The sequence below is a fragment of the Amphiura filiformis genome, chromosome 16, assembly GCF_039555335.1.
Source record: "Amphiura filiformis chromosome 16, Afil_fr2py, whole genome shotgun sequence".
Classification (NCBI taxonomy): Eukaryota; Metazoa; Echinodermata; class Ophiuroidea; order Amphilepidida; family Amphiuridae; genus Amphiura; species Amphiura filiformis.
This window is the reverse complement of record NC_092643.1, coordinates 23,765,344-23,909,522: the sequence shown is the minus strand read 5'-3', so window position 1 is coordinate 23,909,522 and position 144,179 is coordinate 23,765,344. Positions and strand designations below refer to the sequence as shown.

The following is a 144,179-nucleotide window of genomic DNA, read 5'->3' as shown; positions in this document are numbered from 1 at the left end:
TCCCCCTCCCAAAAAATTTGAAAAAAAAAACCCTACACAAGCCTACAACCAGAACACTGGCAACATGTAACCCAAGAGCATGTGTTGTAAGGATCAAAACTCTCCTCTAGTTTGTTCTTGTACCACTCAGAGAGCTGGCTCTTAAAAGAGGACATGTTGACAGTGGATCTAATGTTAAGTATGCATATTCAAAATAATACAGACACTGCCAGTAAAATTTGATAATTTTAAATAACAATTGTATTAATATTATAAAAATGTAACACTTGTTTTAGGTTTTACAACTTTGTGTATTTTTGTTTGCATAATACATGTATACTGACCACATGTTGGAATACTTTGTGTGTGTTTAGAAAAATAAAGTGACAATAAATAAGAATACAATTTAACATGTATTTATGTGTTTGTTTTCATGGTGACTTGTGTAAGGGCTGATCAATATTAGACAAGTTAATTGTTGAGCTTATTTAATGGCAATGGGTGAAACAAGAAAGAAAAAAAAAAACGCATAAAATTTATCAGGAAAACAATTTTAAGCAAAATATGTTAATGTTTTGAGCTGAAAACAATTGAATTAATAAATTGCCTCAAAATATTCTCTTTTTGATGCTTTTTATCTTTCACATTCACCCCTTGCACAAAGAAGTTTTTTTTCTGTGGTATAAAAAAGGCATTGGTGTAAAACTGCAATTTTTGCCAAAAGTTTTGTTTTGATGAGGGGAGGTGCAAGTTGTTTTGAAATGTCCAAATCCGTGAATGCAATGCCTGCTGATCGAATTCCAATAAAACTCAATTTTTGAATAAGATTCATCCTCCACAGTGATATACCAACATGGATATGGGGTGGACCCTGAGTGATCCCATGTTCCAAATACCTGGACAAAATTGATAAATGCACTGATGTACATCTTCTCAATAGACCCATTTCATACTAAATTTCTATTCAATTCATTACACCTCCAGACGCCTGAACTTGTCAGGGGTGGTGCAATAATTATGTGTACCCCGGGTGGTGAATTATAGGGGGGCAAAGATTTTTGGCAGGCCAAAGGGGGAAGCATTTTTTGGCAGGTCGAAAGGGCGGGTCAAGCAATTTTCGGTGGGGTGGGGGGCATGCAATTTTTGGCACAGATATTTTTGGCACCATTTCTATATTACACCCTAAAAAGGTGTAGGAAAACGTTAGGAACACGTTCAAATATGCAAAATTTCTTGCTCGCTGCGATCGCACTATATGATAAGACAAGGTTTTACATTCAGGTTCCCAAAAATCTTTTTGGCACATCAAAAAAGGGGGCAAAGATCTTTTGGTAAGGCCAAAGGTGGGGGGGGGGGGAAGCCATTTTTGGCAGACCATTTTGAGAATTCACCATCCCGGGGGTACACATAATTATTGCACCACCCCTCAGGAACGGACGGAACGGAATGTGCAGTTTCGCATGCGGAACTGCAAGCGGATGTGTGCAATACTGCATGCGGTGCTGCACATATAACGGTCGGTTGTAATACCTGGTTTGAGACCTTGACGTGTTTTTGAGACCATAACGTGTTTTTGAGACCATAACGTGTTTTTGAGACCATAACGTGTTTTTGAGACCATAACGTGTTTTTGAGACCATAACATGTTTTTGAGACCATAACGTGTTTTTGAGACCATAACGTGTTTTTGAGACCATAACGTGTTTTTGAGACCATAACATGTTTTTGAGACCATACCGTGTTTTTGAGACCATAACGTGTTTTTGAGACCATAACGTGTTTTTGAGACCATAACATGTTTTTGAGACCATAACGTGTTTTTGAGACCATAACGTGTTTTTGAGACATTAACGTGTTTTTGAGACCATAACATGTTTTTGAGACCATAACGTGTTTTTGAGACCATAACGTGTTTTTGAGACCATAACGTGTTTTTGAGACCATAACATGTTTTTGAGACCATAACGTGTTTTTGAGACCATAACATGTTTTTGAGACCATAATGTGTTTTGAGACCATAACGTGTTTTTGAGACCATAACGTGTTTTTGAGACCATAACATGTTTTTGAGACCATAACGTGTTTTTGAGACCATAACGTGTTTCTGAGACCATAACGTGTTTTTGAGACATTTCTCTGTTTTTGAAACCTTTCTCTGTGTTTGAGACCTTTCTCTGTTTTTGAGACCTTTCTCTGTTTTGAGACCTTTCTCTGTATTTGAGACCTTTCTCTGTATTTGAGACCTTCCTCTGTTTTTGAGACCTTTCTCTGTTTTTGAGACCTTTCTCTGTATTTGAGACCTTTCTCTGTTTTTGAGACCTTTCTCTGTTTTTGAGACCTTTATCTGTTTTTTGAGACCTTTCTCTGTTTTTGAGACCTTTCTCTGTGTTTGAGACCTTTCTCTGTGTTTGAGACCTTTCTCTGTTTTTGAGACCTTTCTCTGTTTTTGAGACCTTTCTCTGTTTTTGAGACCTTTCTCTGTTTTTGAGAGCTTTCTCTGTTTTTGAGACCTTTCTCTGTTTTTGAGACCTTTCTCTGTATTTGAGACCTTTCTCTGTTTTTGAGACCTTTCTCTGTTTTTGAGACCTTTCTCTGTATTTGAGACCTTTCCTGTTTTTGAGACCTTTATATACTATTGAGACATTGTTGTGTGTTTGTTTCTAAGACCTTTCTCTGTTTTTGAGACCGTATTGTGCTATTGAGACATTACTGTGTGTTTGTTTCTGAGAGCTTTCTGTGTTTTTGAGACCTTATTGTACTTTTGAGACCCTTGTGTGGTTTTGAGACCCTTTTGGCCCTCATGGCCGCCCATATAGAAGCAATCATGCTTTTGTTGAATGCATTTGAGTAGTCCGCCATATTTACGGGATGATGCACAGCCTCTATTCAGTTGGTCGTTGTATGATTTTGTTCGTTCACTCATTCAAATTTTATTTATATCATTTGAAGACTGAGCCTATTATGATACATCCTCCGTGGAACAGTTTCAAACAAATATAGCTAGGGATTATTGGGGCAGAGGTTATCTTTTGAAACCTCTTAGAGGGCTATCATTTTTTTTCGGAAGGGGGGTCCCAAATTTACAAAAAGTCTGCGTCAATAAAATTGCGCACCCCCCTATTTCGGCAACAAAAATTTTATGATCCCAAACCCCAAAATTGTATTGAAATCAGTCTTTTTGAATAAAATAACACACTTTCTGTGGTCATCGTGTGACTCCTACATTTTGGTCATAAAACATTTGATGACCCGCTCCTATTATTCTTTCCAAGACTTTATGGCCCCCGTATATTTGCCCCCCCCCCTTCGAATAAAATGATATACCTCTTATGACCACTGATGCATAGGCAAGGACACTCGCGCGAATTGAAAGACTTGTCGCACGCGACAGTTCGTCTCACACACATAACAAAACTAACAAATGCCTATACAATCAAATAGGTTCATTACAACATTTGATTGAATGGATTGAGTTACTCTAAAATGAAACGATAAAAACAAAGAATCATGAAAAAAGACACTTACAAGATAAAATAATAAAATTATATAAACAATGTTAAAGATAAAATCAAGAAAATAGAGAATAAAATTTCCTCAAATCAGACAAAAAAACATTGACAGACATCATAATCTGTCAGAAATTACTGCATGAGATTCGAACCACCAATCTTCTCCACAAGTCCTCTTTATCCTCGCACTATAGTCTAATGCTCTGCTCACTGGGCCACAACGTATCAGGTGAATGATTATCGCATTATCATGAACAAGTTTGTTCGATCTTGTTCATAATTGTATGTGTCGATAGGTTTCACCCTTTAACTGCACGTACCCTTAATGATCAGTGATAATAGTCGGCTTTTACAGGGATGGCGCTCTCTCATTTCCATGAACTCCATAGCGCCATTAGGCGAACGTTTACGGTAATCCTTGAATAAGCCCCCGGAATAAGCCCTTATTAATGATTTGAAAACAAATTTGCGCCAAAACACTCACTTTCATAGAATGTATTTTTCTCGATTTGACCAAGAACAGCTAGCCAGCTCAGCTCAGCTCTGCTCGCTTTCTCTCACGTCGTTCTGCTTGGTTTCTTACTTTGTGATTCTCTAGAGCTATGCGCTGACCAATCGGAATTATTAGAATGCTCTGTTGAACACAAAACAAGAACTCTCTTTAAAAAAGACAACGCCATGGGTGAAGATCATGTTTCATAATTCTGCATTGACAAGTACTTGTAGTAGTAATAATATTATTTGTGTGTGGAATAATTTACCGTTTGGGAAATTTATTGCTAAATATCACCAATGACATACTGGGAAATGTAATGTTGAAAGCTGATTTGAAAAATGTCTAAATAGGTTATACCAGAGAAGATGTAATAAAGAGGAGGTTGATCAAGCTATCCTCAAACAAAATATGTGTGAGACCGCTCATTCAAAGTAAATGATGAATAACCCTATTTAGCTGCTTTACAATAGAATACCACAATGGGGTTTGAACCCGGGATGGGTGTGATAGACAAGTTGCAGCTAACTGCTTTTAGGGATAGGTCAGTGTGTGCATGTCATCATGCCATGCACACCATGCATGCAGACCCTGTCATCTTGTCAGATTTCGGATAAAATATGACTGAAGTTCCATGGCAAATTATATAATTTTTGCTGCTTGTTGCCACTTTCAGCCTCTATTATTTATGATAAAGAATGTTTTCAATTATCAGAATATCTTTATTAGGTTTGCAGGAAATGACAGGAAAATACATAAAATAATAAAATAGAAATGATCAACAATCATCACCTGTCTAAAAAATCCTAAATATTTCTTCTTTAGAAATTTATATATTTACAAAAAAAAGGGGGGGCTTTGGGGGGAAATTTTACAGCACTCGATTTCTTTCTTGTATTATCCACATGTGGTATTCCATCCAAGCAGCAGGTCCTTAACACACGCGTTTCATACTTTTCAACAAATTCTCTATAGAAACATTGGAAATATTTCCAATTCTGAAGTAAAAATCTGTCAACCATGGGCGGTCACACACATAAGATCATAGGATATTTCAAGTGGATGTTTAACTACTTGAGAATAAAGGACTATGAATAGATGCGACAGGATTACCTACGGGATTATCTCAAGGATATAATTCTGTTGACCCTCCTCTTTATTACATCTTCTCTGGTTTTACATTTAATTCATACTTGTAACAAAGGGCTCAATGGAAATCTATTTGACGACAATCCAACAAACTATATTCAGACGACCTTAAGAATTTTTGCTGCTCAAGGGTGATCATAATCCACCAAGTTTTATGACACTCCAACAATCTACAGGGTAGTCCAAAAAGAACTTTACCCAATATGAAAGGTTAATTTCTCGGAGTTTAGAGCAGCTATTCTCACAGGTATTATATATTATAAATACATATTTTTCTTACAATAATATATTATGTGGTGAAAAATGAGAGTAAAAGAAGCTCAAGTATCAAAATGGCAGCAGTTTTACGTCAGAGGGTCGAACATCACTTTGTCCACACGTAATTCAATGGGATGTATCTGTGACTTTTGACACTCTGACATAAACCTTCTGCCATTTTGTATGATTTAGTTATTTTTTCTCTCATTTTTTCAACACGTATTCTCCGATAAATTAAGCTTTCAAATTGGGTAAAGTTCTTTTTGGACCACCCTGTATTATCAGTACCTCTTAACCTTGATGGTTTTGACGCTTACTTGTGATTACACGAACCACGTTTTATGACAATATGACAACCAATGTCAGTTAGCCTCAAATGACCTTGACAAGGCTTTGAACATTTTGACAACTCAACAATATGTGACGTGTCATGTCAAAAGGAGACACTTTTGGGCAGGTTATGAATTTTGAGTTTTTTACATATCTTAAATATAGAGATATTTTGCTCCACAACGTCGTTTTCCCCAATGAAATCGGACATTACTAAGCGAAGATATTGAGTTCGGAAGATATGGTATTATAAAATTGGAAATAGAGACATCGGCCTTTAAAAATATTATTGACAATGTTGAGAGTAGGAATTAACTTGAAAAATGTCTCAAAAACTACAAGATGCCAGTTATATTCCGGTCTGAAACTATCAGACAATATTTTTAACATTAATAACATCACAAATTCGCAACAAACCCCAATTGTGAAAAAATCACCTACCGGCAGATTTTTGGCTATTTCTCCATTTACATTCCTGCCCAAAAGTGTCTCCTTTTGACATGACACGTCACATATATACTCAGTCAACCTCAGATGACCTTTAACAATTTTTGCGCTAAATTGTAATCACATCCAACAAGTTTCACGACAATCTACCAATCTAGACTCAATTCACCTCGGATGATCTTGCCCTGACCATCAACAATTACATCCATCATGTTCATAACAATAGGCACCTACAACTTCCTGTCAACTCTCTAATATTAGGGATGACCATCATAATTTCATGTTGCCCCTTTTGCTACAAAAGATTGTTTTCTGGAAAGAACTCATCAACAGAAGTATTTTGGTGGTTAAATGGTCAAAATCGGTCAAAAACTTTTCGAATTATGAATTTTCAAAGTTTCCCATTCTGACCGGTCATTGGAACGAAATAAATTGACAAAGTCTAAATATAGCAATGTGAGCAAAATTGGTATAAGCATATATTTACCTTTTATATTTCTTTATTTTAATATATATGCAAACATGAAACAAGCATATTGTGAAAGTATCAAAGGGGTTTCTTATGAAATGGCACTTTACTAGTCAATAGCATTAAGTATTTCTTCAAACCGAGGCACTGAAATCATGCTTTTAGAAAACATTTGCCAAAAATCATCCATAATGGCCAAAGTGGCACAAAATCAAAAGTCCAGGTGAACTTTTTTTCCACAACAATATACACTACACATAAGAAAAATACTAATGTACTACAAGGGATTTTCAACATAGGAATCCAAACAATCAAGTACCAACATGCACAGCTTTATCCTGATATCACTTCTGGGGTTTTAACAAAATGTTTAACCTCTATTGTGATTGGCAGCAGCATAAGGTATCTCTTTGATAGCTGATAATGCCCAGCCATTCAGCAAGTGGCTAATAACAGACCTTGATAGGCTTGAATGAATACTGTCATGTGCTACAAAACCATCACATCCAGGGCCTGGTCACCCCATATGCTACAGAGAGCACAGTACTTTAACAATGGAGTGAAAGACTCATTATTGATTAGGCGCGTATTTTAAAAGTACAGCTCCTGTGCGTGTATAGCAGCAAGTCAGTGCAGATGGTATAAATATAAGAAAATGTTTAGGGTTGAGATCAGGTGAATAATACAACAAATGAGCATGACACTTCACATTTATGTTCAGAAAGGTGTCTATTTAACATGATTCGAAAGGTGTTTGGAAATTCCAAAGGGAAGCTGGTGATTTAATTTTTAACTCGAGATCTACTTGTCCGGTTTTTTTCCTTTTTACAGAGGGTATGATAGAGGTAATAACAACAACTCTGCCAAATTACAGCTCAGTAGGTCAAGGTGTTCACCTGATCTTTTTCATCTGAATATTTTGTGCCATTCTGAGCAGTGCTGCACTGGGCCACTGGCAATTAAGCGCACTGTGGCGATTGACCAATTTTGACTCACACTTACAGAAAAACCAAATAAGTTATGATGCTGTAATTTGCAGGATAGTTACAAAACATAATTGGCATTAACATCTCTAATTTTTATAGAAAAATTATGAAAAATAAAAGAATGAGCTCAATTTAGAAATGTCTGTGCAAGCAGTGCACAGTTGAGCTCCCTGCATGTCTATGGGAGTGTTCTAATCAAGTTGATGGTTCATTGGTCATCCCTACTAATATATACTCCAAACTGGTAAGAACTGTTCTTTTTGCCTTGTAACTTTTGACAACATTTTTTCGCTTCGATTGTTTCGAAAACGGATAGTTTGTGAATTATTCAGCTGTGTTATGCCTAACCGGGCTTGTATTTATCACTTCAATGGTGCAAATTGCGAAATTGCTACTTGCCCGTCTGACATTGTTACTTAATATAGGTGCAAATATTGTGCCCTGAGTAATATCTAGATCCAGAGATTTCAATCTCATCTCATTCAGTCTCCCATATCAGAAATAGTCTGGTCATGGTCTAGTGATGCCAAATATCTTCCGGCTTGGGATCTTGCTTGGGCTTGGCGTTATTGCGGATACGGTTGTAGCGTTTACCAGTAGTTCATATTCGGGTATATAAACATCCATATATATCAGTTTTCCAGGGTAGTATTGAAACTGGTCAACAATATTCACCTTTCTTTGTCAATCGACATCAAGACTGATTGTTTTGTAATTGGAGACACACAAAAGGTTTGATCAGGTCTATAAGCTGCAACGCACATTCAATGGAATTGGAAATAAACATCTCAAAAAAAGTAACTAACCCACATTTTAAATAATGGCCATTATTCAAAAAGGGGCTATTGTTTTACAAATCTGTAAAATGCGTTGGAAGCAGAATTTATTTCTGCGCAATTTGGCACCTCATTTGATACGATAGTCCATAAAATAATGAAACACCGGTCAATTTAATGTAGTGAGGTCCAGATTTGAAAGTTGCACTTACATACAAATTTTTACAATACAAAAACACTCAGATATCATTACACAGATTTCCTTCCATTACACTGAATACAAAATCAATACATTTTATTGCAACTTTCAAATCTTGGGTTACATTGATTTAAATGTACGCTGTGACGTCAATATTTAGGTGAGGTGTCAAAATGTGCAGAAATAAATTCTGCTTCCATTTTACAGACTTGTAATACAATCACCCTTTTTTGAATTAATGGTCATTATTTAAGGGGGGTTAGTTACTTTTTTGGAGATGTTTACAACCATACGAAAACAAAATCAACCACTTGGCTCAAACTAACGTCTTTTCATGTGTATATTCAGTGTTTATTCTTTTTAAAGGCAAAAGTAGGTTACTACGGTTATAATTTACTCAAGTTCACTACGGAATGCGCAACAAAACACAATGTTTGTATAAGTTAAGGCCAAAAAAAAAATAATTGTTTGTTTGTCCTCCACAGCTTTGAAAGAGGACGTGCGGGCGGGCGGATTTTTTTTCTTTTTTAAATAATTTTTTTATTTCGGATTTGGTGTATTCCGGGACCTAGCTAGAGCTAAATGCTACAATAATTCATGGTGACTTTAAAAAACCAACATTTTGTTTCTTTAATATGCAGCTAAAGTTATAATTTGTGTTCTTTTAATGATTTCAAATCCAATGTATATTGAAGTCACTAAAAATAATAGACTATGACATGAACACAAGTTATAACTTTGCATATTGAAGAAACAAAATGTTTCTTGGGGGCTTTTTTTATATTTTCAACCATAAAAGATCTTAGTATTTAGCTCTAGCTAGGTCCAGAGATACTCAAAATATGAAAAAAAAATTGAATTTTACTTATTTTTATATAAAAAAAAAATTGAAAAAAAAAATATTGGTCAGGCCTTAATCTGAGGAGCGGGCGGTGGAGGACAAACGAACAACTTTTTTTTTTTGGCCTAAGGGATCTGGAATGAGCTTTTTGAGCGTTTCGACAGTATTTTTTGTGGGACATGAGAGCACATCAGGCATATCGAATTGCATTCTGAATACGAAGAATGTCTTTCTGATATCAAATAATTTTCATTTTTGAAATTCACGATATAATACAAATTTTATGACAAATTATTAAAATTTGATATTTTTCACATTTTTAATATATAACAGTCCTCGAAGTAAAATTTTATAATCATTTGCCATAAAATGTGTATTACATTGCGAATTTCAAAAAATCAAAATTATTTGATATCAGAAGGACATTCTTCGTATTCAGAATCCAATTCGATATGTCTGATGTGCTCTAATGTCCCACAATAAATACTGTCCAAACGTTCGTACCCCATCCCTTAACAAAATTTGATTTTTTTTTATGGGAAAGTAAAGTATGACAATGATCTTGCACATAACCATAAACATGATAAAAGCACACACTTTATGAATGACAGTGATAATTTTTTATAATTTACTTATCCTTGTCGTTGATTACAGATAACAAAGTTCTGTTGCACTCAATGTTCTGGACGACTGATGTATACATCCTGATTCAAACTTGTCCTGCAAAGTCCACTGTTCAGCGAAATCCACTGTTGACTTAAATTTTATATATCCCTTGCGTAATTTCCTTGCACAGGTGACAATTTCCAAAATGGTGCTGCTTTCACAAATCACTCACTTTCTCCAGAAAACAGGCCCTTTACCGCACTGTTCCACTCATTGACAAAAACCAGACTTCAGTAAGTCGACAGAAGAATATATTCCCCTTTCGGGCAGAGAAGAGAGTGCTTTGCTATACTCGAAATCTCCTTCGTTAAATATTGATGGATTAATATTAGCTATGCAAATTGACTGCCTTACAGGTACCTTTCTTTGACTTGAAACACATTACAAAGCCGACAACATTTCTTGATAAAATATGCCACGAGTTTCCCTTGCTTCGCTCTTTTATAGTAAAACTGGAAAGTCCTTTCTAAGAAAACTATTTTTTTAAAGAAAGAATGAACAGTTTACCAACCCAAAGTGTTACAATTAAACAAGACAACAAATAAATACAAATCCCGACCGGCACACAGCCCAACTTTAAAACAAAGCAAGGAAATGTGCCGGCATGGGAATTGAACCCACGACCTTCCGATCTTTTTTTTTCACATTCACCTTATCATAGCCACAGGGATTTTCCTTAATGATCATGCAACACAATGATGACATTCAGTCATGTGTAAACTCCCAATATATCTGACCGAATTGTTCTTGAATCCACTTGATTACAAGAGAGGGGATTCTCATCTCCCATGAAACAGTTTCAGCAAGTAAAAACACGTTTTTATGCTTTTTCGATCAAAACGGGAACACGTTTTTATGCTTTTTCGATCAAAACGGGACCTCATTTGCGTATATGAGAGCGTAGCGAGCGAAAATTAGGTTCTTTATGCTAAAGAGAAAACGGTCCACTTTATGGAAAAGGCCCTCTTTTTCAAAGTCACCCCAAATAAATCCTGGCTACGCCCCTGTCTATTCTAGTCATGTTAAAACTTCTTAAACGAATGTTTGTTGACGTAAAATTAAAATCGATAATATATTTTCATTTAGATATTCGACATCAAAATATAATTGATTTTCCGTCAACAAATTAACATTCGTTAGAAGATTTTAATAAATTGAAATGGATTGAATAATCTTGGGAGCGTATTATGGCCGTTTATAATAATACGAGCCTCGGCGCATTACTAAATCACTCCACCTTCTTGGGTCCGGGTATACCGATAAAAATAACATTTGTACACAGAATATGCTTGAATCCGATACACTTTATACAATACATGTTATAACTGAACCACCCCAGACAGAAAAGAATGCTGCATAATAACAACCGAATTTGGAGCATACCAGCTCATACCTTTCACTAGTAGGAGCCTTTTTATTGCACGTTCATTTGTCCACCTTGATATATATATTTTTTTTTAATTGCAATTCAGCCTATTGTATTAAAAATATATGACCTTAGATCAACTCAACATTCAAAGTTTGTTCTTTTTAATATAATGAATTACCATCGATGGTTTGATAGTAAATCCAAGGAATTTGGTGTTGGTTACCATGTTCAATATTGTATAATTCAATCTAATATTAATTTTGTTATACTATTTAGTGACGTATGATGTTCAAGTTGTACCGAGCAGCATTAACTGCGCTTATTTGCTTTAAACTAGGTAAACTTCCTGTACTTTATTATATACCAGGTTAAATTCTATAAAATATCATTTTGTGAATACGTTATGATAGCCTTAATAAATATCAGTGGGCTGAGTATTGAACCTTGGGGTACTCTACCTATTGTGGTATAATATACTAGAATTGTACACACTTCCTCTAAAGCCATAATATTCCAATTTTATGTAACAAAATACTGTGATCATTATCTTTGAATATGTTTAATGATGGAATGTTGAGGTTTGTTTAATTGTTTGTTTGTTTGTTTGTTTAAACGGTCGCTCCGTGTGGAGACACACTTGGGTCCTGAGGTGTAATATAATAGCTAGGTGTAGCTATTGTATTCCTGGTATAAATCAACAAGATGACCTTTGACACAACGCACAGATAACTAGACATCATGATGGATCTCCACTGCCAGTCGCCATGAATGACGTCTCCTTGTCATTTAGATTAGATTGTAATTTAAAATCCACATTGTCTTGTGTTTTGCTATTCTTAGCGGACATTTCTAGGTCATCCCGTAACAGATGATGGACAATAGCTGCACCGTAAGAATCTCCCATGACATTCACCGTCGTTCGACATCGGTCCCTGAGAAGACACAAAGGAAAAATTGTAATCAAGTAGATTAGCTTCGGATACGTTAATTTTTTGTAAAGGAATAGTGAAAACGCGTAAGTAGCAAATGGTCATTATACAGTAGGTCCAATTGGACTCTGGTCTATGCATTCTACTTATTTACTGTACTTCCGTTCCGCTTGGGTTGAAAACTTGAAACGCGCATTTGAATGTACAGTATTAAACGGATCCTACCGATATAAATACCGTAAAATCTAGAAGCACGTTCGCTTCAAAATGAGGAACAGAAATAAAAAAAGATTTGAAGATATTTGCTGATCGCGGCCATAAATATCATTCTATGAACGTGCAGTTCAAGATTAGCGCACGCCCTAACCGAGAAGGGCCTGCGTAAACCATCAAAGTCAGGATCACTCTCCCTAGTTTCGCACGGGTAGTCGTGTTCTCTTGTGACTCCCTTATTCTAGATTACGCTAGGTCTGTACCCCGGGCCTGTACCATTTTTCTGTACTTACATAAACCAGTCAATAGTCAAAAGCAGAGCCACGTCTTCAGTAGGAAGTCCTGCAGCAGTTAATACCATAAGCATTGTGACAAGTCCAGCACTAGGTATGGAGGCTGCTCCGATGCTGGCAAGTATGGCGGTAATACTGGCAATTCATCAAAAATAACAATAATAGAAATATTGCAACATTTAGGTGAAACTTGCGGGGTTATAAAACTAGAAGACAATGAATGGTAAGCAATGAACTTAAATAATAAAGAGAACAAAATAAGAATAATAAGAATAATAAGAGTTTCCAGAGAAGATAAATGCGTTTTTTGGTAATCATGGTAATTACGACATCTCATCGGGCTTTAAACTACATCAAGATTTTTTAATTTAAGATGCCATCATCAAGAAAGAAATTAACCCCACCTTTATGAACTTTCAGCCTAAGGTATCAAGTACCCCATTCCTAGCCCTATGGACATCGTTTTTACACAGTTCAAACGCATGCGTTCCGTCCAATTGGCACATTTCAAGCCCGTTTTAGAGGGAGAGGGTGTAATAGGATGAATAGGAAGTTATCCTAGTAAGAACAAAATAAGGAAACACACGTAGAGTTACCTTATAATAATAATCTGTGCGATGTTGAGAGGCATACGATTGAGTTGAGCAATAAATATAGCTCCAATAGCTTCATAGATTGCTGTACCATCCATGTTGATAACCGATCCCACGGGCAACATAAATCGACTCACTCGTTTATCCACCCCAAGATTATCCTCCACACAACGGAAAGTGACAGGAAGAGTTGCCGAGCTGAAGAGACAATAATAAAAACGAAAAAAAAAACCCAACCCCAAAACAGCTTATAATTTATATTATGAAGTTTAACCTGTACTTGGTTTAGGCTACCAATTAAGCCCTTAATGTACGATCTCTTCAAGTTATAATATGAAATTGGTTAATTATCATCACCATCATTAATATCATCATCAACATCATTATCATCATCATCGTCATCATCATTACCACTACAATCACACCAATAGAAATCATATATTAACTGCAACTCATTACAAAAAACAAATATTTAAAACAAATTATTGTTATATTACTACTCATCTTCATCATAATAGAACAAAGGAAGCACAGGCGTAGATCCCGGGGGGATAAATCCCCCCAATATTTTGCCAGGGGGGTGGTCCATACAATCACCCCCAATGTTGACGCCTGAATATGGGTTTCTGACCAAATTAACCTCATATTTGCCATTTTAGTCCCAAAAGTGCAAATTTTCGCGGGCTTCGCGCGCATTTTAGCACTTTTGCGCCATATTTCATTAGTTTAGCTTCAAAATAGCACATTTTTTCACGCGCTTCGCGCGCATTTGAACCATAAACTTGTTCTGTCGCCAAAAGGTGCTGGATTCACTATACTTCAAGAATTGTTTTCCAACCCATCCCCCCAATATCAAAAAGAAATCTACGCCACTGAAAGGAAGATGTCAAACCTCGATTGTATTGCAAATGCTGTCATAAGAGCTTGTGCCATTCCTTTAACAAAATCCAAAGGATTCATACGCGTTATAGAAAAGTAGATCGTCGTTAACGCTATTGTGTGAAGAGTGAGCGCCAGTAATAACGTTACTACCAACATTGCCAATTTAGAAAAGAATTCTAGTGGATCGTCAACTTCTAAAATCTTGGCACAGATCAGAGACAAGATGCCAATTGGGGAGTACCTGAGAAAATAGTGAAAAAACAAGAACCAGTGTAGTTAGTTAAAATAAAATCGTGCAAAATAAAATTGTTATGTAAGTAATGAATACACATAACTGGCAGAGGCTAAAATTGGTTCATGTGTTTTTATCTGTATATTATGTTAATGTCGTGATTGGAATGTTGTGTGTTTGTAAATTGTAGGTACATGTATACGCAGAGAAAGTTTTTCAGGGAGTTCCTATGTCATCAAATACTGTGATTCTCGGATAGAGTTGCATTGGATCCTGGATTTTAGTATTTTCTTAATTGTTTAGCTAAAAATGAAGTAGCAAAGTAGCAAACTCGAGAAAAGAAGACTGGAATTTTTTTTTTCTTTTGCGTCGTCTTTCCTTCTGGTATCACATTAGATCAAAGAGACCTGAGAAGTTAAAAGTTGTCTCGCCAAAAACAAATTGCTCCAAAAAAAACCAAAAAAAAATGATTTGGTATCGAGGGTGAAATAAAAATTTGTCACAGTTAGTGAAGGAAAATTAACCTCATATTTGCTCCTCAAATTTGTTAGATTTTTCATAAATTATTTATTATTTTAGCTTCGAATATTTTTGGCTTCGAGCGGATGACTCCGCCTGAGACATTTTTGATCGTAAAATTAAAGTTCTCTATTTTCAACAATAAATTGTTTTTGAATTAAACTAGCACAATCTATAACACAATTTAATTATCGGCGCGGATAGACTTACCACATAACCCACATGACCATTTTGAATGTGATCTTTCCGACTATCGAGAAGAAATCGACAACTACTTTTCCTTCAGCACCCATAGCTCCGAGAGGAATGCCGAAAGCAATGCAAAATATAATCAGACCTGAAAATTAAAGACGACACCGTCAGGCAGAGATTCTCGGTAACACAGGCAGCCGGCGAAACCGCGACCGGTGGCTCTGCTAGTAACACCGGCTACTTCTGTTGTTTCTCCGGCTATTTGAATATTTCAGCACATCTCTGATTTAAGTAAAATAGAAGTATACAACCGGGCATAGTCAGCAGCCTGATATTCACATCCAAAGTAAGGAAGAGCGCCACGGATTTATATTGCGTAAATGCATAATCACTGAGATCATTGCAGATCATCACAGAAAGACGCTGAACACTTTGGCCCAAACGCACCTTAACTATGTTAACCATTCAGCATTATTCAGAACACACAGCTCTAGCTCTATATATGCGAAGTACCCTAAGCAGGCTACATAATAGAATAACCATCGCAGCCATGATCATCTCTGACATTCTGTGTCATAAACATATCTTAAGATGGAGTTCATTCAGTAAACTATACTTACCTAAGACATTCATTCTGTCAACGTATCTCAGTTGGCGTACTTGTTTTGTACCAACCGTAATTGTCTCCCATTCCGATGTATTATCTTCAACAGAAGTTGGAAACATATATGTCAAATTGAATTCCGTGGTAGTCGTAATGACCTTAACTGTTCTGGTTATGTTCTGATCTTCATAGAATGTTTCTATCTGAATAAAGAAAAGAATCAAATGGAGATAATAAAGATTCGGTCACACTTTCCTGCTGCTTGTCGCTACGGCAAGCGGCAGGACATATCAGCCAATGACAAGCCTTAATTACGTCCGTTTGTCTGCAATACGCGTGCGTAACACCACTCAGCGGCAAGCGACATGACAGTATGAAACTAGCATTACGTTGCAAGTCCCTTAAAGTTTCCAGCATTTTTTCTTGACAGCTTTCCAAAGGATTTCTTTCCCTATTCCCGAAATGACCAGTTTACCAGTTTGTCATACAGCCATATGGCGATATCTGACCCGGATGGGATATCAGTTATCAGGTAATGCCCCCGTCAGACTTTCTGCCGCTTGCCGCTGCCTTGACGGTTATCGTCTTTGAGTCACCGTTAGCTAACTCTGTATACCGCCCTCTTTTGGATACTTACTATGCTATTATCATCTGATCTCCGTTAAAAAAAATTGATATGCTGCCCTCTATTATGTATAGCAGTGATCCCTTATTCTCTAATTCAAAAGTAATGAATGCGTAAAATGAATTTACCAAAAGCCGAATCCGGATTCGGCCATCTGCCGAATTCATAACGAATTTAGCCAAACACAATCCAAGAGGGTTTGTGGAACAGCATCAGCCAAGAAGAAATGATATACCTCGTCAGCATGGTCAGAAGCATGCGACGTCGCATTTACAGCATGATAACAGATTCAATAATGCTGGTTTCATACTACCCTGCCGCTTGCCGCTGAGCGGCGTGGCGCACGCGCATTGCAGATAAACGGACACAATAAAGGCTTGCCATTGGTTGAAACGCCCTGCCGCTTGCCGCAGCGGCAAGCGGCAGGAAAGTATGCTGAAGGCTTAAAGGTTATCACTGAGTGAAGAAAATGTTTCTGTAATGAATTTATAGGATGTTTATTGGCTTCGCACTTTTGTAGGGGCTATACTGCCACTTTTGAAATCCGACTATTGAAATACTTGTAACTTTTCTCAATATACGAGATCGGTCCTACCTACCTGTTGAAAGCATGCCTGGACAATATTTTCTGGAAACAAGTTTCTGTGTATTAAAGAAAGTAAGACAAAGAAGGTTTAAAAATTAACCCACAATCATTGAACAAGATTTTTTGTTGGGTTCATCACAAAGTTACATATCGTAAGGGACACTGTAAAGTGCATTTCGGGAAAAAAAGAGTTTGAAAAAATGCCGATTTGCAATAGGGTTAATTGTATTGTTATGTTTTTGCACTAATTTCGATTTCAAAGCATGAAAACTGTTCCTAAGTGTTCAAAGTTTGATTAACATCAATTTTACCGAAATATGTCCAAAATGGCGTCTAATGCAGAACCTTCAAGCTCTGGTGGATCATGCCCTGCACTTTCAGGCTTCGTAGCCGCTTTACCAGGTTGGATGGTTAACACGCATAGCAGACCAATGGTGGCTGCTATAGTGGTTGTAGTGAGATAGTAGGCAATCGCACGAATAGCCAGACGGTAATTTGATTTGACATCGAGATCAGCGGTACCTGTACCAAACATATAATATAAACATGATATAAATAAATTATAGGGCCCCAGAATCGACCCTTGGGGTACACCACAACTTATAAGACTTACTCGAAAATATAAATTATACTACCAATTCCAATGCTGCTTCTAAAATAAATTACAACGCCTATTTGGCCATTCTTAACTACCGTTTGTGACTGTTTGTGAAGCAAAAAAAGAGAGGGAAGCTTGAACTTTATTTTCGCTCTTAAAAGTCATTGACCCGATTGACAGCCTCATTCCCCATTTTTCTTTATCAAAACTGAGATTTCGTTATCAGAAAAAAGCCTCATTGTCCCAGTGAAATTTAACGCCCGAGATATTTCTCGTTTAAATAGTGTGAACAAAAACGTGGTGAATTGTGGTTACCACACCGGAAGTGTACTATTCTATGGTGCATTGTTATACACGCTTTTGCTTCTCATATTAAAATCACTGGAGCAATAAAACTGAAAATTTGGAAATTTATATATTTTGAATAGAACATGAAAAATCGGTCCACGCCTCGATCTTTATGTTCAAACCTGGAGATGGCGTTGCTTTGGTTCACGATGCGTACCTCAGCTCTAATTCTTACTTTGTAAATATTCTTATTTTAATATAATATTGTTATGTAATCAGCACAGAAAATAAATTGAAACATCCTTTATGTATTTATTATCATTTATATATATATAATATAAACAATAGGGCCCACGAATTTACCCTTGGGGTACACCACAACTGATAATATTGTAACTGTTAAGATTTAATAACATAATATTATTATCATAAATATAGAGGGCGGCCTATCTGCTGTGCAGGACATCAATCAATATGAGATATTAAATATTAAATGCGAGGATCCAGAGGGTATGCCTAATGTAAATGATAATAATTTTAAAGAAATGGCAAACTGGCACTATAATAAAGGAGAAAACCATTCTGATTCGAACCAGCGCGCACTCACGATTGGTCGATGACCTGCCGTTGATTCACCACCACACTCCACAACAGCTCGTGGCAAACTGCCGGCGAATTGAACATGTAATTATTTTATTCTCTCTGTCGTGAGACATTTTCGAGAGAATAAAATCATTACATGTTTAATTCGCCGGTAGATCCGCCATGACATGTCGTGGCATGTGGTAGTGAACTCAACGACATGTAGGGGTGAGTGCGCGCTGGTTCGAATCCGAACGGTTTTGATTTTTTCTCTCCTTTATTATAGTGCCAGTTTGTCTGAACTCCATTTCTTTATAATTATTATCACTCACAATTTTCCCCAAATGTTGGTGTATTATTATCGTAAGGACAACTTGTTGTTTCTAAGAATACTTTACAGGATTGGTCACGATTAAGCATTTTTTGCGTTTTTCTTCTTTTTTTGCATGCCTGATGTGCCACTTTTTGGCTTGTACCTTTAAACTCAGGGAAGCTACATTGATACCGATGCCACGAATACATGTATAGAACGAGAAGATTTGCCCCTTCATTTAGCATACCACTTTGTCCAATTTCTTTTCTCATTTCTCTCAAAATGCAAAAAATAATAATAATAATAATAATTAATTAAAGTGCTCGTTGGACCACCATTCTTATTATTTGAGATGTGAATTTTATGCCAAAAGTAAATAGCTACGTAAAATATATAGACTTGAAAGTGCATATAATTTTTTTAAACCTAGCTACACTACACTAATGCCAAGGTAAACGATAGGCCTATCTTATGGGTAAAAATGTTAATCAGAATGCAAAAACACATACATTAGATATATATATATATCTGCAAAAGTTGCAGGTGTCAGCAATTTTATGAAATTACAATCGCGCTGTATCAGGCTATGCTAATAACAAAGTCGCAATTTAAAATAAATTTTAATTATTTTTCCGATTGACTGCAAATTACTGAGTGGTGTAAATGAAAGCTTACCTGTAATCAAACTGGTAACAATAATGGGCAGAATCAGTAATTGCAAACACCTCATGAATATATCACCAGGAAATCCAATGATCAGAATAGCCTCATCTGAGAGATTATACGGATGTAAACCAAATCCTAGAGCAATACCAACGACGATACCAATGATAGTAAACACCATCAGTAGATTGGTACGAACCCATGACAAACATCCCTGTCCACATCGTGTTGTCCGATTTTGACTGTCTTGCTCATGTTCTTTGGCACGCTTTTGATGTAAGCCTATCAGTCTGTTTGTTTCATCCATGTCGGCCATTTTATCAGGTTTAGTATTTAATACGAATCATCAAAAAGCCGATTAAAATATAGGCCTATCATACATTTACCACAGACAAACTATAACGGCCCTGATGTTTGATTTTATTATAGTCGTTAAAAATGGTACAGATGATTTGCATATAAACATCAAGGATTCAGGCGCATCCAAGCTTGAAAAATGAACATTGAAATTAACTTTACTGGAAAAATCAGGTGTTCTTTTTGCATTAAGAGCTTCTCTTAACAATCTTAACAAACAAAATCAGGTAAAGTGGGGGGGGCAAAAATTTTTTGTGATGAATTTTTTTTTGCATTAGACCCCCCTACAAGTGTTTGTGAACGGTCCCTAAAGGTTGTGGATACATTGTCACCAAGAAAGTTAAAAAGTCTCCTATTTTTAAAACAATTTTAGACATTAATGTTTGGGAAAAGTAGCCGAAACCAGCAAAATTTTCTTGCACATGCATGCCGACTACGACCTTTTTTTTGATACCCGTTTTTTTCTTATTTACCAGACTATGTTCAGTTCAGACTATGATCACTACATGTATCTCATATGGCACAAGAAAGACGAATCGCGAAAGTCCAATGACCGCGCCGCCCGAAAAAAAATGTCCTACAAAAACGTGGGATCTTAGTATCACTCATAATCAATTATAGACGAATCTCCATGATTTCAATTGTAGCCAAAGTTTACAAGATGTTGTTGTTGACCAGGTTTAGAGACCATCTTAACCCGATTAATAAGGAAAACCAGTTGCATTTCCTCCAGGCAGCTGTGCGCAACAAATGCACATCCTGAGAAGAATCATGAAGGCCTTCTTGTGATATCAGCTACCACTTTATACCATAACATGAATCGGATTTTAAGAAGGCTTTTGATTCCATCAACAAGAAAGTCATGCTCTCAGTAGTAATTCCAGATGTCTGATATATGCAAGGGATTTTTATAATAAGGCAAAGATAGTTTTCTTAAAAATCATGTGACTTTTAAAACATGGAAGACAGTATCAGTGCGACGGTAAAATCCCGTCATCTCAAAGGACCGATATACATAAGGTTCACTGTCTCAAAGGTTCACTATCACTAGTTACAAGAAAGGTCCTTTATTCCTAAGATTTAATATCACTAATTATAGATAAGGTTCTTTACTTCTAATGTTCAATAATATCAGATAAGGTTCGGTAACTCTAAATTTAAATAAGGTTCGCTATCTCAAATTTCAAATAAGGTTTGTTATTTCTAATTTTTAAAAAATGCTTGCTATCTCTAATCGTATTTAAATAAGGTTCGCTTCGCTACTATTATCTTTTATTTAAATAAGGTTAAAAAATCTACCAAATTAACTTATTTGAAAATGAAAGAGCTTGATTTAAAATGAGAGAGAGATAGCAAACCTTATAGAAAGAAAGAAGCCCCGCCAGCAGAGCAGTTCTTCTGGGTGAACCTAGACTTCTCCGTAGTCCACTTGCCCATTTAGAATACTCTGGCCATTACATTTAAGCATAAAACTCTGATTTATATTGATTTGTGTGCAACTGATAGATTTTCACATCTGTATCTGATCTTTTCAGTCACCGCACTCCCTCTGTTTGTTAGCTTCCCAAGGATTTTTGGGGTTCGCTATCAATAAACTGGTAGATTCCAAAATCAGAATTGTTCAGTATTAAAGCGAGACATTATAATTATGCAAGATAATGTTGCATTCAGTTACTTTTATTGTCACTAATTATCTAATATTTTTAACTCTTTATGACCATTTTACTATTGAATACTTTAATTTTAATAAACATCAGTATAATTTTGAGTTCAACTAATAATAACATATTTTTAATAAAGTTCGACTATGGCATAGTCTAGGGTGAACCAAATTCAGGGAGTGAAATGTCCTTCATCATGTTAAGAAAATGTTGCCAAACAAATGACCATGGCCTGGTATAAACATAGGCATTAGCCAAGTCACTTGTCACTGATTAATTTGATAACCAGGCAGGTTTGGTTCACCCTAAAAGAACTGCTCTGGCGGGGCTTCTTCTTTAAAATTAGACACAGCAAACCTTATTCGAAATTAGTGATAGCGAACCTTATTCCTAATTAGTGATACCGAACCTTGGAAGTAGCAGACCACTTTTTAAGATATAGCGAACCCTTTTCTGTATTAGAAATAGCTAACATTTAGTGATAGCGAACCTTAGAAATCGTGATCCTTAGGGATACGTCGCCAGTGCGACAACTGGTCATACAACTCCCGAGTTTCACTTTAATTTGAATCATGAGCTACTCATTAATTTAATGACACAGAAAACAACAAGAAATAAACATACAATGTAACAAATCTGTAGTTTTCAAGGCACTTTTTATTCGTCACTACTTGCTTCTTTACATGCCCAACAAATAGTAACATGTTGTTCAATATCTATGGTGTAAATTCACCAATTATACCATAATTGTTTTTTTTATACATAATCAAGACAATTAGATTACATAGCTATAATGGATTTCAATTTTGTGCTTTCCATTCTCATTTACTTGAGAAAAAATCATAACCCAACAAAAACAACACCACAAACTTCTACCATTATGGTATTATAGTGTCTGCACTATGTCGCATCAAATGAATGAAGAAACAAATAATAACATTAGACATCAAATTATTTCATACCACAAAGCACTGGGACTAATACATTCCCATGTGGGAGGTCAAACCCTGGACCTCCTAGGTTTAGTGTGCTGAGGCTTGTGGATCAATAGTCTAGGCGTTGTATCTATGCGTAGTGCACTATAAATCATCGTGCCCTTTTTTAAAATAACCTGACGTTACTTGAAACACCAGGTGTGAAAATGGTAGTCTGATTTTTTGTGCTATTACTGTAATGAAATTTAATGATTGACAGCATTAATCTGTCCCCTTAATAACTATTCTAGGAATATCCTGAATTTATTTCCTTTGCAAATGTCATGAGTTTGTCCAATTATTTTCAATATAATAATTCATATCTGTGTACGAGTTGTTTTCAAGTAACTGAGTACTCAAATAATACATGTATGTAATGTCAGCATTACCTATTCAACTTCTCTTTCCATACAGGCCAGCATGCTTATATAGGCTTTTTTAGCCTGGCTTGAGCATTTTGTTTGTGCCTGTTCCCGCCTTCCCGCCAGGACCCAAGCATGTCTCCGCCTTCCCGCCAGGACCCAAGCATGTCTCCACACGGAGCGACCGTTTAAACAAACAAACTTTATAAGCATCTTCTGAATTAGCACTCACTGAGTTCTGTCCAAGCCATAGACTATAGTAAGAATTCCAATTGAATGAACGCAGCTTTCAACAGTTGTACTCGATACAACCGTGATCGTATATCGCGTATTTCAAACTACAACGCGAACGCATAACCTTAGATACAATGCTAACCAATCACGAGTGCGTTGGCATGGTTGGATTCACTACCGCGTTACTCACGCACAGTCACACACGCTGGCGTACATCGCGCAGTGTACGCAAAAAAATCATCACGCTATTGAAAGCTACGTTCATTCAATTGGAATTCTTACTATAATAATAAATAGTCCAGTCATCAATGAAGGCCAATCGTTCCACGATGTGCGAGAGACAAAAATGAATGATACGCCCACTATGCGCCTGTTACCATGCACCTCATATTTTTCATATTAAATCAAATGTTGCTCCGTGCCTTAAAGCATGGACATATTTATAAAAAGTTAAATGTCCATACTTAAACTTCTAATGCACCAAGAACAGGTTTGTAGCCATGATGGACAGTGTCAGGCAGTATCACCCAGTGCTCACTGCTTCCACCCACTACTAAAGAGTAATTGTAGCTCAAATTCCCGACATGAGTACAAAAACTTCAACAGCAAAAACATGGGTAGTTGTACTCTAAGTATCAAAAGTTCCATTAGTTTTGATTTATTTTACCTTATTTTGGGGAATGCCACTGATGGCTACAACCCTGATCAAGAATACCTTCCGCTACATCTCATATGAAGTATGTACCAGGTACATACACAAAAAAAGAAAGAAAGAAAAACAAAAAAAGAATCACCCTCAAGGTGTCTTTCACCATTATCTTGCAAGCTATACAAATGTAATTAGTATGTAGACCTATATACAAGTATTGTCAAGTATATAAAGACATGCCTTCCTTCATCTATGCATGTCAATTCCATTGTGAAGCTTATGTGTATGACTAGTTTTAAAGCAATTTCTCTATACAGGTACCGATAAATTGATGTGTTATGTTGAATCCCATGCACAATTAAGCCGTTTTAGCCCAAGGCAAGTGTGATCAAATATAGCATTTTGAAAACATCGCAGATCCAATAATTTTGCTACTAATAAGCGTATCAGTTCTGCATTGAATATACATATTTTAATTACTATTATTAAGTGGACATTTTCTTCATATATTAGTCGCTGAATCTTGTGTGAAAATTTATGTGACAAAATGTGTTTAATGACTGCCACAAAACAAACTATAGTACAGTCCACCTCTCTTATCTGGCACTCTTTTATATGGATCTCTGTTAGCTGGATGCGAAATCTTCACAGGAAATCATGTTTTTGATTATTTATTAAAATGGATACTCTGAATGCCATATCTATGTTGCATAAAGCACTCAAATGCCATCTGTTAGTGTTATTGCCCCATCTTTTTACAATCTTTTGTTGTCCCAATTTTAGTACTTGGGACAGTCAATGCAGAATTTTCACTTAACTGGCCAATGCTTGTCTATCATGGCTAGATATAAGAGGTTGGACTGTATAGGCAAGAGAACATATCCAAAGACATGATCTTAATCTTCCACACAGGGAGTGTAAATTTCAAATGGGGTTACCTGAATGGGTGACTCCATTTGAAATCTACACCCCCTGTGTGGGAGATTAAGGTCATGTATTCCATCCAGGGGGAGAATGGATTTCAACTGGAATAGCCCATTACTGGAAACCCCAGATGAATGTGTTTGAACATGACCACTTGGCAGTATAAACAACTTGTGTTGCTCATATTATCAAACACATGCAAATTATGTCATAAATATTTTATCTACATACATCTATTTTAAAACATCTTAATTATATTCTATCTTTATAAGAGAATGTACACTATCAAGAAATGGGTTATTCGAGTCGTAATCCATTACACCTCCAAATAGCATCGCCCATCCAGGTAACCATTTGAAATTCACACTATCTATGTGAAAGATTTAAGGTCATGTCTTCCACAGGGGGTGTATGGATTTCAACTGGAATAGCCTAAATAGAGGGAAAAGGTGAGAAAACAAACATGGAAAAGAAATAGAAGCTTTTAAAGCAAATTTAAATGAATTCAACTCTAATTCAATGGCGACTAAATTATAATTGCACTAAATAGAAAGCTAACAAACTTGTATACTAGATACTCAGCATTTGATTAACATTCATACATACTCACGATATAACGATGTTTCTGATTGGATTTGGGCCCTTTTTGCTGGTCATAAATTCTGTTTATGACCAGTACGCATGGCATTGTAATCTAATTAACACGATCCATGATTTGCTAGTGTTTGCGTGCTTGCGCATGTCACAGCGCCCATCTCACGCTGGGCTTAAAAGATGACGCGTATCACGCGTTGACTCCCGGCCGTTGACATCATGAGCCGAGCTGCTTCCTGCAAGTAGGCCTACTCATTTTCTTCCAATTTATGAAGGAAAACGGTATGGAAATGTTATTTAAACTTGTAAACCCTTATTATTTTCATCTGTATTGAATTGCTAAGAATGTTGGGTATGTATGAACGGGGTTCATTCATAGGATTTTGAGCATGATCGCTGTTTATTATCGTCTCGGGCATAAACAGCGATCATGCCCTCAATCCTATGAATGAACCCCTAATTGATTAACAAATGCATGTGTAAATTCTCTCCTCCCTTGGAGGACCTAAATTAATATTACGAGATTCACTTTTATGCGAGAAAAAAACCAAAGGCCTTATCCCTGCTCTCATGACATTTGATGGTGGCATAGCCAGATTTTGGTGATGGGAGGGGGAGTTTGCAACAGAAATAGTTGCCTTGCAAAACAATAATAAAATGCAAGTTTAAGCAACTGACACGCAATGTGTTCCAAGAGTGGTATACATATGTGTACATTATTATTTGTTTTTTTCATTATATTTTACAATATTTTTTTACACAATATTTATTAAGGAATTCTATCATTATAATGAGACACATCATGATGTCCACTCATTGACTCCATAGAGAATGTTTGTAACATAAGGCTGGTAGGAGTAACAACAGATTTCCCTATGCCAATGATTGGGGGTCCAGTTCAACTCCTCCCCAGGCTGAATACAGTGAAAGCTATGGCTCGAATTTGGAACTTGCTAATTGGCAAACTTATGAGAGTTGTTAACAAGTCAAGGCAAGAGTGAGATCTTTCCTAGAGAAGTCCTTTTTAGGGAAAGATTAAATCTCACTAATGTTTACTGACCTAGAGTAATTTCAAATCACCAAGTTACCAAGTAATTTCAAATCATCCAAGTCAAAGCAAGTTGTAACACAGATGTTTCTCGCTGGGGTGACTTGTAATAACTCTTTAGTCTCACAAGTAGAATTTCACCTACTTCTATTCCCACCCTGGCTTGTGTCACCAACATTCGGTCATTTTTCACATAAATAAGTTAGCTCAGAGGGCAGGCTTCATTTTTAGCAAAGTAGATCATACAGATTCACTTGTATGTGAGAAAAAACAACACCACTAAGGCCTTATCCATGCGCATAGGTCATAGAAGTTTATTGGTCATAGATCATAGAGAAAGCATACACTGGGGATCAATTTAATGATACGCAGTGAGAAATTATTACAAACCATAAAACAAAGGAATTTTAACAAACCCAATGAGTTACAATAACACAGAAACTCAGTGTGGGTTATATTGTACTCTTTCCTTTGTTGTGCTATCAAATCCATGTCACTACATGATACAAAACTATCAAATATTTCCTAAAAATGGGTTCTAAGCAACTCAAATTTACCAAACTGACACTGATTATAAAGTATGACACAATGATCAACATGAAGGTTCTTGGGGCATTTTACAACCCCATGGGCAGTACCTGCTGATGTATCAGCCTCTAAGAACCATTTTGATTGGTTACAAAGAGGACTATATCACATATTGAGCCAATCAGAGATGAGGTCAGAATTGTTAGTAGGGCTGAAGGGAAATTCAGCTTGAGATTGCAAAGAGATCTAAAAGCTCTATTTTGATTGGTTACTGAGATGATAATACCATGTATTAAACCAATCACAGGCTCTGTACGAAATGTAGCAGTGCCCATGGGGTTAACAGGAGTACTGAATTGCATGTTTTTTTACAGACATATCTTTTAACAAATGGCCTATCAATTTCAACTTGGCCAGAGCATAACATAATTTGTTTTTCCGATTTCTCATCCAACAAGTTTCTTTTTCTTTTTTTTCAAAATATACACAACAAAATTAAGGGAAATAAATTCATAATCAATTCAAAAAAATACAATACATATTGACTATTTACAAAATATTATCATAACTGCCTTTCATTAAAGGAACACAGTGGTTATGATTAGTGCATATTTAAACTTGTTTTTGTAAAGTGTACATCTGATAGCACAGTTAGGTTAACTGTGCTAAAATACATATAAATCTTGACATACAGCACTTCTATTAATAAACTGATGTGAGCACATACACGTATGATTAGTGAAGAACAGATGGAATCTGTAAAGTTTGTCCACTCTAAAGTACAAAGTGACAACGCTCACGTATACAGCGCGTAAACAGTGCGCAGTGCTGCGTCTCTGCTGAGGTATGCATGCCTTCAAAGTCGGCACAATGTGTGCTCCGCGTCGGTACTTTGTACTTCAGAGTAGACTGACTGTAGTTTCCTAATCGGCCGAATTGTAAGCTTATCGGTTCTGAATCGGAAAATTTTGGTAAACTTCCTCTCATTTGCCGATCTTGTGAATTGATGAATCATTTTTATGCAAAAGTAGTATAATAGCTTCAAAATGCACAACAGCAATAAGCTAATACATCATATTTTACCGCAAAAGTTGATAGTCAATAAAATAATTGCCGATAATAGAGTGCATCCAATAAATTTCTCGTGGAGTGTTGTACGATGTGCTATCATGGGTTAGTACAGGTCGGAATCTTAATCGGTATCGGCCGCATTCAAAAAGAAATTATCGGCGATCGGCGTATTCACAACTTGGGCTGATCCATTCTTCACTAGGTATGATAACATACATATGCACACCAGCACCCACACACACATTCTCTAATCCAAACCCACACACACTCTCAATGCATGCAACACATTTTTTTACAGCATTGATCTCATATTTGACAATATTTATACAATATATGCATGCTTCCAAGTGTTATCTACTTGATGATCCATTATGTTACACAGGTAGGTTTAATCACTCCCACCCTATGAGTTCCAACTGATTTTTTTTCTTCAAATTTCTTTGAAACAGTGTCATTTTGCTATAATTGAATCTTTGAGCCATGTGCCAAGACTTTTGTTCCTCTACATGAGTATAAAAGAATCAATTTACCTTAAGAAGACAGCGATCTTTTTGAGAAAAAAAAAGTGAGAAAAAAGTTTTACATATAATATAAACACGCACGATTAGCACTGGCATATTTTGTGGACAGTGGTATAATAATATATATAATGCTTGTATGTACATAATAATGAACACTTCACAACATTTCTTACTGCCTTGCAGACATTTCTACGATAAAAAGCAGATATGTGACTGGACGCGGTGAATCAGCCGTAAAGTCGGCCCCGGTCAATTTTGTTTTATTTCGTGTTTAGAAAATATATACCATAAGCTTTAAAATGGTATATCATTTGACTTCAAACGATATCCAAAAGGGGGGTTATGATTTGTTGAACTCTGTTCCTTCGACAAAATTGTATTTTTTATCGGTTCTACATGTGTCTCTTTTTCTACATTTCTGGTAATAAATATCCAACAGTCATAATTGCGGTCATTTCAAATCATCCCCAAGTCAACGAGGTTCAGAAATATCCTCTCATTGTTCATTGTTGATTATGCATACCTAGACAAAATACAATGCTTTGTTATCTACCACTTGAACAGGATTTAGCCAAAGCAAACAAAGACAAGAACTATTCTATAGAAATAGGTAGAAGCTTATTATCCTCTTCAGCAGTAGTATTATTGATTGATTTAAACAGCGTTTGATAAGATACTTATCATAGCTAATTGATACACCTATGAATACGACCTTCACATACATTTTACACTTTAACTCAGAATACAATTTGCCGAGTTTACGGCTGATTCGCCGCGTCCACTCACATATGACAGAATCCATCAACGCCAGGGGCACTGATTGGTGGAATGACTAAACCATATACCGGTAATAGCAGTGCCATAGTGCAAGTCATCCTTTACTCTGACCACTATGTCAGGTTTAGCAACACTATTGAACATCTCACAACATTTCTTTCTCGCTTCGTGGAGATGTGCAGTCATTTCTACGATAAAACAGCAGATATGACAGAATCCATCAATGCCAGGGGCACTGATTGCTGGAATGACTCGACAATATAATAGCAGTGCCACAGTGTATATTGTCAAGACAGATGCAATTCATCCCTTGCTCTGACCACCTCATTTAGGTTTAGCAATAATATTGAACATCTCACATTTCTTACTGGATTGGCCGAGGTGTGCAGTCATTTCTGCACAGCAGATATGTCAGAATCCATCAATGCTGGGGGCACTGATTGGTGGAATAACTGAACCATGTGATAGCAGTGCCATAGTGTATATTGTCATACAGGTGCAAGTCATCCCTTGCTCTGACCACCCCAGCAATAATAATGAACATCTCACAACATTTCTTACTGGATTGGCTGAGGCATGCAGTCATTTCTGCGATAAAAGAGCAAATACGGTGTCAGCGACGACTGTGGTTTGACCACCTGGTGGGCCTTGATGAAGCGTACAACGCTGTCGTCCATGCGCATCCAAGTGTTGAGCCCGGAGTGGAAGATGTCCGTGATATAGTGGCCGCCGGAGGCTTCTTTTCCAACGTGGTACACAACTGTAATAAACGACAATTTGACAGTCAGTGTGTGCATAAAATTCTTAAAATGTATGGGTAAATGTTATTATAGATTTCACCTGCAAATTACATGTATTAGCTACTACATGTGATCAATTACAGTTATGATATCCAGTGACAGACCTAGAATTTTCTTAAGTCTATTAACCCTGTTATACACTTCCTTTTCTTTTCTTTCCTTTTCCTTCCTTTTTTTGCTGTTGCTCCAACAGGGGAAAAGGGGGAGGGGTAGCACTGAAAATGGTCATGTTCTCACCCAATGCCCCCCTCCCATGTAGATGTGACATGGTGATAAAAGGGACTCAAATGATCAAGGCCCGACTAAAAAGATCAAGGCCTGAAACACCTGTTTCAAAAGCCTGGAGGTATATAAGATGCAGTATTATTTTTAAACAAGCACTCACAGGAAAATCACAGATTGTAAACTTCCAACACGGGGCATTTTGAAAAGACAATCAATTCTTTGTGAATTATTAGACAACCAAAACATTGTGAGATAAGTATTAAATAACTGAATTTTCTATTTGTGAGATGTATCCCCTCTTCATTAGCATGCTTCTTCTAAATTATAAAATGTTCTTCTGAAATGGTTTTTTTTCAAGAAATATTTTAATTTCAGGACTGGGGCACATCACCCGCTTTGTTGGTAGAGGAGGGGCAAAAGTCTTGAGGCATGACTGGAAAGAGTATTATTTCAGTTCAAGAGGATAAAGGTTGGCCGATTTCATAAAATCAAAACACTTCACACAAATCCTACTACATGTACTTACCAGCCATGAGTCTGAAACTCCTCTGAGCCAACGAAGCACGAGTCTTCAGGGTTGGTGATAGTAAATCTAACAATAAAGATGGAAAATAAACTTGAATAAAAAATTGCACAAATATATGATGTCACATACATAATATTACACGATCAGTTAAACAAGTCATTTGTCAAGCAAAATACATAAATTTTCAAATTCAATTTAATGTTGCCTATTGTACAGGCTACAATACGCTGACAGCTCTATCGATCAAATCGCCGTTTCCAAGATACAATAATTTTCACGTATGTTATGGCTACTTGAAGAGATTCATTAGTGCCAAACCTTTTCCCCCCACATTTGTCTGCATTTTTACAATGATTTCCAATGTGGTAACTTTCCTTGTAATGAGCAAGTCTGAAACTTCATTTTTTTGACGAGAGAGAAAATGTACGAGCATGGTAGTCAAATTCAGCAACCATTCTCATCATACATAGCCTAGCAAAGAGCGGTATGATAGGCCAATAGACAGTTAAAGGAGGAATGAATCAATGCTTTAGGAAACAAGCTACATACATTTTCATCAAAGTGATTTATTTCTGTACAATTCACATACTAATGACAATTTTAATGACTTATCCATCACTTTTAAGGGGTGGGGTATGAACGTTTGGACCGTATTTATTGTGGGACATTAGAGCACATCAGACCTATCGGATTGCATTCTGAATAATGAAGAATGTCCTTCTGATATCAAATAATTTAGATTTTTGAAATTGCAATGTAATACACATTTTATGGCAAATGATTAAAATTGATATTTTTGATATTTAACAGTACTAAAGTAAACTTTATAAATCTGATGATTTATACTTAAAGTGTATGTAGGTGGGATGAAAAGCCGACGATCAATTGAAAATTTTGACCTTTCATATTGAAGATATGGATTTCTTTTCCCAAAACACCAAAATAAATTAGGTCTTTTTTGGAAAAAATCCATATCTTCAATATGAAAGGTCAAAATTTTCAATTGATCGTCGGCTTTTCCTCCCAGCTACATACACTTTAAGAATATGTCATTAGATTTATAAAATTTACTTCGAGGACTGTTATATATCAAAATGTGAAAAATATCAAATTTTAATAATTTGTCATAAAATTTGTATTATATCGTGAATTTCAAAAATGAAAATTATTTGATATCAGAAAGACATTCTTCGTATTCAGAATGCAATTTGATATGTCTGATGTGCTCCCATGTCCCACAAAAAATACTGTCGAAACGTTCAAAACGCTCATTCCAGATCCCTTAAGCCATTCCTAAACTAATCAAATATTTGCAGTGATTACAACATGCACCAACTCACCTTTACTAATCTCCAAGTCCATATTATAGTCTAGTTGCTTGATAAGTTTTTGACATCCTCCAGTCTTATCATACACAAAACATTTGAGATGAAGAATCAGGACTGGAGGTAATTCCTCCAGGGTGATGCGTCGAGATGCTTCAACCTTTCAGAAAAAAATAAATAAATGAAGGTAATGTAAATAGAAACAAATGAATGAATGGAAAAAAGAAATGAATGAATGGAATGAATGTATAAAAGAATGAATGAAATGAATCCACTTCACCACTTAAAGTCATAATTGAACCATAAAATATTGGTGTCAAGAGTTTTCTTGACCATCAAATACATGAAAACCTATTGACAGCACCATCCTATATTCTAACATTTAGACTTGCTTGAGAATCTGGCTTTGAATTTGCTCACCGATAGCTTTGCATTCAAATCTTTTAAGATCTTTTAAAAGTCCTGAGCTATCGAAATTTAGAAAGTACAAATGCGCACACTGGTCTTAGAGGGCTTTTCCCGTTTGTGTGACATCAACTCAACCAAGAAAATACATACCTCCATTTTAGTTTTGTTGCAGGTGAAGCCTTGAAGAGATTCTCTCAGGCCAAGATTATCCAATGCATCCCGTACCGACCATATCTTCTCATCCTGATCAACAAAACAGACAAATTATGACATATTTTAGACAATTTATAATCCACACCAGTGAATAAATGTGATGCGATCAAGCAAAATCAGTCGGAACTCGGAAATATTAAAATTTCAGTTTCTTTTAGGATAGTAAAAATCATTTACAGAGCTGGATTTTGCAGAAAACCCCATTTAAATTGAACAACCAGTTCCAAAGATATGAGCAACTAAAGAGATTTCATAACAAGAGGAAACAAAAAGAAATAGTTCCTTTGTTTGGTTATATCTCCAAATCAATATATCTGAGTTCCGACTGATTTTGCTTGATCGCATTACAAATAATTACTGTAACTTAACCAATGCAATGAATCATGAGGTTGAAACATTTAATGAGCCAGGAATCTTGTAGGACACCACTTTACATGTGTAGCAAAGTAAAAGTGACATGGAACCATCGATGAAAAGGCTGCTCATTATAATGTTAATATTATTTTGCTTGGATTCTCTCAGAAAGATTGGAAAGAATCAATGTGTTTTTTATTAACAAAATTGATCCTTTACATGGGTCCCTTGCAAACGGTTGAATTTTTTTTTACTTTTGGCTGCCATGGATAGGAACCAAATTTATGCGTTATGTAAAATGCTGTCTTAATAACTACCAACAGTGTTAGAAATAAGACTGGTTGTTCAGCCAAAAGACGACCTTCAATATAAATTCTTTTCTTTTTTATAAAGTTACACATGTGGACCAGCAATTTCAGCCCCAATTGATGAGGGCCCATGAGATTCAGAACTAAGGGCCCAATTGGTTCTTCGACATTTATTATTATTATCAACAAAAACATAGAATTTGAATAAACTATAACAAGTCTTTGATCTTCTCACCTGGATATCCAATTGCAATGTGAAGAATGGCTGCAAGGTGGCCGATTCCCGGGAGCCTTGCTGATGAAGGGCAGAGCGCATCTGACCACCAAATATCTTGGATAATGGCGTTTGAGTGAAGTGAGCCTGAAAAATGAACAGAAAAACAGAACAAGTGAGTAATTTCAAATTTCTTTTCTTTAATAATAATGAAATTGTAGGGTAGTAATAACTCAGTGCCAACACTCAGACACTAGCTATCCATATGGTTAAATACCACTAATAGGCCTGGGCGATACATTGAAATACAATGAGTAACTATTTGTTTTCATGGCATTCAAAAGACTGCATTAAAATCGCTGAAATTGATCAAGTTATATAGCCAAAAAGTACTTTTTAGAGTTATCATATTGTAACTTTCAGCTTCGAGGGTGCACTGTCATTTTAAGGTGTTTACGGTTCAGTGCATTAAAACAAGAAAAGTCTCAGGTCAACCTATGTTGAATTTTTGATCATTTGGCATCTAAATCATATAGTTTCACCTGATATTGGTGGCATTGAACTGTGAGAGTTCTGAATATGAGAAAATTCCACCCGAAATTAGGCATTTTCCCATTGAAACCCGTGTAATACATAATTAGTGGTATTTAACCATATGGGATAATGTAATTCATTTAAATGAACAAAAATATTTTTCCTTGTCTTGCTTTTACACTTTTTCAAAGTTGGTATTCTTTTTTTCTCTCGAGACAACTTCTGACGTACCAAAATTAGAGGATGGTCTATTTCATAACAACATACTATTTGCACTTTAGTTTAATGACCTTGATGGATTAAGTTTCCTGCAGAACTGTCAATCCTTTTCCACAAGAGAACCTCCAAAATGTGAATGTGAAAGCCCCTTTCTGCTTTAATATTTAATTCACAGGGTCAATGAGATAAATAGGGCTTTCCGCTGACACCAAAATCTACATTTTGTTGGTGAAAAAATGGGGAAGAGGTTGTTGGGATCACACTCTAGTGTTGGAGACTTAGAGCATGCTTAAATTCGGCCAATGCCGGCACAGTGTTTGAACCTGGCGACCTCGCCCATCTGAGCATACACGGCGCGTCAAACTTGTCACGCCGCACTTATCGTTGAACCCTATGGGCTAATGTCCTACTTTCCGTGGTATGGTCAGACCATCCTGCTTTAAAATTTGATGAAATTCTCCAAGTTCAATTTTTTCTTCTTCAGATATCCCTGTCAGTGTAATTCTTACCCCTCTAGTGACACTACTTTTATTCTTAGGTCCAACTTGTTCCCATTCATCATCATCGTCTTCCTCTTCATCTACCTCCTCCTTAACTTCATCTATGTGATTACCATCCATGTGTTTGTTGTTGATGTAAGCATCACCAGTGGCTGGCCCATTGGTATTTGCTGCAATAAAAGGAGAAATTGAATTGAATTGAAACAAATTTGAATTGTGATTGTAACACTGCATGAAATCATAGCACATATATTTACCCAGTGTGCAGATTAGCAGATTTTGCTATTAATTCTGGTAATGATTCTGAGGCAAGGATTTTGATCATCCTATGGAACAAATCAAAAGATTGATGATTCTAGTTTATAGTAGATTTGGCTTCCTCGAGACAGTAGCTTTCGCATGTGATACACACACCTGCTACAAAGGGCGGTACATCTGTAGCACACAATGTGGCGCCAAGTGACTGCGCCTTACAGTTACACTGCTTTGGTGACAATGCTGCTGTCTCGAGGAACTATAGCCTTTAGTTAGAAATCTGATGATTATCAGTTTATATGCCTAATTTGAAATTTATTTGCTTATGACCATTAGACCTTTCTCATTATATCCTAAATTCCAGGGAAATGTGGGTGGGAGAGGAAGAGAGAGAGAGAGGAATAGAGAGTGAGGTTTGCACAAGGTTAGAAGATCAAAGTTAAGATCAAACAGTGGTTAACAGCTAACAAACTCATTTTAAATGTAGATAAAGCTAAATTAATGATCCTTAGTAACAATCATATCATAGATAAATTTAGTAATGTAAATCTTATATACAACAATTGTATTATTGAAAAGGTTGATGATTTCAAATATCCAGGTGTTAAGTTTGATTATAATACGTCATGGTCCTCTCACAATGTTTATTTATCTAAAAATGTTTCAAAAAAGAATTGGTATTATTAGGCGTTGTAGACATTTTCTTCCACATCACACTCTTATTATGTTATCAAATGCGTTTGTAACCCCTAATTTTGATTATGCTAGTTCAGTGTGGTGTAATTTTTCTCTTGAATATCAAAGAAGGCTTCAGGTTTTACAAAATAGTTTAGCTAGAACGATTCTATGTGCTGATATTAGGACGCCAGTAATAGACATGTTAAACTCACTAGGGTGGATCAAACTAAGTGACAGATGGAAAAATCATATGCTTATTCTTACATTTAAATGTTTAAGAAATCTTAGTCCTTCATATTTATCATCTCAGTTTGAATTTGTTCATAAAACTCATTCTCATGTAACCTGAAATCATTCGTCTAATACATTGATTGTTCCAAAATACAACACTAATTCTGGATTATGTACATTTCACGTCAGAGCTGCTCATATTTGGAACAGTTTATTACCAATGATTCGAACTGATATGGAAAATATGTCTTTGAGACAATTCAAAACAAATGTTCTCATTTCATGTGAAAATGTATATAGTCTATGAATTCCTAAATTGTGATTGCATTTTTTTTTGTATATCTTATATTGTATCACTTTTGTGTACTATTATACTTTATATTATATTATGTTTTGTATTGACAGAGGGCCTGCTTGGAAAGCAGTGCTGGTCACTGAAGTTGTTACCGAAAGCAGTGCTGGTCACTGAAGTTGTTACCCTCAATAAAGAAAGAAAGAATAATAAAAAAGAGAACAAAAGAGAAAGCCAGACAGAACAGAGAACAAGAGATGAGACCAAACGAAAAGTTGTTCAAATTCAACTGCGACAATTCTTACCATTGGCACCTTTCTTGTCATCAGCAGTGCCCAATACTGCTAGCATCTCTTCATGCAAGCCGTTGAGCAAACAACTCAGGAATTCCTCCGCATCTTCTTGTCGTCCTTGCTTCACTACCAGCGAGATATTCACTGCCGAGAGCATGTGATAAATCATGGTAGGCTCAAACGATGGACCTGGTCTGACCTCGCGGCTTTTTTCCCTCACCTTGAGTGGCACAGGCGAGAACATGTTGAAGAAGTGAACACTGCAAAGGGGTTGGATAAAACAAATAATAATTAATAGCTTCATAACAAATACAAATTTTAAACATAAACCTTTGATCAAACCATCTTTCATCTAAAGCTATCTTTCTGTAGAGACTTGAGGATATTTTGCTTGCTACCTATAGATGAGTTAACTTCTGATGTCAATGCCTGGCAGTATGCGCACGAATCATCACAATTTCCATTGTTTTTTGCCTGGCAGTATGTGTGTGCATCATATTTTGTTCAGGGCTTGTGATTTAAAATTCCTGCCACATCACAATAAGGCTATTAAACAGTGTCGTGATTGCATGGGGTTCACTCAAGCATATCAATATACCAGTCCCTTGCCTTTGTTGATATACATTGAGGTCAACTCATCTATAGGTTAAATTATTTGCTATAATTTATCTTGCTACGCCTACCCACATGACATGTCGCTTCACTCTTTTGCTGCAATATAGTTTTGTTCTTTGTCCCGGGGAAGGATAATACACAATGCTCGAAACGTTGGTTGTATTTTCGTAACTTTTGTGTACTTTGTGGTTTTGGATTTTTACTATTGCAGTTTTAGTACACTTCTATGGTCTGGAAACTGCATTACTTTTATCCTTCTTTGCCCTTGCCTTGTTCTTCATATAAAACCTTTCTGTTTTTATACAGTCTATGTGTCCTCTTAAATTATATTTTCATCCTGTGTGTTTTGTACCTTGTCCACTGGATACACCATCACAAATTATGGAATTCTGATACCTTTAACCAGGCCATAATACTTTTAAAGCATGTCATTGGCTGTTTTGTGATCTGCATAAGTCTACAACAATATTAAGCCCAGCCAAATGTTGATGGCACATGCATATGTATTGTAAAAATAATGTTTCCAATTTTACTTACAGTGCATTAAGCATTGGAGTACTAGAAGCCTCCTGGTCTTGTTGCTTGCTGGATCTGTTTGGAAGAGTTTTGACAAGATTGACTAAAGGTGGACATGCAACCAAGGCTTGTAATATCTACAAGTATAGTAGTCAAGGAAGTATACATTAATGGCTCAAAGGACATGTTTACACATGCCATACATTACATACACTCCACGAATACTCCACAAGTTTCCAGCAGATAGCCCCTGCGTGAGGCACACCAGATGAAATATCCAAGGGAGAGGGAGGCAAATTAGCTATAAAGTGCCCCATTTCCTGAATGTGGCAGCATCTGAATGCTCAAATGGCCCAAATTAGTGTAAATGTTAGTCTGGTCTGTAAACAGGCCTAAATAAAATGCACAGGCAGCACTTTCATTGTAAATTGTGGTCAATTTCATCCTTGTATTTCAAGTAGAGGGGATGACACTGGGTTGTGCCAAATATTGACCCAATTCTTGCACCAAAGATGAACACTCTCATCACATCTGCTCATCAGGGTGAGAAATTTGACCCAAATTCACATATCAATTCTCGCAAAGGTTCTCTTTCTGTAAATCAAAGTCAATTCTTGATAGCTCTTGATTCTTGTCAAGTCTACATATTAATCTCCTGAGCACTACCTGCAGATCTAACATTGCCTCTGATTGGTCAATTATGTGATATCTTCACTTTAATCACCAATCAGAATGGAGCTTTGCAAATAATTCACCCAATTTATTTGTGTGGTGAAATTATTCTAACAATGCTGCTGGTTGGTCCAATCGATAATGAAAACTTCTTTTTGGCCAATCGGCAGGTAGTTCTCATGGGGTTAAATATTAGATTTATGGGAATCAGTTCATTATAACAAAATTCTCTTGCAAGAATCAAATCGGTTCCCACACACAGTTTGAGTATAACAATGCCCCATAGGATAGTACACAAACTTTCCAGTGTGGTTGCCACAAATCGTTTTTGTTTTTTTGTTCACAACATTTAAATGAAAAATATCTTGGGTGTTAAATTCACTGGGAAAATTCCAAAATCTCAATTTTGATGAAGAAAAACTGGGGATGAGGCTGTCGACTGGGTCACAGACCTTTTTATCAAATAAAGCAGCATAATATTAAGGATACACTATTGATGTAGCACCAGTTTCCAGTGTTTGTGAGGCCTCTTGGTCGGAGGAAGGCGTTGCGATAAGATAAATGATGAGTGCCAAGAGAAACTAGAAGAAAAGACAAAGAAATATCAATTATTACAGATTACACTGGATAAGGGAATAGCCTATAAGCATACATTTGATTGGAATACATGTATTATATCATCATTAGAGAGGTTCATTCTACACTTGCTGGCAGAGAAGAACAGCACCTGTTTATATTTTATGAACATACACAGCGTATACATGGAAATGGGGTTTGATTCAATCGCCTGACAATCATAACAAGAAAGTGATAATCTGATTGGCTGAATAAGTGTCAAAGCGTTGGTCGGTGCAGAGCAGCGCTCATGAAGAGAGCACAAAGCTCACACATGTCGCTCATTAACAGGACTTTGTGTCGATCAGAGCAAGAAAAGTGGGTTACTTCTCTGGAAGCTATAGTCTGTATCAGGGATGTAGCTACAGTGGGCGGTGGTGGGCGGCAGCACCACTCAGCTGCAATTTTAGTACTGGAGCCAACCACTCAGAGGCCATAATTGCACCATTTTATTGAATTAGTAAAGAATTTGGTCCATTTTGGCCAAAAATTTCCATAATATACAAAATTTTAATCAAATGCTACCCAGCACTAAATATATCTAATAGCTACAACCCTGGTCTGTATGCCTTCCTCAAAGCAGTAATTTGGATATTGTTTTATTGCATCTCTAAATGTAATGATGATAAGTAATTAAGTATACAGTAAACAAAAGAATTAAGGTAGTCAGTTATGTTCACCCCCTGTATTATGCTAAACAAAGACACATGTCATAATTGGAACCAGTAGCCAATAGCTGCATCTTTTAGCTCGAATTTAAGACCTCATTTGTTGAAGTCTTTCAAGAAAGACACAACGATCCAAAAACCCAAGGAAGATGCAAATTCAAAAGTTGCAGTTTGCTCCATTGTATGCCCTATTGATTTGTACACAAATCATTCTCAAACAAGAGAACTAGTGCAGTGCTTCCATTGATTAGCACGTTAAAACTAGAGTTGTTCTTTCATTGATTTTCTGAAAGGAAATGATGCAAGGAATCCAACTAGCTTAACAGATATTTTTGAGAAAATCACAAAATTGTATTTTATTTTACTGCCACAAGGAGGGCATACTGACTATAGTGTAGTCTGCATATTTGTTGAAATAAACCGTATCACATGCATTCTTACATGTAGTTCAACTGAGATTTTGCCCATCTGAAGTTAGCCCAAGCTGCTTTAGAATCCATTTAAATTTATATAATATAGTTGATGTATCAAATTTCAAATTTGATGAGTATTTTCATTTTGTGTGTAACCTGCCTTTCGCTTCTCCATCACAACAGATTACGTAAGGTCTTAACATTTTCATTTCATTTCATTTCATTTTATTTGCCAGATAAAAAACATTAAACATACAGTAAAACACATACAATGATTGCACAATATTAAAAGTATATAACATTTTCAATTGACCAGCAATTATCATGAGTAATTTTCATATAGGAGTTATTAAAAGGCAAGACTCCAGTCCATGATGAGGAATCCAAGACTCCCTCGGTGTGCAAAAACAGGAGAACAAGACACAGAGCCTCTGGCAGGGATAGCCAAGAGTAACAAAAGTCACTTTCAAAGTGGCTAAACCTAAAAACTCTGCAAAAACAACACAGCAAAACAGAGATCACACCGAAGGAGACAGGATTTCTCCCCATGAACTAGAGTGGGGTAAATAAATAAACTAATCAAATTACATAAGAAACACTCTATAAAAATCAATTCCAGCTGAGATTTTTGAAGTGCTCTTTGGAATTTGTTAAAAACCCATTTAAACTGAAAAGAAGTTGATTACGGAGATCTTGAGGAAGTTGATCAAAAAAGCAGGAAATCTGTTTCCTGCTTTGCTCATCCATCGGGAAACATGGATGAGCAATAACCAACCAAGTACTATCAAAGTTGAAATTTTCTCACTGCATTCATTCTTGCGCTCGTCATGTTCCGAGCAGCTATCGTAAAAATAATAACATGCAAATACATTCCTTTTGTGTATAGGACAAAGTCAGGAATGTCCTGAAATTAAGACCAAGTGAAACACAAGCCTTGAAATCAAGCGCTGGGAGCAAATTTGACCTCGTAAATCCACCAATTGCTCCTGGTCTTTGTAAAATTCACATGAACCAGGAGCAATGTTCAAAAACAAATATTGCTCCTAGTTTCTGTTTTGCACTTGATGCAGTAGTGCCGGTATGCTGTATTTTATATGCAGAAAAGGATTTACTATTTAAATTAAAAATTGCTCCAGGTTCTTGTAAAATCCCAGTGAACCAGGCGCAATGTTCAAAAACAAATTGCTCCTGGTTCCAGTCCGCTTATTTCAATGCTTGGTGAAACAGCTCAAAATTAGCGAAGCACTGAAACATCCTGCGCAAATTTGCATTTGAACAGTCACTATGGACCACAATGGCCTCATCCCAATGGTATAGTTTAATGACTTCAATTAAACACTTATAGTGCAAAATTTGACCTCAAGTTGCAGAGTATGAGTTTGTATATATCCAAATTTTTTAAGGTCAATCGATAAATGTACAAATGTATTAGGGTTAAAGAACTGTGTCCTGATAGATGAGCATGTTGTGGATCCTAGTGAGTACCTACCTGCCAATTCTTTAGCTCTTGGATCATCATCAGGTGAAACGGGAGTCCTACTGTTATTCTGCATCTGTAATCTGTTTGACTCATCTGTGGTACTGTTAGTGTATGGTGTACTGATGATCACTGGTGCCGAAGGACCTGCAGGCGATTTGAACAAACCAGCCCATGATGTTGGTTTACTTGGAGCAGGTGCAGGTGCTGGAGCAGGTGCTGGTGCAGGTGTTGGAGCACTTGGCGGAGTCTGTTTATCATCAACTACTGCAGAGCTTGTATCAGGTTCAAGTGGACCAGATTCAACCGGACCAGATTTAATTGGACCAGATTCAACCGGGCTAGATTCAACTGGTACCGGTTCAGCTGTGGTTGCTACTGTTGTTGATTGCGCTGTACCATCGACCTCTGTGGGAATGCTGGCTTTCGGTGATGATACAGGGGGTTGCGGTGATGGCACCGGGGTAGAAAGGGGACTTGCGATGGGTGTGGAAGAACCTGGTGTCACACTTGTTGATGACGATGCTTGTGGTGAAGACACTTGTAACGAGGTCTCCACAGCTAGTGCCTCGTCTGAATCTATCGATGCGGAAGTTGTTTGAGGGGGTGGTATAGATACTGGTGTGGTAGAACTTGGCAATGGAGTTGTCGACACCTCTTGGTTCAAGTTTTGTTGTTGTTGTTGCATAACCATATTGTTCAAGGTGTTGTTATTCCTATTTCTATCAGGCTCAATCCCATGACCCGCTTTCGGGACATAATCAAGTTTCTGTGGGACAACTTCAGCAGGCATCGACTGGGATGGATTCACATCACCACCAGTCGTTGAGGGATTGACCACGCCCTGATCTTGATCAGGTTGTGTAGTTCTTTGTCCATAGGGAGTATCATTTTGCACATTGCTGGTAGCTGGCATTACACAAGGTTGCGGCGGTGACATCTGGAGTTGAATTGCTGCAGCAGCTGCTGCAGCGGCAGAATGCTGCAATCCTGGTGGAGGAGCATGTCCGGCAGCGAGTGGAACAGCGGCAACTGTTTGTCCATGTTCAGTTTGAATCAAAGTAGCACCATCTTGGACGTATGTTGGGTGTGCAACATACCCCTGGTGCATACCACTAGTTCTGTTTACAGCCTGCTGCTGCATGTGTACATCAGGTGGCTGGTTCATTGCCGACTGCATCTGCACATTGTAATTAATATTCTGTTCCTTTTCAAATTCGGTCATATCAATGACAGTGTCAGGCGCATCTTGTGCAGTGATATGAACCTCGCTAGTGGTCCCGCTACTTCCACTGCTGCTCTCATTGTCTGCGTAATAAGCGTTCTCTTGACTGCGGTACGCCAACACAGGTTTTGGCTTCTCAATTTTCTCATAGAAGTTTTTGTAATAGTTTGGATCGCGACGTTTCTTGTTTCGTCGTCTTTTGCCGTCCCCACCAACCTCGTCGGCGGTGTTTCCGCCATCGGAACTTTGCGGCCCTTCCTCGGGTATCTCAGAATACAGCTCAGCTTGCACGGCTGGATGAGGTTGTGGCAAAGCAGATGGTTGCATGTACACCAGGCCACTAGCCTGCATTGGCACATTGCTTGTATTTGAGTATATGGTGTCAGGAGTGGGATGAGTTGCAATGTTAACATTCACATATTGCTGCTGTTGCTGCTGATTAACAGGTACATCAACTGGTTGCTGTAAATAGTTCACTCCTTGCTGATGATGTACCTGCTGTTGAGCTGACACTGACATTTGGGCATGCTGTTGCTGCTGCTGTTGTTGCTGTAATATGTATTGTTGCTGCTGTTTCTGGTACTGTAGTGCTTGTTGCTGCTGTAATGAAGGCTGTTGTGTTTGTTGTTCCACTTGCTGATTTTGTGCCACTTGGTGGCTTTGCGTCACTTGCGGATGTTGCACTAGTTGTTGTATTACTTGCTGATTTTGTGCTACTTGCTGATTATGGGCAACTTGCTGACTTTGTGTTACTTGCTGATGTTGTTCTCCTTGCTGATGTTGCACTACTTGCTGATTTTGTGCTACTTGCTGATTATGTACAACTTGCTGATTATGTACAACTTGCTGATTATGTACAACTTGCTGATTATGGACAACTTGCTGACTTTGTGTCACTTGCTGATGTTGTACTCCTTCCTGATGTTGCACTTCTTGGTGATTTTGTGCAACTTGCTGATGTGGAACAATTGGCTGACTCTGTGGCACTTGCTGATCCTGTCCTACTTGCTGACTTTGTGCTGCTTGCTGATTTTGGGCTGTCTGCTGTTGAACAGTTGCTGCTTGCTGCTGTGCATCATATAAGTGAGTGACAGGTACAGCTGCGGCTGAGGAATACAAAAAAGTAGACTTTAATATATTGGTCTCGTTAAAATGTGCATGAAACATTTACGTAATCAAACCTCTGAATGAGAGAAGTACATGAATTCATCAACTGGAGTTCCTTGGGACAAAACATTTTTCTTGCTGGGTTCATAGCACTGTGCAAACATCATCCAAAGACAAACTCATCATTGGACAACAATTATACTTAACAAATATACAAATTACTGTCCCTCAAGATATTTTAAAATGTGACCACCACAAATGAGTCGTAATGTCGGCAAATTGTATTCTGAGTTACAGTGTAAAATGTGCATGAAGGTCGTATTTATAGGTACTTCAAGTTGGTGCTACATGTATCTCATTTTGGTCAAACACCTTTTAAACAAATCATTAATCCTTTTATTGAAGAGGATAATCAGCTTCCACCTATGTCTATAGAATTCTTAAATAGCTGTAGTCATTGTTTGCTTTGGCTAAATCCTGTTCAAGTGGTGGGTTTACAAAGCATTGTATTTTGTCTAGGTATGTATAACCAACAATTTACAATGAGAGGGCATTCCCAAACCTTGTTGACCACCAATTATGACTGTTTGATATATTACTAGCAATGTGGAAAAAGAAACACATGTAGAGCCGAAACAAGGTACCATTTTTTGGAAGAGCAAAGTTCAACAAACCGTAACCCCGCTTCTGGATATCGTTTGAAGTCAAATGATATACCATTTTAAAGCTTATGATATATATTTTCTAAACATGAAATAAACCAAACTGACTGGGGTGACTTTACGGCTGGTTTGTGGTGGACGGTCACAAATGATGGGAGCAGTGTGGCACTGGCACACCACACTGGTTAAGGTCTTTGGTCGCTGGTGGTACATGTATGTCCATCATCACATTCATCAGCTATTTGATTTTTTTACAGGGAAACTGAAAAATATAATAAAATTTTATTTTGTTTTGCGAGGTTTTTATTTTTACACTTTTCTCTAAGTTTTAATTCCAGATGTGAATTTAAAAGAGTAGGTGTACATAGCTGTTTGAAACTGTGTGAAGAAAACAATTGCATAAACAATTCAGAACATTTAAAATTGTGAACAATTAATACAGCTGAAGTATCCCGCTTGTTATAGATAAAGTTTTTGTCAGAGAAGAACGGCAGTTGTTTACATTTTGAGAGCGTACAGAGCGTAAACACGGAAGTGGGGTTCTGATTGGCTGATTCAATCGTTTGACAATCATAACAACAGACCGATAATCTGATTGGCCATGCGTCAAAACAATGGTCGGCGCAGTTTGGCGCTCTTGAAGGGAACACAAAGCTCTGTGTAGGTCGCTCATTAACAGGGCGCTCACGTCAATCTGAACAAGGGACTGCCGTTCTTCTCTGAAACCCACTGTAGGTACAGTATTTTGATCAATGTAGAATTTCAACTATTTCTTCCATACCTTGCTGACTTGCCCTCAACACTGACTGCAAATTTGCCTCTTCATCCCATGGAAGCTGTTTGAAAAAATACAAAAAATTGATACATAAATCAAGTAAATTGACAAAGAAACAAGCAAATAAACAAATTAATAAATTAAAAATAATAAATAATTCATGTGACGCAGTCATGATTTTATGCGATCGGTCGGCCAGTACGAAGGAATTTTGCAAAATATAATAAAAATAAGTGTTTTCTTCTTCTTTTTGTAAATTCCAGATAAATTTCCAGATAAAAGAAATCATAAGAATAAATAATATCAGTTATGTAAAATTCTGTTTACAAAATATAAGATCCTTGCACACAGATGCAATAAATTCTAGCATGGCTTTTCCTGATGAGCTGCAGCTGTGTCAGCTCTGTTTTTATTGCCCACTCACCTACCATCATTGGAATAATAACATTTCAAGCTAACATCTGGAAACAGGCGGTGATCCAAGCTGACTAAATTTGCATGATTATTTTAGCATTAGCATACATGTATAGCTACAATATAGTACAATATGCACATGGCTGTTACCACAAGGACTGCAAAGGTAAAAGCATCACCTAACAGAAACAAATAAACTTTCCCCGAGAAGGTAAGCCAATTTCAAACAAAAACAAGAAGAATCATTTTCTTCCAAATACCAAACTTTTCTTTGAATCAATTTCCCTTGAAAAAGCTTGTGTACAAACAAAGTAAGTTTGTGTACATGTTTATACTCTACTAATGATTTCAAACTGCATTGAATTTGTATCCATTATTTTTGTAGGTCAACCAAGAATGATACTAGCATTTTAATAGCTTTAGGTCCAGGGACATTCCAAACCCGAAAAAATAAATAACCTTTAAACCTTGAAAAAAAATCTAAAATTAAAAAAAAAAATTCCCAATCTCGGGTACCCGATTACCTGCCCAAAAAATGTGCCGAGTTTATGATCGATTTTATAGAATTGAATGGAAGAAGGGCCCAACTCCATTTTTTTAACAACAAGGCGGTTCTCGAACCACGAGTCTCGCCTGCTTTTGCGACCGCCTGCATTTGCAAGTACTTTTGGTAGAGGTAAATGAATTTGGCGGTTATCAACTGGGCACTATTATCTGGCTGATGGTGACTGTACCCACCAAGTTTCCTGCCCATACAACTGTTTTTACTAATGTGACCTCAAATGACCCCTGGTGACCTCGAAATGACCTTCCAAAAATTTGGCTTTAACTGTTGACTGTACCCACCAAGTTTCATGCCCATCCGACAGTTTTTACTAATTTGACCTCAGGTGACCCTTGGTGACCTTGAAATGACCTTCCAAAAATTTGGCTTTAAATGTTGACTGCACCCACCAAGTTTCATGCCCATACAACAGTTTTTACTAATTTGACCTCAAATGACCCCTGGTGACCTGGAAATGACCTTGCAAAAATTGGGCTTTAAATGTTGACTGTACCCACAAAGTTTCATGCCCATCCGACAGTTTTTACTAATTTGACCTCAGATGACCCCTGGTGACCTCGAAATGACCTTCCAAAAATTTGGCTTTAAATGTTGACTGTACCCACCAAGTTTCATGCCCATCCGACAGTTTTTACTAATTTGACCTCAGATGACCTCTGGTGACCTCGAAATGACCTTCCAAAAATTTGGCTTTAAATGTTGACTGGACCCACCAAGTTTCATGGCCATACGACAGTTTTTACTAATTTGACCTCAGATGACCCCTAGATGACCTCAGTAACCTTGACCCACTAACCAATACAAACCGGTTCTGTCTCGGGTCAAGATGCACCCACCCACCAAGTTTGAGGAATGTGCGACTCATAGTCTCCGAGAAAATAGGCGGAAAGCAAACTTTAACCAAAACTTTAACCAAATTTGTCACATACACACCCCCACCCCTACACACATCCACACATACGCACGGAAAAGTGATTATATAGTCTCCTGCCTTATCAGGTGAGACAAAAATGAGTTAGACCCAGCATTTTATTGCCAGCACTCTCTAAATAGTCTTCCACATACAGTTAATCATGGTTTTCATGGAAGAAAGGCCCAACTCCATGGAGTTGGGCCCTTCTTCCACAAATATTGGGTTGAAGAGAAATTTTGTTCATCCATGAAATTTGCTTTTCACTACCATAAATTTTCTTGCTAACATATTACATGCTTCTACTTGTGCAATTACTGGATATACCGTATTTCGTCAAATAGTCGCCCCCCCTCAAATAAACGCCCCACCACTTTTTTTCAACCAAGATGTTTCAAAAATTCGATATTTCCATGCTATCTTGTGTAGTAAGCTTACCAAGTTGCTCACATGGTCGCATGTAGTAGCAGCAATAAATGGCGAAAATCTGCATCCGAACCCGAAGTGAACCGAAAGTCATAGTTCGTTCATTTTAGCGTGACTTTTAAGCTTACCTAATGATTTTAACGGGAATTTTCGTACTAAAATGACCTCTAATAAACGCCCCCACCCCCTTGGGAAAATGTAACGCTCGGGCGTTTATTCGATTTAAATACGGTAATTACCAAATTTCTGTAGCTATTTATAACACATCTGCTTAATGAATGGGCACTTGCAGTATATGAGTGGAAGAAGGGCCCAACTCCAGCTTGTATTAAGACCTGTACTGTTGCCATGGAAACATATATAATTTCGAATGTATGTAATACTGTATGTTCATGTATTAAAGGTCCCCTGAAGATGAAAACGTTCTGTCTATAAAACTTTTCCAAATATTACGTTTTTTCTTAATATCTCAAAAACAGTTTGAGTTGGGCACTTCTTCCACTCAGGTATTCAATTATCAACTGACCTCTAAGTAGCTGCCATGAAGATCCTTGCCTCCTGTTCCAAACAGCTCATTGTACTCTTCAGCAGTCAAACTGCCAAAGTCACCAAAAGTTAGGCCCTGGAAAGGAAAAGAAAAGAGTGCCTAGAGATATTAAAATCAACAATCTGTCAGCAGCAGGTTAAGGGATCTGGAATGAGCGTTTTGAGCGTTTCGATAGTATTTTTTGTGGGACATGAGAGCACATCAGACATATCGAATTGCATTCTGAATAGGAAGAATGTCTTTCTGATATCAAATAATTTTCATTTTTTTGAAATTCATGATATAATACAAATTTTATGACAAATTATTAAAATTTGATATTTTTCACACTTTTGATATAACAGTCCTTGAAGTAAATTTTATAAATCTAATGATATATTCTTAAAGTGTATGTAGCTGGGAGGAAAAGCCGACGATCAATTGAAAATTTTGACCTTTCATATTGAAGATATGGATTTTTCCCCAAAAAGACCTAATTTTTTTGTGTGTTTTGGGAAAAAATCCACATCTTCAATACGAAAGGTCAAAATTTTCAATTGATCGTCGGCTTTTTATCCCACCTACATACACTTTAAATATAAATCATCAGATTTATAAAGTTTACTTCGAGTACTGTTAAATATCAAAAATATCAATTTTAATCATTTGCCATAAAATGTGTATTACATTGCTAATTTCAAAAATCTAAATTATTTGATATCAGAAGGACATTCTTTGTATTCAGAATGCAATTCGATATGTCTGATGTGCTTTATGTCCCACAATAAATACTGTCCAAACGTTCATACCCCATCCCTTAAGGTTGGTCTTAAATATGGAAACTTTCGGACTTGCTAAATTGTTGGTCTAAAGTATTTAGAATGGCAAAGACTTGATAAATTCAGCTGTGAGGTCAAATTTGGGCCAAAATCCCCAAAAAAATGTTTTTGTTATGGGGGCACTGAACAGTAACCTTCCGCGACCGGAAGTGTAACATCTGTATAGTACCTTAAAAACACAAAATTTAGGCCAAATATGTGCGTATTTCCACCAAAATGTACGTATGACATCATTGTAGGGTGTTATGTTAAAGCTGACATGTTCTTGTTGCCCATGAATGCGAAAAAAAATCACTTGAATTTTGTTTCGTGATGTGTAAGATATCCCACAATGCAATGCGTCAAGAACCCGATTTTGAGAGGTGAAACGCTTACAAAATACGGGTTGAGTTAAAAAGTGAAATTTGTGAAAAACTGACACTGTCGATCTATGTGCAAAAAAGATATATTAAATTTAAAGAGTGTTGCTCCATCACCAAACAGTTCAAATAACCCCATCTATTGCACGGACTTGGCAATAGCTCGTTCTTTTAGGCCCTCGGCGCATGTATTTTCAATGGCGACGCTTACTGTTCAGTGCCCTCTTATAACAGCACTTGCTGATGTTCGTTATCTTTTCACTTAACGTATTATAAAGGTAAATTGGATGCCGTGATGCATATGGGTACCAGATCAGTCTTGCCCGAAAGTCACGTTATTTTTGCCAGTATTGTGATCATTTAAACGTGTTTCTTTCATTCATTTTGATCGGTAATTAATTTGTTTGTTTTCTGTGTGATTTTCTGTGTTTGTTGGAAGTGCTTTGGTGAAATTTAGAGGCTATTTAGCTATATGATAGGTATGATGTGAGTATTATTTGATCAAAACTTTGCAGCCAGTCATGCAACCGAGTCAAGTTTTGATGCATTAGAAATCATGGCGGCTGGCTATGAGTACGTGTGTCGGTCGGATAAAAGCTTAAAAAGATGCTTCAAAATGCAAAGCCTACATGTGGTGTCCATCGGCTGCTTAGAGAATGGTTTTTGCATACATTATAACAAACAAAACGACAAATATAGTCCTATTAAAGCTTGTATACAGGGCCTTTAGTCCTTCAGTGAGTTTTTTGGCCACAAAGCGAATCTAACTCTAACATGATAACCCTAGCTTTAAATCTGATTTGCATGACCCTTAAACCATAGGCCTACACCAACATCACCTAGGCTGATTAAAATAACCACCTGTAAAGCACTTTTAACCAATAAATCGGCATAATTCTGAATAGGCCTACTCCGCAGCTCTGTGCACCACTTACTTACCTTAACCCTAGGCCCTTTAACCCTAGCCTTGATCCTAACCCTAATCGATGATCCTAACCCTAATCCTAAGCCGGCCCTGGTCAACACTATAACCACGATCATAACCCTGATCATACCTTAATCCATACTATATCCTAACCCTAGCCCCTAATCATAACCATGCATGATCCTATGTCTAGATAGGCCCATAATCCTACTCCTACTCCTAACCTTAACCCTAACCCTAACCTCAACCCTAACCCTAACTCTAACCCTATAACACATACGGTGCGCCGGGTATAACATAATTATTATGCCATATCATGTACGAACGAGCAATTTGTATATTTCCCGGTATCCCGACGATTTCAGGCGAAATCAGACTGTTGCGAAATCAAGTAGATTTCTTGACTTTTAAATGTTGCAGGGAATATTAATACACTGTAAATAAGAAGGTACATATATGAAGATGACGTCCATAAAACATTTTACTACTTGGGATCTGGCTAGCAGGAATTTCAGAAAGCCTGTTTTCAAGTTAATACGGGCCTGCGTATGAATTTTCCAACTTTAAGCGACATTTTAAGGCTGAAATCACACTGTTCCACAATCAAGTAGATATCACGACTTTTAAATGTTGCAGGGAATATTAAAACATTATAAATGAAAAGGAATTATAATGAAGATGGCGTGTATAATAATATCTAAGTACTTGAGATATGAATAATGAGCAAGAATTTCTTGAGGGTCTATCGTATATACGTGCCACTTTGAGCTGCATGCATGCAATTTTGATAGGCGATCCCGGTTATGGAAAACGGACATCCGTATCATGAAAAGTTTACATTATCACATCATTTTAAGGTAGAAAGTTGGTAGGAATTGTTCAACATCGGGTATCTTGTCGCCGTTGCGTATCTCACGGTAAGCGTCACGTGTTGACGCGGACGCATCATCATGGGTAGGGACTATCGACTGAAGTGCTAATTTTTTAAGTGCATCCAGTGGATCTCATCATCAGATCAATGCTGTGTAATTTGCATCTATGAATGATACTGGCAACCTGCACCTGCTATAGAAACTGATTAAAATCATGGTACACAACACAAAATAAAAATACATGCTCGCTGAACTTATAGAACACGTTTTAGCTGTTGACCCCCCGAAAGTGCTTATATCATAACATGCATGCTTTGATTGTTTTGACTTAAAATATTAGTTGTTTTTCGTAATTTTTATCACAAATAAAACGACATGCTACACAAAAGACACTCTCAATACATTTTCTGGTATCAGAAACGAAAATGTCCTAGGGTTTTGATGACTTTTGATGAGGAATATAGCCTTTACATCCATTTTTTGTTTAAGATGAAATTGAACAAGAAACCCATCCCTGGGCATTTAGGTTAATGAATATTATGCGTATTTTCAAAAAGTTTTGGACAAAGAACACATCACAAGAAAGGTCATAACTCGGAAAATGATAGTCGTAGAGAGCTCAAATAAAAAGCATTCATCATGAAACACTTCATTCTTTTTAAAATAGTATTTTTCACAAAAGTGAAAAAAAAATTTGGCTCTTCAAAGGGGCACTGAACAGTAACCTTCCGCGACCGGAAGTGTACGCGTCTGTATAGTACCTTAAAAACACAAAATTTAGGCCAAATATATGCGTAATACCACCAAAATATACATATGAAATCATTGTAGGGTGTTATGTTAAAGCTGACATGTTCTTGTTGCCCATGAATGCGAAAAAAAAATCACTTGAATTTTGTTTCGTGATGTGTAAGATATCCCACAATGCAATGCGTCAAGAACCCGATTTTGAGAGGTGAAACGCTTACAAAATACGGGTTGAGTTAAAAAGTGAAATTTGTGAAAAACTGACACTGTCGATCTATGTGCAAAAAAAGATATATTAAATTTAAAGAGTGTTGCTCCATCACCAAACAGTTCAAATAACCCCATCTATTGCACGGACTTGGCAATAGCTCGTTCTTTTAGGCCCTCGGCGCATGTATTTTCAATGGCGACGCCTTATTAATTTTTAAAAACTAGATAAAAATATCTAGGAGCCGTTTTTTTATTTTTTGTATAATTTTGACCAACTTCAGAAATTTGCACCAAAATTGGTCAAAAAACACTTAGTTTAAAAAAAAAACCATAAAAAAACCAGATTTTAGTTTTTTTAAATTAATAAAAACAATTTTTGCCCAAAATTTTTTGTTATGTTTTTAAAAGAAAAGAAGTGGGTCAAAAAAACGTTTTTGGGGGATTTGGGGCCAAAACGAGCATTTTGGCCCACATTCGACCTCACATATACATTTATCAAGTCTTTGCCATGTATTAAGAGTGTGAGCGAGTCCCGGAATTCGAGTCCCGCCCGATAATCCTATTACCCGGCAGGAAATTCCCTGCCCGGTACTGAACTTTAAAAAAAAAAAAATTGAATTTTGCACATTGTTTTGTAATTTTAATATGAAAATTGATACATAGTTTTTCATGTCATACTCTATTAATGATATCAAAATGCATTCAAATTCAATGCATTTTGATATCATTAATAGAGTATGACATGAAAACTATGTATCAATTTTCATATTAAAATTACAAAACAATGTGCAAAATTCAATTTTTTTTTTTTTTTAGGTCAACCATGATCCTAGCATTTAGGTCTAGGTCCAGAGAAACTACAAAACCGAAAAAACTTTGAAAAAAAATTTAAAAAAAATAAATAAAAAAAATTTTAATTTTTTTTTTCGCAATTTCGGGTACCCGGTTACCCGCCCGAAAAATGCGGCGGGTACCCGGGCACAAAATTACCCGAAAATCACACCCCTACCATGTATACTTTAGACCATTTATGAGGCCCGAAAGTTTCCATAATTCCAGGGTTAAGACCAACCTTAAGCTATGCAAGCCCAGGGGCAAGGCTAGAGCCTTAGCGGAGTGGCAGTGACGGGCCCTTTATCAGCCATTTCATTTTTGTTTTTACTTGAGCCCCTGGACTTAGTCCACCCACAAGCTACACCCATGTGCACAATGTGCAAGCTGCCATTAAATTGCATATCCTGGAACACTAACGGACACACTTCGCACAAAATTTTGTGCATTCAAGTATCACCCTGCTGATCGAGTAGTACATGATGAAGGATGCATTCAAGGCCAGCAGCAGTGCTACTCAGCACCCTTGATGGTGGCCCCATGCGTGTTCCAAAAAATTCAATGTCCATGTGTATGCAATCGATAACCAGTCCAGTCAATCCAGAGAGTAGTACCACCTGTGAGATCCTCCTGGTTCCTCAATGATGGCAGGATCTGGGTCATTTTAGAAATACTTCAAACCCTAACGCAATCCTCTAATTATGCAACCACAACCAGCCCAGTTGTGACGCACGAAATGTTTTTGGAGTGGGTGTGTCTGGGGGATATTGAATTTCATGAAGGGGATTACCGCAAAAAGTGGCAATTTTCGTAATTTTGGGGTTTTAGAAGGGGTGGGAGCAAGAAATATGATGGCAAGCTTGAATGTACATGTTGCGTCCATGTAGCGTACTAAGCGGCGTGTGTACAGTACACACACTGCACAGTGCGTGCATACTTTCTTCTGTATGGTACCGCCGCTACCGCGCATGTTTATCGCGGAGCCACTAGCATTCCGAATGTTCAAACTTGGCCAAGGATTAATTACGGTACCTAATTTACCTGTAGATTGTGCAATCCTTGCTTTATTTGATTTGTTTGTCAAAAATGGAGCATTTTTAAAAATAATATTCTATACATCATACATGTATTGCCCGAGAATTCTAGTTGCAAATTTGTTAACAGATAGCTTCGCAGGCTTTTTAGAATCCATCAAAATCTAGTAGAATTGAATCAATCGATGAAGCATAACACTGTGTAAACCAATGGAAGTTTGAAAGTAAACACAGCCAATCACGGCGGGTGATCATATCAAAATCCAAAAATGTTGCAATTCAGATTGTTCAAAGTCTGGGAACCTTTGAAGATACAGTTGACTCATCAAAATAACTTTCATCCAGAGAATGATTGCTATCATTTTTCTGTAGATCGGCGTTTACATGTTTTATCAATGCTGATCTAGGAAAAAATGATAGCAATGGAGTCTAGTCCAGCACATGAGCATGCTACACTGGGTTTCAGACAAGGGCTTAGGCAGCCAGCTGTGCAGGGAGTGTTTTACACACCTGTCATGATCAATCCAATTGATCATTAGATCTTAATTTTTAATTATCAAGCTCCGCTTATCTAGCGTTTTTAATCGCGTCATTTGTTGCGTGGTCTTTCAGCGTCCAGCATGTCTAAGCTTATGCGAGTCTAACAAGCAAGACGCGACTGGAATAAATATTAATTGTTTTAAGGGAAAGAAAAAGGAGCATTCTTTGATTCGGGTTTAAAGAGAGCAGTCACGTATTTATAAGCAGCTATTAGCTGAAGTGAACATTGAAGATTCACGTATACTTACATCGAATATTAAGATGTTTATGCATTGAATTGATATTATTATATGAAGATAATTATGGAAATCTACACGATGTGTCTCGACTGTTTTATTGTCTATTAATTGGATAATGACAACTCATCGACTCCCTCTCCAAGCCTAAACCTCGAACCAAATTATTACAACACCCAAATTTGTAAACACACCCAGTTTTTGCCCACATGGCCTACATGTATACTGTACACAAATCTTAAATTTACACACCCAAGTTTTTGAATTTACACACCCAAACCTTCAAATCAGAGAAGAACAGCAGTTCCTTGCTCAAATTGATGTGAGTGCCCTGTTAATGAGCGACATACGCGGAGCTTGGAGCTTTGTGTTCACTTCAAGGGTGGCAATCTTCTCCGACCAACAATTGACGCACAATCGGTCAATGAGATTATCGGTCTGTTGCTATGATTGTCAGACAATTGATTCAGCCAATCAGAACTCCACTTCCGTGTTTACGCTCTGCACGCTCTCAAAATGTAAACAAGTGCCGTTCTTCTCTGTAGTCTAACATCGAACATGTTGTACCGTTACCGTATTTCGTCAAATAGTCGCCTCCCCTCAAATAAACGCCCCCACCACTTTTTTCAACCAAGATGTTTAAAAATTCCGCTATTTCCAGGCTATCTTGTGTAGTAAGCTTACCAAGTTGCTCACATGGTCGCGAGTAGCAGCAATAAATGGCGAAAATCAGGCATCCGAACCCGAAGTGAACCAAAAGTCAGTGTCAAAAGGTCATAGTTCGTCATTTTAGCGTGACTTTTAAGCTTACCTAATGATTTTAACGGGAATTTTCGTGCTAAAAATGACCTCTAATAAACGCCCCTTGGGAAAATGTTACGCCCCCGGGGGGCGTTTATTCGACGAAATACGGTATGTATAAATCATGTTGACCGTGTACAAACTACAAATTTGCTCTTCAATTATCGAGTACCGTAACCCTTGAATTGATCTTGAGTTGACTTCAAATGATTGCATTTTCACTGTATTTTTCTTTAATTTTTTCACGACTCAAAAACGCATTGCTCAATTTTTTTTCCATCAGTAGGCTGGGTGTTTCAATGCGTATTCCATAAGGTATATTGCTGATCATGCTAATAAGTAATATATAAACGATCGATAGGCAAAAGTAAGGCTAATGGAACTCGATTGTTAGTTTCCTATTGACCTCCGCATCACTTTTTCAATTTGACCAAAACTTTCATTATTTTCATAAAAAGTCAATTATCTGAAAACTGAAATGGAAATAATCAAAAGTGAAACTCCAAAAATGGCTGACATCCCCTGCTGATCATAATCAGCAGTTTTTCTTAGTTGTAGGGGTAGAGGATGTAGTAAATAATGGAAATTTAAGGATTACCTCATCATGTTTCTAGTGATTACAAAATTGCAAATTTCTTTTCATTTTAATGAAAACAAATTCAAATCTTTTCTCAATCTGTTGCAAAATGTCTGTAAAGATGATCTAAGCATTAATACCAGTTTTGAGATGGGTCTTTCATCAACATATACTTTGGTACTGGTGGGGAACCTAAATTTGGAGAAAGCTGTTCATAAAATCATTGATTTTGTTAACATAATGGATAATGAAAAGAGACCGAATAATGAATAATGAAATAGCGACCTCATCATTTTTTTTTTCAAACATCCAATCGGAAACTAATAATCGAGTTCCATTGGCCTAATGCATGCTGAATGCTGGGAAGGAAAAGGGCTCAAATTCCGTTGGCGTTGGGTGACAAATTTCATAGCTTTTGTTGTTTGAGCCCTTTTCATCCCCAGCATGCATCACGTTTGCCCTATGCCCAGCGAGGTCACGTCACACTCGGTGTGACGTGCCCTGAACTCCAAATAACTTCTCCAGAATGTACTTCAGAGATGTATTTTTTAGCTCTAAAAGTAAGCCAACTTGAATCCAAAGATATGATTATGTTAGTCCAGGAAAATTGTAGCCAAAAGTGACATTCGGAAGAATGTTTTTTACAAGCGTTATAAAAAGTATCAACGCTATGCAGACGTGTTTTCATATGTACCAGAAAGTTCTATCTTATGCACACATAACTATCGTGTCGTCGTGCATAAAAGATAGATTTTTCGATCAATGGTATACCAGAACGAAATTACAACAGTGGCCTATGGAGCAGTGTAATACACTTAAATCATACATAACTCGCAAACGCAATTTTCGGAATCAACTCAAATTTTGGGGAAAAGATTTTTTCGTGGATATCTACTGAAAAATGTCATAAAAAGAGAATGCTAGGATCACGAAACACTCCTTTAAAGTTATATCTTACATTTTTTCACGGCAAGGCAAATTCTATAGCTTTTGAATCATGATCATGTGAATTCACCATTCATGAAATGGCCATGCCATGCAATACATGCAGTGCAATGCCTGCAGCATGACATGCATGAGAATTTTCAACCACACAATATCGGTAACTTTCGAAGTAATCTTTGTTCATATAAAGCTATGTTTAATCCTGTAAACTCATTCCATACGTGGAACATTTATTTTCCATTCTACAGAGCAAAGTTTAGGTTATTAAATATGATTACCTCTATACGAAATGCCATTGTTTCTTGCAAAATGAGGACTCATGCTCTCATGTACCACGGCGCCATCTTGGAAATTGTAACCTCATCTCATGAATATTAATTAGTTGGATTGATAATGAATTCTGATTGATGATTGATTGATAGATTTTTATTTTGAAAGATTTATAAATATTTTTTATTTATTTATTTATTTATTTATTTATTTATTTATTTATTTATTTATTTATTTATTTATTTATTTATTTATTTATTTATTTATTTATTTATTTATTTATTTGTTTGTTTGTTTGTTTGTTTATTTATTTATTTATTTATTTATTTATTTATTTATTTATTTATTTATAGTTAGTTAGTTACTCAATTAGTTAGTTAGTTAGTTAGTTAGTTAGTTAGTTAATTAGTTATGTAGTTAGTTATTTTTAGCTAGTGTTTATTTATCATTAATTTTATATAAATTTTATTCAACAGTCAATTATTTCATTTTTATTAATTAATCAATTAATTTAATTTTCATTAATTTATTTACTTTCAAAAATTTAAATACCGGTATGATTTAATATTTTATTAATTAATTAATTAATGTATTTATATATTTATTTATTTGTTTGTTTATTTATTTAGCTATTTATTTATTTGTTTAATTATCATTAATGTATTAACTTATTCATGTATCCATTTATTCATATACTTTTCCTGAAATCATCTATTTACTTACTTATTTATCTATTTATTATTTTATAAATATAATAAATTTTATTCAAAAGTCAATTTTTATATTTACTTATTTACTTAATTAATCTAATTATCTTAATTTATTTACTTCCACATATTTAAGTCATTTATTTATTTTTCATGTTTATTAATTAATTAATTTTTTTTATATTTAATTGCTTATGTACTTACTTATTAGGCTAATGGAACTCGATTGTTAGTTTCCTATTGACCTCCCGCATCACCTTTTCAATTTGACCAAAACTTTCATTATTTTTATAAAAAGTCAATTATCTGAAAATTGAGATGGAACTAATCAAAATTGAAACTCTCAAAATGTTGATATACCCTGCTGATCATAATCAGCAGTTTTTCTTAGTTGTAGGGGTAGAGGATGTGGTAAATAATGGAAATTTACGGATTACCTCATCATGTTTCTGGTGATTACAAAAATTGCAAATTTCTTTTCATTTAATTTTAAAAAATAAAATCTTTTCTCAATCTGTTGCAAAATGTCTGTAATGATGATCTAAGCATTAATACCTGTTTTGAAATGGTCTTTCATCAACAATATACTTTGGTACTGGTGGGGTACCTAAATTTGGAGAAAGCTGTTCATAAAATCATTGATTTTGTTGACATAATGGATAATGAAAAGAGACCGAATAATGAATAATGAAATAGCGACCTCGTCCTTTTTTTCAAACATCCAATCGGAAACTAATAATCGAATTCCATTGGCCTTAATCTATTTATAATTTAAACATAATAAACAATGTTTTGCCATAAAATGTGGACTCTGCAGCAGGCAAAATCGTAAGCTTTTCGTGAAAAAAGTAAAAAAATTTACATGTAAAGAACAATTTTGGGCTTTAGTATGATATGAAACTTTAAATTTAAAAGGCTATATGTATCATAGTGTAGGCATACATGTATGTAGCAAGCTTCATCAAAAAGCCTCGGTTCCCATTAGGCCTAGGGCCTACATGTATTATGAAGTTTTTGTGATGAATATAACCACAGATCCTGGAAAGAAACGCTGACTTTTAATTTTGTGTTGGAAATGAGAAAGAATGAACAGTTTACCAACCTAAAGTGTTACAACAAATCAACATAAATCCCGACCGGCACACAACCCAACTTGAAAGAAAAAGCAAGGGAATGTGCCGGCATGGGAATTGAACCCACAACCTGCTGATCATAGACGGACGCATTAGGCGTTGGAAATGGTCATGGTCAAATGTTGACAAATTCAAAACGAAAGAGGTTTATCATGTTTATGTAGGCCTATATGGACCAAATCATTTTGTTATTGCAACAAACTGCCGGCCTTAGGGTTAGGTTAGGATAAGTATTTCCAACTTTAAAATATGACATAAGACAAATGATGAGTTTGTTAGACTTAAATGTGTCAAGTTGAGCTGACAAAACACAAAATTAACTCCTCACAAATGCCATTGGATATAATATATTGAAATTTGACAAGTATGACCATTTCAAAATGAACAGATTTCTCTTCAAAATGAATCGGAAATTCTCATCAAAATGGCAAGAAACGCATCAAATTAGATGAGATTACCTTTCCATTTTGAATCGGTTCTTGTCAAAAATGAACACGATGAAAAGGTTCTTATAAAAAATGCCCAAAAAATGAAATTTGAATAGTTTGTCTTGTGGGTAAATAATGAGTTGGAGATCTTGTCAAGTTGAATAGGCCTATATAGTTATACTTGTTAAAATAAAACGGAAACTATACTAAGTTCATTTTGATCAGTAAGATTGTCGGCTCAAAGATACCGGTAGCCTACTCATGGTCGGCTCAAATTTTTTTTTTTTGGATAGAACCTATCAGGCATTTTTAACAAGAACCTATTCATTTTTTTAAATGACTAGGCAATATTATCAATTTGATGAGTTTCTTGTCGTTTTGATAAGAATATCCGATTCATTTTGAAGAGAAATTTGATCATTTTGAAGAGAAATCTGTTATATCCCCATCCGTATAGTTTCCCTTGTCAAATTTGACAAGTTTAATGAGTCATTTTTAGAGTGTAGGCCTATCCCGAACAAGAGGGTCATTTTTGAGGGATGTCGGAGGGTATAACTTCATCCGGGAACTTCATCAAAGAGTAGTGTCTTTGAAACTTTTGCGCTGATGACAAAAATAATGGTTGGGGGGGGGGGGAAATTGAGACCGATTTGATTTGAACATCACAATGTCCGACCCGATACCCGGTCTGACCTCTCCCCACCCTGCCCTGCCCTGCAGGTCTGCTGCCCTGAAAGTATTCTAGATAGTAGAACAGCGCCCTGGTACAAAATGTAGTGCTAGTAGAAGGATGTCAACAGGATGTTAGCCTTCTGTGATGAACAACACGGAAGAAAACACCCGCTTGCACAGATATCCAAGTTGGCTGTGTGGAATATTCCGTTGTATGCGTCATATTACGTGCAATTTATGTCATGTGTTTCTGCGAAAAGTAGGGTAGATGAAGAACAATCACATGAACATTACGTAATGTGTAAATTGAGCATATGTTAGAAGGTCCAACCAACATTATATAACATAGAACGTGACAGCAAACAGCAAAATCTAGTTTGTCCAAATTCATCTGTAGACATTGCAGTTTCGTAAGTTATTTAGTGTCATCATGTCATGTCTTATTTGTCTGTCAGTCACTGTTATGTGTGTTGCATGATTGGTTTGGCATGCATGCATACACATGCATGTATGTTGTCCTTGCTCAGTTTCTGTCCAGACATAGCTGGAAACACCAATATTCTGTGTAGCAGAAGTACTCAAAATTTGTGTTGTATTTTACTATTATTATTATTATTATTAATGACCTTTTTGCTTTGACATTCAATTGTCTTGTGATCCACGTATGTGACATACATGGCATGCACAAAATTCACAAATCTTTCAATTTGACACTATTTGTGCAAGCTGCAAATCGCCAAGTGCCTTGCTTGAGTGCTTCACTGGGCCATAAAAAAGACTCAAAAGATAAACCTCTGCTGCCCAGTATAAATCCCTAGTCTGAATCTGCACTGCTAGTATTAAACAGAGTATGTACGATGCAAAATCATATTTAACTCAATCTTCAAATGATATGATAGTAAGTTAAAGATAGTCATCAATTGGTCATCAGAAAATTACAGACTATCGACTATCATTGTAGGCAGTAACTGTAACTTAGGCCGAATTGGTCAAGATGGGAGATGCCGCGCTTGTTGATAGAAAGACAGCTTAGGCTAATAGAAATTGGCACTCCTTTCGTGGTGGATAATAATAAAGTATAAAACATGCAGGCATAGGCCTATATGTCCGGCACTTAGCAGGGTGATTATTTGTTGCATTATTTTATTTGATCCAGACAGGGTCTAATTCTGCATAAAACCGGGCAACGTTATTTCTATAGATCTGCTGCGCATTCAAATTGCATTGTATTGCATCGTAATTTCATTTGTGTCTATGCTAATTATGTTTACACAACATGAACTCACGTGTTTTCAAGCAAATTCGCCGATAATAGGTGATCAAAAGCGATCGGAATGTTACAAAAGTACAGATCGCATTCAGCTTACTTCATATGACATGATCTTTGGAAAAATACGGCATAATTTGTCTTGGTGTTTGCGGAATGCCATGCAGTAAAATATTAATTGCTGCGGCAATTCATGATTGACAACTAACAATCAGCGTGTCCTTCAGATCCTCCACTGTCAATTTCTTATCCACTCACTAATCCTCACAAAAGCTTTGTGTTGATTACGTAATGTGTGGAGGCAAATTGCAATAAGTACAATGAAATAATGAGTAGGGCGGGCTCCGAGGCGGGTTTCTTCTTCATCTTACGTAACAGTATTGTTCTCCAAAAAAACCCGGAAGCTTGTCATTTGGAGCTCTAGCTGAAATACAGCAAGATAATGTAAGATAGAAATGTAAACCTGTATTTTAGCTAGAGTATCTCGAGCTATTAAAAATTTGATCCTATTTGTGACCTCTAATAATTTATTACTTTCTTTTTCTCACAAGTCTGAAACATCGAGTCACAGACTCGCAGTACCGTCCATGCGAACTTGGATGTAAGCTTAAGCTTAGCCTTAGGCCTATATCATGACGGTGCATGTTGACGTAACTTAGAAAACTTGGAAGTGTGATATATCTCCTTAAATTTGCCTCTGTGGGCCTACTTTAATAAATACGAATATAGAGTAGGCCTAGGCCTATGACTGTGAATTAATTTAGATGCCAAGACAAACAGATATCGTAAAAGTCACAGGCGCTTGCAAAAGTTATGACTGAACGCTGTACAATGGTTTATACTCGTCATGTATATCGCCAATGATGGTCGGGGCACGTACCGGGTATGTAGGCCTATTTGCATGCTTGTCGTGGTCGACCTGGCTAAAAATCCTGGCGTTTGCGGGCCAAATGTGGCAACCCAAAATTTACGGTCGACCTGGGAGAAACCGATTTACGATAACTTAGGTGGTCTATCGTGTGCGATACAATATTTTAGGTCGACCTGGGATTTTTTTCTCCCAGCTTGACCCAAAACGCGTAACTTAGTGTCATTTGGACGTTATTGGATACTGAGTTACGGGTCGGCGAGGGCACTCTATTGACATCTGATCCACAAGAAATATCACAATATATACCGTATTTCGTCAAAGAGGCGCCCCCCCCTCAAATAAACGCCCCCACCACTTTTTTTCAACCAAGATGTTTCAAAATTCGATATTTCCATGCTTTCTTGTGTAGTAAGCTTACCAAGTTGCGCACAGGGTCAATAATAACGTCAAAAATCTGGCTCCGAACCCGGAAGTGAACCAAAAGTCAGTGTCAAAAGGTCATAGTTCGTCATTTTAGCGTGACTTTTAAGCTTACCTAATGATTTTTACGGGAATTTTCGTGCTACAAATGACCTCTAATAAATGCCCCCCTTGGGAAAATGTAACGCCCCCGGGGGCGTTTATTCGACGAAATACGGTAGGCTAATTTTGGGCTCCAAGGATGTTGCTGTGGAACTGTCTCAAGGACAGCTTAGGTGTGCATGGATAATTATAATCCCATTGTACCAGGGTATGGGCATGCATGGATGATTTTAATCCCACTGTACTATACTCACACAACAAAGTTGAGATAATTTGATCTCATCTTTTTGGGTGGGTTCAACATTTCCTGAGTTGGTAAAACCTGCAATCTTGAATCATGGGTGTAATTATTTAGTGCAAAAGTGGTCAAATATTGCTCTGCAAAATTTCTTAATTTTCATGATTCAGATGTATCATATTGAACAGCATTTAAGTGTCTAGAGAGGGTCTACAACATCTCTGAGGTAAAACTGACATGACAAATACTAGGTATATATTTCTTGATGCTTGAACAACTTTGGGATTTCTTTTACAGTGCATCCCTATGTACCGCTGCAAAACTTCAGGTCTGTAGATGTCATTATGTTTATATGACAAAGACTGAAATCTTGCTTGCAGGACATCATTGAAGATTGAGCTGAGTTCTGCAGTACTTGCTAGTTGCTGTTAACTAAAGAACTCATACTTAAATTGGAGCACAGATCCTGGTTCCATGATCTATGATTGGAGGTTGTTCAACACTAAGCCGAGTACAAGATTTGCCTGCAGGGATTATGATTTAGTTAATTACTAAAATGTTTACAAGTCTGGAATGGGACATGCTGCGTCAACAAGCCACTCGATCTCACTCTGCTACATAAAACCATCGCAGGTCAGGTTGCCATAACTGGGTTAAAAATCCTTTGCGTTTAGCTTCGAGGCACGTTGCAGAGTATCTACTCAAAGTCAAAGTCAGTGTCGGCCAAGAACAGCACTTGTTTACATTTTGAGATCGTACACAGTGTAAACATGGAAGTGGGTTCTGATTGGCTGATTGAATCGTCTGACAATCATAACAAACCGATAATCTGATTGGCTGATTACACATCAAGCTAAAATTGTGCGTAGAGCTAGTATTTGCCGTTAGTAGTAAGACTGAGATTTTTTCTTGTGTTGAATTTTATACACTCATATGCAAAAATCAATGTAGGTTCCTGTAGTAGCGCATGATCATGATCAAGAGAACACCAAGCCGTGCGTATAAGGCTCATCAAGAGGGCGCTGTCGTCCATCAGACCAAGACTCGGAGAGTGCTGAACATTCTTTCTGAAAGCCAGTGTAGACAAGACATGATTTGTCTTCTGAGTCAAATTGGGTGTAGCAGTACAGTAGCACAAGCAGAAGTACACAAAATTTGTGTTTTTTGACCTTTTGACATATTCTACTGTCGTGATTAACTCTAGGTCTTTCAATTCTTGCAAGTGTGCTTGACTCTGCTTCAGAGGCCATGAAAAGACTCAAAAGATAACCTCTGCCCAGTAATCGCTAGCTAAATTGTCTGAAACTGCATACATGGAGTTTTCAAATCATAATCATCAAATGGCCCGATAGATAAATAGCAGACTATCAATATCATTGAAGAGTGAAGACTGAGTTCCACAGGCTAATCATTATGTGCATGGTCAAAAAAATGGTCATCATGGTCATGAGATAATTTGTTCATACATTTATGTTTATTTTATGTTGTAACTTGTTTCTTTTTTGATCCTCCAGCCGAAACATGCTGAGTAACAATCGACCATGACCATGAGTAAATGTAATGTACAATGTAGTTAAAGTTAGTTGCACTCAACTATCAGCCAAAAGTTTATAGTTTTAAAACTTGTGTCTTCTGTACTGATACTGATCTTCTGATAATGATAGTCGGTGATACTGATAGTGAGCCAATTCTTGATGGTGCCAGATGATTTGATTATTTTTTTACTATCAAAATTTTTGTTTAACAAAAGTGTATATGTCGTGTGAAGGATATCCTGTTTTACCTGGGATATGAGGCATGTGACTTGTCTCATATCCCTGGTTTATAGGATATTGCACAGCCATGACAATCATCTAGTACAAATGCAGATGTGATAACAAGAGACGTCACTTGTTGATTGCACTGGTGTAAATATTGATAGCCATCCGGTGAAGTTTCAATGTCCAAAGTTTTCTGTTTATAATGACAATGACTAGTATACCATGCTTGGATTTGTAATCACACCTCATTGTGGAACAGTTTTACCTGAGATCTACATGTAGAAACTAAATCTGGGACAGATGAAATGGCTCCTTGTCAAATGCCATGGTAGACATGTTTGACACATAGACCAGAACATTTGATTATTCTAATCTCAGCAGCTGAGAATGTTACATAAGTCAGTTGTACATTGATTCCATGTTTGCATGTGCTACATGAAACTTTGAATGAACGTTATCACAGTGAATCTTTGACCAAAGTTTATTTGCTCTACAATACATCATGACGTTGTGTTGTTGCATTGATAATACCACAGATTATGAAAACATAGGGGAACCCTACTCTGTGGATTCTTCATTGGTCAGGTTAGTTTTTACTCAATGATTTTTATGTTATGGCAACTTAACTATTCATCATACCGCATGTTATGAAACTTTGGACAATAGAGGAGATTAATTATGGCAGAGGTTATAGTATCTTTTGAGTCTTTTCAAGGCCACTGGGAAAGCAAGAGTACAAGGCCTGTGGATGTGGATTGTGGCAATTATAGGTGTCGCAATGACACAGCTACCAAATTAGCACCTTTCGCTAAACTTTACCCTTGTTTTTCTTCAATCTTCATGCAGAAATTTGACCAACGAATCCGCTGTGTCCGCTGTCAATATGAGTCAAGGATTTGGTGGAATGGACCCTGGTGGTGGGATGGACCCAGGGCAGGCAATCCCTGCAACAAAAGTAGAACTCACCATATCGGCCAGGTAAGTGATAATCTACCTCATAGTCATAGGCCTATACTTTTTAAAAATCCCATTTGTCATTATAAAAATGTCACATACACACTACACACAGCGGCTCACTTTCAGACCATCTTTTCGACAGATGCTGCTTCCTTTTTCAACTCCATTATGTAAAAGGATGATCTATTATTAACTTTACTAATTTGTTACTTCCTTTACTCATAGCATTGGTCAGGTGTTTTCAACAACCCTCACATGGTAAAAAGATGCAAGTTAACACGTGTGAAAGCAATAGAGGAAGATACTTTATTTTTGCCAAAGTACATGTATGTGCCATACGCCGTTATAGTTAACCAACCCATATCAAAAGACAGTAACATTCTCTTAGTTTCTTTATAAATTACAACCTTTTTCCATATGATTCAAATGGGAAAGGCAAAAGGAAGTAAATCCTAGTGATGTAAATAAAAAATGCACTGGAGAAAATATAGATCTTACCTTCCCAGAATCCTTTGCAACATGATATATCACCTCATTTCATCAAATGAAAAGTATTACATTGTACATGTTCCACTTGTTTTCATGTTGATATACTCTTTACTACTGGTTAAAGATGGGTCGATAGTCATTAGATAAACATAATTTGCAAGCTCTTCATATGCTTTGTTAAGTGAGGTACCTTTTGTCTCTATCAACCAGAGCTCTGCTATTGACCCATATTGAACTGGATATCAAGTCAGTACAGAAGGAAACAGCAAACAGGGGACAAGGGAAATCTAGGGGGAGGCGGGGGATCTTAAATGTTTGCCCAAAATAGTCAAATTTTCAGTCATTATTTGTTTTGACCAAGGAGCATGAAGTCCAAGTTGGAGAAGGGGCAAATTCCCCTATTCTCTTGTAGTGCTGCCACTTGATGTTCTGAACGTGAGCCACTAATACATGTCAGCTTTATTTATTATTTACAGCTTCCAACTTTGTAGAAACCACATTTTGTTAAAAACTAGCTCTTATATCTACATCCATATTAAAAGGATGCACTTGTCGGCTGCTACATGTGGTTCTTTTTACATAATAGCTAGGAATAAATACCAGACTCATATCAAGTGGAGGCCACTAAAGTCATCCCCAAGTCACATGGTTGAACAAAATGTAATCTGCATTCCTAAATTATGCGACATGGGGATGATTTGAAATGACCTCCACTTGAGATGAATCTGGTATTTATTCCTAGGTTTTATGAAAAAAGAGACACATGTAGCAGCTGAAAAGTGCATCCTTTTTATGTACATTTTACACTTTCACAAAGATCATGAGAGATTGAGTGAAAGTAATTTTGGGAGTGGATCTGTGGGACAAATTGTGCGCTTTTTTGAGACAACACCAAATTGGACCATTCATCTTCAAGTGTAATGATATAGGGTTCATTTTACCATTTTCCACCCTGATGTGACAGTGACATTAGTGCGAATTTCTTTGGGTGCAGCTACCAATCACTAGTGTGTACAAAGTGCTGGCGTACACATGCACATGCTTAAAGGCGCCCGTGAAACAGCTGCCTCAACGCTTTGATGTGTCATCACATCAGGGTGAAAAATGCTGTGGTTGCGTGCTGGGGTGGGGTGTGTACATATGGTGCAGTCCACAAATTAAGAATTCAAAGGGCAGCTGATCCAAGGCAATTTAAAAAGGGCACCTAGGAAATAACATGTTTTTCAATAGCCTGAAATTTAGGGCATCACAACAATGCCATAGGGAGCCCACATCAAATTACCTTGGTGCCTTAGCTTTAAACCGAGGGGAGGTGTGGTTGAATAAAATCTCTGAAAGTGAAACACAAAACAGAAATCATGCCTACTGCTTTCACACAGCAAAATTCTGCTGTAAAATGTCATAATCATACCATGTATGATCCCAGTCATAGCTCTTGTCTATATCCTCAACTATTTTGCTTTATTCAGGGAACTCCTAAACAAAGATGTCTTGTCACAGTCAGACCCTGGTAAGATAAGATGTGTTATATATTTGAAGCGTTCAGAGGCAAAATGCGATACAACCAATGGCTGCCTTTGTGTTAACTCCATGAGAACTACTTGTCTATTGGTCAAAAAGAAGTTTTCATTATCAATTGGACCAATCAGCAACATTGTTAGAACAATTTCACCACTTAAAAAAATTGGGGTGAATTATTTGCAAAGCTCCAATCTGATTAGTGATTAAAATGAAGATATCATGTAATTGACCAATCAGAGGCAATGTAAGATCGGCAGGTAGTGCTCAGGGGGTTAATATTGCAATTTTTTTTTAATTAGTTGTGCGCTTACATGTAGTTCTTTGTAATGGATGTTCTCAGAGATGATATCTTACACTTCCCACAATGCATTTCTTAACTTCCCTGTATTCAGTGCTGTATGGGTTGATAGTGACAAAAATATCTCAAACATGCATGCTTATCTATAGGCTGTTTAGCCTGACATGAGCATTTTGTTTGAGCATGGTCCCATCAGGGCCAAAGTGTCTCTCCATTACTGGGCGACATTTTTTAAAAACAAACAAACAATAATTTGTCACTATTGACCCATGTTGCACTGAATAGATCGGTATAAGGAAGAAATGCATTGTGGGAAGTGTAAAGATATTTCTCTGAGATATTCTATAATTTTTAGGAAATTACTGTTCATCTTTCAATTTAGGATATATTTTATTATGAAAATCTTTGTATTGAATTATCAATATTAGTAAACAACAAGACAAGGTAGCAATAATGTATATCGCTTTTTGCCTCTGAACATAAGTGGACGTTTTGTGCAGGATTATTTTTCACAGCAACCATTGAATTTAATAGAAATTTCAAAAAGTGTGAAAATAAGATTGCACAAAAGTGTCTACTTTTTATTATGAAGTATAAGTCATGAAGATACAAGAAGGTTATATTGATAATTGAGCAAAGTCAATACATTTGTGTAAATCAATAATAATTTACAAAATATGCCATAATATTGTTGTGCTTTTAGTATTTGCAACTCATCAAGGCAAATTTTGGTGTTAAATGTGGTGCACTAAATTCACTTTCATGATGCACTCTCACTGCACCACATGCACAAGTTGTGTCTGTTCAAAGTATCCACATTTTGTGTAACTTGGTAAGACAGTTAGACTTGTGCTGTCAATGCCTTTCTGAAAAATGCAGAAGTGTACTTCTAGAAGTTGTACCAAACAGTGGCGCCAGGAATTTTTTTTGGGTGGGGGGCAAAGTGAATTTCAGGGGGGGCAAAATCAACAAATTTTGCTTAAAATTGCCGCATAAAAAAAAATTGTACTTTCGTAATTTTTGGTTTTTACTGGAGGGCAACAGGGGGGGCAAGGGTTCTGTCTGGGGAGCATTTACCCCCCATGCCCCCCCGTGGCACCGCCACTGGTACCAAATTGTTCCCTGATAGCATAGTATTTAATATGGGAAGAACTTTGCTGGAACCGTGGGAGTTCAATAAAACATTGGACAGTTCTTGTCTAAACCGTCAGATCATTTCCTTTGGGGAGCTTTCTGTTTCAGTAATTAGATTCATACGTATCATTTTGGAAACCAGATATTGGCATTGAGATGATGTCGCAAAATATATCACTTCCAATATCGGATCATCAATATCATCCAGCACTTATATAAACACAACAAATATATATTACTGCACACAAATGTATTGCGTATTAGTGTAACCTTCTTGGATTTTGAATGATTTTCTGTAAACAAGCCATATTTATGATGAAATACAGACAAGCATATAAAAGTGAATGGTGTGAACCTAAAATAACCGCAACAATGAGTTGCTAGATTCAATTCATTTTCCTGATTTCAAACATTTTTGCCAAAGACGCACTCTAAATGTATTTGAGACAATTTAAAAAAGTACCCCCTTAACGCATGCTTACCTGTATAATGTAGTTTAAATATGTTAAATCACCCCACAATGTACTCTGGTACACACACAATGACACCCCTACCTACATGTTCCTACCCTCTACAGTCTACTCACCACACAATTATTGGGCAACCCCCCATAAAAACATAGTATGCCTCAAAGCTTGTGAAAATTTTAAAAGCTGCTCAGACCTTTCAAAACTCACATTCTTATACACATTTATATCAAGTATTTTCTTCAAGTTAAAGTGTAAAATCACTTTACCAACAAATGCCTAGATCCATATTATTACTGATATTTTTGGGTAGTTTGTTAAATAAAAAGATTGGAAAAAAAAATTAAATTCGCCAAGTTCTCGGAGACAAATGCGCACAGCAAAAACAAACAAGAGCTATATAGAAAGTCATGCGAGACATGACACACAAGCCGACCTGTTGATGGGTCAAGTTTGAGCAATTTAGAAATTTGACCTTTGACCCCTAAACTTTGACCTTTGGGGTCATAAATATTTTAACATGTTTAGAATGTCGTAAGAATAATTCCTGTTGAATTTGAGCTCGATTGGACCAATTTCGAAATTTGACCTTTGACCCCTATAACTTGACCCTTGGGTCACGGATGGGGTCAACTGCTCTTGCATTGTGCTTAGGATGTCATAAGAAAGATTCCTGGTGAATTTCAGCTTAATCGTAACTTATACATGGATTTTGATTTTTTTAAATTTTTGATTGACCTTTTGACCCCCTTAATGACCTTTGACCTGAAAAAAAAAACCTTATGTACACCGACAAAATGCATTGTTCCAATTTTAATTTAAAAATTCTAGCATGTTTAGTTCTCAATAAAAATTCTTGGAAGTTATTCAGCTAAAACAGGAAGTGACCCTTAATGACCTTTGACCCCAAAATAAAAATACCATGCATACATCAGGAACACTGATTCATGTATGATGGTTATATTATTCTGGTCTGTTTATCTTTTGAGATAAAAATTTTTTGAACATTTTTGATAATTTTGGTTTTTGACCGAAGTAACCCTTAATGACCTTTGACCCCAAAACTGTAGGCATCCTAAAGACCCGTCTAGTAGCAATGCATGTGTGCTAATGGCGACACTCTGCTATGTAATTTGTAAAGACAGTGATTTTTGAATATTATTTACAAGTTTTTCAGACTGTAACGGAAATGACCCTTAATGACCTTTGACCCTTATCAATGAACACCCTATAGGCTATACACCGACCATAGACAAGTCATGTGACCAAACCGTGTCATCATCGCATGTTGTTTGTAGGAGAAGATACATTTTGAAGAAAAATCACATTGTTGACCTCTTTATCTAGGTCAAAGGTCACACGTAGTTCAAAGTCATATGACATGTGCGGGCAATGCCAACGGTCCTTCTGACAACGTTTAGTTAAAATACGTCAACCCGTGACTGAGTTATACGTACGAATGTGGTCGACAGAAGGAAGAAAGAAAGAAGAACGCCAAGAAGACAGTACAAGCCGACGTTCGTCGTCGGCTTGTAACAAGAACTACATATATTTTTTGGCCTAACCAAAGCTCACTACCACTTGCACCTGCTGAACACTTGTCCATGTAAATTTATCCCAGTAATACACACATAAATGTATTGTGAATTGATAACATTCAACATGCAGATCAGGAATTTCTAAGCAAATTAACCATGCATGAAAGAAAGAGAAAGTTGCTGCATGTTTGCTTCCAGAAGAATTTGTAGTTTTATCAGTTACAATGGTAAAAAAAATAGAATGAACTATAAACCTAATGACCTTGACACATTCACCATATTATCAATTAACAATGAAAAGGAGTTTGAATTCACTTTTAGGGAATTCCCCTTTGGTGCACCTAATTCTTCACTGAGTCAATCAATACACCATGTAAAATGCATATGGCCATGCGTTTTAACCTGGGTACACCAATAGGGTGGAGCAGTACTTTTGTGCGAGATTTTATGTGCTAATTCTTAGTATTTTTGAGTCAAGGGTGTCACCTACCTAGACAAATTACCTATCAATTTAAAGCTTTCGATGAGACCTTTGTTTTGATACCATAACAATTTATGTAGCATATTCCATTCTAAAGTTATTTTGATTTAGTGAAAACATGACAGGGTGGAGCCGAGGATTGATATGGAGGATTGATATGTAAATTTAACTAAAAATGTCAAAAAAATGAGGGTAAATTGATATCTTTGCTTCTTTTATTGGTTTTATGTTGTAAAGACTAAAGAACAATCATTTAGAAACTAAAAAAGGTAACTCTGTCTTTAAATTTAGTGAATTTCTAGTGCAAATCACTTGATTACAGAAAATGCCTTAAATTGTACTGTTTGTGTGTAAATCCCTATTCGGAATGCTTCAAATGTGTGTTTCAAATATGTTCGCACACAGCGAAACCTGTAGCAGGTATCACAATAAAAGTATACAGTTCTTGAGCCCAGGAACTCAAATATGATGTCCTTTTCAGCATAGGGTGTAATATGTAAAAAATATATATCACTGAAGATCAAACATTTTTATGGAAAATGTTGCTATTCAAAGTCCACTACCTCCCTAACCAATCTTCTTATTGGGAAACTAATATCATTTTTGGATTCCCTGTTTAATTTCCTGTCAGGAAATGTATACTTTTCTTGTACTGATGGGTTTAGTTAACAAACAATTATATTTGTATCAAAAAGCGTGCATTTTCAAAGAGGAAAAAAATTGGAAATTTTGGGTACCGAAAAATCTACCAACTCAAAACACATGGCCATATTTTGAACGCCGTATTTCCAAAAATTGGCCAAATATTAAAATTTGACTTTTACACTATTAGAACTAACTGATAAGCTATGTTTGAATTGGCTATTAAACACAATATTTTTTTTAATCCTAAAAAAAATGGTGCTCAAATCTTGCCATAGTAACAACAATATGTAGTTATGAATTTGCCTCATGGTTGCTATTTAAGATATATATTGCATGAACTAACAAATAAACCCAATTTGGAATCAATTTGTATTAAAAAAAAAAATTAACATTAACAAGTTAATTAACATAAAAATGATCCTTTTCTTTTCAATATGGATCTTCTTCTTACAAGCCCTTGTTTGAGTTGTCATCTTAAAGGCAGACCCGAAAAATCATTGGCTTTTTTTTTCCAAACCAACTCAAAATAAATTTTGAGCTGAAAGGGCAAACATCAGATTGGAAAATTCTGCCTTTTTATCAAATTATACAGCAGTTAGGCAAACAATTTTGCACACAATATCTCTGAAAATTAAATTATCTTTGAACCTTAGACCCAGGTTAATACACTGCTGGGCATCCTGTTGTATCATTAGTAGTAACATGCCATGCATTGTAGGCATTGCGGAATGTTGTACGTCAGCCCCTGCAATAATTATCATCATCCATACGTGATTAATGAATGTTTTCATCTTTGATCGTTAATGATCCTGTTGTAATTGAACTTGAAGTGACCAGATTTCATAATTGCAATCATGATATGCTTGTTGGTAATTGTTGCGGTGATTTTGAACATAAAAGTTCTAACATGATATAAATCCCAAATTTAATCTATAGGCTTCGACATTCAGAATATTTTGTAGGGACTGCCTTTCGAGGAGAGCGAGAGTAATCGCTCTCTACTGCTATCTGATATAGGAAAGTGATTTTTAGCTATCCTTAGTTGACCATATGCTCTAAACAGCTCTCCTTGAAGACTCCAGAAGAGTTATTTAATGCTCCCCTGCAAATTCCAAAAGACAGTCCCTGGACTTTTGTTTGTTAAAATTGTCTGCTTGCCCATTGTAGGTAAAATTAATTGCATCAGACAATTTAAAACACATCTATGGAAAGCTTGAAACCATGCAAGAACATGTTCACGTAATATCACGTAATATTGTCATTGTCATTCACTATATTCTGGTCTGTATTTGATCATAATGGTTATATTATACATTAAGATGTGTGATTTTTTCATTATATTTATCATGCTTATATTTACAGAAATCTTCTGGATATGGATGTTTTTAGCAAGTCTGATCCGAGTAAGCACTAAATGAATCCTGTAGTACAAAAATTGGAATTCACTCAGCAAAGCAAGCACTGTGTTTTAATGTTCTTACAATCCAGCATATTTTTACAGGGTTTCCAGCCACTCAGGGAAATTAGGGAAAATAAAAATCCGCTTTTGCAAACAGAGAAAACTGAGGGAATTTGAGAAAACAGCCAAAATCACAGAAAACTAATGGAGTGGCCCAAGCTGAGAGCAATTGTTTTTGGCATACATGAGTCTTGCATACAACGTATGACTCCAAACTGTACTGCAACCATTCAGCTACATGTATAAGTTCACATTTCAAACAGCGTTTGTAAAGAATTCCTCCTTTGTTTAATCATTGTTTGATACAGTCCACACCCTGATACAACTTTGGTAAGGTAGACATATTTCTAAATTGAATTTCAGAAACTAAATCAGGGAAAACTTTTGTTTTGTGAAATGCTGGGAACCCTTTTTATACAGCAAACCATACATCCCAGTGATTCTGCATGTTGAAAGTTGGATTCATTAGAATTAATAGTAGATATAACCAGACATTCACAATAGATCAGAAAAAAAAACACTGATCAGTGATCATGTACGATCATCAAAACAGATCCAATTTCTGGTGACTTGAGCGCATCCTTGACCATGCAATGAACACCACATTCAATATACTGTACAAAGTAGGAGCCAATGCCTTGCGGGGCAATCTGAAAATCTGTAATATCTCGGACGGACGATGGTGGATTGGATTTTAAAGTGTTCAATATCTACAGTTCGGGCGGATCTGGAATATGTTAGGTTGGGGGTATTAAGAGGTAAACAAAGTGTTTTGAGGGGGCAGAAACTGTACCTTCACCATAGACACCTGTATGAACTTTCAGTGCTTGGGGACTCAAAGGGGTTGGGTCTTAATTGAGGGGGCTGAATCCGGCTGAAGCCCCCTCTGCTGGCTATACCACTGTTCTGCAATCAACTGGTACAATATCAATGTTTCTGCCTTTTTCTTTTGCTGATAAAAGCTATAGCTCCATAGTGAAAGTATTGTAAAACCAAGGCCCTAAGACTTCCAGCTTGTGAAATCCTGTACTTTGCCGCAAATCTTTCTCCACACAATTTGATTTAGTCTGTGCATTTTGACCATTTCATGCTGCCAAATTTCTTCAATGATATGGTTTTACTACTTACTTTCAGCCATTTGCTCATTAAAAATGAAATGGCAGCCTTGAATATAGATCTAACTTGCTCTCTTGAATATAGATCTAACTTGCTCTCAGTTATAATGTAAACATAGTACATGCATGTGTCAAGGCTCTGTGCAAACATAGACAGTATCTTCTACGGTCTGTGGTGCAAATCCCAGTAAGATACCCATTTGTCATGCAAGTCCCCATAAACCATTTCCTTTGTAATTCCTTTGTGTGCAAATATATAAAAACACAACATATTGAATGTTTTAAAATGTTTTCATGGGTGTTTAGAAGAAAGTTTGGAATTATCAAGTCATACCTTGATATACATGCATGCATGGATTTGTCACATGGTGACAATTTGTTCCCCTAACAATTTTGGACCATGTAGATATTGACAGCTTATCCCCTTTCTGAGATTGGTTCCCATAAAATATAAAATAAAATACAAAATATCACAGAAAGCTTGATATTAAATTATGTTCAAATGCTTTATGTTTGATGTTCAAATGCTTTATGTTTGAAGCTACAGCCAAAACAGCCTGGACTTGAGCAAATTTTGGAGGCAGTGATTTTCTATTCAAAACTAACATTTGTAATAATTTTGCCCATAAATTGACAACCTTTATTACAAAAATGTACAAGAATGCAACTGCATGTAGCTTGAGCACTATTGTATTTTTAGATTGATACCATGTAACATTTGTTAATTTTCCTTCTATTCTAGTGTGTGTTGTATTCACCCATAGATTGGGGACAAATGAATATGTTGAGGTAAGTCACATCCATGGATGAAAGAGATAACAGACCAACTCCAAACAGTCAAAATCAAAGCATCACCCGTTAAGGGGTGATTGTTACATGAAATGTGGCACGTACAGCGTATTTTTACAGTCTTTCGCATAAACTTGAAGACATGCAAAGTTCTATCGCGTATATGTGAAGGTTTGCAATGCTGGTGTGATTGTTAGACATGGCACGATGGAACAATTGGCCCTCATGAATATGCAAGAATTCATAGCATACAAAACACAGGGACTTTGACTGGTTGCAAATGGTATGTAGTAGTCTGTGGTCACATCACTGTGAAAACAGACACACAGCCCTATTATTTCTAGGCTCTTTAGTATCAGCAGAGCAGCCAGGACATTTCAGAGGAGCAAGGCAACTTTCAAGGGGGAAAATTTGACCAAAAAATGGGCTAAAACACAAAAATGGCCTAAAATCTTAAATATCATGGTGGCTAGCATCCCACACAGGTGAAAAGGGCACAACTTCTTACAAGGGGTAGCTGCCTCTCCCCCTTGCTCCACCGGGCTATGTATTAAAACCTGTAGGTTGGGCCAAAGTTGGAAAATTACAAGCTATAGCTATGCAGTGTGCGACTAAAGGGTTTTTACTATGATCCAGTGTCTTTGGGGGGATTTTTTTTTGATAGCATGCTTAGTCAAGGTTAACTATCAGCAATGTCTCAACTCAAGACTAATGTAGCTGGAGAAAACTTGTGATCGCCTGCTCCACAGCCAAAGGATGATGATGTTGATTATGATTGAATTAATTTAAAATTAACATATTCAACACATTGATATATGCAGGTGACAAATCTAATAAAAGAAATAGGCTGTACCAATGTTTTTTGACCTACAACTATCCACAAAATATGTTTTTGCCACAAATTTATAAGTTATCAATGATTAATTTGTGAAAGATAACAAAATGAAACAATTTCATTTTCTTCTCAGTCTAAATGAAACTGATGTTTTGTTCTTGCTTTGCAGTATTTTCGTACAGAAGAGATAAAAGACACCCTGAACCCAGATTTTGTGAGAAAGGTTATTATTGATTACTACTTTGAAGAAACACAGAAACTCAAATTTGAATTGTAAGTATCGTAATGATGATATCCCAGTACGCAAAAAATTTTTTTACCCCATGAGAATTACCTGCCGATTGGCCAAAATTAAGCTTCTGTTATCAATTGGATCAATCAGCAACATTGTTAGAATAATTTCACCACACAAACAAATTGGGGTGAATTATTTGCAAATCTCCATTCTGATTGGTGATTAAAGTGAAGATATCATGTAATTGACCAATCAGAGGTAATGTTAGATCGGCAGGTAGTGCTCAGGGGGTTAAAACGTTATGAACCTGAACCCATTTTGGTTTTGTTCAAAATGGTTTAATTAAAACAATTAAATGTCATGTTATAAAAGTCATGAAAACATTTTAAAAACATTTTGTATGATAAAAACAATACAACAACACTTTTAAAATGGTGTTTGCAAAATATATTTCAGCGAACATTTTTGCAAAATATTTTGTCAATACATAATAACTTAATAACATTAACTTAGGATGTTTTGCATCAAGTTTTCAAAAATGTTAAAGAAAAAAAAAGAATGTTATTAAAACATTTTTGTTTTTTGTAAAATGTTTTGTGTTTGCTGTGATATCATTGACAGACAGGTATGAATTAGGGGTTCATTCATAGGATTGAGGGCATGATCGCTGTTTATACCCGAGGCGTGAGCCGAAGGCATAAATCAACGATCATGCCCGAAATCCTATGAATGAACCCCGTTCATACATACCCAACATTCTAAACATTGTTAGCAATTCAATACAAATGAAAATAATAAGGGTTTACAAGTTTAAATAAGATTTCCATACCGTTTTCCTTCAAAAATTGGGAGTAATAGCAGCTCGACTCATGAGGTCAACGGCCGGGAGTCAATGCGTTCATCTTTTGCGCTCCGCGTGAGATGGGCGCGGTGACATGCGCGTGTACGCAACACTAGCAAATTGTGGATCACATTAATTGGGTTCCAACGCTGCGTGACGCAGCTTGTTTATGCCCTGCGTACTGGTCATAAACGGAATTTATGACCAGCAAAAAAGGGCCCAAATCCAATCAGAAATGTCGTTATATCGTGAGTATGTATGAACTCTCAATCAAGCATTAATAAGATAGACTCAAATTCATGCTATAATTGGGATATTCCAGTTTAAATCCATACCTCCTATGGAAGACATGACCTTAATCTCCTACACAGGGAGTGAAGATTTCAAATGGAGTCATCCATTTAGGTAACCTAATTTGAAATTCACATTCCCTGCTTGGGAGCTCATGTCTTCCATATGGGGTGTATGGATGAATAACCCTTAAGTAAGTTCTGGTTCTAAATCCATATTAATAATTAACTATTAGTAACATATTCCTCTTTTGTGTTACATCCTGGTCAACTATGCCTATATGTTACACTTGTGACATTAAAACAGTATTTTGCACACATGTATTACTTCCAATTGAATCACATGTACATGTTTAATTAATGCTCACATTTTCAGATATTGAGACCAAGACAAAACGTCAGGTGATAAGCTCAAACAGAGACAAGCCCCCATTCTTGCATTTGCAAAAATTTTGAATGAAATATAGATTATGATTGATTGATTGATTGAAACAAAAATAATTTAATAAAAATACTGATGTGCAGCAATGGGTGGTTCTCATTGTTTTAATTACATGTAGCTCATTCCATTGGTTGTGTTTTCAAGGGTAAGAGATTATCAGAAATTTGGTCAAAATTCTTGAAAAAAAAAAGGCGGGTGGGTCTTTTGGTGACAGTAATTTTAAAATGGGGTCATTGGGTGAAAGGGGGTTGGAAGAGTACACACATACACTCACCATATATAGCTACAAATACACTTAGCAATGACAAATTAATAGGACAACTTCGCTCAACTGATGTATCAATAGTCATCTGTTGGCATCGTAACAATTCTAAATTCTTTCTAAATCTAATAATATTTTTTCCTCCAGGTATGATATTGATTCACCCAGTAAAGACCTCAGGAACCATGTAAGTATGTAATTGATATTACTTTCCTATTGTTGTGATTAAAACATAGGCCATCGAAACATGTTTTGATGGTCTATGATTGAAAACATGATGGGGTGATAAAAAGTTATTAAAGGGTTATTATTTCTATTGTCAGTTTAATAACTCTTTTTTATATTGTGTGAATATGCCTCAATGTAAAGTCCATGAAAATGTTGTATGCATTACATACTGTTGTATATCAAAAGGCTGACTTGTGTGATTTTTTTTGTGTGATTTTTTATTATTGTCATGTGATGAGATTCACTGTAAAATTAACTTTCTATACTAATTTTGAGGTATTTACACAATTTTACTATGTCACATCCATTCATAAAAGAAAGAAGCAGGCTGTAATATAAAATAACTATATGAAATACAACAATACTACTTACATTTGTGGCATATGTAAATAAAACCTTATCAGAAATACAACACAACCAAACACATCTTTGAACAAGTTGCATCTTGGTTTTGGTGTTAACTATGATTTAGAAGAAACAAACTTTGTAACCTTTTTTTGTTTTGTTTTCTTTACCCATTCATAGGACTTTCTTGGTGCAGCACAATGTACACTAGGAGAAATCATGAGTGCTGGGGGCCAACATGTGATGAAGCTATCGGGCCCCAAAAAGGACTGTGGTAAAATCAAGATCAGAGGCGAGGAGATGAGTGAATGCAGGGACGTCCTCACTCTGCAATTCAAGTGTGAGAATCTAGACAAGATGGACTTCTTTGGTAAATCAGATCCATTCTTAGTATTCTCAAGGAGTAATGAGGATAGTAGGTAAGACTGAACAGTCAAGCAGATTCAACTCAAATATGTGACGTGTCATGTCAAAAACAGACACTTTTGGACAGGTTATCAATTTTGAGGTTTTTACATATCTTAAATATAGAGATAGTTTGCTCCACAACGCCGTTTTCCCCAATGAAATCGGACATTCCTAAGCGAAGATATTGAGTTTGTAAGTTATGGTATTATAAAATTGGAAATTGAGATATCGGCCTTTAAAAATATTATTGACAATGTTGAGAGTAGGAATTACCTTGAGAAATGTCTCAAAAAATACTAGATGCCAGTTATATTCCGGTCTGAAACTATCAGACAATATTTTAAACATTAATAACATCACAAATTTGCAACAAACCCAAATTGTGAAAAAGTCACCCCAGGGCAGATTGTTGGCTATTTCTCCATTTACGATCCTGCCCAAAAGTGTCTGCTTTCGATATACCACGTCACATATGACCTCCCTTAATCCAGACTTTATATGTGACATGATCAAGTGGAATGAGTCGCATGTCGGCAATTTTCAATTACAAGTTTTTTACATCCTTTTCTGGCAGTGTACAAATGCTACATTTTGAGGCAAACCCCATCAAAATTGGACATCTGGTTACCGAGTTATGAGCAATTTATCAATGGCTGAAAACAATATAAAACAAAAGAATTTGAACACTGTTTTTCCAATATCTCAAAAACAATATTAGCAACATATTCACATTCATCATGTCACATATGGATCTCTCTATGTTATCCAGCCAAATTATTTTCAAAGGAAAACATGTTTTTGAATTTCATGGCACCTTATCAGTAGGATTTGTTTTGAGAACTTTTGAACTATAAGATTAAATTAATTGTATATGTGTCATCAGTAAAATATCGGATTTGGACTTCCTGGTCTTACAGCCACTTGGATTTATGGTTGATTAAAAATAAAAAATTTGAGAAAATTTATCAAAATATTACAAATGTGTATGTATCCAAAATGGGCATTTATAATTTATAATTTTTGTTCACTTCAAAAATCTATAAAAAGTAAGAAATGCATGCAAAATCTGTGATATCGGCTGATATAAGAAAATCAATATTTGATATCAATATCTCAAAAACACGAACCCTTACTCACCAAATAAAGTAAACAATAGGTGTAGAATTTTGTTCTGTGTATATCTCATTTGGCACAATGCAACTTTATTCCAATTATACCAGGTCGATTCTTGCTCATCACACCGTGAGAGATCAGCAGTCACTTGCTGTGCTCATTTGGCATGTCACTTTTGAAATGCTCTCTTGTTTCACTCAATTTGGTATAAGTTGGGGAACTAAAATTGCACCGTGTCGAATGAGGTATCAAAATACGCAACAAAATTCTCCATCTATTGATTACTTTATTTGGTAAGTTAGGTTTAGTGTCTTTAAGGTGGTATTGGAGGCATTTTCTAGAAATTAGGAAATGCTTTGAGCATGTTTTAAATAGGTTAATTGAGTAGGGTAAAGTATACTGATCAATATGCCTTTTTTTTTGGAGCAAATCGGACATACAATTTCCATAATACATCAATTTATATTTTCTTTGTATACTATTGTTTTTCTCAATAATCAAAATAGTTAATGAGCTAAAAGAACTGGAAAGGCTCATTAATATGTAATTTTTGCCACTATTTTGCTAAAAATCAATGCATAAATGTTCAGGGTACTTATATTTTGCATACTTTTGCCTTGAAACTTGGTCAATGTGTTTCTAATCAATTATGTTCTAATGTATTACTTAGTGAAGCCGCCCTCTAATTTGCATATTTGCATAATTAATGAGCTAATTTGAATAAATGCTAATTATGCAAATATGCAAATTAGGGGGCAGCTTCACTATATAATACATTAGAACATATTAGAAACACTTTGAACAAGTTTCAAGGCAAAAGTATGCAAAATAAAAGTACCCTGAACATTTATGCATGGATTTTTAGCAAAATGTTGGGAAAAATAATATATTAATGGGCTTCCCAAGTCATTTAATAACTATTTTTCCCTCTTAGCTTCACAATATGCCACAAGACAGAAGTGATTAAGAAGACATTAAATCCAACGTTTAGACCATTCACAATCCTATTGAGGGCGCTTTGTAATGCGGACTATGACAGAAATATCAAGGTGGACTGTTATGATTGGAACAGTAATGGAACGTAAGTTTGGAATTTGTTTGGCTGAAAACCAAGATTTCTGTCAATCTATCATTAACCCCCTGAGCACTACCTGCCGATCTAACATTGCCTCTGATTGGCCAATTACATGATATCTTCATTTTAATCACCAATCAGAATGGAGTTTTGCAAATAATTTGCCCCAATTTTTTTTGCGTGGTGAAATTATTCTATCAATGTTGCTGATTGGTCCAATTGATAATGGAAACTCCTTTTTGACCAATAGGCAGGTAGTTCTCATGGAGTTAAGTTTAAACTTATTATTATTATTATTTGAACTTACTTATAAAGAGCAAAAAACATAAAAATACATCTCAATGTGCGGATACAATTCGACCTTTGCACTGACCCGCCATCTTGCTACCAAATACATGTGCAAAATGTGCATTTTTGTTTTGCGCGCTCTTCTAGCAATGCGTAAGAAGACTTTTGCAATGCATAAGCGGTAATTAAAGCATGCGTTTGACATGTGCATGCACACATAGCACATACGTTGTGTGTAGGATCTCGTTTTGAGATGACCGTGCGATCGGCGAATAGATAAGAGAAAGCAAAAAAATGAAAACAAAATGAAAAGAAAGTACATAGCATGGCAGATACCAGACAACAGCATCAAGTGAGAAAAGCTATTGATAAAGTATCTTTGCAACAGCAAAATCCTGTTCTCCATAGGTCTTGGTGCGAAAATGGGTAATTTGGAATTGCCTCACAATCAAAATTTTGTGTACGGAGCTTATGAAGGAATTGATTTGATTTCTCTTTGTTTTTATTTTGACAGGCATGACTACATTGGGTCATTTCAAACCACAGCAAGAGAATTGACGAGAGGTCCAGGTCATTCCAATACATACCCAGTAGGTGTCCAGTTACTCTATTTTGTCACTACAAACTGTCCCTTTGAATTTGGCCATTCCGGTTGAAATCCATACACCCCATATCGAAAACTTGACGTTAATCTCTTAAACAGGGAGTGTGAATTTCAAATGGGGTTACCTGAATGGGCGACTCCATTTGAAATCACACCCACTGTGCAGTAGATTAAGGTCATGTCTTCCTTAGGGGGTGTGTGGATTTCAATTGGATCAGCCCATTGTATGACTATTATGAGAGGGATGTTATTGAATTTTCTGCAGTGCATAGCCATTTTTGAGAAAAACAAAACAAATGTATAAAGCAAGAATACAGGGATTGAGTGTGATCACACACCTTAAATCACCTGTCCGAGTGCGAATTATAGCACACCTCAATTCCTAAACTTCTTATCAAGTACAATTTAATAGCACACTTGACAGCCTGCCTTAACATTTCCAGAAGCGCAATTTGTAGCATGCCTGATATTTTCAAAACTCAACCCCTGAAGTAAACTTAAAGCATTATGCAAAATTACAAAATTGAAAACTCTTGAGAAATGATAAAATGTGAAATATTGTTTTATTGTTCACCTATGCTTTCAGATTGTAAATGAAGATAAGAAACGCAAGAAGAAATCCTACAAGAATTCTGGGTTGGCCATGTTAACACACGTCAAAGTCGATCAGCAGTTCTCTTTTCTGGATTACATTAGAGGAGGGTGCCAAATAGCTGCTACTGTTGCTGTCGATTTTACAGCTTCAAATGGTAAGAGTGGGGTGAATTAATTGGTGTGTGGTGGTGAGGGATGTGTGTGTTGGGGGGGATTGGGAGTGTGTGTAATTCTGGGTGGCCATGGTATTACACGTCAAAGTCGATCAGCAGTTCTCTTTTCTGGATTACATAAGAGGAGGGTGCCAGATAGCTGCAACTGTTGCTGTCGATTTTACAGCTTCAAATGGTAAGACGGGGGTGAATTAATTGATGTGTGTGTGGGGGGGGGGGGGTGTGTAGGAGTGTGTATAATTCTAGGTTGGCCAAGTTATTTCATGTCATGGTTGATCAGCAGTTCTTTTTTCTGGATTACATTAAGAGGGATGTCAAATAGCTCCTACTGTTGCCATCAATTTCACAGCCTCAAATGATAAGAGCCTGGTCAGAAAAGATCAGAAGAATCTTTGGAAGTTGCTGTGTCTTGGCAGTTTGTAACCCCACCAAGAACTTGAACATCAATTACTTGTTGCCTAACAGACCAATCTTGCAAGGAATAAAAGTGTTTTGGGGAGAACATGTGAAAGAACACACTGCCAAGACAACCTCAAATCAGTCTGCATTAACAGAGCACATCAAGGACACCGGACAAAAACCTGACATTGAAAATGTTAAAGACAATAGAGGTGGGCTGAGAACTTTCTAGAATATGCGATTCTCTACTAGAAACATCATCACAAAGGACAAAAAGGACATTGTCAACATCTAGAAACACTAGAGAATCATCAGTCAGTCTACCCACAGCATATTACACTGCTGATGACGGAGAATGGTTTCTCTGAAATATTTGGTTCAATAAACCAAATGTTGTTGACCAGTTTTTAAATCTGCTTTTAATGCCATGACACATGTTAGTTTTATACATGTAGCAATGCCTCTTTTCTTGTGTTCTTCAGGTGACCCAAGACAGCCAACATCTCTTCATTACATGAACCCCTACCAACCCAATCATTATCAGCGAGCTATTCATTCAGTTGTAGAAGTATTACAGGATTACGATGCTGACAAACTCTTTCCAGCGCTAGGCTTTGGTGCTAGGATCCCACCTGATCATAGGGTGTCACATGAATTCTTCCTTGTAAGTTTGTTTGTGTGTTTTTTACACGAAAATAACATTATTTCAGTTTTTAGAATGTGTATCATTATGCATACAATATCAAATCTTTATCAGAGAGGTTATTTCAGACAGTGTAGACTCGGCCATGTTCGTCACTCACAGAGGACAATAAGCTCGAAATTATTTTGTCAGTAAATTTAGATTTAATGTACATTCTTGTTTGTGTTCTGTGTGTAATGCATTTGGTTGATGTAATAACTCAAGTTTAAATTCTGCCAGTGCACTGCCATTAACACTCTTGTTGCATACAATTTACAGAAAATAATACAATTGTAGACAAATTTTGTCTCAACATGCTCTCAAAAAATGATTTATGACAAGTTAAGTTTTGGGTGGAATTTATTTGATTTGTGCAACATTTTAAAAATTCTGTGCCAGTGATAAAGAGTAATAAATAAATAAAATTAAAATAATTAACTCTTTTCTTCAATTTTGTTTTGTTAAATTAGAATGGCAATCCTAGCAACCCCTTCTGCGAAGGAGTAGAAGGCATAGAACAAGCCTACCAGCAAGCTCTTCATTCAGTCACCCTGTATGGACCTACAAATTTTGCACCTGTTATCAACCATATTACCAGGTAATTTATTACATCAAACACTGGCTTACACAGACTATTCACCAATAGCCAAAGTCCTTGTGCTTTGTATGCTTTGAATTCATGCATATTCATGCATATTCATGAGGGTCGTGCATACCAGTGTACAGAGCCTTAAACACGATAGAGCATTGCATGTTCACATGAAAAACATAAAAATATGTGGTATGTGCATAGCAGTTTCGTCTGTCGCACTTCATATAATGAATGGCCCTCATTATTGGGGATGCTGGGACTTAACCTGTTGGTGAATAGTCGGTATTAGTCTGTACTGGCTTACCTATAATGCCCATGGGATTCTTGATTATGGATTGATCATGTACAGCTGAGATTCCAAAAAACTGGATAATATACCAAATTTGATCCAAAGAGGCCCAAAATATACTAATTTTCTGACATTATTTTGTTTAAAATTAAAGCTAAGTTGTCAATATTTTGCTAAAAACAATGAAAAAATAGTACTTTGTGTAGATTTTGTGAGAAAATGTGCAAAAAGCATCCTTTTTCTAAACCAAGCTAGTACATGTACCCCATTTTACGCACATCTGTACCTGCTTTTTCATAAACTACATGATATATTAAATGACATTAAAAGAAACAAATTTATTCCATGTTCACTCACGGTCCGTTTAGCCCGAAGGAAGCCTTCGCCGAAGGGAGCCTTCGCCGAAGGAGCTTTAGCCGAAGGAGCCTTGGCCTTAATGTTATGTACACGCTCTCCTTCACAGGATCGAGCACTCTTTTTAATGAGAGAAGAAACACAACTTTATGATATATTAAATGTGTTGTTGGGATATGTTAAATGTGGCCCCAGTCATTGCATTCATTTGAATTTTCATTATGATTGTGAAATCATAGAAAGCAGGCTAGGGCACTCAATATAAGCACAACTCTTCAAGGGCATTTCATGGAGGCCCTGATGTCTGCAATATGAATGGCTAGCTTTGTCATGAGGGAGGGGGGTACTGAAGGTTTAAAAAACTTTATCTCAACAACATGTTAAGGCAGATTACAAATTAGTGATGTTTCTAGAAAGATGTATTAAGGACATGATATTCAATTTGGAGAACTTTTGCCGAGTAGCTTGTGAAGGTGTGAAGGAGGCATGTCCAGCTTTCCAGGGTGGTGACAGGGCTGTCAACTTTTTGGATAAACCGAATTGTTTGCATGCGGAACGGAATTACTGTTTGCTGACTGCAATTGTTCATTTTGACCCATGATTATTTGAGCCAGTGCGCTCAAGAATCTAAACAGTTGGGGGTAGGGACAACAGTTAAGTTGACGATACTTGAGATTTTGTGCGTTTTTACAAGGCATGACATTTAACTACTTTGGCATTAGACCGTAAGTGGCCAAATTTGTGACTGTCATGCTCAGTGCGTGACAGTTCACAGCCCTGGTGGTGGTATATGTTAAGGTTTCACTGGGGTTAGACAAAAGCAATAAAATTAGTTTTGCTCTTTTCTCCACTACTTTTCATCCTATTCATCGTCATGACAACAGCCGGTGAGTAGCCAACCAACAGTGTCTATTAACAAGTACCCAATTTCACCAAACTTGGCTTGAGTCTAATCTTCTTTAGCATGTTAGTTGTAGAATTTTCATCAAACCAGTCCAAAGAATCGCACTTATGCGTAGAGCAGATGTTATTATGTCTCTTGGAGCTCTTTGTCAGCTTTGAATTTTGTGTGAAATCATGAACAAATCGGTCCAAAAAACACTTTTGCGTGTTGTGGTCTGATTGCTCCAATGGTTCCTATGGCAAACACTCTATACAGTGCTAGATATATGCCTCAAAAATTTACTGACCAGCTGGCCTGTAACTCCGAAAAGTTACAGCCTGGGTGAAAAGTTACCAGTCCAAAATTATTAGAACTTTTAAAGCCCAATGGACACACATCAATCGGTATTGCAAGTTACAAATTCCTGTAGCTTGCCTACATGAAGCTTGCATGCAGACCGGCAGTTATTTTTGAACGCTGACTGTATACTTTTTTTCGTCTTGTCAAGGCAGTGATGTCAACACGATCAGGCAGCTGTTCTGCACATGTGTCTATGCAGCGTCTATAAATGTGTGTATATGTATGCAAGTGCTTTGAGCAAAAACGCACTGATGTCAGTGCCTCGCCAAGGAGGAAAATAGTATAGCAAAAAATCCCAGCAACCCAGCATTCCTCTCCCTTCTCCTCATTCTCTATACAGTTAAGTGATTTGCGTACAGTTTAGAAACCAATTTTGGCCAACTATCACTTGGCTTTGTGGCTTTTATGTACAGGTGATATACACTGCTGCTGAGCAACAATATGTTGCCAGTTATTATTTTACTTGTGAATTTTTGCAGGCTCAAGTTTATCTTAAGATTTGTGTGAAATTGAGTACAAAAACACTGCTGTGTGTCATGATATACTGCACCAGTGGTTTCTGTGTCAAACACTCTATATGCTTGAGATCTAAGCAGCTTCACTCTTCCTACTTTAACTTCACTCCTCTGCCTCCTTCTCCTCTGCCTCCTTCTACTACGACTTTATGTGGTTTGTGTACTTTTAAGGTATTCATCAAAACGGTTTTGGTTGACATTTTTCTTCAAACTACGAGAGTGACGATGACCGTATTTGCCGGAAGCCCTAACCCTAACCAAACCCTAATCCTAACCCAAACCTGTTCCGGCCAATACGGTCACCTCTCTACTGCTACAGTCCAATAAAATCCACCATGTATCAGACGTTTTAACAACTATCAGTTGTCTTCATGGATTGATACAATTATGTCACATTTCTGAACTAGTAAGGAGGGAAATTTAACCAAAATGGTGTTGATGTTGATTTTGTTCAGCATGTGATAGTGTTTACCCAATATTTCAGTTGTAATCCATACATTCCCTGTGGAAGACATGTCCTTAATCATTCACAGAGGGAGTGTGAATCTCAAATGGGTTACATGAACGAGTTGCTCCATTTGAAATTTACACCCCTGTGTGAAAAATTCACCCAAATGCTAAAAGAGGTTTTTTGGTATCACAAAGGAGGGAGGGCACAAAAAAGAGAGAAGATGAAAGAAGTTAGACCGCAGGTTTCAACCCCAAAGCCCCTCATGCTATAATTTGGTTCACCTCAAGTTCGGTAGTGACGTCATTGCTTTTTCGCGTTTGCGCGCAAGCGTTCCAACAAACCGCCTCTGTACGCGTGCGTGTACACTCAGCGCGTTGAACTTTACGCGCGCGAGTCGATACTGCGGCAAGAAAAATACGCACATACGTCACTACTGAACTTGAGGTGAACTAAATTATAAGCATTCCATCAGCGACCGGTAGCCACAGGTGTTTTGCTGGCCTGGCCAATGAAACCGTGCATATATAAAGTGATTGTGTCATCGCATCACGTGAGATGCATTTTACAGAGTTAAGGTTAAAGTTGTGTCTTCCATAGGGGTATATGGATTCAACTGGAATAGCCCAAAGCACGGGTGGAATCCAGCATGCAGTGTGAAATCCTTCCTTCTATCCTATCTTTCATTAGCTTTATAGCAACCAAAACCACAACACATCAAGCAAAGATTCATCAAAACCCTTGTGTGTTTGATTTGATTTTTGCTGAACCCCTATTAGTTTATTAGTATCCTTAGTAAATGTCTGTTTGTACTTTGTCTTGATTGTGTAAATGAAAGTAAGTATGATTGATGGAATAGTGTTTTGGGCTATTCCAGTTGAAATCCATGCACCCCCTGTAAAAGACATGACCTTAATTTTCCACACAGGGAGTGTGACTGTTAAGTGAGGTTACCTGAATGGGTAACTCCATTTGAAATCTACATTCCCTGTGTGGGAGATTAAGGTCATGTCTTCCATAGGGGGTGTATGGATTCCAACTGGAGTATTAATCCATCTGAAGAATAGGATCAGAGCATGAAGAATACAATGAATAGAAAGGGACAGGGAATGAAGAGGCAGAGAAGGGTAATTAATAGTAGAAACAAAGAGCAGTGGCCATGTCCATCCATGCATGATTTAATGGATGAAATAATAATGCTATATGGCAGCATGAATGGCAGTATTGGTTATGTAAGGCATTGATGGTATTTTGCCTATCCCCTGAAAAACGAACATTTTACCCAAATATGTCCCCCAAAACAAGAATGTAAAAACTATATTCTAAAGTATAATTTCTGGCAAATTGTACAATTGTGTCCCATCTGAAATAAACACTTCAGTTTTCATTCCATTAACATGATTTATTTCAGCAATATTTTAAATTTTATATGTGAGTTTGGGGGGGGGAAGAAATTATTTTGACTGGGTATAGGCTAATATATTTATCTTTGACTTTGTTTTTCTTTTTTAGGGGCTAATATTTATTTTTGATCATGATTCTACCTTTTTAGTATCATGTTGTAATGTTCATTACTAACTTGTCAAAACATCAACTACTAAAGCACAAAACCAAGTCATTCATAATGCCGTAAAGATTCCCCAAATGCCAAATTGCACACATGGGCTCATTTGCCTTAATTTTGTGTACAAATAGAGAGCTCTCCTGTGAAAATCTCAACAAGAATTACAAGTCAGTCCTCTTATTTTCTGGTAGGATTTTTTAAGGGAGGGCACTTTTAGTTTGTACCTAAAATTCCAGTTATGTTGAGGGATCCTGTATATGCTGTTAGGTGAATCTTTTCAGTACTATACTGTATAACTCAATTGTGCACCTATGGCAGAAATTTCATTTGAATGAACACAGCTGTCTACATACACTATGTGATAATGTAAGTTCTATGCGTAACACTGAAATGAATCCAACCATGCCAACTCACTCATGATAAGTTAGTATTATCATTATTGTATCCAAGGTCATGTGTTTATTTTGATGTCACTTGTCAGTATGTATGATGATGAAGGACATATTAGGGGTCATTTGTGAAGGGGTATACAAATTTTGAACCTTGGTAGACTTTGTATCATATCTATCTATCTTTTGTATGTTCATGCATGTATTATTGCAGGTTTGCAGCAGCTAAGCGAGATGGAAGCGAGTACTTCATCCTCCTCATTATAACTGATGGTATCATCACTGATATGGAACAAACCAAAGAAGCTATATTTACTATGTCTTTGTTTGCCCATCCATGTATTATTGCAGGTTTGCAGCAGCCAAGCGAGATGGAAGCAGTACTTCATCCTCCTCATTATAACTGATGGTATCATCACTGATATGTCTTTGTTTGCCCATCCATGTATTATTGCAGGTTTGCAGCAGCCAAGCGAGATGGAAGCGAGTACTTCATCCTCCTCATTATAACTGATGGTATCATCACTGATATGTCTTTGTTTGCCCATCCATGTATTATTGCAGGTTTGCAGCAGCCAAGCGATATTGTTGCTAGTTCTTCCGCCGCCCCTCATTATAACTGATGGTATCATCACCGCTATGGTCTAACCCAATGAATGTTTAGTTTCTCTGTCTTTGTTTGCCCATCCATGTATTATTGCAGGTTTGCAGCAGCCAAGCGAGATGGAAGCGAGTACTTCATCCTCCTCATTATAACTGATGGTATCATCACTGATATGTCTTTGTTTGCCCATCCATGTATTATTGCAGGTTTGCAGCAGCCAAGCGAGATGGAAGCGAGTACTTCATCCTCCTCATTATAACTGATGGTATCATCACTGATATGGAACAAACCAAAGAAGCTATATTTACTATGTCTTTGTTTGCCCATCCATGTATTATTGCAGGTTTGCAGCAGCCAAGCGAGATGGAAGCGAGTACTTCATCCTCCTCATTATCACTGATGGTATCATCACTGATATGGAACAAACCAAAGAAGCTATTGTATCGGTATGTAGTAATAAGTCTACTCTTATCAGGACTTGTGTGTGTTTCCATTGGGGATTTAGATTTACCTTTTTGACAACTTGTTGACACAATTCTATGGAAAAGAAAAGTACTTTAATAAAAAAAAAAGGAAGCATCTTAAGGATGCACACACTCCACATAGGATCATGTTTCCTTAATTTGAGAATGCATCACTAGATTTTTTGTTAGAACAATATGTAATTTGTATCTTTAGAACAGCCCTCGAATTAAGGATCTGAAGGGGCACAGCAACTTTTTAGGGCAAGTTGATAATTGCCTTGGATTTTCACTGAAAAGGCAAGGCAGCACAGCAGTTTGTAATATTTCAGGAGGGCATCATGGCAACTGTTGAAAATTTGAGAAGGGCACCAAGGCAATTTCTCAAAAGCGAAGAAAACACACATAAACTGTTTGATAGATGATTTTATAATGAAGGGGCAGGGCTGGGGCACCGACGGCAACTTCAGTGACTGCCGTCGGTAAAGGTCATATTTTGAGGGCAGTGGGGATGGCATGGGTTAATTCGAGGGCTGCTTTAGAACTGTATGCGTAACTAGTTATGGTGGTTCAAAATTGTTGGCAGGAAAAGTTCTTTCAATCATTTCTTTTCCAAAAAATTATAATTATATGAATATGTCTTCATATATTGCCTGTAGATCTTGTTGTTCTACTCATTAAGGCCAGGAGTAGGGTTATTCATTATTAGAAGCCAAGAAGTGTCAAAATATCTACATGTACATCATTGTTTAAATGATTTCTTTTGAAATGATAAATAGTATGATTATTATGCGAAAAATATGTCAATTTTATTTGCCATATTTTTTGTGAGAAACCTTGAATAAAAAACCTTGAATTTAATGTTTTAGGTGTTAAAACAGCTAAAACATTAAATTCAAGGTTTTTTATTTATTTATTTAGCACCCATTAGACCATAAAAATGTACTTCTCCGATCCCAGAAAATGCCACGATTCCTGTAATAATTTGGCATGAAATTGTTAAAAATATATTTAACCTTCAAATAATGAGTCTCACCACAATTTTACATTTACGTTTATTATACATGTATTTTACATTAATTATTATATTTGATATTAATTATTACGTTTTCTTCGTTTTTTCCAGGCCTCAGTGTTGCCTCTTTCAATCATCATTGTGGGTGTTGGCAAGGAAGACTTTGCAAGTAAGTGAACACATAACAAAAAATGAAACCGGCTATTCCAGTTGAAATCCATACATCCCCTATGAAAGACATGGCCTTAATCTCCCACACAGGGGGTGGTATATTTCAAATGGAGTCACCCATTCAAGTAACCCCTATTTGAAATTCACACTCCCTGTGTGGAAGATTAAGGTTATGTCTTCCATAGGGGGTATATGGATTTCAACTGGAATAGCCCAGTAGCTGCCTTAGTCCACACTATTGTTTGTCGGTTGGAGTGTTGTCATAACTATTCTGTGGATATTCCTCAACCTTCCTCTGACACTGGAGTGAAAGATCGCAGTTGCAGTGAATGGAAAAGTTAACAATAACAGAATTTAAAACAGCATCATCATTTTTTCATGAAAAAGTTCCAACTTGTAACATATTGTCCATTTTGATATTCTCTCAACTTTTGCTTGAGAAAATGGTAATCCCTTGTGTCAAACTGAAAAGAATGAACACAAGATTGTACACACTTTAAATGTTATTTGACATAAACACCACTACACCCGGAAATGACATTGCAACATTTCCTTTTAAATTACAGAAATGGAAGAATTAGATGGAGATGATGTGAGACTGTCATCCAGGGGAAGATTTGCACAGAGAGACATTGTACAGGTAGGATTATTAGGCAGGGGTAGGGTGAGCTCAAAAATGTTAAGGGTCTAGTTGATTTTCTCCGGACCCTTTAAGCCTTGTAAAATTAAAGGGGTCCAGTGAGAATCTAAGGGGTCCGCATGCGCAACCAGGAATACATGGTAATTTGTCAAGGTTGATGTTATTGTTATTGCATTGTCATTGTATTGACCAATTATTTTCATGATTTTTGAAGGCTCTATTCTGAAGATTTTTTATTTTTTCTGTGTCATAATTGGTTCCTTTTTTGTATCGTCAATGACAACAAATTCTATGAGCAACTCAGCAATGAATTACATGATAAAAGCTTCTGTGCATCGTAAAATTTATGAGGTCCATGAAGGTTTGATCGGACCTGTTACTTAGTTTCAACTTGTAATTTAATGGGTCCAAAAACAAAAGTAAGGGGTCCAGGATGCACAGACACACAAGAATGCGACCCCTGTTATTAGGCAACACTAGACCTTCAAAGAACTGCTGCCACCTCATAGGGGTTAGGGTTAGGGGAGGATTAGGGTTAGGTTTTTGGGTTGGGGTTAGTTTTAGGGTTAGGATTAAGAGATTAGGATTATGGTTGGGGTGGAGACTGCCATTTTAAGATTGCTCCACAACATGGTTACAGACAAACATGGCTTGCCCTTTTTTGACTCACCCTGGACATCTAATACACATTAGGTTTCACTGCCTGAACAGAATTGATCATGTCTCACCTCCTTTTCAACCAAATCAACGATAATAACTATTATAGTGAGGGATCAACATTTAGCCACAAATTGCCTCAGGCAAAACTCACTTACTGTGAAGTAAATACCACATAGGTCATTTCTATGTAACTCACTGACCCATTTGTGTCATATACTGCCTGGTGATCTGGTCAATTCATTGACAGATACTAACCTCAGGAGGGAATTCAATTTTTGATCTATTCTCTTCAGGTAGTGAAACGTTATACGGCTGTATCAAAATGATTGGTATCTGTCATACAGGTATGCATAGACTTTCAATAGCTGCTGCCATCATGCAGCTCAAGGGAGTAGGGTTAGGTTTTAGGTTGAGGATTAGAATTCGAAATTAAAAGATAGAAATTGTTGTTTTTACTATCTCCTTTCATTTCATAGTTAATAGACATGTCCAATATTGTTATTTTTCTTACAGTTTGTTCCATTCCGAGACTTTGAAGGCACAGACAACATCGTTCTAAGTCAGGCACGGTTAGCAAAAGAAGTGTTAGCTGAAATACCAGACCAGTTTCTTTCCTATATGAAAGCCAATAACATCCGGCCGAAACCAGTAAGAACTGCAAGCATGATGAGTAGTGCAAGTGCTCCACCAATGTAATTGAGCTGATACCATCAGGCCCAAGCCAGTAAGAACAATGAGCATGTTGAGTAATAGGAGACTTCAACACATACCCAATCATGGATGCCAGTAACATCAGGCCAAAACCAACCAGAACTGTGAGCATGATGAGTGATATGGGACATTAACACATACCCGACCATACCATAAAAGATCTGGCCAAAACCAGCAAGAACTGTGAGCATAATGAGTAAATGCGCTGACAATATGAAATGAGCACATTCCACTATGTGAACAGATTTGAATATGATCAGGCCACAGAGGGTTCCTTATACATATTACCCCATTACCAAAAAAGCATTTTACACATTTAAAGTTAATTTTTTATTACTTATACTTCCGTGGTCTGTGGTGTGCACCGACCGTGCACAAGTGTAAACACAGAAGTGATAAACAATCACACGGATTGGCTGATCAATGGTCTTGACAACAAGACGGTTCACCCATTGGTTCGTCGGCGCGTAAAAGGGGAGGAGACCTTGCCACTTTACGCGATCACTGATAACCAGCGCGTGTCTGGACCACAGAAGTTATAAAAAATTAACTTTACAAGAATTTTATCTTGGTATATGGATCAAACACATCATACGGGTATACCCCATTTTATACCAAGGTTGTTTTTGTGTGTCACACACATAAAGTGTTAAAATGGCCATTTGGGTCCTTATGGCCTGAACTCACAAATGTATGTCCATATTAAAGTGACACTGTCTAAGACTTCAGATTTGCAAATCAACAATGTTATGCCTTAAGGGATCTAGAATGGCGTTTATTGCGTTTAGACAGTATTTTTTGTGGGACATGAGAGCACCTCAGACCTATCAATTGCATTCTGAATCTGAAGCATGTCTTTCTGATATCAAATAATTTTCATTTTAGAAAATCACAATATAATACAAATTTTATGACAAATTATAAAAATTTGATATTTTTCAAATTTTGATATATAACAGTCCTCGAAGTAAATTATATAAATCTAATGATATATTCTTAAAGTGTATGTAGCTGGGAGGAAAAGCCGACGGTCAATTGAAAATTTTGACATTTCATATTGAAGATATGGATTTTTTTCCCAAAAAGACCTAATTTTTAAAGGTCAAAATTTTCAATTGATTGTCGGCTTTTTATCCCACCTACATACTCTTTAAGTATAAATCATCAGATTTATAAAGTTTACTTTGAGTACTGTTAAATATCAAAAATATCAATTTTAATGATTTGCCATAAAATGTGTATTAAATTGCTAATTTCAAAAATCAAAATTATTTGATATCAGAAAGACATTCTCCGTAATCAGAATGCAATTCGATATGTCTGATGTGCTCTGATGTCCCAAAATAAATACTGTCCAAACGTTCATACCCCAGCCCTTAAGGGGTACTACACCCTGTCCAATTTTGTGCCTATTTTTGCATTTTTCTCAAAAATTTTAGCGCATTGGTGACAAGTAAGATATGTATATTATAGGGGCAAGGACTACAACTACTGCACTGGTAATTTTATTGCAGCACAGACAACAGTTGTGGAGTTACAGTCAAAAATGAGGGAAAACCAATATTTGATCAATAAATCAATAACTACTTGCTTTGAGTTGCTGAATTTTCAGTGCAATAGTTGTAGTCCTTGCCCTATAATATACATATCTTACTTGTCACCAATGCGCTATAATTTTTGAGAAAAATGCAAAAATAGGCACAAAATTGGCCAGGGGTGTAGTACCCCTTAACAGCTAAGGAAGACAACATACCCTGTTGGAATGTTATGTTTCCTAAAATTACAGCTTTTTAAAGATTTGAACTAAAATAGGATGTGAAATATTGTCACTCTAAAAAGTAAGTCTATTCAATCAGATTACAATCATAAAATTCATAGCTGTTACTACATGGATGAATAATACATAATATGTATGTGACATGGTCAAGGGGAATGAGTCACATGTCGACCCTGGTCGAAAATGAGTTTTGCATAGGTTTCTAAAGAGGACATTTAGAGCTCTCTGAAACTGAAAACCCCATGTTGATATGACCTTTCTTTGCAAAGTTACATCAAGTTATCCATCGCTGAAAACAGTATAAAACAAAAGAATTTAACACTTTCTTTGCCAATATCTCAAAATCAATATTAGCGACATCCGACTCATTTCCCTTGATCGTGTCACATATTCAAAATCATATTTTAACTAAAACTTCTTGGTGTTGGAATGTATAACAAGGGGATCATCTGACTTAGAAGAAGCTGTATAGTGTATATTAGATGTACCATACATGTACATAATAGTATTTCAGATGAATTTTTTTATTCAAATTTTTTAATTCAGCAGTGGCCCACCACATCATAAGGCAAAAAAAAAGTGTTTGTTTGCCCAGACATGGCCGACCCAAAAGAAAATCAAAAAACACTTTTTTTTTAACAATCAGTTATATAAAAATAAAGAAAATTATGTTTTTTTCCTCTAAAAATGCCAAATGACACTTCAAAGTTATATTCCTGGAAATCACAGCTTTCATTTTTCCCATTTAGCCCTCCCCAATAATATTTGATACAAATTGTAAGGCTGAATGTCATATATTTTCTCTTACCCCACTTGCTGCAACACGTGTACAAATCAAAGACAAAAAAAATAGAAATATCGACCCACTCCTTTCTACCCCACTTTTTTTTGGCCTAATGCGGAATCGAGTTCACCTGTAAATACGAGTATCTTAACCCCTGAGCACTACCTGGCTATTTAACATTGCCTCTGATTGGTCAATTACATGATATCTTCACTTTAATCACCAATCAGAATGGAGCTTTGCCAATAATTCACCCCGATTTATTTGTGTGGTGAAATTACTCAAACAATGTTGCCGATTGGTCCAATTGATAATGAAAACTTCTTTTTGGCCAATCGGCAGGTAGTTCTCATGGGGTTAAAGATACATTAATGATGCTGCCAAAAATTGATAGGGTTGAGGGTACTGTAAATATCTGAGATCCTAAATTAATGAAAGAAATGAATGCATATTAAAGGGGTGTGACCCAATCGACAGCATCATCCCCCAATTTTCTTCACCAAAACTAAGATTTTGTATCAGACGAAATGCCTGAGATACGTTTCATATAGATGGGCTTCCTATACCTTTGTACAGGAGCCAACCGATGTTGTGCTGCCATGCATCTGTCGTCTCATGTCACAGGTGACATCATTATTTTGGTGCAAAACAACTCGGCTTCGCCTCATTGTAATTATGAGACGATATATGCACAGCAGCGGCTAAAAACAATACCCTTATTCTCAAAAATCATGTAAATAAGATGATCTCTAGCTTGTTTTCCTTATTGAATAGGATTCAATCATAATACACAGTTAGTAGTTCATCAGAAATTAACTGCATCCAATGCATCCGCATACCACTTGATAAATAAAAAATGGAAATGTGTTGGTGCATCGTTGTTAATTCCTGATAAATCACTGTATGTGTAACATGATTGAATCCCTATTAAAAGGGGCATTTCGTGATCCACAGCATCATTCCACCCACTTTTCTCAAAAAAAGTTGATTTTTTATACCACTGGAAACCTCTGCATGGCTACACAATGTTTATGTACAAAACATTTCTTGCAGATTAATTCGTTTAGCAAAAATTTCGTTAAAATTTGATTTATGTTCTGGTGCACCAGAACAAAATTACAACACCTTGTCTGTGGAGCAGTGTAATACTCATAATAATGCATAACTCACAAACGCGAAATCGGAATCAACTGAAATTTTGAGAATAAGCTTTTATATGGATATTTACTGAAAAATCATAAAAAGAGGATGCTAGGATCATGAAATACTCCTTTAAATGTATTATTATGTTTAGTTTGGGTTTATCAGCTCTACAGTACTTTGATGTACATATTGAATTTGGGCCTCTGGGTAGTGAGTATGTGAGTGTGTGTGAGCGAGGGGGGCTGGGGCAGTTGTGTGTGTAGGGGTGTGTGCTTTTTGTTTAGTTTCTAAAAGCTATTTATAGTATTCATGCAATGATTTTTTTACCTTGAGGGTGTGGAAGCCTCGTGTTTAGCAGAAATTTGGTGAAATTTGTCATATCTTTAAAATGTAGACAAGACCAACCAATGGTATAAGATTATACAAAGAACTATTTGGCCATAACAATTTGAGGCTGTAAGAAATGAGAGCAGAAGCTAATTTTGCTTTCTTATTTGTGATGCGATCAAGCAAAATCAGTCGGAACTCGGAAATATTGATTTTGAGATATAGCCAAACAAAGGAAATATTTCCTTTTGATTCCTTTTGTTTTGCAAAGTCTTTAATTGCTCATATCATTGGAACTGGTTGTTCAATTTCAATGGAGTTTTCTGCAAATGCAGCTTTGTAAATGATTTTTACTATCCTATAAGAAACTGAAAATTTAATACTTCCGAGTTCCGACTGATTTTGCTTGATTGCATCACATTTGTTACGAAGTTGATTACTTCTTTAGTGTGTGTGGTTAAATAAATGTGGAGGGACAGATACGTAACCCTAACACTCCAAGTGGTGTTATACTTTCGGAAGGTAAAGAAGAAACAATAAAGGAGAGAAGATGAAGTCACTTGGTACCCCTGGGATTGAAACCTTAGACCCCTTGCGTGCCAACCGCAGGATCACCCACTGGTAGCCACAGGGGTTTCCCTAGCACGGCCAGCAATTCTGTGCGTATACAGCGTATTATGACTTGGGGTGATTGCATCATGTTTGATGTATGCATGCACAGTGGTTTTCCTTGTTGGATTTTATTAGATTGGCAGTGGTAATAATGATGCAGGACAAGTAAATTTTCATGAAACCTTTCTCCAAATGTTGATAAATTCGTTGGATTTTGTGAAGAAAAAAAATCCTCCAAAAGGTAATAATAACTCATCTATTTTCCTTTGTCACTTTTAAAGATATGAACTAATTCTGCCAAATGAGGACTTTCAGCATTGTTTATGCCAATTCAGGAAATTACATTGTTTTATATGCTTAATTATGATCATTTTATATATTTTATGCCTGGATTTTATGCTATATATATATTATCATGATTATGATCAATTTGTTATATTTGTTACAGATTAAATAATTATTGCATATTAAAATTGCCTTAAAATATATTGTGTAATTGCCTTCACTATAATGTAGTATGAGAAGTAATACTTTTGTTTTTGTACGATATGATCAAATGCTTATAATGGCAAGTTACCAGTGGCCTCAGAGGCTAAAACAATCCGTATGTACCCCTCCCGCAACAACCTTACCCCAGATCCAACCCTGATTTGGACCCTGGTTTATACAATGGCAGCAGAAGCATTAATTTTTGTGTGTCGGGGTGCATATTTTGTTACAGTTTTACTTCGACATGTGTGCCCGAAATTCACTATCAGCCCAAGATTAAGGTAATTTTATTATTTGAAGGTCCGGTGTTCCATCATGGCTTGTTTCATAAAAAAAGGCACAAGTTTATAGTTTGCTATACATAGGCATAAACTCATAAGCCTGGGCACACTTTACAGGAATTAGCTGACCACTGTAACCAAATTAGACGCACCATATCAACAATTGGGGATTTGCAACAACTAAGGGCACATTGTATACTGTATAAACCACAATAAACCATCATGGCCAGGAGCAGGAAGTTTCCATATGGGTAACTGAGACAAATAAGCAGTTAATTCCTTGCCCAGGGGAATTTCAAGTTGACTCAATTATTCACGAACAAACAGAGGCTGCGTCGGGACTCGAACTCACATCAAACACCCAAGGCACCTGAGTCTAGCTCCTTTCCGATTGAGCCAACTTGACTGCTTAAAGCAATAATACACTCTGATTTATACTGCGTCTCATCTCAAGTTGAGAGTAACGCCATGTTGAATTTTGTAGTGGCAGACTTAAATCGGTGTGTTTACGCGGTTGCGTTGCCAGCGTACGGACAGATCGTTCTTCTATGCGTGTGTGTACGCCCCGTGGGATTAGGTAAGTGTGCGCAATTTTAATCTGCCACTATGAAATCCAACATGGCATTACTCTCAACTTGAGACGAGACAGACTATAGTTACACAGTCAGTCTACTCTGAAAGGACTTTGAAGGTACGCATACCTCAGCAGAGACGCAGCACTGTGCACTGTTTACACGCTGTATACGCGAGTGTTGTCACTTTGTACTTTGAGTGGACAAACTAGGTGAGAATCATGCCTTTCTATCATGCCATGGGCTATTCCAGTTATAATCCATACACCCCATATGGAATACATGACCTTAATCTTCCACACAAGGATAACCCCATTTTAAATTCACACTCCCTGTGTGAAAGATTAAGGGCATGCCTTCCATAGAGGGTGTATGGATTTCAACTGGTATAGCCCAATGTCTTTACAAATACACATACTTTTATAAAATCAAGACAAGTTGCTTCAACTGAGGTTTCCCCATGAACATTTACCATCCCCCTACAGTATAGTAAGCCCACCCCCCAACTCAACACAAAGGTTGGTAACTGTGAGTTACCAAATAGCGCAGAAAAGGAGTAATTATTTTACCAGTAGCAAAAATTTAATTTGCACTGTCCATAAATTTGGATGAAAGGGGTAAATCCAGTAATTTTATGTCAATATTTAGTGTCATTTAAAACCACAAGAAAGGGGTTGTTTTTGGCCAAATTATGTCCTTGATTTTGCATTTAAAAGGGGGGATAAATTTGATAAAATTTCATTGCAAAGGGGGTCTTTGAAAGATTTGGCAACACGTATGGTTACCAATTTCTGTTTTGAGTTGGGGGCTGGGATAGTAAGATAGTAAGCAATTTGTTGTGGGTACAGTCATAGATTCATACATGTCCATTTGAGAGAGTCATTTTGATACATGTTGAACAGCTTCACAAATCTTTCAAAACTTCCTGACATTGCCTCATAATAAAACTAAGGTGCCATTATTTATAGTATGTGGGTTTTGAGTTATAATAATATTACTATCTGGAAAAAACTTTTTATTCTGTAGAAGTATGATATCATGATATTGGCAAAATGCCTAATAACGATTCATCTGTTTGTTAAATCATGTTACACACAATTCTCTTGAATTATCAACAGGGATCAGATGTAAAAGAGCGAGAGAGAGCAGCATATCAATTGTATAACTGATCTACAGAAAGCAGCATTCAGAATTCAAGCATCACATGATTTTAACAGACAAATCGCCATTGGGCATTCTGTCAAATCATTATTTAAAATTTATTACTTTCATATTATGCTATTTTGTATTGATAGAAATTTAATTATACTATATGATTATAGAATTTGTAGAATATTTAAGATTATTGATACTGATGAAATGCTATTGTACAAATGATATCTGTGTATAAATATTATCTATCACATAATTTCTCTTTAATATTTTAACATCTGTAACATAATTATTCCAACTTAACATGTATCAAGTATATAGTTCAAATTTTTCAAAATGTAATCAAATAAATCAAATGCTAGTATAGTATTTGACCTAAGGCAAAAAAAAGATTAGTCTCATGTCCCCAGCGCGCATCGGATTTCTGATGGTGAAAACGTTCAAAAATAAAATTTCATTTCTCAATTTTTATTTTCAAAAAATGAGGACAAATTGCCATTGGCAAAACATAATGAGCCAAAACCGGTGAGTTTTCAAGGGGGTAATCCCCCTGAACACCTGATTTATTGATAAAATAAAAAAATGCATACCGCATTAGATTTCAAACTCCCATGGGACATGAGACAAATGTTGGGGTTTTTTGGCCTGATTAGAGCACTGGGCACTTCAGTAAATCTTCTGCAGAGGGCGCTTGATAATGACCATATTTTGAAAGTCAAACTGGAGCTTTAGGCAAGCTTTGCCATTTGAAATTTGCAGGGGAGCTTTTAATTGCTCTCCTTGATGAGTCCTACAGGAGAGCACAAGGAGAGCATTTTACTGTACTATATATATGTGGTTATTATTGTTACAACAAAGGTAGGCGAGCAATAAAAAGCTCTCCTCAGCTTTATTTGAGGGGAGAGATGGGGAGCAATCACTCTAGCTCTCCTCAAACAGCAAAGCCTGATTAGGTAAAGTTAAATAGCATTATTTGGCCCTTAAGGACACATGCTCCGGGCACATGCTAACAACTTGGAGCCAGAATCACCTATGTCCATGTACATGTTACTCATTTCAGCAACAAATGGATGGTTAATTCCCGGGGTTAATTATGCCCTCAATAGTGACTTTGGGGTATATGCATGGTCACTTGAACAGTTAGTTAGATGAAAGTGACCATGCATATATCCCAAATTAAAAAAGGCAGAATTAACCGTCCATTTGTTACTGACATGAGTAACATGTAATTGAGAAAACAAATAGGTGGTCATTTTCGTCATTTTTGGTTTTTACTGGGGAAGGGGGGCAAGAGTTCTGACTGGGGGGCTTGCCCCCTGCCCATCCACTTTGCATCTCTGATGTTCAAGACCTAGTGTGTATTCTCGCTTCCATGTTATACAAAGCCAAATGGTGATAATAAAAGGTGCTATTCAACTGACTATGCACCAAACTGACTTGATGTTGTCTGTAGTACTCAGTATGATGTGTTTCTATAGAGCATGCAGGGAATGGGGCCAGGCATAGGCCTAGGAACCGGGGGATCAGCCCCCTCAATAATTTTGGTGTGGGGGCTCAGATGAAGTAATAAAAATGTGACCAGCCTACCAGGAAAATTGTTGTTTTTACCCATTTTTCCAAAAATTTCCTAACACTGAGGGGGAAAACACCCCTAGGGCACCCCCAGGATGGGTCACCAAAACTTTTTTGGTCAGCCCCCCCCCCTGTTGAAAATTTTCCTAAGCCAATATGTCAGGTGTGGTTCAGGGTGGGAGTCCAAGGAGGTTTTTGAAAAGTGTGATCCTACTCGAACCTGTTTTGGTGGACTCGTATATTATTCAAGTTGTGGAAAATGCCTTGTTTTTAAAAGTGGGACATTTTTGCATAATAATGAAAATGTCCCCCTAGAACTCTTTCCCCCAGATGACCCTTAGTAAAAACTCATAATTACAAAAACAAATTTGCAGGGGGGCAGGGCATAGGGGAAAATGGAAATTTTCATCATTTTAGGTTTTTCCTGGGTGCATTTGGGGAGGCAAGAGTTTTGACTTTGGTTTTCCTTTTGGTGTTGCACTGTAGATAAGGGGACTTTTTTTGGAATGGGGGTCATACAATTATCCCAAAAATGTGGAGGTCAAAATTGTTTACACCAAAAATTCTTTTCAGATCCCCCCTTTATTGCCAAATGAACATCAATCCCATAGAAAAGAGTGTAAACTCGTGTTCTACAAGAAAAATTAAGGTGGTATTTTTAAAGGCCCCCTTTCAGAGGGATAAAAAATTCAGGGCCCCTTTTTTGGATCAGCCCCCCCTTTACAAGTGTTTGTGAACGATCCCTAAGGCAAGGCACCATTGGGCCCCTCCAATAACTTGGGCCAGGTGCTACTGGCCCTCCAATATATTCCAGAGCCTCTGAACTACATGTATAGAGCTGTATAGTCTGTAGGATTGATGTTCATGCTTGTCATTTAAATAAAAATTCCTTTAAAAAGGAACAGGGCGAGCAAATGAGGAAGTGTCAAGATAAACGTGTAGTAATTTTATTGTTTGAACTGTTTCTATAATTCGCATCGATCATAATTATCTTGCAATGAGACTGCCCAGTGTATGGACAGTGTAGCCTATTTGTCTAATCATTTTGACTATTTAATTCTGACCATTGTGATTAAAACAGGCTTTCAGATTGGTGAGCTATTGTGTACCAAGTGATAAAAATACACTGGATAATGCCCGGGGATAATTCATGACAGCCTATTTACTGGCAAAAGGTGGGGCCAAATAAATCTTAGTTGATTCTTGAACACAATTTAAGCAGGAACCTTGAGGCAGAATTTGAATACATATTATCCTGTAACGTTTACTTAGCCTAACAGTAAATGAACGTTCATTGTTAGCATAATAAGTAGCTTTGGGTATCCTATGATTATGAACAAAAGTGTTTACAAACGAATAACATCTGTTATACATATATGCATCTACTTGCTAATACACTGAAAGTCTAATAGAAATGAAGGATAATGAACAATTACAGAACATTTATTGTTGATTAAAGTAGCTATGCGTATACAATGTTTACAAAATAAGAGCGTTAATGTTTTGTACATGAAGTTAACGTCTTTGCTACACATAGCTAGTTGTTAATACTTCGAAAATGTGACTAGAGATTTACAATTTGATGACCTTCAAAATAATTTAGTATTGAAGGATTTCAACAAATTACAGAACTTTCATTTGTTGACATACTAGCAATATTGTTAACAATGTTGAAAATCATGTTCATAAAAGTAACATCCTCTATACAAATATTTATTAATGTTTATAAACGTATAACAATTTGATACATCTATATGTCTTAATGCTCATAAACGTAACATCCTCGATACATCTACTTATTAATGTTCATAAACGTCCTTGATAGATATAATTCTATTTCAATGCTATTTTATCTCTCATCATGATTAATGTTTACATGATAGGCCTACATCTGTTTTACATGTCAATGTCGTTCCGCGGTTATTCGTTAAAACGAAAATAATTGCACCTAGGCCTAGATAAAAACATGTATGACTGACTCGAAAGTGCTCATTAATATTCAATAACATTTTTATTTAATAGAATACTAAAGTGTTCCTAATGACTTCCAGATAATTAATTAGTTAGCTGCTCTACTTTGCATAATTAATTTTTCTATAAATTTAAAAGCTGACAGGGTAGGATTTGCACTTATTGAGAACATTTCATTAGTTTCCGCTGAATGTTATATGCTATAATAATGCGCATAATTATGCCCCCATCATCATGATTAATGTTTACATGATAGGCCTACGTCTGTTTTACATGTCAATGTCGTTCCGCGGTTATTCGTTTAAACGAAAATAATTGCACCTAGGCCTAGATAAAAACATTTCTTCTTTATCGATGAATGAAGAAATGAAAAAAAATTATCGAAGAAATGAAAAAAACCAAAACAAACAATCTTATTAGAGATGTGACGGCCATACTATGAATTCAAAAGTTCAAAACATTTTTCATGATGTTACGAAAGTCATAACAGAAGAAGATCAAAAGAAGGTTGATTAATACGGTTGTGGTTATGCCAATAATGGCCCAGAACGGTTCCGAATGTCATCACAAAAGATGCCCCCATCCCATTCCAAAAGAAGGTGCTAAAAGTCATCACAAAAGAAGGTTGATGTTTCCAGTTTTTTCATCTGTTTTACATGTCAATATCGCTCCGGTTCGTTACCAAAAAGTCACAAACGGTTTTGTCTCAGCCATTTATTAATTTCTAGAATATGCCTCAAATACCACCTTAAGATCTACGCATGACGACATCGTAAACTTTTTGTATTGTCATTGCATGCTGTAGGCCTATTTAACTATTCTACTGCTAGCAACATTTGCCATTTATTGAACATTGACTTCAAGGTGTACAGCTGTATACCACCACCGGGACCACCACACCATGTTCAACCAAGTTAGCAGATAAAGGGCAACCAGTTATTGACTTTTCTCCTGGTAAAATGGTCAATAAGCAAACATTCTTGGTCTGAGCAATCCGACAGCCTAGCCTAATGTTGACATAAATTAATTGACTGTGTGTTTATAGTATTAATAAAACCAGTATCAATAAAACTATAATGAGGCTATTAATGTAGCCCAACTGTACGTACAATCTGGCAATACCACTAAATCTTAAAGAAATGAAAACTATCTGTTGCAATTTTCTGATTTGCATAAAAGTAATTCTAGTTCATCCAAGTTGTAAAACAATTATTTCTTTTAATACAAACACATTCCTTGGTAAGACAACTTTATAGCGCTGTTTGAATATCAACATGAAGTAGTAATGACAAATTTAAATGTACACTATCGCCTCTGTAGTTTCCTGATTACATAGACAGCACGATTATTTTATTTTTATTCTGCAACGCTGTGAGGAAATAAGTAAAAAGACAAAGTAGGTAATGGTGCCTCCAACGGACAAGGTACAAAACACACCAAGGATCAAAGGATGATACAAGAGGATACCTAGAAATTATAAAAACAGAAAGATTCGAGCCAGGTATACCAACTTGGTGTGGGGAACAAAGACAAAGACCAGATAGAAACTAATGCAGTATGTAAACCAGAATGGTGTACATGCACTGTTACGTCTGCATTAGAAAAAATCCAAAACCACAGGGATGGTAGACAAAGTTAACAAAAATACAACCGACGTTTCGAGCAGATAAACTGCTCTTCTTCAGGGACAGACAACAAAATATAAAAGCAAACAACGAAAACTACATACTGTAACTGTAGTTAAAAAACAATTTTGTAAAAATAAAATTCAAGTCAAAAACTGAAGGCAAGTTCAAATAGAACTCAGTAGCAAACAAAGCTCAGAGCAAAAAAAAAAAAAAAAAAAAAAAAAATAAGTAAGCCAAAACCCACCGCAATAAGGACGAAAAATGCTTTGCATTTTTCGCCCAAAAAATGCTTTGCATTTTTCGCCCAAAAACCCACAAATAAATCGGATAAACTTCACCGTATTAGGCAAAGTAAAAAATAAAACATGTTTCTCGTCCGGGTTTTGGAAAAAAAGGAGGAAGAGGGGCTTTTTATTTTTTATTTTTTATTGAAAAAATGCCCTAAATTGCCCTATTTAGACGCTTTTTATCCTTTTTATAGCGTAAAGATTAGAAGCTGAAAAACATGAAGAGGCTCTTTTTATTTTGTTGTTTTGATATGTCAACCCCTCTGGTCATCACAAAACACTTCACAAATGCAGAAGAAGTTGCAACTTCTCTAGTATCTTAACAAAAAGTTATGACAGAAAGATTGCAAAATAAAAATAAAAATGCAAAATCTTCAAAAAAGGAAGCGGGAGGGGACGAGAAACATGTTTTTTTATTTACTTGGCCTAATCATGGACACAGGACTTTCATCACTCAGCCATGACCATGAAATGGGCAATTTTACATTAACAATAAACTTCCAACACCAACCTTCCTAGTTCAATTATTTCAATTAAAATGTCACTCCTCTTGTAGTGATGACTAATGAATCCAAGTAAAATTAAAGCCATATTATAACATTTGCTGAGGAGAACGCCCTCAATAGTTTTTCAAAATTCTGTTTTTTACATGATTATATTGTACTTTATTAAACTAACATACCCTGACAAAATCAAGACTATAGGTGCTGCAGTTTTGTCATAAATCCGAGATTTTGAATAAAACGCCGGATTCGGCGTTTTATTATTACGATGGAAATATTAGTCGAACGCGTACACGATATTGACAACACAGTATGTGCATTGCGCGCGGGACGGATATACACATCAAAGGATAGTACCGTAACACAACCGACGGAGTGATACACATTGGCGACATCGGCGCTGGTAGTAAATTCCAATTTTCTTTGCTAATAGGGGAAGGTGGGGCATAACGGAACACCTAACTTCAAGGATGCTCTGTGACGTCACCAGAAGTAATATGACTGTAAAAATTATATGTTCAGTTGAAGATTGTATTTACCTTTAATATACCATTAACCAATATAACTTGAATCTTACAGTTTTTTATAAAAATGAAGAAATATTTTCAAAAAAATAAATCCGTTTTGCCCCACTATCGGGGCAAAACGGAACCCCCCTATGGGGCAAAACGGCACCCTGGGTGTAAACTTATATCAGTAGTTCCATCGGTAGGCCCTAGGCCTAGTTAGTATAATATGTAGGCCTATATTCAGTTACAATATTAAGTGGGCCTACCATCCGTGGAGTGAGTGGTTAACTTCTTATAGACCTAGTAGGCCTATAATATGTATGACCAATATTTGATTAGAAAGAAATATTAAGTAGGCCTACCCATCTCTGGAGTAAGTTAACTTTTAATCATTAATTCTATCTGTAGGCCTAGTTAATAATATGCCTATGTTTCAGCGAAGTGTTTACAATGCTCGAGTAGGCCCCTAGATAACGCCTACATTTCCTTGAGTGAAGACGTATTATGTACAACTGGGGCAAAACGGAACCCATCTGTGGGGCAAAACGCCCGGGGCAAAACGGAACCCTGTTCTGTTATGCCCCACACTAGGGGTTCCGTTTTGCCCCATACCCGATTTTTTAGGAATAGGTTGCATGCATAAAACATTGTAGCATATAGCCCATGCAGTACATACAGCTCAAAGCTAGTACCTTAGTGTTTACATAATACACAATTATTTGGGAATCCGATATTAATGAAGTAAAATTTCAGCACATTAAACATCTACATATCTTACGTCAGACAGGTTGTAATTTTTTGACTCGATCTTGCTCGGATGTCAGTAGATTGTTTCAGATCAAATTTTTGTTGTAAATCTGTGTGGTCATACTTGTGTTCCTCAATATACAGCCTGTCTCAAAAAAAATTGTGCAAGTAAAAAGCGCCCTCTCTGGCAATTAAAAAAATACCGTTGTGACATGATGCTTACATCAACGTCAAGGGCGTTGTCTCAGCTCTCAAATGCCGTTTGTTCTGTTCAATTTGCTTGTTTTAATCTCGAGGTATGTTTAGTTAAAGACGAAAGGGTAAAATCACAATTGTGCCACTTTTACTACATGTACTACGGAAGAGGGCTTAATATGTAACAGTGATAGCATCAAGTTTATCAAGAGTTCCTTCGTAAAATCAAAAGAATGCATCAATTACCCAATACAATAATTTTCTGACTGTTTTTACTGTTTTATCATGATGCAGGAATGATGATTCTCTTTTTCCACTTAAAAGAGATTAAAAGATAAATAAATATTTCACATTCTGCTGTAAAAATTAAATACATGTGCATGTCAATGATTTTATCATGGTAAATACTGTTCTCTTAGTTACTTCAGACATGTTAAAAGGCAAACAAATATTGCGCACTTATACATGTTATAGGTTAATGAACGCATATTACTTGTTGGGAGAGATATTAGACAAAATAATGCACGCACGCTGATGTTGATGCGTCTAATGCATGCACCCCGAAAGGGGAGTGCATTAGACGCATCAACATCAGCTATCATTGATTTACAGTAAAAGTGGCACAATTGTGATTTTACCCTTTCGTGGTTAAATTAATATATCTCAAAACTGGAACAAGCAAATTGAACAGAACAAACGGCATTTGAGAGCTAAGACTGCGCACGTGACGTTGATGTAAGCATCTTGTCACAACGGTATTTTCCAATTGCCAAAGAGGGCGCTTTTCACTTGCACAATTTTTTTTGAGACAGGCTGTAATTTGCATAGACGACAGTATTGCCAAGGCCTATTTTTCCCTTGGGTCCGTTTTGCCCCGGGGGTCCGTTATGCCCCACCTTCCCCTACCTCCGTTGTTTGGCTCAAAATTAAAAGGGGACATATCTGATAATAAAAGCTAACATTTTATGGTAAAGAAATACTTATCTATTTGGAATGAAAATGTTATAGGCCTAATATTGCTTTAAAGGAGTATTTCGTGATCCTAGCATCCTCTATTTATGTCATTTTTCATTAGATATCCACGAAAAAAACCTATTCCCAAAATTTCAGTTGATTCCGATTTTGCGTTCGCGAGTTATGCATGATTATGTGTATTACACTGCTCCATAGGCATAGACAATGCGTTGTAATTTCGTTCTGGTGCACCAGAACGAAATTCAAATTTCACGATATCTTTGCTAAACGAATTAATCTGCAAGAAATATTTTGTACATAAACATTATGTAGCCAGAGGTTTCCAGTGATATAAAAATCTCAACTTTTTTTTGAGAAAAGTGGGGGGATGACGCTGTGGATCACGAAATGCCCCTTTAACTTCAATATCATATTCTACACCTTTTCTAGCTTTTTCTTGACAGTTCCTCGTTTGCTTGCCCTAATCCTTTTTAAAGAATTTTTTAGTTGGAACTGCTCGCCGTCACCCGTCAGCTGACTGATCATGCTGATGGAAATGTAAACAGAAGAATAATGACACTATTTTTAGTTGAAATTGGTGTTTAAAACAACTTACTGGTTTCTATTTCTCTCTGGGAATAATTGGGAGTAAGTACAATGTATGTCTTTATTTCTTAACGATTTGCCATATTGAACTGTAAGTTGTTAACGTACAAATATCAGGGAATCTGAAAATTTGAGTAAGCTTAAAATAACTAATCTGATATAATCAAATTACGAAATTCTTGGCCAAACTGGAACACTTTGAACGCTAGTGGCTCCGCGATAAACACACGCGAATATAGCGCGGTACAGAAGAAAGTATACACGCGACTTATACTGCGTACACGCTTAGTACACTACATGGACGCAACGCGCATGTTCCAGTTTGGCCAAGAATTGCCTAATTTTATTATACATTGGTGTAGTCAGGTGTACACATGCGTGAACAAAAAAACGCATAAAAAGGGGTCTTTTTTCGACGAACGCGTAACACACGTTCCGTGTTTAGGGGTCTAAAAACACCGTTTTTCAACAAAAAGGGGTGTTTTGTTTTGTAACCAGCAAAACGCGTTAAGGGGGTAAATTTTCGGAAATTCTAGGAAATAAGTAGTACCAGATTTGAACACTTGTCGATCCCCTCGCAAATTTTCCCAATTAAGAATTAGCATCGTACCAATCGTTATGATAATACAGCGCCCCATCCCGACCCTCCATGTATGCTATACCCAATACAGTGTATTGATGACAGTCCCCCATACTAGCTATAGCGTTCATTTCTGCATGAAACGAGATGAATTTTCCACCCATTGCCTCCACCACATGCTTGATCTTTCTCGATCGTTTTTACTCGGTCGACGAAGTAATGAATGAGCAGCATGTTTGGTTATTTGTGTTATTGACTGATAACATTATCCAGCTCAAAAAGGTAGATTTCTTTGCGAAAAAGTTATGCATCACTGGAACGAAATTGTACATGTGTTTTAAGCATGTCAAGGGTGCTTGACCTGAAGTGCAAGGCCCTGCATTGTTACATACATGTAGGGAATAGGATACACTGTTCCAAAATACCTACAACAGTGTAGAAAACAGAGATGACTGCTAAATAAATCCAAATCATGAACAATTTTGGGAGCACCAAATTTTACATGGCACTATTTTAAGTGAGGACTTCCATGAAGCTTGCAGAGTGATTACCGAATATTGTGCAACTCATCTACTAGTTCTGGTTCTGGTTCTAGATGGATATGACTCAACACCCCTAGTGGGGAAAGACAAATCGGGTATGGTATGCGCAAGTTCTGTTTTAAATGGTGAAATGGTCTTTTAGCTGGTTCTTGAATGCATTGGGTTCTTGGATGTTGATTATTTCTTGAGGTAGATTATTCCAGTCTATGACGGTTCTTGGGATGAAAGTACTTATAGTGATCTTTTGTGGGTTGAAGTTCTATGAATGAATGTGAATGTGATCTTCTGGTGGAGCGCTGTACAGGGCGCAGTAGTGTTCGTACTGGTATCGAAAGGTAACCCTGAAGTGATTTCTGGAATAAGGTCAGACAGGTAATGTTTCTCGGAACTTTCTCCTCCTGGCTAGTGTTCCCCATTGTAGTTCTTGGATCATGGTGGTGACACTGATGCCATAGTCTTTTGTAACAAATCGGGCTGGCTCTCCTTTCTGGTGACATTGCTATATGGTCATTTTCACGGTAAAGGGTGTAACTTTGGATTTTTAACATTTTAATCCGTAGTGTTCTAATAAAGCCACAGAATTCCATGATTTTTGGCCACATAAGTCATCTAGTTAGCAGCTACCTTGGGTAGCATAATCAGCTTTGGGAGTTACTGCGTTCAGTTTGAGTAGGCTTAAATGTACTTAATATTGCCATTTTGAAAAACTATAAAAAACAGTAACATTTTGTAAAACCCTGTGTTTTCTTCAGTTAGTTCATGGATAATTTTTCTTATCCTGATAGTACAGTCATATGTTCAGTAAACACTGCCACATTAGATTTAATTGTGAACAGCCCTGTATTTTTGAGAACCGGACTTCGATATTTGTCGTTTCGAGGCTTCATTTTCCGTTAACAATTGTTAACAAACTTTGTGGGTGTAGCTTTGGTTCATAATTCTTGGTTATTTCTTCACTTCTTCTTGATTCATAACAGTTGTTATCTTAACTTGAAATGGGTAACAAAAATTAGTCGATTTGCAAGCTTTTAAAATTTTTATAAAATCTTGACTTCAAAGAGCCGCTTTTTCCGTTAACTTTTTGAAGCCTCGAAACAAACTGTTCAGCAAGCTTGTGCAAATATAAATAAAAGAGCTCATCCAATCTATTTATCAAAATGTAGCAAAGTAGATCCTCAAGTCACATGTTTTTAAATCGTGGAGATATATATCACCGTTTGAAAATGGGACCCAATACAAACTTTCCGTTAACAATTGAAGCCTCCGAAACAAATGAAGCCTCCGAAACAACAATAAGATTAATTATCATCTGTGCATATCTAAGACTCAGTACACCGGTCGATCTTACCGTTTCCGATGTTGATTAAGATACTTCTTGCATCGATCCCGAGATGCGGAAAAAACCAATAGTCATTTTGTCCCACATAAATGAATAAATAACAAAAACCCCGATCCCCGGTGGACTCACCCAAAAGGTGACGTCACACCATATGATCGTCCCTTATCCTCCTTGGTCTCCGACTGACACAGACGCGTGCCTATCGATTGTTCATAGCACTGTGTATCAATTTCTCGACCAAAGGCGAGATATACGGTTGTAGTTTCACACCTTAGGTAAAACCAAACCGGTATTGTTCGGCTGAGGATAGTTTTGACGGCATTTTCTGACGAAAAAGTGACAAAAAACGATCCAAAACTTAGCTACATATCGTGCCTCCGTTTGTATACGGGACACACGAGTAATTCAAAATGGCCGCTCGTTGACGCCATTCATTTTGTTTCCCACGTAAAACAACCATTGCAGCCTGTAAGTTACAATAGATGTTTGTACATACACATTGTATTTCATGTACGGTAGGTTATTGTTGCTATGTTAGGGTGATTACTCTATCGTTATGTCTTCATTACCGTCCAATAAAGACGAGTTAATCAGATATTCATACGGTGGGGATTGGTAGGGACCCGTCTGACATTTTAGTAATAAAGTTAGCCAGTCCTTACTTTACCACTAACGTTAGCGACCAGCCTCCGTGCTCAGGTTTGCTTACTGGGCTTGAGTCGCGTGTTGGGGGGTAGTGCCCCCTCCCTTTTCTCCTCGCCGCCTCGGCCCTGTCGGGCTTGCCCTTCCCTGGTGACGGAGCGGGACCCACACCGCTCTGTTTCACCCACAGGGAGTGCTCACGATCTTCTAGATGTCTTTCTTTTGCTTAGGACTCTCCGAGTTCCAGCTTGACGATTTGGATAGGCTCCGTCATCGCCATAAGACGAAGAAGAAATATACCAAGGGCACTGGTAAGGTCGACACGGTGGATTCTGCTGTGACAGCCCCTATGGGTCATGGCAGGTCTGCTTAAGGGGCTCCGGTCCCCGGACAAGCAGGCGGTTCCTTCGGGACTGCTAAGCGCGTCCAAAGGCTCAGCAGCCAGCGAAAGCACTGACTATACGTCGGAGCAAAGTAGCAGGCAGCAGAGCGGTAACCACCAGCGAAAACCCTAGCGGGTTTTGCAGCAGGAGGATACCAGTCGTCACGGTAGATTCTGCTGTGACAGCCCCTATGGGTCATGGCAGGTCTGCTTAAGGGGCTCCGGTCCCGGACAAGCAGGCGGTTCCTTCGGGACTGCTAAGCGCGTCCAAAGGCTCAGCAGCCAGCGAAAGCACTGACTATACGTCGGAGCAAAGTAGCAGGCAGCAGAGCGGTAACCACCAGCGAAAACCCTAGCGGGTTTGTAGCAGGAGGATACCAGTCCTCTAGCGAAAATCCTCACGGGTTTTTAGCAGGAGGACACCCGTCTGTTGCAGGCATATCTACAGGCTCAAACAGCCACAGTAGTAGCCAGCGACGGGCAGCATGCAAGGTACCCGGGCTTGCCTGGGTTGAACCCTAGCATGCATGGGTTCAACAGAGACGATACCTGCTGCTAACGCTGTGGGTGTAGTCTTAGCAGAACCAACTGGGGTTGTCACACGGCAGCGTTCCATGGCGGGACCGCCGAGTGATACCCTGGGCCCTAGAATAGCTGCTGGCTGTCCACAGGGACTGGCTGGCGATTATTCAGGGGTTGGGCTCGCAGTCTCTCACGGGACAGCGACCCAGGTGCATTCGGTGGCAGCTACAAAGACGCGCTACGGCTTGACTTCAGTGGTAGCCGCTATGCACCCGCCCATAGCTGCCGTGAGTGGTCCGCCACACACAGCGACCTTAAGGCGAAGCTCTAGAGGGTACAGTGAGTAGCTTGAACAGCCTAGCTGATCAACAACCCACTTATGTCCTCGAGCCAGCGGGCGTGGGTGATCCATTACCGTCAATGGGTCAATTACCCTCTCTTGATCGATCACTGTCAAATCAACAGGGCATAGCTCCATTGATTGCGCTGCCTATTCAGGTGGCGAGGTGATTGATCGGGGTATCACGCTCAGCTACCCGTAGTACTAGGCAAGCTCCCTCTAGCCAAGGGACAGCCGGTATAGCGGGTACCCATACACACGGCTTGATCCCCTTGCGGGAACGCAGTGAGGCATGGGTACAGTGGTACACAGCCGGAGCCCTCACGGGCACCTACGCTAGTACCGCGCCGGTACCACGCCAGCACACAGCTTGATCCCCAAACAGGGAACGCAGTGTGGCGAGGGTACAGCGGTCCACAGTTGGGAACCCTCACGGGTACCCACGCTGATACCGCACCGGTACCGCAGCACTCGCTTTAGTCGCCACAGTCTCTGTGGCAAAAAGGGGGGGGGGGATGCGGTGCTGGTACTGCAGTACCATGGGGTTACCCTGGTGGCGGATCCTTTCAGGGTCAGCTGCGGCGGGGTATGCCTCGTGGTACCCGCCGCAGGGTGTTTCTTCCACGGCCTAGCACCGTGGCAAGTGTCGCCTAGCGATGGCCACGCAGTACCAACATCAGCTGTTGACCAGGCCAGCCGGCATGGGACTAACCCAGATCTTGATCAGGGTAGGCCCCGTGCTGCCAGCGCTAGGACGACGGCTGCGAGAGCATGCGGACCCAGTGGTGCCATGGCGGATACCTCAGGGTCTTGCGGGAGTACTCCCTCTTCTGCTGGCAGGTAGTCGGCGAGCCACACAGTGGTTATGCCTTCTTACCCGCTTTCAGATGCCCGTCCTCAGTTACCGTCATCATCGGAGCATGATACGGATACTGTGGGCGAGGAAAGGAGTCGGAAGCTGAGGTAGTGACATCACTACAGTCTCCTTCCCCGCTGCCCCATGAGGGGAGCAACAGCACTGATCTTCCTCCGGACACCCCTAAGGGGAGTCCATGGAGGAGGACCAGGGATCCTTTCAGTAGGATGCTCAGCTGCTGCTTCCTCACAGGGGACGCCTGCACTCTCATTCCCGGCAAACCTCACGGGTAGATATCGTGGGGCTGTCGAGCTCAGTAGAGCTATGGCGCCGCGTGCTTGCACGCTTCCTCTGCGATGTAACGCGGGAGGACCACGGGACCTACCTGAGGGGATCCGAGAGGGACCCAGATGTCGTCAAGCGTATCACGCCAGACAACATCTGAGCTCTTCCACGAGGTGGGCCTATTAGCGGTGCTAACAGCTAGCCTCAACGAGAGCTCCATGGGCCTAGCCCATAGGGTGTCCACTCAGCGCGGGGAGGGGCCTGCCACTCCAATCGCTCAACGCGATGGAAAGGCAGGGTCCTTTTTTTTTTTTTATTCTTATGCGCTACGGTGGAGGACCGTGCAAAGAAGCTACCAACGGGAGCACTCTGAAGAGGTCGGAAACTGCCCTTACCATGGGTAGGAGCTCCGACTTCAGCAGGCCGTGCACCACCAACAGTACCCGAGCCCACTACCTCTGCAGCACCCATTTCTGGGAGGCGCAAGGGTAGCACAGGAACAGCTGGCAAGCCCGAAGAAGAGCAAGCGCTCTTCCAAGGGAAGCTAGGCAGAGCATTCCTGGGGGCTCAGCGGTTTTTCCACAGGGGATCTCCCAGTGGACGACCGCTTATGGCTTTCACCCAGAGGTGGGAAACCATCTCTTTGAGCGCCTGGGTATGGTCAGTGGTGAGTGGGGGTTACAGACTGGCAACCCAGTCTCCCCACATTCGTCTGCACATTTCAGAGGTCCACAGTAGTGCCGTCAGACGGCCCCCAGCGTCGGGCACTACTGACAGGGATCACACAGCTTCTCACGAAGCGGGCGATTGTCCCGGTCTACCCCCGTTCTACGGGTGATCTTGGAGCCATTGGCTCCAAGGAAGACCGGCGACGGGAGCCCCATCCGGAACCGCAGGCTGTTGAACACGTTCTTCAGGCCCAAGAGGTTCAGAATGGGGACTCTCGCCTCGGTGCTAGCCTGCTCCATCAGGGGCATGGGAACAGCATCGCTAGATCTCTCGGACGCCTATCTGCATATGCCAATCGCCTCTCAAGATCGGAGGCATCTGCGCTTCTAGGTACAGGATCAAAATTACCAGTTTTGATACCGGCCAGCCGGCCTGTCCATCTCTCCCAGGGTGTTTAACACTCTTGGTCAGAGCGGTGGCAGCGCACCTGAAGCACAGGGGTGTCAACATCAGTTGCTACCTGGACGTTTGGCTCATATACGGACGCACTCCACTGAAGACTACGGGTCTCATGGGGTTGATAGTCCGTGGGGTGCGGGACCCTGGATTTTTGATCAGCTCAAAAAGTCCAGCGTGGTCCCGACGCATGAACACCACTATTTGTAGGGGCCCAGATCACCCTCACGGAGGGGTTCGCGGTGCTCTCACCCGGCGGGTGCGAACATGGTGCGGTGTGCCTGACTCTTGGCGAGTCTCGGGCAAAACCCGCTGTGACATGGATGAAGGTGGTAGGCCTAATGGCCAGTATGGTAGACCTCGTACTGTACTGCCGTTTCTACGTTAGGCTTACCCAACTACACCTTCTAGCCTGCTTGCAGGCCCAGTAAATCACCAATATCCCTCGCGGTTCCGTTGTCGGAGATCGCGAGAGGAACTCTGGTGGTGGACCCATCAGCCCAATTTGACCCAGAGTGTCAGGTTTCCTGCACCCCCGGTATGTCACGTAGTGACGACCATAGCGTCAAAAGCGGGGCTGGGGGTCCACATCACGGAGACTCCGTCTCGGGCCTATGGGGGCCATAGAGACAGAGTTTCACATCAACCTCCCCGCTTACGAGGAGGTGATCGTGGAATCACATACCGTTGTCCTGACGGATAACACAACCGTGGTAGCCTACCCCAACAGACAAGGGGACTCCGGGCCACCACGATTGAGCCTGCATGCACGACACCTGATAGGGTGGTGCAAGTTCAGGCAGATTACGATGAGAGCGATACACATCGCGGGCGTCACCAGCATCCTCGCGCACAATCTGTCACGAGGAAGGGTGTCGGGACCAGCAGAATGGTCCCTTGCTCCGCAGGTCGCTCAGGCGATCTTCAAGGGATGTACCACCCCTCGAAAGATCTGTTCGCATCTCATCGCAATCATCCACTGCCGGTGTACTGCTCAAGGGTCGCGGACCCCCAAGCATTCACCGTGGATGCTCTGTCCATAGACTGGGGAGGATGACAGCTTATGCAGTCCCTCCGATCTCACTACTCATGAGGGTGGTGGCCAAGATCGGGTGGGAAGACTGCATTGTCATTCTGCTAGCGGCAAGGCCGCTGGCACTCCCCGTGGTACCAGATCTACTCCGGATGCCCGGAGCGGAGGTACCCAGTCTATCACTAGAGCACCTGCAGTTAACTGCATGGCCCTTACCAGGAACACGCAGCGGAGGATACTTTTCATCAGAAGCTGTTTTTCTCATCGCCGGGGCTAGACGGAAGTCTACCCTCCGCACGTATAGCCAGAGTCTGGCTCCATACTACGCTTGGTGCAATGAGACAAATAGCTCTCCGCTAGAGCCTCTGTGCTGCTAGTTCCGCAGTTTCTGACAGCAAAGTTCCAAGCAAGACTTCAGCGGGCCACTGGGGCCAGCTATAAGTCAGCTGTCCTCTCCATTCACCGAGGTTTCGAGACGGGCGATTCGACTATAGCCGATGGTTACCTTATTAGTCTACGCCTCGACGGTATGTTCAGCAGTGTCTACCAAAAGGAAAGTGATCCTCCTAAGGGATCCCAACACAGTCTTAGATTACTTTAAGGGTCACCCTTTTGACCTTCCGTCAAAAGCGACGCTTAAATACGTAACTCTCAAGATGGCTTTCCGGTTTGGCGTTGGCTTCGGGACGGCGGTGCTGAGTTGCACACGGTCTCGAGGTTAGCTTCCGTGTTCACAAACACTGGAGCGACACTGTTTCGGCGCTCTGTTCTCGTGACTACGAACGGGCGCGGTGCATACCGACATTCGTCCCTCTCCAATCCCCAGGGTTGGGCAAGGTTCGGCTGAAGCCAAAGATAGGCTGGGGTGTCCGATAAGGCGCTGCAGCACTATTTCTTCGAACACAAGCCTTGCGAGGACTCACGACCGCATTCATCACCCTTACAGAGCCTTTCGGTCCAGCCGCTGTCGCAATGGCTGGTCCAGGTGTTGGTGGGGTCCGGGGATCGCGAAGGTTCGCGCCCCACGACCCACTCGACACGAGCTATCTCATCATCTTGGGTATACCGTTCGGTTGTCCCTTGAGGAGATCTAGCAGGCGGTGTCCCGGAAGCCACCTTCGCCCTTCTCTACGATACTTCCGTTTACGTTAGTAATCAGAGACGGGGCGGGAGGTTTACCGGGACATTGTTCGGCGATCATAATACGGTGGTGTACGGGTACCAGGTTTTCAGACTATACAGAATACTCAGCATGGTAAGAACCAGTGTCGCTATTCTTAACCACCAAACTTATTAAGTAAGGAGGTTTATGTCTGTGATCGCGTGGTCTTTTTGTTTCCCGACCGTTGGGGGAAAATATTTTCTGACCTCGCGAAAACCATCGTTACCTGCTCCCGATCCCTGATCAGATGCTGACCAATCTTGTAGCACCATCCGACGGTTACTTGCTAGATCGATCTTTCAGATGTTGATGCAAGAAGTATCTTAATCAACATCGGAAGCGGTAAGATCGACCGTGTACTGAGTCTAGTCCCAAACAAAAATGTTTGGAAGACTCATAACCGGGGCGATCTTACCGTTCCGATGTTGATTATCCCGGACCCGCCACCCCCTACAAGTTTGGTCCGAGTAGGGGATCCCAAGTCGGATAAGGGCGATCATATGGTGTGACGCGTCACCTTTTGGGTGAGTCCACCGGGGATCGGGGTTTTGTTATTTATTCATTTATGTGGGACAAAATGACTATTGGTTTTTTCCGCATCTCGGGATCGATGCAAGAAGTATCTTAATCAACATCGGAAAGGTAAGATCGCACCGGTTATGAGTCTACCAAACATTTTTGTTTGGGACTAATTGGTGTGTTTCATACTGATATCTGCATTGTAATTATTACTTGATATGTGCAGAATGTCATAAATTTAAAAAAAGCCTGTTTCGGAGGCTTCACATGCAAAAAACACCATACTTAACAAATGGGTGAAAAAATTAACATGTGATAAATCTACAATATCTGCCGCATAGAATCATTGATTCAATATACACAAGAAAATAACAGCTTACATTGTAGATGATCCCAACACTGTTGTTTTCAAAAAAACTACTTCTGCAATGTTTAACAATTGTTAACATGAAGCCTCCGAAACAAGAAAAAATGACTTGCTGTGATAATTTAATTTTTGTCACAACTGAAATTCAATACTTAGAAGCAAAGCATGAAAATTGGTAATTGTGATATTTTTTACCTATTTTTTAATGTCAACTTGTAGTGGTTAGCCAAATATTTTACTTTTATGATCACCTGTGTTGTTAAAGGGGCATTTCGTGATCCACAGCCTCATCCCCCACTTTTCCCAAAAAAGTTGAGATTTTTACACCACTGGATACCTCTGGCTACATAATGTTTATGTACCAAATATTTCTTGCAGATTAATTTGTTTAGCAAAAATATCGCCAAATTTGAATTTCGTTCTGGTGCACCAGAACGAAATTACAACACATTGTCTATGGAGCAGTGTAATACACATAATCATGCATAACTCATAAACGCATAAAATCAGAATCAACTGAAATTTTGGAAATAAGCTTTTTTCGTGGATATCTACTGAAAAATGTCATAAAAAGAGGATGCTAGGATCACGAAATCCTCCTTTAACTGAAGCCTCCGAAACACAAATTGCTTGAATTGCCAATTCTAAAAAATAACTCCAATTTCTGTGAAACTTGGCTGGGAGGTTCCTTTCATCAAGTAGTATTTGTACATGAAGTTAGACATTCAAATTATTTTAGGAACCCAATTAAACCTTAAAAAATATGTTTAAGGTTTGGAAATTTCCATTGTAAATGACACTTGATGTTAAAATTTTTCAAAACTACACTTACAAACATAGCAAAACATGGTATAAAATTTAACTTATATCTGTTGACTTACTTTGGAATGGGATTTCACATGTATTCCAGCTTTCATGTCATAATTTTCTGAGGTTATGTAAAATACATTTTTTCTTAGATTTTAACCAAAATGTTATGGAAATGTCAAATTTTTATTAGAAATCAAAAGGTTTAAGCCTTGAAACATTATTTTACTGGAATTTAAGTGGCTTCTATGCATGATTTCAGTAAACAGAAACATATTTAAGTGGTTTGAAATTTTGACCCAAAAAATCAAAAGTTACACCCTTTACTGTGAAAATGACCATATCTGCCATATACGGGTCCCAGACCGCTGCACAATATTCCAATGATGATTTAACGCGGCTGTGTACTCTAGACATTGTTTCTTTAGCGAAATTGAGCTTTTTTGAAATGCATTTACTTTGTTATGTTTTTTATAAATACAAGGAAAGAAAATCCAGATTGTAAACTCAAACTGCTCTATTTTATGGATTTTATTTCACTATTTCACTCGTTTCCGCAATTTAAAAGGAAAGAAAATCTTTGTTGTACCATCGGGGTACACGCGTGCAACAACGCGTCGCGTTTTGTAGTCGCGTAATTTGTTAACGCAGATACGCTACGCATACGCAACGCTTATCTGCATGCGCGGCGCATCTTATGGAAGCACCACGGAAGCACATGATTTCACAAAAACCTAGCGGTCAAATGGCTCCGTTTTAGCTGATAAAATGTGAATTTTTTCAAGTTCTTTCCCCCAATTTAAACATCAAGATATAAATAGATTTCGCCCAAACTTCTCAAGGGGCTGTGGATTTACCCGATGTTTACGTAATGTAAGGTAGAAAAAGCGAGAAATGTCGCATTCTCCTGTGAGTTTCGATCAAAGTGCAAAATGTGACCACTTTAAACTTCAAAGGCCTTTATTTCAATGTTCATTTTCTCGGTAAAATGACGATTTAGGTACGATAACTCAATAAATACAGCATCTATAGGTAAGCAATTATGATCATCATAAAAAGCAGGGTCGACTTCAGAAACGGTTTTCTCATTTTCTTATATTTTGGTATATTTCCGATTTTAGGCATCATTTTGTGCAAATACATGTAGGCGTTTGTGAATTTTAAAAAGTTCATTTTGATGCCTTATATGGTCAATAACTCAAAAAATAAGGCCAATATCAAAAAACTAAAAAAACCGTTTTTTGGAATGGTGCCTCAAGATTAAGAAAAAAACAAAACAAAAATTTTTGGAAAGAGTGTTTTTTGTTATGATGTACCTAACAAAAATTGCCAAAAATTCACTTTTTTGTGATTTTCTTCATAATTGTTGTTTTTACACCAAATCTGTATTTATATTGAGGTTCATTGATGCCTTGCCTTTATAAAAATGTATACTTTTATATGTCTTGTGTGAATAATTGCAAAGTTATGGCACTTTTACTACATGCATGTCTGAGAGTACACAGCTGCCTTAACTAGCAAGTTAGTCTCATTCGAATTCTTCCCTACTCCAACCTAAACCCTAACCCTAAAAGTCTAGCAAGGTGTAGCCAGGTAATTGTACAGCTTGCTGGTTTTGCTAGAAACCAAGATAAGGTCAATAATCTCAACTGTGTTCTGAAGGCGAGTACAAAATACATGCCCAAACCTGTTAACGTCTTAATCCTTGGAGCACTTTTCTTACCTGTTCAGTGAGGTTTCACTGTTCATTGTATACTTTAATATGTTCGATGTACATACCATACTTTATAGCTATATTAATTTAGGCCTAAAAATGATTGTTATTTGCAGAGTGGACGTCATCATCTTCTACACCTGGTAATATCATGGCTGAATTGGCGTCTACATCAGAGATTCCAAAGCATCCAACTAAAGATGAAATCTGCCAGTCTTTGTTAGCACATGATGCATCTACCTTTTTTGAAGGTAAACCTGCAGTAGACATTCCCAGGGCTGCTGTCCTCATACCTCTCTTCTTTAAAAATGAGGAGTTGTATGTTCTTCTAACCTTGAGATCACAACACTTGAATACTCACGGGGGTGAAGTTGCATTTCCAGGAGGTAAAGAAGATGAGACTGATGTAGACATTGTTGAGACCGCTCTTCGTGAAGCAGAAGAGGAGATTGGACTTCCACAAGATGAAGTTGAGGTCATCTCAAAAGTGGTTCCAAGCATTGCCAAATATGGAATAGTTGTTACACCAATTGTGGGATTTATCAGTGAAGACTTTGTGCCACAACCAAATCCAGATGAAGTTGAATGCGCTTTTTCTGTACCTTTAGCAGATTTTCTGAGTGATGAGAATCACACTTCACAGCGGGGCACTTGGCAAGATCGTCCATGGATAATGCATTTTTTCCATCACCCTCATACAACCAACGCAGGCAAGAAGATCGTAACTTGGGGGCTTACTGCTCACATGGCGATGGTTGTTGCTTCTATGATCTATAAAAGACCCCCTAATTTTGAGACAGATAAGGGGTTTATTTGGGAAAACCCAACCAAAGCAGCTGAAGAAACATATTTCAGATTCTTGTGCCGCAATGGTTATTTGGAACAGCAAGAAGGGAGTAAGCTTTGAGAAAATTGGCACCTACAAACTGAATACTCTGGATATTTTCTATTCAAAATTAGACCGATAAAATGTGCAATTATTTAGTGATAAGGTCCAAAAACGCATAATACCGTAATAACATAGCTGGTATTGTATGTTCCAGCTGTGGTGACACATTATTACGTCACGCTGAATGAATTCCATTTACAGGTTTGTCCTGGAGATTTGTGACTTTAATGGAGCAAATAATGGAGCAAATAAACATGTAATCAATACAGCATTGATTTGCTAAGAATTGAACAAGGCACCTGTCTCATCAAAGCACTTTAAGAGTTGTCATCAAAGTTGGAATAGATAATAGACTTCATTATTACCGTATAGAAAATCATTCTTGAAAAGCCGCACAAATGATTAAAATATGTTATAAGGGACCGTTCACAAACACTTGTAAGGGGGGGCCTGATGCAAAAAAAAGGGGGGGGCCCTGAAATTTTTTGACCCTCCTAAGGGGGGGGGGCCCTGAAAAAAATGACCACAAATTTTCCTGGAAAAATTGAGTTTATATGCTTTTCTATGGGGTTGACCCATAATTTTCATGTCAAAAAGGGGGGGACGTAAAGGGGGGCCCGAAAAATTTTTGCGATGAAATTTTTTTGCATCAGGCCCCCCCTTACAAGTGTTTGTGAACGGTCCCTAATAATAGTTCGGCATCATAGCAAAGGTTTTGCGAGTCTGACTTTTCGCTGTGTTAATTATTGCTCTTTGGGTGGCGGACAACTATGATTAGGGTGACATTATTACTTAATACTACAAGTATCATTAAGACAAAATCAAGGAGCTAATGCAAGAATGCCCTATCTGCAATAATAGCTGCCCTATAGACATTGACAATTTCTACATTCTATATTATTGTACACATGTGGCAGCTATTATTGCAGATGGGTCCCTTCTGGCACTAGAGGCCGGTCAAGTGTAGATCCGTCGGAACACGCTTTTCAATACGGAATAAATGCTAACCTCATTGTGACATCATCCAAGTAGCAAAGTTCATTTCCCATTGAAAAGCGTTATCCGACGGATCTGCAGTCGACTATTCTGCTAACATCTCAAAAGATATAAATGAGTCAAAATTCAAAACTGCTCAAATGTTTGTATTAAATCCCAATGAACTTATTCCTCTGCTTCATAACAGTTAATGTTATGTATACTTATATGAAGAGCTTATTTCCAAACCGTGTTAAGTCCACAACCCCATGTGTCCAGGGTTGCCAAACCCGCGATTTCGTAGCCCAATTGGGCGACTTTCGAAGATTCTTCCCGCGACTTTTGACAATTTCCTATCCCATAGAAACCAATGGTTAAGAAAAAAATTGGGCGACTTTTCAACATTAGCTCCCGAGAAACCAATGGTGAAGAGAAAAATTGGGCGACTTTTCGATTATTTGACCCGCGATTCGGGCTGAAATCTTTTGGCAACCCTGCATGTATCTCATTTACTTGTGTGATACAATCACAATTACTTTGACAAGTTTGACATTAGCAACAATGAGTTGTACCATCAACAAGCCATTAGTTACCATAACAATGCTGCATAACAATATGCAGACTATTGTTCTCATTTGGTAAACAAAGGCCTCACACAGTATTGTTACTGTGCATCCATTCACTGGTGCATCAAACTGAAATTATAATACCTATAGCATCACAACCCATTGCAATATCGCACAGGTAAATCAGAAACATGGACTTGCGGATTGGAAATAAGCTCTTCATATATTGGCAATTTCATGAATCCCGTTGCTGAGAATCGCATACATGTATTTGACAAAGTTACATGTACATCAGATACGATTCGGTAATCAGGTGGGCGAACATGCAGCATGGCTCTGAAGCTGAAATTTATACCACTCAATTGCTTTTGCAGAAAAGCGATTCCCACACATGCTCAGCGGTACCGCACATGGCACCTGGAAATGGCATGGGCAAAGTTCTGATTTGCACCACAACCCGTTTTGTGATTGGTTTCATCCTTGGAGCACTTTTTTATCTTAAAAAAGTGCTCCAAGGATGAATTATGTTCTATGTACCATACTTATAAATAGCTACATGTATATATTGATAATAGGCCTAAAAACAATTTTAAAAATGATTGTTATTTGCAGAGTGGAGGTCATCAGCTTCTACACTGTAGTAATACCATGGCTGAATTGGCATCTACATCAGAGATTTCAAAACATCCAACTAAAGATGAAATCTACCAGTCTTTGTTAGCACATGATGCATCTACCTTTTTTGAAGGTAAACCTGCAGTGGACATTCCCAGGGCTGCTGTCCTTATACCTCTCTTCTTTAAAAATGAGGAGTTATATGTTCTTCTAACCGTAAGATCACAACACTTGAGTACTCATGGGGGTGATGTTGCGTTTCCTGGTGGCAAACAAGATGAGGCAGATGCAGACATTGTAAAGACCGCTCTTCGCGAAGCAGAAGAGGAGATTGGACTTCCACAAGATCAGGTTGAGGTCATCTCAAAAGTAGTTCCAAGCTTTGCCAAACATGGAATACTTGTTACACCAATTGTGGGATTTATAAGTGAAGACTTTGTGCCACAACCAAATCCAGACGAGGTTGAATGCGCCTTTTCTGTACCTTTAGCAGATTTTCTCAGTGACGAGAATCACACTTCACAGCCTGGCACTTGGCAAGATCGTCCATATAGACTGCACTTTTTCCATCACCCTTGTACAACCAAAGCAGGCAAAAAAATCGTAACTTGGGGGCTTACTGCTTTTATGGCAATGGTTGTAGCTTCTATGATCTATAAAAGACCCCCGAATTTTGAGACGGATAATTGGTTTAATTGGGAAAACCCAACAAAAGCAGCTGAAGAGTCATATTTCATATTCTTGAGACGCAATGGTTATTTGGAACAGCAAGAAGGGAGCAAGCTTTGAGAAAATTGGCAACCACAAACTGAATACTCTATTTTCTGTGCAAAATTAGAAATAAAATTGTGCAATTAATAGTGATTAGGTCCAAAAATGCATGAAAGCTTTTGCTTTTAAGGTCTTAAATAACAGAGCTGGTAATATACATGTACATTCAGGGCGTAGCCAGCTTTCTTGGTCAGGGGGGGCAAAATAAAATGTTTGGGGCACAGATGAAAAAAATTGCATCATACCATACATAGAGACTGTATGCCTTCGAGCTTCCCGAAAAGGGCCTTATTGGGATGATGTGCGCGTAGCTCGAAAAAAATGGTTACACTATTTTTGCCCATTATCCGGCTAAAAAAGGGCTTTATTGTTGCAATGTGCACTTTTTGTATTTTTTGTATTTTACACCATTTTTGGCCCTGAATTTTGCTAGAAAAGGGGCTCCTTGCCCTTTTTCTTTTCCTTTGCCCTCCTGATTTTCTCTTTCATTTTTTGTCAGAGGGGCACTTTTTCTTTCATTTTTTTGTCAGGAAAAGCCCCACAAATTATAAAAACATAATTATTAGTTCTGCTACATAGCAAATATAGATGGTTTTGCAAGTCTAATTTTCTCTGTATTGATTATTGCTCTGGGTGGCGTACAACTATGATTAGGGTGATATTTCTAGCAAGGATGTTTCTAGTAGTAAGGGACCGTTCACAAATACTTGTTACAGAGGGGCCTGATGCAAAAAGAAAAATTCTCATCTTTTTTTCAGGACCCCCTTACGGACCTAAAATTATTTTCATGCCCCCCCCGCTTTGGCCATGAAAATGAATGTTAAACCCATAGAAAAACTCATATTCTACTAGAAAAATTCAGATATTTTTAAAGGCGGCCCCCTTCAGAGGGATAAAAATGTTCGCGCCCCCTTTTTGCATCAGGCCCCCTGTTACAAGTGTTTGTGAACAGTCCCTAATACAGGGTGTATCAAAATGATTTGTACCCATCAGTTTTCTGGGATTATGGACAGGACTGCCGCACCACAAAGCAACATAGGAAGGGGCTATAGGATACACCTAATTAGTGGACAAATAATGTGAACGATAATAAACTACAAATTGAGGCTATTTTACTGTGATACAACGGTGAATTTGTAGGATGCAGGCTTGTCAATAAACATGAAAACTGATGGGTACCAATCATTTTGATACAGCCTGTACTATCTACCATTAAGACAAAATCAAGGAGTTAATGCAAGAAAGCCCTTTCTGCAATAGCTGCCCTGTAGACATTGACAATGTCTGCATTCCATATTGTACACCTGGCAGCTATTGCAGATGGGGCCTTCTGGCATTAACCCCTCAAAACATATAAATGAGGTAAAATTCAAAACTGCTCAAATATTACTTATTCTTCTGCTTCATAAAGGATTCAGAAATGTATACCATAAAGATTCGCCTAAAAAAAAAAAAAAAGCATAACATTCTCAAATATCAGAGTGGCCAGCATCCCATGGGGGGCAAGACTTCTCAGGAGGGAAAGCGTTGCCCTCCTTGGCTATACCACTTCATGTTATTTAGAATGTAGTAATAATGAGTGTCAAATGAGACTAATACCCGTGCATAAGGAATCCCGTGCAAACCCACCGTACCATAATTGCTATCTTCAGTAGATAGTAAAATAATAATCATTAAAAAAAATCATTAAACATAAGAAAAAAATATATTATATATAATTTATGAAAAGATGTTTTTAACAGATTCCACTGGAGGTATTAATTATCACGCGCGCACGGTTACTCTGGGCGTATTAAAAATCGGCATATGCCGCGCTATTAAAAAAAAAGGGGGGAAAAAAATAAAGAAACAGGTAGATGCGAAAAGTGACGAGTCTGTAATATCGCTTTAAACTTTCTAATCGGGACTGATGTACTACCGCTGCATGATGAAGAAAAATTTTTGAGAAAATAATGTAAAACATGTAGAAAGATGCAATGAATCGGGATGAGATTCTAAATACTATCTTCAGTAGATATAGCAAAAAAAGTCCTAAATTAAATTATTATTTTTTTATGTTTTTGCTGAAAAATGAAACAAATAAGCTCAATTTCGACGTACTACGGGGACTATTTTACGGGTTGCACTTTTGATTGCGAAATCTTATAACGTCGATGGTGTGCCTCCGTATCTCGTTCAGCAGATAAAGACGACAGCCAACTACAGCTAACTACGCATTTAAATTTGAGCTATCGGCAATTGATAGCAAAAACACGAATTCAACATACGCCAAATTAAAAACAACAGATAGAGAAATCTAATAGCTTTGTTTCAAAGTTTGTTTCAGCGTCATACGATATTCCGTTCATGAGATATTTCAATTTTAACATTCACCGTGCAAGTCAATGCATGAGCTTAATAGACACCGGGTACCAAAATCGAGCAAATTACGGCATGTCTTGCGACATTTTCTTTCTTTCAAAAATCACGGTTAAATTTCCGGTTTTTACTATCTTCTGTAGCTTAAATTAAATTGATATGATGTAATTTTGGTCTCCAATTGTGCTATCTGCTGGAGATCAAGTAAACATTCAAGCAGTTAGGCTTGCAGAGTGTTGTGACATTATTTTGAAAAAGATGTAGGCCTAGTTAGTAGAAAGATGCAATGAATCGGGATGAGATTCTAAATGCTATCTTCAGTAGATATAGCGAAAAAAGTCCTAAATTAAATTATTATTTTTATGTTTTTTGCTTGCTATCTTCTGAAGATAGCAATTTTTGTCAGCTTTTTCTTTATAGCTTTGCACTCGGTCTAATGATGATTTTTCTCTAAGAGCGCAGCCACAGTCAATGCAGTTTTGTCGTTTCGCGCTTTACTGAATCATCATCATCTACAACGCGTGTTAGGCAATGTTTTTTTTAAATATTATTATTTTTCATTGCTATCTTCTGAAGATAGCAATTTCGGTCACCTTCGTCATTTTAACATTTCTTTATAGCTTTGCATTCGACCTAATGCCGATTTTTCTAAGCTCGCAGCCCCGGTCAAAGCAGTTTTACCGTTTCGCGCCGTACTGAATCATCATTTACAACGCGTGCTAGGCAATGTTTGTTTTGGAACCTGATTATTTTTCATGTTTTTTGCTTGCTGTCTTCTGAAGATAGCAATTTTAGTCAGTTTCGTCATTTTAAAATTTCTTTGCATTCGGTCTAATGCAGCCCTGGTCAATTAGAGAATAAACGATAGGAATATTTGTTTTTACTATACGGGTATCCTCTATTGCCAAACTTTCTTACTTTTTTTGTATTTTATTTTTAAAAAATACTATCTTGAGTAGATAGCGGAAAAAACAAACAAACAAAACACATCAAAAACAAACATTCCTAACAGATGTTTTCTAAATTTGTGAAATATTTTCTGTTGTTTTATTAGGCCCGCAATGCTATCTTCAGAAGATAGCCGTTTGCGAGCGCGTTCCGAGAAAATGATGCAGATCGTAAATGATGCAGGCCGTAAGTGAGCTCGCGCGTGTTCACAGAAGATGATGCATGTCGCAACGGGTGATTTGCAAATTGCACCGTAAATGGTATCTTGGGTAGCTAAAAACAAACAAACAGACAAACAAACATGAAATATAAAAAAATATGCCAAATGATATTTCTGACTCGTCTCATGCTAAGTCTTATGATTTCCTTCTTTTTTGTATTATTTCATTAGGTTTAAAAGCTGTTTAAAAAGTCTATCATCAGTAGTTAGGCTTAACAAAATATAGGCCTATTCAACCTTTCTCAATTTCTCAAATGACAATACTGAAAAACTTTTGTTCACAATCCTAAGTCAGAATATTATTACATTGTAGTAACAAAAAATATACCAAATGAAATTTCTGACTTCTATGCTTTTTTTAAATTAGTTCATACGGTTCCAAATTGTATCATCAGTAGATAACAAAATATTGTCAACCTTTCTTACTTACTTTCTTTGTATAAAAAAATACTATCTTGAGTAGATAGCGGAAAAAACCGACAGACAGACAGACAAACAAACATGAAATATAAAAAAAATATACCAAATGATCTTTCTGACTCGCCTCATGCTAAGTCTTATATGATTTCCTTCTTTTTTTGTATTGTTTCATTAGGTTTAAAAATGCTATCATCAGTAGATAGCCTAGGCCTAACAAAATATATTCAACCTTTCTCAATTTCTAAAATACTATAATGAAAAACTTTTGTTCACAATCCTAAGTCAGAATATTATTAAATTATAAATTGTGTATGACAGCATTTCGTTTATTTCAATCAATATTTTGCTCTTTTGCTATCTACTAAAGATAGGTCAAATTTAATGCATTTTGTTATCGAATTAAAATTTCTTTAGTGTAATATTTTCTTTCGATATGCCTATAATTTGTTACATATCCATGTGTTTTTGCTATTTATTGAAGAGATGCCTAATTCAGATTAAATGCATGTTGTCACTTTGTCTCTTCAACGAGGTATCGTATTATTTTAAAGCCGTGTTTATGGTGCTGTCTACTGAAGACAAAGAAATTTCCAATAATTATGACGGTCAAAAATAAACGTTTTTTAAGCAAGCAGGAAATAAACAGGTTTAAAAGAAATCTTCACTGCTTGAAATTTCAATTTGATCTTCAGTAGATATAGCACCGGTAGGCCTAATTCTATTGTATAATATCAATTATATCGATCAGGAGCACACAGTTCTATGGAATTATGTGCTCAGCAGACAAAAATGAAAACATCATTTTATTTGATGCAATCTTCAATTTGACATTTTTCCCGTGATTTCTAAGCTGTTGAAAACTTGATTTGAGATTTTACATGGATACATGATTTGCGCGATTAGTCCGCCAGAACAGATTTTTTTTTCTGCACATAATTTCCCAAAAACCATCTCAGGTTTAGCATCAAAGAAACGTATCTCAGGCACACATTTGCTGAAAAAATGAAACAAATAAGCTCAATTTCGACGTACTACGGGGACTATTTTACGGGTTGCACTTTTTGATTGCGAAATCTTATAACGTCGGTGGTGTGCCTCCTTATCTTGTTCAGCAGATAAAGACGACAGCCAACTACGCATTTAAATTTGAGCTATCGGCAATTGATAGCAAAAACACGAATTCAACATACGCCAAATTAAAAACAACAGATAGAGAAATCTCATAGCTTTGTTTCAAAGTTTGTTTCAGCGTCATACGATATTCCGTTCTTGAGATATTTCAATTTTAACATTCACCGTGCAAGTCAATGCATGAGCTTAATAGACACCGGGTACCAACATCGAGCAAATTACGGCATGTCTTGCGACATTTTCTTTCTTTCAAAAATCACGGTTAAATTTCCGGTTTTTACTATCTTCTGTAGCTTAAATTAAATTGATATGATGTAATTTTGGTCTCCAATTGTGCTATCTGCTGGAGATCAAATAAACATTCAAGCATTAGCATGAAAGTTCATCTGTATTGGTAATCCATATATAGAAAGATTTAACTCTTGATCACAATACAAACATTCAAGCAGTTAGGCTTGCAGCGGGGTGTTACATAAGCACTGATTATTTTAACGAGTAGCTATATTATCTCACCATTGACGTGTGACCTCTACAAGCAGTGTATGTTAGAGTTATAGGGCATTGCCAACACTCTAGAAATTTTGCAACGGTTGATCTCTGTTTGTATACAAATTGCTGCACCAATTGATTTGAAAAAAGTGTTTGTGAACTATTGGTTAGAGTGTTTCAGGTGTTTGTAAACAAACGGTTCTTCTTCACGGATGCAGGTTTGCAACGGTAATCTATCAAATATCAAGCAGCAAACGGTGGATCCGTTTGTATACAAATGGCTGAACCAATTGATTTAAAAAAAGTGTTTGTGAACTATTGGTTGGAGTATTTCAGGTGTTTGTAAACAAACGGTTCCTCTTCACGGACAGGTTTACAACGAATAATCTATTTGGATCCGTTTGTGTACAAATGGCTGAACCAATTGATTTGAAAAAAGTGTTTGTGAACTATTGGTTGGAGTGTTTCAGGTGTTTGTAAACAAATGGTTCTTCTGCACGGACAGGTTTGTAACTGATAATCTATATTTATCCGTTTGTATACAAATGGCTGAACCAATCGATTTGAGAAAACGTGTTTGTGAACTATTGCTTGGGAGTGTTTCAGGTGTTTGTAAACAAACGGTTCTTATTCACGGACAGGTTTGCAATGGATTATTTAATATCAAGCAGCAAACCGTGGATCCGTTTGTATACAAATGGCTGAACCAATTTGATAAAATTGTTTGTGAATATTGGAATGGAGCTGTAACATACGACCACGACCACTTCGGATCTCCGAGAAAAAGCGTAATTGATTTGGATTTTAACATACTTTGCAGCATTTCTTTACTCATAAACTGATGATAAATATTTACAGATCTATCTGAGCCTTGTGATGTCGCATTTTTCCATAAAAACTGTGATTTTGAGGTAGAAAATGCATCCGACCGCCACTTTCTGTACAGTGTGTAGTATAAGGAAATCGATCGACAGCATCGTTCGTTTCATCATTCGTCATTGACTATATACGCTGGCGAAGTTATGTAATAATCGGATTAACTACCATAGCAATTGGTGAAAACAATTTTTGAATATACCGCGCTGCACTGGTACGTTCACGCGGTACCTCTGCATTGAACCATGTCATGCTGAAACTCGCACCTGTAATATTAGTATCTTTGAAAAGACCGGTATTGTATTCAATCTACGATTGCAGACACCCACATGTGATAAGTTCAACCTGCTCGTAGTGCAGCGCGATATATTCAAAATTGTTTTTACCTATTGCTATGGTAGTTAATCCGATTTATTACTTAACTTCGCCAGCGTATAGACGAATCCAATTTGCATTCTATCACCGTACACGTAGACAAAAGAATGATGACAGTTTACAACAACACAAAAGAATCTATCATCGAATTTTAAGCGGGTTTAATCCACCCAATTGGGCACTCATAACACCTGTTTGGTGCATGCGGGGTCCCAATAATGGCCGACCAAATCCTGACCATGACTTGGCTCGTTGGATTCGTCTATAGACGAATCCAAGTAGCCAAGTCATGGTCAGGATTTGGTCGGACATCTTTGGGTAGCCGCTAGCACCAACCTGGTGTTTTGAGTGTCCAATTGTGCAAATAAAAGCCGCCTAACACCTAGAGAAGATGCAAGGACGAAGAGGGTTAATAGAATAATAGCTAATAATGTATATAATGGAGATAATTCCGCAGGTAATCCCGTCGCATCTACATAGTCCTTTTGTTCGCAAGTACATCAATGCATAGATACCGCGTATAGTTAATCCGATTATTATGTCACTTCAACAGCGAATAGACCATGCTGTGTGTTTTGTCGAAGGAACTGTATAATTGTGTTATTCTTTTGTCTACCTGTGTTTTCGCGGAAGGTGTAAAACGGGTGATGGAATGCAGTTTAAAATTTCCGCCAAGGCCGAATCATTTCACATTTTGAGTGCATTGTAGCCGACGGCTACCCAACTAAAGGCTGCTAGTCAGGTGTAGGAATGCGTGAATTTAGATTCGTCTATAGACGAATCCAAGGAGCCAAGTCATGGTCAGGATTTGGTCGGACATCTTTGGGTAGCCGCTAGCACCAACCTGGTGTTTTGAGCGTCCAATTGTGCAAATAAAAGCCGCCTAACACCTAGAGAAGATGCAAGGACCAGGAGGGTTAAAAGAATAATAGCTAATAATATATATAATGGAGATAATTCCGCAGGTAACCCCGTCGTATCTACATAGTCCTTTTGTTCGCAAATAGGCCTACATCAATGCATAGATACCGCGTATAGTTAATCCGATTATTATGTCACTTCAACAGCGAATAGACCATGCTGTCTATAGACGAATCAAATACACGCATTCCTACACCTGACTAGCAGCCTTTAGTTGGGTCCCCGTCGGCTACAATGCATCCAAAATGTGAAATGATTCGGCCTTGGCGGAAATTTTAAATTGCATTCCATCACCCGTTTTACACCTTCCGCGAAAACACAGGTAGACAAAAGTTTACAACACAATACAGTTCCAACAGTTGTGCAAATAAAAGCCGCCTTTCACCTAGAGACGGTCGAGGAGGGTTAATAGAATAATACAATATATAGAGGTAATCCCGTCGCATCTATTCATAGATGTACAAATGGATAAACAAAAGGACTATGTATGAATAGATGCGACAGGATTACCTCTATTGTATATATTATTCTAGGCTCGTCTTTGCATCTTCTCCAGGTGTTAGGCGGCTTTTATTTGCACAATCGGGCGCTCAAAACCCCAAGTTGGTGCTAGCGGGAAACCAAAGATGCCCGACCAAATCCTGACCATGACTTGGCTCGTTGGATTCGTCTATAGACAAATCCAACGAGCCAAGTCATGGTCAGGATTTGGTCGGACATCTTTGGGTAGCCGCTAGCACCAACCTGGTGTTTTGAGCGTTCAATTGTGCAAATAAAAGCCGCCTAACACCTAGAGAAGATGCAAGGACGAGGGGGGTTAATAGAATAATATATACAATATAGATAATTCCGCAGGTAATCCCGTCGCATCTATTCATACATAGTCCTTTTGTTCGCAAGTACATCAATGCATAGATACCGCGTGTAGTTAATCCGATTATTATATCACTTCAACAGAGAATATAGAAGCTGTAGCTGTGTGTTTTGACAAAGGGAACTGTATTGTTTAATCATTCTTTTGTCAACCTGTGTTTTCGCGGAAGGTGTAAAACGGGTGATGGAATACAGTTTAAAATTTCCGCCAAGGCCGAATCATTTCACATTTTGGGTGCATTGTAGCCGGCGGCTACCCAACTAAAGGCTGCTAGTCAGGTGTAGGAATGCGTGAATTTAGATTCGTCTCCAACGAGCCAAGTCATGGTCAGGATTTGGTCTGCCATCTTTGGTTTCCCGCTAGCACCAACCTGGGGTTTTGAGCGCCCGATTGTGCAAATAAAAGCCGCCTAACACCTGGAGAAGATGCAAAGACGAGGAGTGTTAATATAATAATATATACAATAGAGGTAATCCTTTCGCATCTATTCATAGATAGTCCTTTTGTTCATCCATTTGTACATCTATGAATAGGCCTAGATGCGACAGGATTACCTGCGGAATTATCTCTATTGTATTATTCTATTAACCCTCCTCGACCTTCTCTAGGTGTTAGGCGGCTTTTATTTGCACAACTGTCGGAACTGTATTGTGTTGTAAACTTAAATAGACTTTAAATCATTCTTTTGTCTACCTGTGTTTTCGCGGAAGGTGTAAAACGGGTGATGGAATGCAGTTTAAAATTTCCGCCAAGGCCGAATCATTTCACATTTTGGATGCATTGTAGCCGACGGGGACCCAACTAACATGACTAAAGGCTGCTAGTCAGGTGTAGGAATGCGTGTATTTGGATTCGTCTATAGAAAACACCTACACAGGGCAACCTTTTATTATTTATAACACGCCATGTGATGGACTTGGCTCCTTTTGCTATTAATTGAGTCACAATAGTAATGTGACCAACTGAGGCAGATGTGGGCAGATTGAAGTCTGCATTTTGGATTACAAGTATTGGATTTTGTTTTGAATTCACAACATATACCATACTTTTTTCTTCTATACTATCATGACTATGCAAACAAAACACACTATAGGCTCCACGGAATGGGTATAACCGTCGTTCTGACGAAAATTTACCATTTGAATCCCGGAATTTGAAATGTAACTACACAGTAGAAGTACATGCACTAATCTAATAGCTTTCACTTGAAACACAACCATGATTATCTCTGTAATCACCATGAAAAAAGGAAAGCGTTCGCGTTTTTTTGGGCGGGACTAATAGTCTGCTAATAAGGTTGGGGGATATGGATCGACTTCGTACAGCACCGCTATCCTCGTCTTCATCAGATCTCTGCCAGGCAACTTGTCGCCGGCCTTCTGGTGGATTTACGGCGCTTTCTAGCCAATAGGTTGACATGTGCCCTTTGCCCTGTTAAAACGAAGTCAAAAGAAACATAATACATTAGTTACTAAAATTCTACTAAAGGCTAAAGACATTGCAAAAAGGAACTTACTATATGCGGACTGCCAAGTTGGGTATCAGATTCAACCATCAGACTTAAACTTGAAAGGGATGAGGCCGCCAAAAAGCGGTACTCCATTTCAAAGTCTCGTCGAGCTAGAGAAAGATGGAGGAATTTGAACACCAGCCTTAGCAACTCTTATAAACTTGATGAGCTTGCTAACCTCAATGAGCAGATGGAAGACCTGCTGGCCGACGAGATGGGGAATTACACCATCACCTGGAAAATCATACACTCGCTTTCTGGGAAGAACTCAAGGAAAGGGGTGAAAGTCAAAAAGAGGGATGGAACAGCCTCAACCAGTGACCATGAACTGCTGGAGGAACAGCAGCTTCAGAACTTACTGCACCGGCTGTTGAAGGTCTTCCTATCATCACTGAGCCCCCAACTCGTGAAGAAGTAGTCGAATCAATAGCAGCCATGAAGACCTTCAGGGAGGAGGAGATAGTATGATTGATATGATTCTTGAATTCTGCATGGAAGGATTCTCACCACTGACACCGCCACGTTAATGGGTCACAAATGTAATCATACCTCTACCAAAGAAAGGCGACCTCTCTCGTCATGACAAACTACCGTGGTATTTCGCTTATGTCCATTGCTGCAAAAGTGTACAACAAGATCCCTTTGAACAGGATCCGACCTCACATTGACCCTTTACTGAGAAGCAACCAGGCTGGCTTTAGATCAGGTCGCAGCTGTGCTCAGCAAATACACATTTTGATGATGATCATGTAAGGCTTCAAGGAGTACCAACTTCCCTTGACAGTCACTTTTATGGACTTCAAAAAAAGCATTCGACTCCATTAACAGGTCCGTCATGTTGTCAGTGCTGCGGCATTATGGAATACCAAAGGTTGTGGTAAATGCCATCCAGGTGCTTTATTATTCCAATAGTGCTGTTATGGTAGATGGAAGTATCTCAGAGCCTTTCCAAGTAACAACTGGAGTGCTTCAGGGTGATGTGTTAGCACCATTCCTGTTCATTATCCTGGTACATTACCTTCTGAAGAAATCAACTTCTGGAATTGGCACTGGAATTGTTACCTACCCACGTCGGTCAAGTAGGTATCCTGCTAGGATGCTGATGATATTGCCCTGTTGGAATCTTCCACAGCCCGGGCCCAGTCGCAGCTTACTAGGACTGCAACTGCAGCAGCAGATCTAGGCCTTGTTATCAGCGCACCTAAGAGAGAATATATGACTGCAAACTGTAACGCCCAACCAGCACTTGAAGTCTATGTAGTACCATCAACCATGTCACAGACTGACGAGAAGATTCATCAACTCAAATTTCTCGGCCATATACTGCGTCTTGAAGACGGCGAGCCTGTGAAAGAATATGCCCTTTATATTCCACAACATGGGAAGAGGAAACCGGGACGGCCGCGCACACTGTACTTACAGTTTGTCCAGCACCTCCTGGGAGATACTGAAGGGATGCTGCAGCCAAACAAAATAGTTGGAGAAAGCTTGTAGTCGCCTGCTCCGCAGCCGACTGATGATGATGATGATGACCCACTAATGTGACGTATAGACCCAAACACACATCACGTACACAAACCCATCTCAATATGTGACTTGACCTTGACCATGGTGACGTTTGAAAAATGGCTTCAAAACCGAAATTTTAGCCTCCATTTCCCCCCTCCCTCAAGATGTGGGTGATGGCGGATATTTGTAATCTGTGAATTTTGTCTACAACTTAGGGAACAAGTAATGTCATGAAAGATCAAGCACAATTATCAATAATATTATCAGCATGTCCTATGTATTCAAAAATGCTGATAATATATATTCATCTGATCCTTTAATTCTTTTGAGGAATGTACATTAGCTAAAAGGAACTAGATAAAATATCTAGGAACCGTTTTTTTATTTTCTTGAAGTGCCGCAATAAACAGTTTAGGTGAAATGGTGTCATCTTGTCGCACCTCTCGTTGGATAGATATCTTATCACTGTCCTTGTGGAGGTAGATTGTTGGCGGGGGCCAAATTTGTTCAAAAAGTGGCTGCAAACATGGCAAAGAACAAAAAATGGGACATTTTGGCGAAAGTGGGGGCGTGTCCCCCTGTCCCCCCGGGATTGACGCCCATGACTCTATCATCTGCGAAGCGAAGGTGACTTAGGTTGTCTCCGTTTATGCTGATGCCCTTACTTTCCCAGTTCAGGTGAAGTATAATTTCTTGAAGTGCCGCATTAAACAGTTTAGGTGAAATGGTATCATCTTGTCGCACCCCTCGTTGGATAGATATCTTATCACTGTCCTTGTGGAGGTAGATTGTTGAAGTGCCCTTGCTGTAGAAGTATTTATTATCTTGATGTATCCAGGATGGAAGCCTTGCTTTTCAGGGCTGTGATGACTGTCTGGATCTCAATGCTATCAAAAGCTTTTTCATAGTCAATGAATCCAAGGCACAGTGGCTGTCTATATTCACCCATCTTTTCAACAATTTGCTTGATGACATGAAGGGGATTCATGGTAGGAAATAGCCGCTCCGAAACCCTGCCTGTTCCTTAGGATGGTTGAAGTCTAGGATGTTGGTGACCCGATTTGTGAGAACTTTGGTGAAAAATTTGTAGGTGTTTGATAGTAAGCTGATTGGTCTGTAATTCGTCAAGTCTTTGATGTCCCCTTTCTTGTGGATGAGAATTATAAGGGCGTTATTCCAACTGTCCGGTGTCTGGTTAGTCTTAATACATAGTGTGAATAGCTTAGCAAGCTCTGTCTTTACTGCGCTGCCCAGGGGCGTAGCCAGCTTTTTTGGTCAGGGGGGGCAAAATAAAATTTTTGGGGCACAGACGAATAAAATTACAGTTGCATCATACAATACCTTGAGACAAAAGGCTTTATTGGGACGATGTGCGCGATTTGTATTTTTGTATTTTACACTATTTTTGCCCAAAAATTGTGTTTTTTCGGGCTGAATTTCGGTAGAAAAGGGCTCCTTGCCCTTTTCTTTTCCTTTGCCCTCCTGATTTTCCCTTTTATTTTTTTTTGTCAGAGGGCACTTATTTCTTTCATTTTTTGTCAGGGGGGCACTCACTGTCAGGGGGCACTCTGCCCCCTGCCCCCCCCCCGCTGGCTACGCTACTGGCGCTGCCTCCCCCCTTGAACATGTCGACTAGCACTCCAGCATTTCCTGATGCTTTGCCTCTTTTTATGTCATTGAAAGATTTTTCAACTTCATCCTCTCCGATTGGCGGTATATTTTCCTCTGCACTTTCAAAGTCTATAATTGGTGGAGTTATTTGGACTTTGCTAGAGTAGAGATCTTTGTAGAACCCTTCTACTCGCTTGATAACTTGTTCTCTGTCCGAGATTATGTTTCCGTCTTAATTTGAGATTTTCCAGTGGTAAATCCTTGCTTTGCTTTTTTTGTAGCTTTTATTTTTATCTTCAAGAGTTTTCTGGTCATCTTTGTGTTGTGTGCTCGGATTTTATTTACTGCCTAAGGCCTCGTATCCATAGGCTGTTCCCTTGTGGCGTGTGCCCTTGTTGCGTGTTCACTTTTTCCCATGTGACCTGCCACACAGACAACGAACCTTTGTTTTGCTTAGTGGCCGCTACGGTTCGTTGTCTGTGTGGCAGGTCACATGGGAAAAAGTGAACACGGAACAAGGGCACACGCCACAAGGGAACAGACTATGGATACGAGGCCTTAGGTACTGCGTGTGCAAACTAAACCGGCGTTAGCTAAATTCGAGTACGCTTAGGTATAACGCACCATTAGACTTTGGGTGGGGGTTAGGAAGTTGAAGTTGGGGAATTTTTTTTTAATTTCATGCATTTATACACAGTTAGGTGGGGAAAGTTTTTTAGGCTTTTTGTTTTGTTTATTTTTTTAGTGTTGGTGGGGAAAGTGGTTTTTTTTGCTCATGTAGTGGAGGAAGTTTTTTTTTCCACCACCTTGAAGTCTAATGGTGCGTCCATTAGAGAGCACAGGCATGGAAATTCCAATCTGTGTGTTTATTAATTTAATGGTATTAGTTACTGACACGTTAAAGTATATTTCCTGTGCACGGGCAATAGGGTTGTAACATTTGAATCTGTGCTTTCTATTGATGGTCACCTTGATTGTCAAACTGTGTGGCTATAAAGTCATGATTATCATGTTTGTGAACTTATTAATTAGTACGCCCTTATTTATTGCCACAAATTTTACTGATATTCTTAAAACAAAACGATACATTAATAGGCTACATTTCTCTGCTCATTTCCCGTTAAATGCAAGATCTTGCATTCAACATTTTCGCTTGTAGTGTAATTTTAAAAATTAAATTAATACCAGCATCAGGTGTGGATTATGGGGGGGGACTTCAACATCGATCCATGCATACTTTAATAATAATAAAGTATTGTAAAGTGTCAGTGTGTGTGTAACATTTAAAATCTTGCAAATTGAGTTCGGGGCCTTTTTTCTGTTTAAAGCAAATAGTGTAAAAATGATGCACCAAATGGATTCAATTAATTGGACCTTCATCATTTTGATTTTGCAACATTTGCCAGGCACCCCCTGCGTAGTGGATAAACAAGTGGCAATTTTCGCTTCGTCTTTTGCAAACTAACATTTTACACACTAATAGTGCCAAACTGGTCCACCAAATCGATTAAATTAGGTCTTCATAAGCATTTTGCAAAAATTTGCAACTTCATACACCCTCTGCGTAGTGGATAAACAAGTGGCCATTTTCGCTTCTCCTTTCGACATTTATCAATTTATGTTTAACATAATTTATAGGCTACAATTACAGGAAACCCCTATCCATAAAAGGCTTCATGGACATTCAAACTATAAAATTTTGCACACTAATAGTGCCAAAATGGTCCACGAAATCGCTTCAATTGGGTCTTCATTTTGCTTTTTTTTCTTACTTCTGAGGGAGGGGACACATTCAGACGCCCCCCTGCGTTGCGCAAGTGCGACGCGATGGCCATTTTTGACAGTTTGTTATTTTTTTAAATCAAATTGGCCCCCTCTGACTCCTCTAGATCTGCCACTGACCAGCATACATACCTTTACACCAATTTCGCCTCTCGGAGTGATCATGAATCGCGTTCCATCTCTGTCCCTTTCAAGCGCCGTTTTGGTTGTAGCACTTAGATGGATCTTGGAAGCTTGAAAGGATCAACAAAACATTAAGTGGTATATTATTGTGTCTCAAGATAAAATAAATTTATATACAATATAGGCCTGATAGCAATGATCATGATGTGACATGATTACATGCACATGACTTGGCATTTAGATGGGTTTAATTGAAGAGCGTTATTGTTTGACCACCAGTTTAATTTATCCAGATCAGATTGCAATATAGTAATATCCGTGTCATCTTTAATGATCCTAAAAATGAACGTGTCATCAGCATAAGCGTACATGGCAGACTGAAGATGAAGATGAAAATCGTTAACGTATATATTAAACAAAAGTGGGCCCAAAACATTCATTCAGTGTTGACAAAGATAACAGAGTGGTTATTGAAACGTACACAATACAATTTAATGGATCAGAAATCAGAACCTTTTGATTAACCCCTAATAACATTTTTCTATTCTATTCTATTCTATTCTATTCTATTCTATTCTATTCTATTCTATTCTATTCTATTCTATACAAGCATTTATAAGCGCTCTACAAAGAACACAGCGCTTTACAATGAGAAACATATAAATACTATAGGAAAAATACAAATCAAAGCACAAAATGAAAAAGTGAGCAACAAAAACTCAACATGGGAATAAAAATGTTTTTAATATACGCTTGAAGCAAGACACAGACTCCGCTTCACTTATCTCCACAGGCACGTTATTCCAAACGCGAGGAGCACCGACAGCAAAGGAAGAATCACCCGCCTTTTTGTGAGATCTCAGAGTGGACAGACGGGTGCATTTTAACACCACCGATAATTAAACCGGGACCTCATGCACCAGAAAGGAGTACTGTAACTACATGTACTAGGCCGTCCGGCAAGGCCCGTAGAGCTGGCAAAGTATTTGCTCGCGGGGAACTCAACCCAAACCTCTCGGATGGATAACGCAAACTTGGGCTCTGGGGAACAGGCTTGGATGCGAGGAAGTCAAGCTAGCGGAGGATCATGCAAAGTATTTTGACCACGTTTTAGCCCTTCCTCGGCTGACTCAGCCTGGTGTGGCTCTGAAGAGACACCGTTTGGTTTTTTACCACGTCGACAAAGAAACAAATTTGGATTCATCGTACGAGCATATACAGCAAGAGATATACAACGAGCTAGGCATGAAGAAGATAGAAATAACTAAGATGCCTGAGTGAAGCAGATAATTACGTATTGTGACTGAATGGAGATTATACAGGTGCAACTTGACAAAGGAGTGAGTACTGGCGCAAATAACCTCAGTAGTTGAAAGCGCCATACAAATCAACCAACACAAAAAAACAAAAACTACTAGGCCATGATCTCCATATTCCTCTCTTCCGGGCTCTCTTCTAAGTAATACGTTTGCTGTTTTACAATTTACTTGACGATCATTACCGGTACGTTTTGTTACCTGGAGAGATTTGATCATGTCTCACCTCCCTTTTCAACCAAATCGACGGTAATAACTCTTGTAGTGAGGGATCAACATTTAACCACAAATTGCCGCAGGCAAAACTCACTTCCTGGGAACTAAATAACACACAAGGTCATTTTATGTAACCCATTGACCCATGTGTGCCATACTGCCTCTAGCTATGAATGACAGCCTGGTGATGTGGTCAGCTCATTGATAGATACCAACCTCATGGAGGGAATTCAATTTTTGATCAATTCTCTTCAGGTAGTGAAACGTAATGATCCTGCGATTTTCCTTGGGAGAGCAGAGATTCAATCTTGGGAATGGATAGCTTTTCCGAAGGGTCGTTATTCCGAAGGTTCGTTTACTTCGTAGGGTCGTTACTCCAAATTTACGTCAAACTTCGTTATACTAAAGGGCCAATACTCCGAAGGCTTGTTACTCCGAAGGGTATGCTCCAAACCCTTCGTAATAACGAAAATTGTTGTAAATTCGGAGAAACGACCATTCGGACATAGGAACCTTCGAAGCACTTACCTTTCGGAATAACGAGTCTTTGGAATAATGACCCTTCCGCATAACAGTACTTAAACGACGGGTAATATGGTTATTGACCTACCTTCGCTGGTAGTTTCCATTCTTGAAGCAGTGTTCACTGTATCTCCAAATAAACAATAACGCGGCATCTTTATACCGACTACACCAGCGGCACAGGGACCTATTGTGACACCAAAACATAAATGAAACTCACAATGGACTCTATCATTTTCAGATTTTTAACGAGTCTGTAGAGCAGTGGGGTACTCAACTTTGATTTTGGTAGGGACGTGCCGCTGAGAATTTGAAAGTGACCCATAAATATACCAATTTTTCAAGAAATTTAGACCCATTGATATACCAAAAGTCACAATTTTCGGCCAAATTTAACCCAAATTGTCTTAGTTTTTCCCAATTTTTCCCAATTTTTTTTGGAAAATT

The 144,179-nt window shown here is 37.8% G+C and overlaps 6 protein-coding genes across 9 annotated transcripts in view; 2 read left to right on the top strand and 4 right to left on the bottom strand.

The window, feature by feature from the left end:
- Positions 1-11,771: 11,771 nt before the first annotated feature.
- On the bottom strand, positions 11,772-15,425 carry LOC140136383 (excitatory amino acid transporter 2-like). Its single transcript, XM_072158108.1, has 5 exons — positions 15,343-15,425; positions 14,392-14,622; positions 13,503-13,697; positions 12,907-13,041; positions 11,772-12,403 (listed from the first exon to the last, which is right to left on the bottom strand). Exons 1-5 carry the CDS (start codon positions 15,423-15,425, stop codon positions 12,208-12,210), a joined length of 840 nt encoding a protein of 279 aa, XP_072014209.1. The 3' UTR covers positions 11,772-12,207.
- A 38-nt stretch (positions 15,426-15,463) lies between these two features.
- Positions 15,464-19,938, bottom strand: LOC140136382 (excitatory amino acid transporter 4-like). Its single transcript, XM_072158107.1, has 5 exons — positions 19,596-19,938; positions 17,451-17,661; positions 17,153-17,195; positions 15,945-16,131; positions 15,464-15,582 (listed from the first exon to the last, which is right to left on the bottom strand). Exons 1-5 carry the CDS (start codon positions 19,897-19,899, stop codon positions 15,464-15,466), a joined length of 864 nt encoding a protein of 287 aa, XP_072014208.1. The 5' UTR covers positions 19,900-19,938.
- Positions 19,939-28,628: 8,690 nt separating this feature from the next.
- Positions 28,629-57,515, bottom strand: LOC140135751 (uncharacterized). The gene is made up of 13 exons (XM_072157365.1): positions 57,439-57,515; positions 48,245-48,340; positions 45,410-45,464; positions 41,647-43,965; positions 38,951-39,042; positions 37,811-37,926; positions 36,671-36,918; positions 34,919-35,079; positions 33,678-33,803; positions 32,718-32,810; positions 32,175-32,319; positions 30,835-30,900; positions 28,629-30,043 (listed from the first exon to the last, which is right to left on the bottom strand). Exons 1-13 carry the CDS (start codon positions 57,454-57,456, stop codon positions 29,841-29,843), a joined length of 3,738 nt encoding a protein of 1,245 aa, XP_072013466.1. The 5' UTR covers positions 57,457-57,515; the 3' UTR covers positions 28,629-29,840.
- A 3,185-nt stretch (positions 57,516-60,700) lies between these two features.
- Positions 60,701-95,144, top strand: LOC140135750 (copine-8-like). Of its 4 annotated transcripts, none has more exons than XM_072157364.1 (16): positions 60,701-60,780; positions 65,875-66,006; positions 73,921-73,961; positions 75,875-75,921; positions 76,926-77,029; positions 78,974-79,013; positions 79,580-79,818; positions 81,855-82,001; positions 82,798-82,873; positions 83,474-83,636; positions 84,536-84,717; positions 85,206-85,333; positions 91,077-91,179; positions 92,321-92,378; positions 92,947-93,020; positions 94,194-95,144. In XM_072157364.1, the coding sequence occupies exons 2-16, from the start codon at positions 65,912-65,914 to the stop codon at positions 94,374-94,376; spliced, it is 1,680 nt and encodes a 559-aa protein (XP_072013465.1). In that variant the 5' UTR covers positions 60,701-60,780; positions 65,875-65,911; the 3' UTR covers positions 94,377-95,144. The 4 variants fall into 4 exon arrangements, with proteins under 4 accessions (XP_072013465.1, XP_072013461.1, XP_072013463.1 ...); XM_072157360.1 differs by lacking the exon at positions 60,701-60,780 and adding an exon at positions 65,448-65,613; XM_072157362.1 differs by lacking the exons at positions 60,701-60,780; positions 73,921-73,961 and adding exons at positions 65,448-65,613; positions 67,944-67,984.
- Positions 95,145-110,445: 15,301 nt separating this feature from the next.
- LOC140135749 (uncharacterized) lies at positions 110,446-127,316 on the top strand. Its single transcript, XM_072157359.1, has 2 exons — positions 110,446-110,542; positions 125,758-127,316. The coding sequence occupies exon 2, from the start codon at positions 125,794-125,796 to the stop codon at positions 126,547-126,549; it is 756 nt and encodes a 251-aa protein (XP_072013460.1). The 5' UTR covers positions 110,446-110,542; positions 125,758-125,793; the 3' UTR covers positions 126,550-127,316.
- An 11,830-nt stretch (positions 127,317-139,146) lies between these two features.
- The window catches only part of LOC140136381 (uncharacterized), a 12,029-nt gene continuing 6,996 nt past the window's right edge, over positions 139,147-144,179 (bottom strand). The window contains exons 3-5 of the mRNA XM_072158106.1: positions 143,821-143,919; positions 141,688-141,788; positions 139,147-139,353 (exon numbers count right to left, since the gene is read on the bottom strand). Of these exons, the coding sequence (XP_072014207.1) occupies positions 139,147-139,353; positions 141,688-141,788; positions 143,821-143,919 (407 nt within the window). The remainder of the gene's footprint in view (positions 139,354-141,687; positions 141,789-143,820; positions 143,920-144,179) is intronic.

Coding starts and splice junctions, on each gene's coding strand:
- LOC140136383 (XM_072158108.1), bottom strand. CDS start 15,425: ATGGGTGCTGAAGGAAAAGTAGTTGTCGATTTCTTCTCGATAGTCGGA. Junction 14,623..15,342: donor ATGGTCATGTGGGTTATGTG/GTAAGTCTATCC, acceptor CTATTTTCTCAG/GTACTCCCCAATTGGCATCT. Junction 13,698..14,391: donor GCATTTGCAATACAATCGAG/GTTTGACATCTT, acceptor TTGTCTCTTCAG/CTCGGCAACTCTTCCTGTCA.
- LOC140136382 (XM_072158107.1), bottom strand. CDS start 19,899: ATGGCCGACATGGATGAAACAAACAGACTGATAGGCTTACATCAAAAG. Junction 17,662..19,595: donor TGTTACCAGTTTGATTACAG/GTAAGCTTTCAT, acceptor TGTTTGGTACAG/GTACCGCTGATCTCGATGTC. Junction 15,583..15,944: donor TGACAGAATGAATGTCTTAG/GTAAGTATAGTT, acceptor ATATTCAAATAG/CCGGAGAAACAACAGAAGTA.
- LOC140135751 (XM_072157365.1), bottom strand. Junction 37,927..38,950: donor ACTGGTGCTACATCAATAGT/GTATCCTTAATA, acceptor CTATACTTGTAG/ATATTACAAGCCTTGGTTGC. Junction 32,811..33,677: donor CATTGCAATTGGATATCCAG/GTGAGAAGATCA, acceptor TTTGTTGATCAG/GATGAGAAGATATGGTCGGT.
- LOC140135750 (XM_072157360.1), top strand. CDS start 65,531: ATGACGTTGTGTTGTTGCATTGATAATACCACAGATTATGAAAACATA. Junction 79,819..81,854: donor AGGAGTAATGAGGATAGTAG/GTAAGACTGAAC, acceptor TTTCCCTCTTAG/CTTCACAATATGCCACAAGA. Junction 82,874..83,473: donor GTCATTCCAATACATACCCA/GTAGGTGTCCAG, acceptor CTATGCTTTCAG/ATTGTAAATGAAGATAAGAA.
- LOC140135749 (XM_072157359.1), top strand. CDS start 125,794: ATGGCTGAATTGGCATCTACATCAGAGATTTCAAAACATCCAACTAAA.